Source organism: Erythrolamprus reginae, chromosome 1 (genome assembly GCF_031021105.1).
Source record: "Erythrolamprus reginae isolate rEryReg1 chromosome 1, rEryReg1.hap1, whole genome shotgun sequence".
NCBI classification, from domain to species: Eukaryota; Metazoa; Chordata; class Lepidosauria; order Squamata; family Dipsadidae; genus Erythrolamprus; species Erythrolamprus reginae.
The window spans coordinates 377138117-377282295 of NC_091950.1; the positions used below are offsets into that span (position 1 = coordinate 377138117).

Consider the following 144179-nt stretch of genomic DNA (forward strand, 5'->3'; position numbering starts at 1 on the left):
ATTATTTTGAAATGCCTTGCTAGTAATAAACGCATTTCAAGCAAACACGCGTTTCTTGTCTCTCAAAACGCTTGAAAGACGTTTTAGCTATTCTTCGATTTTTACCACCCCGTCCTAAAATTCACAGCCTGCATTAGAAAGGCTGCTGGGAAAAAAGTGCTTGCAGAATTGCAATGCGAATATTTAAAATACAGCCCTGTGCATGTTTAATAGAACGCACTTAAAATTTCTTCACGAAACGGGGAGAGGGAGGATGTTTTTCAACTAAAAACATGTTAAAAGTGAGACTACATCTTCATCACTATTGGGAAGTACAGACGGTGTCCCGAAAGGCCTACTTTGCTCAGAACGCGTTGCGAAGAGGGCGGGACTATTACGGTGGCCGAAATAGGCCCTGCTTTTCCGGATTGGCGGCGGGAGATTGATGATTATTTGCTTGGCGGCATCGAAGTGGCGGGTGATTTCAGCATGGCGGCCTCCATAGACGCTTGTGTTTCTGCTCCCCGGGAGGGATGCTGGCCCGAAGGCTCGAGTGCCGAAAGCGGCTTTATTCGCGCCGTCTTGGCGTTGCCTGCCAAACCGAGTACCACTGTCAGGTTCTTTGAGCGCGGCGACTACTACACGGTGCACGGCGAGGATGCAAAGCTGGCGGCGACGGAGGTCTTCAAAACACAAGCGATCATTCGGATCCTGGGCGCAGGTTGAACTGGGGGGGCTTTCTCGATTTCTCCTTGGCGGGCTTATAATAGCAGGGTTGGGTTGCTCAGTTGCAACTGCGCTGCCGGAGTTCGCTAGTTGTTTCACCTTAGCGCTGCGGTGGACGCCATGCTTTGTGCTCCTGCCGGCGAACCGCTCAGTCTAACAATTTGACTGCAGAAAATACGATTGATTGATTGATGGATATATGAGTTTGTTTGTTTGTTTGTTTGTTTGTTTGACTTCTATGCCGCCCAATCCCGAAGGACTCAGGGCGGCTTACAAAACAATATAAAATATAAAATATAAAAAAGATGCAATATAAAAAAGCTACAAAGCAATAAGAAGTCGAATATAATATCTAAAACTAAGACCCCATAATAAAAACCCATTTGTTATTAAAAAGAAAAAAGAAACAGCAATAGAGTGATCAATGCCTGGAATTGGCTACCTAATTGTGATTTCTTCTCCAAACCCCAAAACTTTAACCTTAGACTGTCTACAGTCGATCTCTCCCCGATTCTAAGTAGTCTTGTAAGGGCACCACTGTGGCTGCCATCCCTGTCCTATTGGCCTGTCCTATTTGGCCTCTTTATCGTTACTTTTTACTTATGGTTATGCAAACTACTACTATCATATACATGTTTGATAAATAAAATAAATAAATAAAATAAAATAAATTTCAGGTAGCGCTGGAAAAACCTTCCGAGTCTTCGGAGAGGGGCGGCATACAAATCTAATAAACTATAAACTATAAACTATAAAAGTCGTAGTCTGACCTTCCCAATTACAATACCCATCAGTTTGGTCCAGCAAGCTGGAAGTGATGGAATTTCTAGTTCTACAGGTTCTGGATGAGTATCAGACTGAGGAAAGTTAATCTGAAAAGACTCCTCAAATCCATTTGCTGGAGAGGAAGAGTAAGCAGGTGTTTTGTGTTCCAGAGGGGATGGATCCACTCTGGAAGTGATCCAATGATACAGCCACTGATTTTAAGCTTTCTGACTTCGGATGTTTCAGAAGAAATTTTGCCTGCCTTGTTTTTTGGTTGATGATAATGATCCCTAATGATCTAGTAACTAAACTTTACTTTTCATATCTAGTATAACCCCTATATTTTTCCATTACAGTATTGCTCCATCTTTTTCAGATTCAGATTATTGCTCCATCTTTTTATTTTTCAGATTCAATTAAGGATTGAAAGTAACTTCACAAAGTAATATTTTGATTAGCCTAGAAGCAGATTGGTTCCTTCAGTTATAGGGGCTTGAAATTCCAAAAGTTTCTACTCAGAGTTCATTACAGTAGAACCCCGACTTACGAGACTAATTGGTTCCGGAAGGAGGCTCGTAAGTCAGAACGCTCGTATGACGAAACATTGTTTCCCATAGGAAACAATGTAAAGTCATTTAATCCGTGCAACAACAAAAAAACCCGCTGCCGCCGAACACGGAAGTTAGCGTTCAGAGACAGCTGCGAAGCGGCGCGCGTGTTTTAAAACGTGGCAGCCGGCCTGGGGGGCTCAGGGGCTTCCCCCCGAGCCCCCCAGGCCGGCTGTGACGTTTTAAAACACGCGCGCCGCTTTGCAGCTGTCTCCTGAAGCCGAACGCAGTAAAAAAGCCGTTTGGCTACGGGGTGGATTCTCCCTTCTTAACCGGGCAGTTGCAGCTTCTTTCTGTTTAGCGCTCGAACGCTGCGCTAAACAGTAAAAAAGCCGTTTGGCTACGGGGTGGATTCTCCCTTCTTAACCGGGCAGTTGCAGCTTCTTTCTGTTTAGCGCAGCGTTCGAGCGCTAAACAGAAAGAAGCTGCAACTGCCCGGTTAAGAAGGGAGAATCCACCCCGTAGCCAAACGTCTTTTTTTACTGTTTAGCGCTAGAACGCTGCGCTAAACAGTAAAAAAGCCGTTTGGCTATGGGGTGGATTCTCCCTTCTTAACCGGGCAGTTGCAGCTTCTTTCTGTTTAGCGCTCGAACGCTGCGCTAAACAGAAAGAAGCTGCAACTGTCCTGTTAAGAAGGGAGAATCCACCCCGTAGCCAAACGGCTTTTTTTACTGTTTAGCACTGGAACGCTGCGCTAAACAGTAAAAAAGCCGTTTGGCTACGGGGTGGATTCTCCCTTCTTAACCGGGCAGTTGCAGCTTCTTTCTGTTTAGCGCTCGAACGCTGCGCTAAACAGAAAGAAGCTGCAACTGCCCGGTTAAGAAGGGAGAATCCACCCCGTAGCCAAACGGCTTTTTTACTGTTTAGTGCAGCGAACGCGGAAGTTAGCGTTCCGGCTTCAGAAGACAGCTGCGAAGTGGCGCGCGTGTTTTAAAACGTCAGAGCCGGCCTGGGGGGCTTGGGGGCTTCCCCCCGAGCCCCCCAGGCCGGCTGCCACGTTTTAAAACACACGCGCCGCTTTGCAGCTGTCTTCTGAAACCGAACGCGGAAGTTAGCGTTCCGGCTTCAGGAGACAGCTGCGAAGTGGCGCGCGTGTTTTAAAAGGTTGCAGCCGGCCTGGGGGGCTTGCCAGCACCTCCCCCAGCACCCCAGGCCGGCTGCAACCTTTTAAAACACGCGGGATACGAGCGCCAAGGAGCTGTCTCCTGAAGCCGAGACAGCTCCTTGGCGCTCGTATCCCGAATGTGAGCTCGGGAGGCGAACAAAAATGTCGCTCCCCTCCCAGCTCTTATCTCGAGTAGCTCGTAAGTAGAGCTGCTCGTATGTCGAGGTTCCACTGTATTTATAAAAATATATCAGTTGCCCACACAATGGATGCAATATAAATATAGAGTAAAATAAATCTGTATGAAAACGAACAAAACCAAATGTCAGTATTAACCCATTCAATCATCTTAAATCAAATTTATCTCACCTTTGTTTTGCACAACTTAGCATGGCAAGTCAATGGCTTTCTCTTGTTTTTCCCACAACAGCCCTCCTAGACTTAGAGTGTGGGAAACTTTCCCACAAAGTTATCCAGCTGGTCTATGTGCCCAAGGGAGGACTTGAACATCTGGTCTCATGGTTTCGAATCCAGCATTTTAAGCAGTACATTGGTACTAAGAAATGATACTGATTTTAGCTGTACAGTAATAGCATCCAGATATAACCAGTCTTTTTACAGTCAATGTTCTGATCTATGTCTGACTAAGTCTACCTTACCTCCATATCAGAAGAAAGTTTTATCAAAGTTTTATCAAAGTTTTATCAAAGAAAGGAGAGCAAAGCAGAATGCATGTGTTCTTTCTGGATAATTGGCATTCTTCCAGATAAAGTTTTTAGTGCTTGGAAAACTTCAAATAATACTAAAACTGCAAAATAAGTATAGAAATGCCCGCAAAACGTATTAAAAATAATATAACAACTGTTAACTTGATTAGTCTCATATTGACTGAATCAAGGCATTATAACAATTACAGAGGAGAAACCTATTTGGGTTTTTTCGTAATTAAATAGTTGTTGCTAATGAGCATTATATGCATAGAATAAAGGAATACAGTGATCCCTCGAGTAACGCGAGGGTTACATTCCAAGACCTCTCGCGATAATCGATTTTTCGCGATATAGTGGTGCGGAAGTAAAAACACCATCTGCGCATGCGCGCCCTTTTTCTATGGCTGCGCATGCGCAGATGGTGGAGCCAGGGAGCGATGAAAGTGCGGAAGCCGACAAAGATTGCTTTGAATGTCGGCTGCCCCCGCCCCCACAGCGCGTCTGGTGCCCTCGCCGCTACCGCCCGCTCGCCGCTCGCCGGCCCGCCCGATCCACCCCTCTCACCGGCTTTCGGACACGGGTCCTCCTGCAGCAGCGCTGCCGAGCAGATCAGCTGCTGGGCGGCCGAAGAAACCTTCCCTGGGTCTTCCCCGCCGCCCACGCAAAGGGGAAGCCCCGATCTTCGGCTCCTCGCTGCTGCCCGCCCGCCGCTCGCCCGCCCGCCTGCCGCTCGAGAGCAAGAGGGGGAGAGATAGAGAAAGAGAGAGAAGGAAAGAAAGAGATGAGAGAGGGAGGAAGAGAGTGTGAGAGAGGAAGAAGCAAGATAGAGAAAGAGAGAGAGAAAGAAAGATGAGAAAGAAAGGAAGAGAGTGATGTCATCAGGTGGGAAAAACCGCGGTATAGCAAAAAAACCGTGGAGTAATTTTTAATTAATATTTTTTGAAAAATCGTGTAGCCGTTTCGCGAAGATCGAGATCGCGAAAATCGAGGGATCACTGTAGTTAAATTACAGAATAATACATGGCTTAGATCCTAGTTATTTGAGATACTGCTTGTCTTCTATAACATCTCTCATAATGTCAAACTGTCCAGTGCATTCCAAAAGATGGCTTGCTCCAGATCCTATATATTAAGCAATACCATCTAGTAGTGAAACTAAGGAAATAGATTTTTTTTCTGTTCCAGTTTTTGTCCTTTGGAACAGCATTCCTCCAGATGGCCTCATCATGTCCAACTGAGCTGTAATCTGACATCCCCTAGTTTAATTTAAGTATGTTTAGCGTAGATTATTTGTGTTTTTACAGTACATCCCATTCAGAAACAATAGCATTTAATAATGTTTATTTTAACCAAATTATAATTTCTAATTGCAGTATGCCAATGATATTCCTTCAAATTTTTTCGTATTTTTTAGGGAATCAGAAACTCGAGAGTGTTGCACTCAGTAAGATGAATTTTGAATATTTTGTGCGAAATCTTCTTCTGATTCGTCAGTATAGGGCTGAGGTATATAAGAACAAGGCAGGAAATAAATCCATCAAAGAGACTGAGTGGAATTTGGCCTATAAGGTATGTGATCATTGTGTTCAGAAATGTTTATTGTTTTGATTATAGATCTGTGACTACTTTTCACTCTTTCATTGGCAATTAAATTAAAAGCTTGTGCAATTGCAAATGTTTCTGATTAAATAAAACTTGTGGATTATATCTAGAGATTGTTGGGTTGTGAAAAATTACACAAAGAAAGTGTTCAATTCTTCAGTTGTCAGAGGTACATTTTAATATATATTGTTCAAAAAAATAAAGGGAACCCAGGTTCGGGGTTCGGGGGGGTGCTGGCAAGCCCCCCAGGCCGGCTGCGACCTTTTAAAACACCCGTGCCGCTTCGCAGCTGTCTCCCGAAGCCGAACGCGGAAGTTCGGCTTTAGCGTTCGGCTTCAGCACCCCCCTGAACCCCGAACCCGGGTTTGGGGGGGTGCGGGCAAGCCCCCAGGCCGGCTGCGACCTTTTAAAACACCCGCGCCGCTTCGCAGCTGTCTCCTGAAGCCGAACGCTAAAGCCAAACTTCCGCGTTCGGCTTCGGGAGACAGCTGTGAAGCGGCGCGGGTGTTTTAAAAGGTCGCAGCCGGCCTGGGGGGCTTGCCCGCACCCCCCCAAACCCGGGTTCGGGGTTCAGCAAAATTTTGCCTCTTCTTACGAACTTTGTTCAAGTTACGAACCAGCGTTCGGGAGGCTTCTGGGAAGCCCCGCTGCCCGGCTGTCACCTTTTAAAACAGCCGCGCGGCTTTCCAGCAGTCTCCGAACGCCGGTTCGTAATTCGAAAAAAGTTCGTAAGAAGAGGCAAAATTTTTCTGAACCCCGGGTTCGTATCACGAGTTGTTCGTAAGACGAGGGGTTCGTATCTTGAGGTACCACTGTATATCTTTTGTGACAACACCGGAAAAATGGCACTTGATTCCAATGTCAAGTAATGAGTACATAGCTTGTATAACTATAAATGTGCTGTCCCCTCAAAATAACGCAGCACACAGCAATTAATGTCTAAACTACTGGCAACAAAAGTGAGTACACCCCTAAGATAATTTAAATAAGTGTATAGAAAAATCCAGATTAATCTTTTGCAGGGTGGATTTGATTTAAATCAAGTCGATTAAAATCACTAGTAAAAAGGCTTGATTTAAATCAAGTCGATTTAAATCATAATTTTTAAAGAGCATCTGTCATCTATGTCTCACAGAGGCTCCTCCTCTGACCCGCTGTTGACTCACCGACAGTCTCTCTCACTTTAATAAGATGGATAGTGATGTGGCAATGACACAACAAGGTGAGGGACTTCGCAGACAGCAGGTGAGTGGATGACCACTAACAGGCGCTGCCCTGATGGATCTGAAATGACAGGTGCTCTTTAATATTATATTTATAAACTGCTTAGAAAGTTTCACTTTTATTTTTACTGCTTTCTCTTTTTCTCACACTTAGAGCCTGTTGGTACAGATGCATTTCTCGTCAAACAATCATACAGTTTGAATTTAGATTTGCATAGATTTGCAAAATAATGGGATAATAAAGGAATATTCCTGAACTTTGTTTTATGATTTATCTCATGGTTACTGTGAAATGGTGGGAATGCATCAATGCAGTGCATGTTATCTCAGCTTGCACAGCTTGGATTCATTGAATGTTTATGAAAAATGTAAATACTGCAAAATATACAGCCTCATGCTACATAACTAAGTCTCATTTCATGCTGCATAAACTACATTATTAATGCATCTTAAATAGAAAACTATCTTTAGATAGATTTTTACTCCAAAAGCATTTTATTAAAATAAATTTGATTTTAAAAAACTGATTTTTTTTAAAAAAAGATAAAAATCATTTTTTTCCACCCTCATCTTTTGATAGTTTTATTGCTATATTTTTAATGGAAATTAATACTTCTGTGTTATTCTTTCCCCAAATAGGGTTCTCCAGGTAACCTTGTTCAATTTGAGGATGTTCTTTTTAATAGCCATGATATGTCCTCTTCAGCTGGTGTTGTAGCCATTAAACTGTCCTCAGTTGATGGACAGAAAATTGTTGGAGTAGGCTATGTGGATTCACTGGCAAGAAAACTAGAAGTATCTGAATTTGCAGATAATGATCAGTTTTCCAACCTTGAAGCACTGTTGATACAAATGGGGCCAAAAGAATGTTTGCTGCCAGTTGGGGAGACTGCTGGAGATATGGAGAAACTAAAGCAGGTAAGCTATGGAAATTCTGAAACCACAGGCATTGTTTACGTCCTGCAAGTGGGTATCATTTTCACAATCGCTAGAAAACTAACCAATCTGATTGCTACAAGGAAGGAAGGCTGGGCCATTCTCGCTATCTTTCAGAAGGCTCCATCTTCAAATCGTATCATTTGAAAAAGGAGCCTTCCATGAGAATGGCTACTGTTTTGCAGAATGGTGCGAGGAGGTCTCTGTAGGAGGACTGAGCCTCACGTAGGGTGGGTGACAGACAGATCCATCTGTCAGCAGCTGCAAAAAAATAATAATCACAAAATAATAATATTAATATTAATAATAATAATTTATTAGACTTGTATGCCGCCCCTTTCCGAAGACTAGGGGCGGCTCACAACAACAACAGAACAATATACTGTAGATACAAATCTAATACAAATCTAAAACCCATTACCTTAAAAACAATGGATACTACACAATCATAGCCTCACATAACTTTCAGTGGTTAGGGAGGGGGATGCACTAGTTACCCCAAAACTACAAAAGGTAAGTGGAGTAATTTATGCAGTACTGCTGGCCCTGTAACTGATTGAGGTGTGTGGAGAGCAGGTGTGGACCTCCAGAGCCACTGTAGTTTTGCCTTACTGGTGGGCCAGGTGGGTAATTGAGATGGGGACAGAGATAGGTGACTGGAGGCAGCTGCACCTGCAATGCTGCTGTATTGAGTTCTAATGGTGGGTGGACTGCTAACTGCCTGCATTTTTTATTCCATGATTACAAGGGCTTTGGAATGGCCATACTTTTTGAGTACACATTGTATGTTTTGTTTGCTCACTACAATTTGAATTTTGAACAGTTGTTGCATGAACATTTACTAAGTGGGAGTTACTTGTAGTTAAGCAAGAACTCTTTGTATGTGGTGCATTGCTATGTCTTTTTATTGGTGTGAAATTGATGTAATGCTTCAATGAAATTTATTGAGTGATCAAAGAGCTCTTGTCCTTATCAATGCTGTTTGCGTTTCTTTTTGTACCTTAGAAGTTCTTTCCCTTTGTGGGTCAGTTATGTGTGAAAGTAACTTGGCATACTTTGAAAATGGGCTTCTATTGTGATTACTATTTTCTGCATTCTATGCATCAGCCTTTCCAATCTGATGCTCTTCTGATAAATGTAGTACAATGTGTCAGACACATAAGTTATTAATGGAGGCATCACCAATTCACTGAAATAATATCAAACTACTTTTTTCTGCATGTAGTTTAGCCTCACTATTAAATTTAGATCTTTTTTAAAAAGTTTTTTATTTCTATCCACATTTTATCCACATTTATTTTTATCCACATTGGAAAACATACATATACCTTCAATATCAATCCATACGCATATATCATTTCTTATATTTAATAGTTATAATAACTGCATTCTAAATTTTAAGTTCTGTTATTCAGTCTGTCCCCTTATTTATTTTCTTCACTCCCCTCTTTCTATCTCAGGTGGCTATTCCACCTGTTACCTACTTTCTTACACCTTCTCTCCCCTTTTCTACTACCTCTCTTCCTCCTTTCTTTCTTCTCTTCCTCCCCTTCTACTCTCTCTCCCTCTTCCCTACTTTCTCCTGCACCCCCTACAGACCGTCCCTATGTGGCTAATTTTAACTTTATTAAGTAACAGATTGGGGAAAAAAAATCTTCTTTCAGTTTGCTCTATCTGATTACAATCTGAAATCTTTATTTCCATATCAATTCTATTATATTTTGACTTTATCAAATGCTCCTTCCTTCTAAAACCTAATTTTGTCCCCTGGGTCTATCAACATTCAATTAGAAACATAGAAACATAGAAGACTGACGGCAGAAAAAGACCTCATGGTCCATCTAGTCTAATTCAATTTTTTATTCCAAATTCATTGCTATGGCTAACTTTACAAGCTAATTCTTTTCTTAGGCCTCTTAATTTTAAGCCTTATTGCTTCCTAAAACTAATTTTCAGCTTACCTTATAATATCTTATTAGCAATACAGTGTTCCCTCGATTTTCGCGGGTTCGAACTTCGCGAAACGCCTATACCACGGTTTTTCAAAAATATTAATTAAAAAATACGTTGCGGTTTCCCCCCCTATACCATGGTTTTTCCCGCCCGATGGCGTCATATGTCATCGCCAAATTTTCGTCCGCCTTTAATAAATATATTTTTTAATAAACTTTAATAAATAAACATGGTTGCTAAGGGAATGGGAAATTGTAATTTAGGGGTTTAAGGTGTTAAGGGAAGGCTTGTGATACTGTTCATAGCCAAAAATAGTGTATTTACTTCTGCATCGCTACTTCGCGGAAATTCGACTTTCGTGGGCGGTCTCGGAACGCATCCCCCGCGAAAATTGAGGGAACACTGTACTACTATTTTCTTGCATCTTATTTTACATCAATAATATCAGTAATCATCATAGTTCATACATTGTGATTATATCAATTTCATAAATTGTTCCCATCCTATATCAGAAATATCTTATATATAGGCTTGATAACTTTACATTTTATACTTTCTTTTAGCAGTTATAATATACATTCCTTTAGTACAGCCAATCTTACATCAATCTAATATAAAGTATAAAATTGAAGAGAAAATATATTTTTTAAAAATACAATAATATTAATTATCTACTCCAAACCTGTGCCCCCTTCATACAATTATTTATCTTTTAATAAAGTCTTATTGATCAATAATAATAATAATTATAAGGATGTACTGTATCAAACTGCTAAAATATAAAAAAATACATTTAGATCTTCAGTTATACTGCTAACGATATTTCAGTGTACAATCTTATTCAGCTTGAAATAATGTATAGATGGGTAAGTATGTAGCTTCTCATTAAGTCTCACCATGCAAGTTTGATCTGCACCAAACTCTGTATTACAGTATATTGAAATAATAATTGATTATATGTGTGGGACTATGTCTGAATAAATGTGAACTGTTCTTTTTTTATCCCTTATGTGTTAAAAGTTATATCTGATTATCAGTTCTTTGTTATTTTCATTAGGTAACTGCATGATTACCATATTTTTGGGAGTATAAGACACACCTTTTTACCCCCCAAAAAAGGGTGAAAACTTGGGTGCGTCTTATACACTGAATATAGCCCCACCCAGCACCTTCGCCCTTTGGCCTCTGCCTCCCAGCAATTTACTTCCTTGCAGCAAGCAGAACAAAGCCTGTTAAGCCAAGCAAGTGATTATCCACTTCCTGACCTTCAGCTGCAGACCAGCGGGCCAGGTGCTAAACTGAAAGTGAAACTAAAGCTGCAAGCAGGCAAATTGCTGGGAGGTAGAGGTAGAGTGCTGAAACTGAATGCAAGGAGGTAAGTCAATAACTATAAATGTCTGTAGAATTTATTTATTTATTGCATTTATATGCCGCTCACTCCAAAACAGACTCAGAGCGGCTAACAGCAATCATAAATACAACAGCAATAAAAAGCAATTAAAATATAACAATAAAATCAACAATGCAATAATAAACAATAATGTTCAAATTATTAGACTTATTTTTTAACAACTGCTTTATTATTGTTCTAGATAATTTAATAAAACGAAGAAGCTTTTTAAAATAAATGCTTGCTCTGAAGAGGCCCAGTGCTTTTGTATCTTCTTTTAAATAGCAAAGAATAGCTATACTTCCAGAAAGCCATAACAGTTTTAACAGAATCTGTACAAGTATAATCTAAAATGTAAGTGTCCTGTTTTAGTATTAAGATAAGGCAGCTGAGTTAAACCCTTGGTCATGTTTGAAGTAGATCTATTTAAGTAATTGAGAAAAGTTAGTGTGATTACATTTAAGAAAACTTTCTGGCATTAATATACTGCCATAATGTACATTTCTCCAATTCTTTGCTATTTTTATGTGTCAGGCACACATGCACCAGAAATACAGATCCCCCCCCCCCTTGTTTGTCTCCCTCAAAACTAAGGTGTATCTTATACTCAGTTGCGTCTTATACTCGGTTGAGTCTTATACTCTGAAAAATACGGTATATACTGCACGACAGTGTTTTATTGATCATGAGTTATCAAATTGGTGTTGACTCTTAGCCATAATCTAGATTTTGTCCATGACACTGAATAAGTGACAATGAAAATCCTTAAAATAAAAGTAATAAAGTAATAAAACTTCATTTAAGAAAATACAGTGATACCTTGTCTTACAAACTTAATTGGTTCCAGGACGTGGTTCTTAAGGTGAAAAGTTTGTAAGATGAAACAATGTTTTCCGTTGCCAGCAAAGCGCCTGTTTTTGCACTGCTGGGATTCCCCTGCAGCATCACAAAAACACGGAAGTCCGGCGGTGGGGTTTCCCATGGAGGGGAGCCTCAGGGGAATCCCAGCAGCGCAAAAACGGGCGCTTCGCTGGCAACGGAAGTCCGGAGGTGGGGTTTCCCATGGAGGGGAGCCTCAGGGGAATCCCAGCAGCGCAAAAACGGGCGCTTCGGTCGGCAAAAGGGGTGAATTTTGGGCTTGCACACATTAATCGCTTTTCCATTGATTCCTATGGAAAACATTGTTTCATCTTACAAACTTTTCACCTTAAGAACCTCATCCTGGAACCAATTAAGTTTGTAAGACAAGGTAGTTTGTAAGAAGAGGCAAAAAAATCTTAAACCCCGGGTTTGTATCTCGAAAAGTTTGTATGACGAGGCGTTTGTAAGACGAGGTATCATTGTACTGAATTTTATAGTACAGATGGAGAAGGAGCTGGATCAATCTATATCAACAAAATAGAGTCTAACAGCACTTTCAGAACAAGCAATTTTATGGGGTCATACTTTTTGTAAGCAGCAACTTACATAGACTTGCTATTATAGGACTTTAAATAGCTTTAAAGGGGCTTTAAAGAGTTAAAAGAAGAAGATGGAAGAAAAATAATGGGAAGTTAATGGGTTTCTGTGATAGCAGAAACTGAGAAAAGAGATTACATTATCAGTTGTAAATGGGACATTTTATTCTTTCAAGTCAGTTTATCACCAGGCCAACAGATCTCAGCAATGGTGATACAAATGAAAATTTGTCAATACAATAAAATTAAAATACTAGGTCTAATTTATTACAGAAGCCTTGAATAAGGACAGTGACTTTTTAAAGTCACTACATTTGCTAACTGATAAGACAATGCCTTTACCTTCTTCTTTGAGAGCTTTTATAAATCCATTTCCTACTCACCTTCCCTTCCTTATAAGTCTACTTTTAAGGTTTTGTAATACTGAAACCATTTTTTGCATCTGATGAAGTGAGCTCTTGCTCACAAAAGCCTGTATCTCAATAAAATTGGCAAGTTTGTAAGGTGCTATCATATTCTGTGCTTATCTTGTTGAATACAATTAAGTATGTTTTAAACCTATAGCCTGAAATAAAATTATTCCCAATTATTTTATTTGTAAAGGTGGTTCAGAGGGGAGGAATCCTGATCACGGATAGAAAAAAGGCTGAATTTTCAACAAAAGATGCTGTTCAAGATCTCAACCGTTTGCTGCAATCAGGAAAAAAGGATTGTGTGTCTAGTGCAGCATTACCTGAAATGGATAAGGAGGTGGGTGAGTTGGGTATGGACGTGTGCCATAAATCAAAGAAGTGTGTGTCAGTTTTAAACAGATAACAGCTGGTTTCAGTAACATTGTAATTTTTGCATCCTTCAGAAATTCCCACGATCTCATCAATCATAAACCATTCAATTAAACACATGTTTAGATTCATCTTCACTTTTTTGCCAAGTGTATACATGAATGCTTAAACCATATGTTCAAAACAATCATTTTTCTAAGCGTAACAATGCCAAAAAAGGGAAAAAAAGCCAGTTACCACCACCCCTCCCGCACTAGCAATCAGCACTCAGATAAGCATAGATTAATTCCAAGATTGACATCAGATCAACCAGTAAATAATACCCCAATCAAAGAACTGCCAAATAAGCTAACAGTAAACATCACAATGAAAGAAGCTCCAGAACCACCCTTGCCAACACTGACAAGACAAGCCACTAGAGCAGTGATGGTGAACCTTCTAGACACCGGGAACCAGGGTGGGCAGCAGGCAGGATGGGGTAGAACACAGTTCCACTGGCAGAAATGAAGATGCATGTGCAGCTCCAGCTGATCGGCGGCTGTCACTTCCAGGATTACGGGTCTCCGCTCTCCTTTTTTCCTTTGCTGCATCTGCGCTCCTTGCTTTTTCCTCTTTCCTCCTTCCTGGCTTCGGATGAGCTTCTCTCTCTCCTTCCCGGCTCCCCTCCAGCCTCACGTGGTCACCTCCCACCTGAGGTGCAAGCAGAGGGCATGGGTGGAAATGTCGCAGCATTTATTCTTCTGGCAGCAACCGTTCGCCTAGCTACCCAGCCTGAGGTGGTGTGTGTGTGACCCAGGAAGGAGAGCGCGGGAAACACGAAGCAAATTGTCACCCCGGCGAGCGACACTGGCAAGGTTGTAAGTCGAGGATTTAACAGTTCACTTGAATGACGATGATGGTTCAAGCCACTCCCACCTGATCACATGGCCAGCAAGCCACTCTTACCCAGTCACATGACCATTAAGTCACACCCACAAAAATAAGCCACACCCACAGAATACAGTGCAGCAGTAAAAAATTTGGCTGCCCACTACTGCCGAGAACCCAAACTGCGTATGCACGCATGCCCAAACGGAAAGGTACACATGCAAACATGCACATGTGTGGATGTGTGCATGCGTGGACATGCACAGACAGTCCCAAAGACTATAGGAAGTAGAGCATCCCAACACTGGCAGCATGGCAAGAGGTGATATCTTTTTTGTTAGCTTCTGTTTCATCGTTTGCAAGGAAACAAGCTGACCAAAGAAACTCCACAGAGGTCTGATCTGGGGCGATGGTGCAGGTGCCAGCAGAGAAGGCTCTGCATGCTGCCTCTGGCATGTGTGCCACAGGTTCACCATCATGACAGTAGAGCAGTGTTTCCCAACCTTGGCAACTTGAAGGTATTTGGACTTCAACTCCCAGAATTCCCCAGCCAGCATTTGCTGGCTGGGGAATTCTGGGAGTTGAAGTCCAGATATCTTCAAGTTGCCAAGGTTGGGAAACACTGCACTAGAGTATAATTTAAGAGCAAACCCAACTCCCTTTTATCACTGATGCTACCTAGTTCTGATGATGAAACGTCTACAAGAAAACAACCAAGATCACTGAAGACCCCTGATTACACGTGTTTCTTTTTCTCTTGGATTGCATTGATAATATAGCCGTGTTACATTTCAGTGAATGGAATGAATAATGGAAAATATTATTAATAATGGGAAAAATCTTATAAATTGAACCGTGAGCTGTTGGTTAAATTTCTGTAAGGTTGTGAATCATAAACAAGCAGCGCACTTTATAGATAAAGTGTGTGTTCATTTTAGAATTGTAGCCTACTAGTGAAGGAAGAATGCCTATTTGGGATGAATTAATAAATGTTCAGCTGTGCCTGTCTTTATAGGCACAAACATTATGAAGTTTTCTCCTTAAATGGCATTCATAACCATCAGTCTAAAGGAAAAGTTCTAAACTAATGAAATATTGTAATGAGACTTTTCTCCAAGCCTTTCCAAAGTTTTACAGCTTGCTATTTGAATGATTATAACAGCTCTTTTGGGCTGATGTTATTGCTTAACTTCCACTAGGAGCCATTTTAACATAAGGGCTTGGGAAGGAACTGACTTAAACTGAGGATGCTGGAGAAATCATTTTCTTGGAGAAGGAGTACAGTATATAAAGTTGAATTCTGTGTAGGCAAGTCAGAGAAATTCCTTCAGGAAAGTTCTTAATGTTTGCTATAGTTTTAAAATGATGCCTCCTTCTAATAGTTATTGCTATAACTTATAAGGTTTATTAGAAGTTTCTAAATAGAGGTAGTGGCAAAGCTGCCACACAGTTTCACACAGAATGATATTCATGTGTTTTTTTAACATCAACCTTCCCCAGATGTGTTGGTGCATGACTCCCAACATTTTGAGCTGGTAGAAACTGTTGATACTGTCTGGCAATGATGGGGATTATACCACAGTGAATTAGGGATTATGGAAATCTTCCCTAGAAAAAAATTATCTATGTTTTGTAGGTAAAATACAAAAGCAATTCTTGTTGAATGCCATGGAAATTTCTTCCCTTTTTATAGAAAGTTCTTAGAAACATAGAAACATAGAAGTCTGACGGCAGAAAAAGACCTCATGGTCCATCTAGTCTGCCCTTATACTATTTTCTGTATTTTATCTTAGGATGGATATATGTTTATCCCAGGCATGTTTAAATTCAGGTACTGTGGATTTGTATCTACCACGTCTGCTGGAAGTTTGTTCCAAGGATCTACTACTCTTTCAGTAAAATAATATTTTCTCATGTTGCTTTTGATCTTTCCCCCAACTAACTTCAGATTGTGTCCCCTTGTTCTTGTGTTCACTTTCCTAGTAAAACACTTCCCTCCTGGACCTTATTTAACCCTTTAATATATTTAAATGTTTCGATCATTTCCCCCCTTTTCCTTCTGTCCTCCAGACTATACAGATTGAGTTCATTAAGTCTTTCCTGATACGTTTTATGCTTAACACCTTCCACCATTCTTGTAGCCCGTCTTTGGAACTGTTCAATTTTGTCGATATCTTTTTGTAGGTGAGATCTCCAGAACTGAACACAGTATTCCAAATGTGGTCTCACCACCAGCATTCTATATAGCGGGATCATAATCTCCCTCTTCCTGCTTCTTCATGGAATAATATTTAATAATGGTTATATGATATTTTTCTGATCCTCTTCTTGTTATTTCAACTATTTTTTTCAAAAACCTCTGCCAAAACATTTGCAAATTACTTATGTTTGAGCAATAATTTAATTTTGAAAAACTGCTGTTCAAGAATAAACTCTGTTGTCCACATTGCTTCCAATTTAGTCCCACCAATGCCCCAGTGACCAATTGTCAGGCTGAGTACATATGTGATTTCACTTCTGTTGAACTTTTATTCTACAGGTTGCCATTTCTTCTTTGTCTGTAGTGATTAAATACTTAGAGCTGTTAAATGACGAGTCTAACTTTGGACAATTTGAACTTACCACGTTTGACCTTAATCAGTATATGACCCTGGATCATGCTGCTGTCAGAGCCCTTAACCTTTTTCAGGTAAGATATATAACTTGCCCTTATATCTGATTTCTGTCACTACATTGAATAATGTATGAAATCTATGAGGTATCTATTGATACAGTCATTAAGAACATTAAAGGATTATAGTAACTTCCTTGCGGGACCACCTCCTACCGCATGAATCTCAGCGTCCAGTTAGGTACCACAGTTGGCCTTCTCCAGGTCCCATCAACTAGACAATGATGTCACTTGGCGGGGCCTATTCTGTGGGGGCCCCGGACCTCTGGAATCAGCTCCTCCCAGAAATTTGCACTGCCTCACCTTCCTCGCCTTCCACAAGAATCTGAAAACCTATTTATGCCGCTAGGCTTGGGGTCACTAGATCCTAACCTCTTGAGTGCATGGTATGTCTGTGGTCTGAATCTGAATGAATGATTTTTAATGTTTTAGTTTTTTGAAGAATGGTTTTAGATTAGTTATTTATATTAATTGGATTTCAGATATTTTATTGTATATTGTTCTTTGAAATGTGAGCTGCGCCGAGTCCACAGAGAGGGGCGGCATACAAGTCCAATGAATAAATAAATAATAAACTTGTTTAGAGTTCTTAAGTAGTTTCCCATTTAAAATGTATAAAAAATTAGGTTGATTTTTATATGTAGGTGGTTCTCTGAGCCAAATGGATTTATGCTCCCCTTTAGTTAAGAGCCACTTCTAGCACTGATCTTCTTGCCAACATTGATGATATGGAGAACAACATCAACCTTGCTGTGGGTTTTTCTCATATTATTTACTACATGGGAGAAGTTCTCATCATTTGTTAATTTTTTCCATTGTGCTGTTCATTCACTTGGACATCTAAATTCTGTAAAATAAGACTGTAAATGGATGGACGAAGACTTTAGCTTCATCCATCCATTTCTAGATCATACAGAAAAATATTATAAGCTTATATTGAGAGCCTCTATCTCTAAAGAGAAAATATCAGATCAGACACCTGAATTAACATAGTACTCTGATAGTCAGAATTCTGAAAATTCTCCTAGGCTTAAAGAGACCAGCAAGTAGGATGTGGTGGGGAGGGGGAGAGATAGGTGGGGGGCTTCTACAGTGAGGTTGATTGTAAGGGTTGGTGAATTACCGACTTCCTGAATTTTGTTTACATGACTGTGGGGGTGCTGTGCGAATTGTAACTTTGAGACAAGTCATAAGTTGCTTTTTGAGGGGCTGTTGTAACTTCACTTGATCGCTAACTGACCATTCATAACTTGAAAACTATCTAAACTTACTTTCAGTTAAACAGAGGCTAATGATAGAAATCAACCATGAAATCATTAGATAAGTTTTAGAGCAGGGGTATCAAACTATTTCATTGAGAGTTACGTTTGACCTTGGTGGTCCGGGGCAGGTATGTCCAGGTTGGGCATGGCCAGCTTGACATCACTCATCGAGGCTCCATTTTTGGCTATTATGGCCTCCTGCAGCCCTCTGCCAGCAAAAAAAAGAGCTCAGGGAGGCTACATGTGGCCCGACTGGGCCCTGTTTTTGGCTGCGACAGCCTCCCCAGGCTCCATTTTCATTGGCAGAGGGCTGTAGGATGCTGTGGCAGTCAAAAACGGATCCCTGGAGGGCCGCATACAACCCTCCCATGCTCTGTTTTCACTGGCAGAGACACCGTGGACTGGTCCTTTGCTGTTTCCAGGGTGGCCTCATAGGCCAGATCTAAGCACCCCAAGGGCCGGATGTAGCCCCGGGCCTTCAGTTTGGCACCCCTGTTTTAGAGTCATATTGATGTTAGCATATTCATCCCTGGGAAGCCGAATGCAGGGGTCGACAAAGTTGTTCAGAATCTAGGAGCCAGCCAAAAAATTTAGGAGCCAGAATTTTTTTTAAGCAAACTTGGTTTTTTGCCGAGTCTCCACCTGACATCGCTTTCACCCCCTCCCCCCCGGCGCAGGCCTGGCTCCGCCGAGCCGGCTCTGCTGTACTCCCGTCGGGATCCGAGGGGAGACCGTTAGTCAGAAACCGAAACAGAGAAGAAGGAAAGGGAGACCGGGCCGGGGACGCGGGTGAGGGGGGGAGGGGGGAGGAGGGGTTACTGGTTGGAAGTCACCGCGCACGCGGCCGGAGGAGGAATGAACAAAACCTCACGCCGGGAGGGGAGGGGCTTCCGCTTCTCTCCGAAGGCGGGTGAGCGGCCAAGATCGGAGCGTCTGTGTGCGGTGGGGGGGAGTGAAGGGGTTCGAGTAGGAGGCGGAATGGAGGCAAGGGGGGGAGGGAGAGACGCACGCAAGCGCAGGGGACGCTGGGAAAGCAGCTCGCTCCGAGGTTGATGGGCGGAGCTACGGAAGCCAAGATGTACCATTTCTGGGCGTAAACACAAGGCGGGAAAAATATACTGTATACCAGTGATTTTCAACCTTTTTTGAGCCGCGGCACATTTTTTACATTTACAAAATCCTGGGGCACACCACCAACCAAAATGACACAAATCTAATAAATAAATAAATAATAAATAAATACATACATACATACATACATACATACATACATACATACATACATACATAAATAACCCCCTCATATATACAATCCCATGTAACATCCCCTTATAAATACAGTCAATCATCAATCATCCCTCCTGAAATTTATACCACTGTCTCATTTCTGGGTACTTCTCCTGTCTTTCCCCCTTTTCTCTCTCGTGTTTCTCATTTCTCTCTCTTCCTCCCTTTTTCCCTCATTCCTTCTCCCTCTCACTTCTCCTCTTTTTCCATCCCTGTCTCTCTCCCCCCCTTATGTGTGTGTATGTATACACACTCCAACCATTTCCAAAACCAGTTGAGGGCTGGGGTTTTTTTCTCTTTTATCCTTTTCAAAAACAGGTGTGGGCTGGGGGGTTTTCTTATTTGGGTGCTTTTTACCATATGCTTCAAGAATCACCTCTCTCTCTCTTTTGTTTCACTCTCCTCTCATTCTCTGCCTCAATCATTTTCTCATTTCTCCTTTTTTCTCCCCTTTTTGTTCTCATTTCTCTCACTCTCCTTTCCTCTCCCTATCTGTCTTGCTTTCTCTCTCTCTTGCTATCTTTTTCTCTCTCTTGTTCTCTTATTTTCTCTCTCTCTCTTGTTCTTTCTCTCTCTCATGCTTTCTCTCTCTTGTTCTTTCTCTCTCTGTTGCTCTCTCTCTCTTATTTTCTCTCTCTCTCTCTCTTTCCTTTCTCTCATTCCCTCTTTCTCTCTATCCTTTCTATCTCTCACTCTTTCCTTCTCTCCCTCCCTTTCTCTCTCTTTCCATTCCCTCTTTCTCTCTATCCTTTCTATCTCTCACTCTTTCCTTCTCCCCCTCTCTTTCTCTCTCTTTCCTTTCTCTCATTCCCTTTCTCTCTATCCTTTCTATCTCTCACTTTTTCTTTCTCTCCCTCCCTTTCTCTCTCTTTCCTTTCTCTCATTCCATCTTTGTCTCCTGGGGCTGACTGCGCCTGCCCTGCACCCCCCACCGCGGAGGGAAAGCATTTGGCATCGGCACCGCCAACCCCCCCCCCTCCACAAGCAGCAAAAGCCTCTGCGACTGAGCCGGAAGGCAAACGGCGCACCCCACCGCTTAGGCTTTTGCTGCTCCTGGGGGGGGGAGGATTTTCTCCTCCCCGCCCCCCCGGCAGCCAAACGTCGCTGGTGCAGGAAAGCAGCGTGTTAAAAGGCGCGCTGCTTTCACGGAAAACAAACCCGGCTTTCCTGGCAACGGAGGATGACAAGCAGGATGAAGCGGGGTGGAGCAACGCGAGGCTCAAGCAGGCAGCTTCCGCGCGTTTCTTTCAGCGGAAGAGGAGGAGAGGGAGCGGATCGGGCGGGCGGGGGCTGCGCCTTCTACTGCCGGCGCCTCCCCGCCCCCGCCCCCCCCCCAGGCAGGCAGGGGAATGGGGACTGCGCGCCCATGGAAAAGGGCACGCAGGGGGGGTATTTTGGGGTGCGCGGGTAGCGGCGGCGGCGGGCAATAGCCGGGGGGCGGCTTCTGCAAGTGGGAGCTCCAGGGCTGAAGCCTCAGCCCTGGAGCTCCCACTTGCAGGAGCCACCTCGTGAAAAACACTGCTGTATACATACAGTACAGCAGGCAACATTTTCTAGGCGCCAGACAACATTTTCTAGGCGCCACTGGCGACCAGGCGCCTGGGTTTGTCGATCCTTGGCCGAATGTTTATTTCAAAGTTTTAAGTGATTTTTATAGATCATAGATCTATAGAAAAGATACATTATTATTGGCTTTTGATTTCTCTTTTTAAACGGGATATGGTATATTTGTTCAAAGAAGCCTGGAAAGGAAAGTTTTATCCTTTGTCTTTTTCTCTCCTGGAATGCTATATTTAATCTCAGTTCTGTTTATCTATTCTTGTGATGTCTTAAATGGGTAGGCTACAATTTATGAAATTGTTGACAAATTTAATTTGTCTACTGTACAAAGAAAAAAAAACATTGAAATACAAAATATATAACATTATCTTCTCTTGCCATTCTTTCTATTATTTTCTGAAGGGTTGTAACAAGATCAGCAAATTTTGTTCTGAGGTTAGCAAAATCCAATTTAGAATAGTGTATTAGACATTTTTGTTTGTTGTTTTGTCTTGGAATATGTTCAAACATTTGAGATTTTCAGACTTACAAAAAAAGTAGAATCCTAGAACTAATGTCTTATTTTCCCATTTTTTTGTGAAATGGCCAGAAAAGCACTTGTTTTTAATTCTTCCTAATCTGAATAATAAACTACTTAAAAACATTAGAGGAAAAAATTCAATTAAGGCAGGCAGAACTATGGGACCTGGATTGTTTTGTTCTAAGATCAGAATGTGAGTTTGAAACATTTTGTAGATAGCAGTGGTCTGAGTTTTATAAAGGAATCTTCTTTTTATTAATGAACAATTCCTAGAATGAACCATTGTGCCTTGATCTTTTGCATGCAAGATCTTGAATTCCTTAAACTAAAGAAAACAATGGAAGAAAAAGAGGAGGCAAAATGACGCCCAATGTTATGGTTAGAGATTTGAGTTAAAACTGCAGACTGCCTATAAAAATTGCAAAGAGAATTAATTGGTAACCAATATGTGTTAAAGAATCAGATTTCACATATACTATCTTGGAACAAAGAAGCAATGCTTCGGTCACCATTTCTGAAAACACAAAGTCTAGCAATAACTCAGCTTTCTCTTTTCCTTTAGTTTGAAGTAAATACTTTTTTTGTTTTTCTATGACACAAGTGTGCTTTCTTTCACAACACAAATTCTTATGTCTTTTTCTCCTCAGGATCCTTCAGAATTTATCCAAGGAACACATTCACTGGCTGGATTGTTAAATAAATGCAGAACACCTCAAGGACAAAGGCTACTCAACCAATGGATCAAACAGCCACTGATGGATAAGAATAAAATAGAAGAAAGGTAGTCAATAAATAATGCATTCCTTCTCAGTGCTCAAATTGCTTGTGCTGGCTAGAAATTCTGCGAATTGTAGTCTTAAAATATCAACAGGAAACCAGGTTGGGGAAAACTGGTCCTGGAAAGCGCATTGCCTTACTGCCACCATTTTGGAGTTACAGTGATCCCTCGATTAGCACGGTCTCGATTAGTGCGAAATGCTACAACACGGTTTTTCAAAAAATATTAATTAAAAAATACTCCACGGTTTTTTTGCTATACAGTGATCCCCCGCTCGTTGCGAGGGTTCCGTTCCAGGAGCCCCCGCAACGAGCGGGTTTTCGCGAAGTAGCGATGCGGAAGTAAAAACACCGTCTGCGCATGTGCAGATGGTGTTTTTACTCCCACAGCGCTAGCGAGGAGCCGAAGATTGGGGGCGGCGCGGCTGTTTGCCGCCGGCATGGAGGGCTTCCTAGCAGCCCCCCAAACCCGGGTTGGGGGTCCGGGGGGCGCTGTCTCTCGGCGCTTTCGAGCCGAGTCCGGGAGCGAACTCGCTCACGGACTCGGCTCGAAAGCGCCGAGAGAGAGCGTGGACAGGCCCGTTCCTTGGCGCTGTCTCTCGCCGCCTTCGAGCCGAGTCCGGGAGCGAACTCGCTCACGGACTCGGCTCGAAAGCGCCGAGAGAGAGCGTGGACAGGCCCGTTCCTTGGCGCTGTCTCTCGCCGCCTTCGAGCCGAGTCCGGGAGCGAACTCGCTCACGGACTCGGCTCGAAAGCGCCGAGAGAGAGCGTGGACAGGCCCGTTCCTTGGCGCTGTCTCTCGCCGCCTTCGAGCCGAGTCCGGGAGCGAACTCGCTCACGGACTCGGCTCGAAAGCGCCGAGAGAGAGCGTGGACAGGCCCGTTCCTTGGCGCTGTCTCTCGCCGCCTTCGAGCCGAGTCCGGGAGCGAACTCGCTCACGGACTCGGCTCGAAAGCGCCGAGAGACAGCGTGGACAGGCCCGTTCCTTGGCGCTGTCTCTCGCCGCCTTCGAGCCGAGTCCGGGAGCGAACTCGCTCACGGACTTGGCTCGAAAGCGCCGAGAGACAGCGTGGACAGGCCCGTTCCTTGGCGCTGTCTCTCGGCGCTTTCGAGCCGAGTCCGGGAGCGAACTCGCTCACGGACTCGGCTCGAAAGCGCCGAGAGAGAGCGTGGACAGGCCCGTTCCTTGGCGCTGTCTCTCGCCGCCTTCGAGCCGAGTCCGGGAGCGAACTCGCTCACGGACTCGGCTCGAAAGCGCCGAGAGAGTGCGTGGACAGGCCCGTTCCTTGGCGCTGTCTCTCGCCGCCTTCGAGCCGAGTCCGGGAGCGAACTCGCTCACGGACTCGGCTCGAAAGCGCCGAGAGAGAGCGTGGACATCGCCCGTATCTAGAAGAAGTTGCCACCCGAGCGCTCTTGCCCGGCGGGAGGCGAAGCATATGGGTGGGGGGGCTGTCAGGACACCCTCCCACCCCAGCACTTTGCATCCCGCCGGCAAAGAGCAATAAGGCAGCAGCTTCTGCCGGACACGGGCAATGGGCGGGACAGAGAAGCGGGAAGAATCAGGAGGTTCCTTTGGCGGCTGGAGGCTGCCTGGCACCCGCTGCAGCCAAAACAACAAAGCCAGGCAGCCCCCAGCTGCCAAAGGAGCCTCCTGATTCTCCCCGCTTCTCTGTCCCGCCCATTGCCCATGTCCGGCAGAAGCTGCCTCCCGTGCCGATGTTCCCCGCGAAGCCCAGTTCGGCTTCCCTGGCTGCTTGGCCGGAGGGGGGGGGGCTCGGCCAAAAGGGGCTGGAGACGCAGCGATTTGCCTCCCGCCCCTCGCCCCTGTGCCACCGGCACGTCATCTTCCCTCCCAGACAAAAAGGCCGGCCTTTGGGGATGAAGGGGTGTGTTCAGCTCTGCGTCTCCAGCTCCTTTCGGCCGAGCCCCCCCCCCCCCCCCCCGGCCAAGCAGCCAGGGAATCCGAGCCAGGCTTGGCAGGGAACATCGGCACGGGAGGCAGGAGACGGTCGGGCGACCGGAGCAGCAGCCAGGGAAGCCGAGCCGCGTATGGCGGTGACGGCGGCCGTCTCCTGCCTCCCGCGCCGATGTTCCCCGCCACGCCCGGCTCGGCTTTCCTGGCTGCTTGGCCGGGAGCTGGATGCTGGTGGTGGCGGAGGAAGGCGAATGCGGCTTGGAAGCTGGGAGGGGGGCAGAATATGGGAGGAGAGAGGCTTGCAATAGAGGGTGGAGGAAGCGGCCATGGGAGGGCGAGCTGCCTCAGGGAGGAGGATCGGGCGGGACCAGGTGGGGGCTGGAATTTCTCCGCCAGGGCGAAGGGCGGGCGAGCGGGTGCTGGGGAGGGCTTCTCGCCCTCCCGACAGCAAGAGGGGGGAGCGAACGGCGTGGGCAGGCGAAGGGCAGGCGAGCGGCAGCGAGGAGTTTGCGTGGGCGGTGGGGAAACTCCTCGCTGACGCCAGCAAGAGGGGGAAGACCCAGGGAAGCCGCTGCCATCTACGCATGCGTGCCCGGCACGCATGCGTAGATGGTATTTTTGACTTCCGGGTTGAAAAATAGCGAAGTACCCTATTCGCAATGGTTGGGGACGCAATAAACGGGGGATCACTGTACCACGGTTTTTCCCACCCGATGACGTCATACGTCATCACCAAGAGTCACTTCTCTGTCTCTTTCTCTTTCCTGTCACTATGCTTCAATCATTTTCTCATTTCTCTTTTTTCTCCCCTTTTTTCTATCATTTCTCTCTCTCTTTCTTCCTCTCTCACACTCTTATTCCTTGTGTGAGGCAACATAAATGTTTACATTGTGTCCAGAGTAATTCCAGTCTTGAAATTGGACAGCAGATGGACACCTGGGGATTATAATTCATGTGATCTGAAAACCCAATTCGGGGTGTTCGATTTTGACATTCCAAGCTGTTTCGGATTTGATAGGCTAAAAACTAATTTGAGGAAGGGCTTGTCGTCCTTGGGGCTGGACAGAGCAGCTGAGCCCAAAGCAGCCTTTTTAAAAAATAAACTACACATTTCTTCAACAATTAACTCTCCCAAATCTACTTTTATGAGGGCAGCAGCAGCGGTGGCTGCATTTTTATGGTTCCCTGTGCCCCCTCTTTCGGACGTTGCTGTCCCAAGAACTCCTCTTTTCATTTGACCCCCCCCCTCCACTAAATGGAATGTGTCACCAGCAGAGATTTCGTTGGGAGACGGGAGACACGCGCAGGATCCCCCCTTCCCCAGCAGTCATTTTCTTCCCCACGTAGCAAGGTCTCTTGTTGCCTTCTTAGCTTGGGGTTCCCTCGGTTCGGAATCGGGTCTCTTTCTAGCGATCTGTGTGCTTTCTTTTGTTGATTTTCCAAACTGGTAACTAGTTGGGGAGCTGTTGGGGAGGGCTCTGCCGGGAAGGCCTCTCAGCTGCAGAGCCGAATGGGGGCAGAGGCAACAGCGGAGCCCGGCGCTGGGGCCATGCGAGGCTGTTCATCCAGGGGGGCGTGGACTGGCAAGTTGCCCTCCTTTCTCTCTCTTTCTCAAGATCGCTTGCCGCTTGCCTATTGCAGCGAAGGAGGCGAAGCAAGGCTCCAAGCTGCAAAGCGGCAAGCGGCAAGCGATCTTGGGGATTCCCCTTTGCCTGGGCGGCGGGAAGACCAAGGGAAGGTTCCTTCAGCCGCCCAACACCTGATCCGCTCCGCAGCACGGCAGCAGCGAGGAGCCGAAGATGGGGTTTCCCCTTTGCCTTTACCCCATCTTCGGCTCCTCGCTGCTTCCGCGCTGCGGAGCAGATCAGCTGTTGGGCGGCTGAAGGAACTTTCCCTTGGTCTTCCCCGCCGCCCACACGCAAACTCCACCATCTGCGCATGTGCGGCCATGAAAAAAATGGCGCACATGCGCAGATGGTGGTTTTTACTTCCGCATCCAGTATAACGCGGAAATCGGTTAGCGCGGGAGGTCTTGGAACGTAACCCCCGCGCTAACCGAGAGATCACTGTATAACCTTTAGTTATTTAATGTTTGTGTTTCAAGTTACAGTCATAAAATATACATTGTATAGTACTCGGAGGAGACATATACTTACGGTAAATTTTGCAGCATTTGCATTCTGAATAATTTGGTGATCAGGCTTGGGTGTTAATGAGAGCTTTTGTCAGAGTCCAAGAACCAAGAAAGACACCGGAAAGTTATTAAAGAGCAGTTCCTTCATTGTTCCTCATCTTTAGATGAGCAACTATTTGCATCATTATAGATACACTTTGGGAATAACTGGGGAGGAGCCTTCTTAATTCTTTTCCTCTTGAACAAACCTTCTATGTTTCATTGCCTCTTTGCCCTCCTGGGAATTCATATTACATCCTACCACATCTTCTTGTGGAGAAGTGGTTTTGACTTAGTGGTCCAGCAAAATAAAGTTTTGCTTTCTCTTTTCCTTTGATTGGAAGCTGATTAGTTGACAAAGGCAAGATATTTATTAACATAAGAGAGTACAGTGGTACCTCATGATACGAACCCCTCGTCATACGAACAATCCGAGATATGAACCCGGGGTTCGGAAATTTTTTGCCTCTTCTTCCGAACTTTTTCTGTCTTACGATCCCGCCGCCTGAACGCCGAACCCGGAAGTTCGGCAAAAGTTCGGGTTTGGGTGGCCGCCGAGAAGACCCACCGCCCGGCTGTCGACTTTTGAAACAGCCGGGGGGGCTTCTCGGCGTCCTTCCAAACCTGAATGCCAAACCCTAACTTTTGCCGAACTTCCGGGTTCGGCGTTTGGGAGGCCGCCGAGAAGCCCCGCCACCCAGCTGTCGCCTTTTGAAACAGCCGGGGGGCTTCTCGGCGTTCTCCTGAATGCCGAACCCGGAAGTTCGGAAAAAGGTTGGGGTCGGCGTTCGGGTTCAGGGGGACGCTGAGAAGCCCCGCCACCCGGCTGTCAGCTTTTCAAAAGAGCCGCGGAGCTGGCCGGTTGGGAAGCTCAAACGAAAGTGGGGAATCCCAATAGGGAATTCCATGGGCGGAGCTTTGATGTCACGAAGACATCCTTCCTGGAGTCCACATCGATTATGAAAAAAGGAACTAATCCAAGGTGCTGTCACCCTTAGAAATCTTGAAATGATAGAAGATTAGGCAATGTCTGAGATTTCAACTTTTAAAACTTTTATATTTAATTTTGGTGTTCTACAGCAATCGTCTGATATTTGGAATAAAAAAGCCTACAATTTGCTGTCTTAATTGACTATCTGAATTAATTTAAAGCTATGACATTATTTATGGGAATGAAAATCTGGTTGATAATAGCAATCAGTGCCTTTGTTTTAAATGAAAAACCAAAATAGTCATGTACTGAGATATATTGTGTGATTCTAGCTGGGAAAAGGGACAAGAAAAATTTCTGACCCTATTCTGAACATATCATTCCTGAAATTATGCCTGATTGATCTAGCTGCTGATACGCACCTGCTTTTATTATTGCTTTGATAGCATTTTATTATGTTTTTTTGCTCATTGGTTAATCTTGTATTGCATTTTTAATGAAGTATGCTGCTGTGAGGTGCCAGGCCAGGTCTGTGAAAGAGAATAATCCAATTAAGCAAGTTTGAAAGAATGGATGTTATGCAGCTTGCTTGCTCCTAGCTAATCTCATTAAGGATGCTCAGCCTATAATTTTTTGAGCAAAGATGTGGCGATCGATAAGGAAGTGCTGTTTCGTTTCATAGCAGGAAATTTAATCTTAGTTTCCGGTTTCAAAAAGGCTGTTAAGAGTTATTGAAACTAAAATATTCTTTAAAAGTAGCAGCAGATAAACAATGTTCTAGGTTACCGTAAGTAAATAAAAAGGTCATGTCATCTGTCTCCACCTTTTATTTATTTATTAATACAATTTATTCGCTGCCAATCTTATCTCAGGGGTAACTGTAGGCAACTTAAAATCTTATACATACACGCATGTTAAAATCAACCATTAAAATCCAATTATAGATGGGGACGACAGGGGCATGGTGGAGGAGGTGGGATCTACTGTTACCTAAGAAACCACTCCGCTGTGCTGCTCCTCCATTGGTATCCAAAGCTAACTGGCAGAACCAAGTATTGAGGCCCTTACAAAAGGATAGGATTGGGGTCAACCTCGCATCAGAACCATGATGTTCCAGAGGGCAGATGCCAAAGCAGAGAAGGCCCTTCACTTGGACCCCACTAGCTGGGATAAACAATTTTCCCCTTGTGGAAGAAAAAGATTCATCTCCAAAAGTTAACCAACTAGAGACTTTGAGGACCGTGGGTCTTCGAAGGCTTTACCTGCTTATCTGACTGCAGTCTACAGTCTAGTTCAATGGTTCCCAACTTGGTGGCCCACTCCCCATAGCAGGGCAGTTTGATTTTTAATGGGGGCAATTGGGACCTTGTTTAAATCAAGTTAATGGCCTTTTAGGCTTCCTCCACGTGAGTAAGAGTTCTCTTTTTGAATAGTAAGAATTATAGGTTGGGGGAGAGGGGGCTGGGGGCGGCCATCAGGATTTTAGAGATGCTTAGGTGGAGCATGGCCAAAAAAAGGTTTGGAATCATTTTTCTAGTCATTTCTAGTTTAACTAAGCTTCCTTATGTCTTCTTTTATCAGTACATTTTTGTCTTCATTTTCTTCTATTATACCCATCCTTCGCATATTTCTTAATTTCTATAATTTTCCTATCCCACTTTTGATGGTTATCTCCAGTTTATTTGAATATTCATCTATAATTCCTTATCTTTTCTTGGGGCTCTTGAACTCAAGATTTAGCTGGACAAATTTTCCTCTGTTTCTTTTTTTTCTTTCCTTCTGTCATTTTCATTTTATCAGTAAATATGTTATTTTTGCTTTTTGCATTTTAGGATATATTTCCTCGATGATTGCTATTGAGCCATATTTTTGTTCATGATCCGAGTCAGAGTTAGCAAAAAGTTCTGTTTTTGATTTGTGAATAGAGGTTTTCCATTTATGTATAAAGAAAATATAGCCAGATTGTGTTGTTGTTCATCTATTGATGTCCAAGTATAGAATTATTTTTTATTGTCGAAAGAAAGTTCTTGCTGCAAAATTTATTTTCTTAGCAGAATTTTACTAATCTATTTGCTACTTTAAAAGTAAAAAACTGGATTTTGCTTGCAAATGAATAATTGCAGCTAATGTAAGGGAATAACTTGGAGCAATATTTTACACTTATTTTAATAATAATAATAATAATAATAATAATAATAATAATAATAATAATTTATTAGATTTGTATGCCACTCCTTTCCGAGGACTTGGAAATAATAGATATAAGCAGGCATGATATTTAAGGAAAAGTCCAATAATATAGAAAGTTCGGCCTCTTCTTTATATATCAATCACATGGGTCATGGTTTCAGTATTGCTTGCACTGTCAGGCATCAGCATCTGGCAGATGTCCTGGGCTTTGAGTGATATGTAGGAAGTCTTTCTGCAGAAGGAATGTGGGGCCTGGATGAAATATTTCATCTCCTATTCATTTAGTGAGCTGGAGTATAATTCTTACAAATAATTTATTAGTTTGATTTGTATGCCTCTCAACTCCTTCAAGTAGATCTTGCTCTTCCACCCTGCAGTTGCTGGTGCTTTTCTGAGGTGGTGGGGCCACCTGCCCTGCCCTCTGCTCCTTCCTCAGCTCGGCTGGCAGCAGGCATGGCAGGAGTCAGGTGGGGGCATCGCACAGACTTCAGTTGGACCCATTACCTGAGATGCATTTGGGTTGACCGGCCGGCCCCTTCCTAGCAAAAAGCAGTGAACGTTGGTGGCTGCCTCAGCCACGTCTGTGGGGTAGGAGGCGGTGTGCTCCAGACTGCCTGGTGCTCCAGCTGCGAGAGCCATTGTGGGGCTTCCAAGATTCGTCCACGTTTCTTCAACACTCTGTGGCTTGCATTGGCTGCCGATCAGTTTCCGGTCACAATTCAAAGTGTTGGTCATGACCTTTAAAGCCCTACATGGCATTGGACCAGATTACCTTCGGAACCGCCTGCTACCGCACGAATCCCAGCGACCGATAAGGTCCCACAGAGTTGGCCTTCTCCGGGTCCCGTCGACTATACAATGTCGTTTGGTGGGTCCCAGGGGAAGAGCCATCTCTGTGGTGGCCCCAGCCCTCTGGAACCAACTCCCTCCAGAGATTAGAATTGCCCCCACCCTCCCTGTCTTTCGTAAACTACTCAAGACTCATTTATACCGCCAGGCATGGGGGAATTGAGATAGCTCTTCCCCCTAGGCCATTACAAGTTATGCATGGTATGTTTGTGTGTATGTTTGGTTTTTATAAATAAGGGTTTTTAGCTGTTTTATTATTGGATTGTCACATGCTGTTTTTATCATTGTTGTTAGCCGCCCGAGTCTACAGAGAGGGGCGGCATACAAATCCAATTATTTATTATTATTATTATTATCATCATCATCATCATCATCATCATCATCATCCATGGAGCTGGGCGAACGCTCTAGTCTCATTGCTGGCCACCTTCAGAATTGTTAAAAATAGAGGCTGGCAGAGGCAGGGAGGCTCTCAGCCACCCCACCCAAAGGGCCTGGCCGAGCTCCATTGAAGGGCCGCCCCTCTGCTCTGCATTCTGGGCTGCTCTGCTGGCCATCAGCCCCGCCGGCCCCTGTAGCGCTCCTGCCACAGACGCCCTGGTCCCAGCTGCTTTCCCCCCATCCGCCAAACTGGGGCCCTGGTCCCAGTGCCCTTTGATTGCTCCTGAGAGGCGGCTTTTCCCAGGCTCTGCTGCCTTTGATATATGATCTTTCACTATGGTGCCACTGACCAGGTCACTTGCCTACCTGTCTGTTTGTCTGCACCGCAGTTATTTCAAGTAGAGGGAGATCTGAAAGGCTCTGGTGAGCACTCGGTGCTGCTGGAGGAAGGGAAGGCTACGGCCAGGTTCGCCTGCCTTTCAGATCTCGTTCTCCTTGCTGGGAGACTTGGCTCCATTTCTCCCTTTTCCTGCTTGGGTTTAAGAACATCTTCATGGAAACCCCTAAGGGTGAAGCAACCAGGAAGAAGCAGGAGGTGAGAGAAAGCAGAGGCAGTGCTTGGCAGCCCGGATTCTGATCTTCGCCTTCTTGGTGGCCTAGACGTCTGACAGGAAGGGAAGGGGAGGCAGCGGCTGGCTTGAAAACGGAGCAGAGCTACGCTACCTCTACTGCCTTCCTCCCCCAACACCACTGCCACCCAGTAGGAGAGAGCCTAAAAGCTGAGTTCGCTAGTCAGGCTCTCTCCCGAAGTGGGGAGATGTGCTGTCAAAGACCACCATGGTTACTAAAGTGATGAGAGCACCCTGACTGGCAGTGGCCACCCCACTCGTCCACCCCAAATTTTGAGAATGCTGGCTTGACCGGCCCGGCCCCCTTGTGTTTTGGTTTGTTTTAGCTCTTGCCCTTCCCCTTGCAGCTGCCAGTGCTTTTCTGGGGTGGTGGTGTTGCACACAAGGAATGTTGGGAGTCAGCTCAGGCGCAGGGGGCAGCATTTGCTGACTGAGTGGCTACCTGCCCCAACCTCTGCTCCTTCCCTACCTCGGATCATCTGGCGGCAGGCATGGTGGCAGTTATGCAGGGGCATCGCGCCAGCTGCGTCTCACTTTGCACCTCCACAATTTTTATCAAGCAAATTCTAAATGGGTGTGTATGCGCAATGTGGCAGCAGGGAGCGTTATGTGCTCATGTGCATGGCATGTTGCATTATGGCTTGCGCAATTGCATGCACGCACTGCCATCTTTGGCACGTAACAATGAAAAGGTTCGCCATCACTGGTATAGGTTCTCCTGTTTGAGCAGGGGGCTGACTAGAAGACCTCCAAGGTCCCTTCCAGCTCTGTTATTCCATTCCATTCCATCAGAGAAGTCTCTGGCAAACTCAGGGACAAGATATAGTAACACTACAACTTCAGGTGAAGTGTTGAATCCATCCTGTGTTTTCTGAAATGTTGGTGTTAACTAGAGACTAATCACTCGCTTATAAAAAAGGGGCAGTCAGATGATGAATTTTAAGTTGGCACGTAAGATCAATTTTCTGTGCTGAGCTCAGCCGAATATAAAATAGCATAGTGCTATTTCTGAAGGTTGCCATAAATTCTAGTGTATTCTGGTACAGTTATAAAGTACAGATACATAATCCTTTTCAGACTGCAGCTGCACTAGGTCTTTTAATGGCTCGCCTACAGCCACATATAAAAAACCAGGGGAGAGGGAGAGGACATAAAGATAATAAAATATATGTAAGTTAGAGTAAATATGATTAATTCCGCATATTTAATATGTGCTTTCTTATATTCTATTTATTTATGTACATGAAATAGGGCTGATCTGACTCTAAACGACTTAAACAGTTTTTTACTTTAAAAGCAAGAAACAATAAAAACAGGTGATATGGAGACAAAACACATTTCAGAAGGCTTTAAAAACGTACCTTTGCCAGCAGATTAGATTAGATTAGATTTATTGGATTTATATGCCGCCCCTGTCCGAAAACTCGGGGCGGCATATAAATCCAATAAATCTAATCTAATCTAATCTGCTGGCAAAGGCTTGGAGCCGTTGAGTACTGACATCTTGCTCCGGCTAATAATGTGATGGAAGTATGGATGAATGTGGTTGAAAGGTTATTATTAGGGTTTTTAGGACTAGCTTAATATTTATTATAGGTTTTAGGCTTTAGGATTAGTTTTATAGATCTTAATGTTTGGATTTCCCACATGCTCTAATTTTGTATTTTTGTGTTGTAAGTAGCTCTGAGTCTACGGAGAAGGGAGATCTAGAAGTCCAATAAGAAAGGAAGAAGAGAGAAAGGAAAAAAGAAAGGAAAGAAAGAAAGAGAAAGAAAGAAAGAAAAAGAGAAAGAAAGAGAAAGAAAGAAAGAAAGAGAGAAAGAGAGAAGGAAAGAAAAAGAAAGAAAGAGAGAAAGAAAGAAAGAAAAAGAGAAAGAAAGAAAGAGAGAGAGAAAGAGAGAAAGAGAGAAAGAAAGAAAAAGAAAGAGAGAAAGAAAGAAAGAAAGAGAGAAAGAAAGAAAGAAAAAGAAAGAGAGAGAGAGAGAGAGAAAGAAAGAAAGAAAGAAAGAAAGAAAGAAAGAAAGAAAGAAAGAAAGAAAGAAGGAGACATATAAACAAGTTCAAAATCTGTCAGGAACTCAACAGCTTCTTTACCCCAAGACCTGGGAGAAAAACCAATTTTGGTCATCAAGGTGGGAGCCATATGGATCTAGGGCAGTGGTTCCCAACCTTTTTGGGCCATGCCCCACCTAAGCATTTCTAAAATCCTGATCCCTGCCTCCGTGGCATATAATTCTTACTATTCAAAAAGTGAACTCCCACTCATGCAGAGGAAACCTAAGAGGCCATTAGTTTGGTTTAAACAAGGTTCCAGTTGTTCTCATTAAAAATAAAATTGCCCCCCTGTGGGGTGTGGGCCCACAATGGGAACCACTGATCTTGGGGAATACTGTTCCAGAGGGGAAGGGCCAGGCCAAAGATGGGATGCTTCCAAAGTCCCACTGTGTAATTTTATTTGATTAAAGAGACTTGGAGTATACCCACTCAGCTGGATCCAATCAGAAGGGCAATTTTATAAAGATAAAATATCATTCAATCTCATAAAAAGAATTTTGCTGCAATTACTACTCCAAAGTAATTTTGTTAATTTTTAAATGAATTGCATATTCCTAATTAGATAATAATTATATTTCTTATTATGCAATTAGATGTTACAACATAGTGGCAGTCTTTGGAGGAGCTCAAAGAACTGTATTAAGAGCTTTAGTGAAACAACAAATTATATACAGTGGTACCTCTACTTATGAACTTAATTCGTTCCATGACCAGGTTCTTAAGTAGAAAAGTGTGTAAGAAGAAGCAATTTTTCCCGTAGGAATCAATGTAAAAGCAAATAATGCATGCGATTGGGGAAACCACAGTGGGGGTGGAGGCCCTGTTTCCTCCCTGGAGATTCCTAGAGAGGCCCCATGGAGGCTTCTCCCCGCTTTTTCCAGCTCTGTTTCCTCCCAGGAGACTTCTAGAGAGGCACCACAGAGGCTTCTCCTTGCCTTTTCCGGTTACAGTTTCAGAGGCTCGGGTTTGTAAGTGGAAAATGGTTTTTGATAAGAGGCAAAAAAATCTTGAACACCCGATTCTTATCTAGAAAAGTTCATAAGTAAAGGCTTTCCTAGGTAGAGGTACCACTACCTTCTTAAAGGGAAATGTGAGAGCTGAAATTGGGCTGTTGTAATCATCACATTTTTCAGGTGTGTAAAGAACTAAATGATAATCAAAGGCCTTAATATTAAAACAGTAAGCAACTGTTAGATCAAGGGTATCAAACTCGCTGTGTTGCTGTCTCGTGACACATCACAATATTTTTTCCCTTTGTAGAGCTGGGATGGGCTTGGCGTGTGTGTGAGATGCATCTGACCCATGGGCCGCCAGTTTCACACCCCTGGGTTAGATACTCCAGTTCATGGAAGTTTCTTTCTTACCCAAATTTGAACATATCTATGGGGCTTGATGCAATTTCCTTATTCTAGCAGTTGTAACTCTTATTTTGCACAGGGAAGGATAGCTAAAGTCCCTTTTTATGAATTTGATGGCCTTTCACCTTTTTTGCAACTAATTAGATCTGCTTATATGTCATGAGATCATTAGTTTTTATAATTACAGTGCTAACCAGCCACTGCAGGCAAGTTGGCAAGACAGTTTTCTGACCTTAGTTGCAGATACGTTAGAGCACTGCAAAGTAGATTATATTTTAGGACATGTGAACATAGTTAGATTTCTGAGGAAGTGTTAAGAACTCCTGGCTGCTGAAAGAGATGATAATTCAAAAACTATAAAGCCACCATATCTGAGTTGTAAAAAACAGACCGCCAGTAGGTGGCAGCAAAGAATCAGAGTTTTCTGCATCTTTTTGCTCATGTCTAGTACCGGTAGTTGTCTGAATGTTCCTGTGTTACGCCTAACAAAATGCTTCCTTATTAAAGCAGCAGAACTGGTAGCTAGTCAGGAAAACATTAATAAAGCATTCCTCATTAGTTAAGTCCATGCTTTGTATTCCAAAGCCACTATTTTTAAAGCCTGGCATCTTCAGGTAAACGTCCCAATGTAACCTTGGTGTTGTTTTTGTTATCTGCAGAACATTGGTAATAATGAACTCAGCAGTGCAATGATAAACAGCCTTTGTATGGCATTGAGCTTTCAGTTCAAGTGAGTTCAGTCCTGTCTAGTTATATCAACAGCTATTGAGTAGTGCAGTGGCTTGACATTGAAGAAGTGAATAAGGGGTGGGTTCCACTTTGCTTCGACACTGGTTTGCATTGTGACATTTTACACATGCGCGATCGCGGGTCCCCTTGTGCAATTCTGCTTTCCTGCATGCTCAGTAGCTATAATCAGCCCGAAACACAGCTGGGGAGCTGATCAGCTGTGCTTCGGGCGAAGGAATAAAGCCTGGGTGTGAGCAGGCGGGGTCTTTTTCAAGCAGCCGCAGAGGAAAAAAATTCCAAACAGTAAAAAAATTGAATTTAAAAAAAAAAGATGGCGCCTCGGATTTGCACTAAATGAACCAGATTCATGACGCCATTGTGATGTCATCAGTGGGTCGCTACTGGTTTGGGTGATCTGGTCTGAACCAGGAAGAAGGCCCCCCTGAAGTGAATCAGAGCTGGAGCACTGATTTCCTTTTTCTTCATATTTTTTCCCCCATTGCTGCTTTTTTCCTCTTGCATCTATTTTCAGATACGATGTAGGTCAAAATAATAGAAACATAGAAACATAGAAGTCTGACGGCAGAAAAAGACCTCATGGTCCATCTAGTCTGCCCTTATACTATTTTCTGTATTTTATCTTAGGATGGATATATGTTTATCCCAGGCATGTTTAAATTCAGTTACTGTGGATTTACCAACCACGTCTGCTGGAAGTTTGTTCCAAGGATCTACTACTCTTTCAGTAAAACAATATTTTCTCATGTTGCTTTTGATCTTGATTAGTTGTGCATTTGTTTTGAAAATAATATTTGAGTTATGTTGTATTGCTCAAATTATGAGTAATGTGAAATAATTGGACAACAAAAATCCCTGCATTGTACTAAGAACATTGTTGATGTAAATGTAATGTACTTTTGTCCTTTCTTAATTAATTAATTAATTAAAATTAATCCACATTTTGAATTTAGATTTTAAGCTGTCTTGGTGTTGGAAATGTCTTAAATTTTGGTTGCGCCAGAGGGGAAAAAAAATCTAATTGCAGCTTTTCAGTTTTTAATAATTTTGGTGCTCAGATCTTTTAAGGGAAAGAACAGTTGTAAGAAATCAAAGCCATGTTCCTTAGCAGATTCAGGAAATTCTATAGGGCAAGTTGTGATTGTTCTGATTAATTGAGCTATATATGTACATTCTTATAATCAGCTTTTTAATGAAGGCCTGCTGGTTAGGAAATGTTCCGTACTGCTCCTGTTACAAAAGTAATACAGATGAATGTTTCAGTTAATTGGAGAAATGTGTTAAGAATGAATACTGAACCAATGTATTAGTTGTAATAGGAAAGTGAATATGGTATTCCCCGTGGCTATTGCTTCAGTGTTTAATAATTTGCAGTATTGGATTTGCATCTTAATTTGGACTAAAAAAAATGGCATTCAGAAATCTATGGGACAACTTTCTACTTTCCTCGGTCACTGCTGCTAACAAAGTGATTGAATTCAACCCACCGGGCATGCGCTCAGGCCTCACTGAAGCCCTGGACTTCCGGTTGGGCTGTTGGGCTGTTTTTCACTGTTCCTAGAGTTCAGGAGGCTTTCCTGAAATATGGGGAGAGTGAAAGTGACCAAAAAGAAGGCAGAAAATCAGATGGAGCTGACATAGGGCAACGCCTCACATGCCCTCAGATATGGCTCCACGTGCCACCTGTGGCATCTATGCCCATAGGGTCACCATCACTGAAGTAGTCCATTCAAGAGACCTTAAGAATCTATCAACACAGGAAAGAGTGCAACTGTTGTTGCATATGAGGGATTTGTGAAATCCTTTCTGACCACATAGACTACTTGCTTTCAATTTGTTTTGTCTGAGGAAGTTTAACCCCATTAAACCCCATTAAAGAACCAATGGTGAAAACTATCCATTCACAACGAATCCATGAGAGGTGGCATTCAGCCGGTTTGGACTGGTTCATGCGGTATGGAAATTTGGATTGGTTCACAAAACCGTCCCGTACCACCTCTGTTGGCCCTGGCCCTGGTCTGCTGCTCGTTGCTCACCCTGTCCTCCCGCTTGCTTCTCGCCTCCCCATCTTGCCCTATATATGTTGCTTTCACCATGTGGCCCAACTAATTGCCTCACCTCTCCTCTGCCTCGCCCATTCTGCTCACCAAAGGTAAGCATGCAGCCCTCTCATTCAGGGACGTGGCCCTGGAACCACTGCCTGCTCATTCTTCGCCTTGGCTGGGTTGTGGAATGTGCCATTCCCTGGCTCCAGCCTTGCCCCGGAGCCTCCGAGTCTCCCCTCTACCGTTCATTGCTGTGTTCTTCTTGCCTTCCGCACATGTGCATTCCATTGCCTGCCAGTGCGTGTGCGCAGACCACCCTATTGCAAGACCCTGCCAGGAGAACGGTCCGCTCCGCCGGTGGAACTGTATCTCGGCAGAGCTGCTTGAAAGGCAGCTGGACTGGAGAGCAGATTAAAATTATTGGATCCAGCAACTTTTCCTTGAGGAAGGAATGCATCATCTACAGGTTGCTGAGCTAACACTTCTGAGAACTTTGCATACTTCCTTGAAACTTATAGAATGCATAGAGGGAGAAAACTATTTTTTGCACTATAAGACAAGTGGGTGGAAATGTCTGTGTGTTTTATACAGTATGAATGTTGCGCTGGGGGGAAGGTGTTGGTGCGGTGGTGGCATTCGCTGCTGCCACCTGTCTCCGCTGCCGCTGGGCAACACTGAATACTTTGTTACTGAGCAGCTGATTGATTGTTTGGTTGGCCTCCCTGAATACTGCTGATCAGCTGTTTGAGATGGCAGGGATTGTCATAGCTGCCATTCGCCGCCACCAAATGGTGTGGCGGTAAGCAGTGGTGACTGGCAGTGGCAGTGCATTCCCGTCACCTAGAACAGCTAATTGGCGGTATTCTGGGAGGCCGATCCAACTGCCAATCAGCTGCCTGACAGCGAAGGCTCATGTATTCCCTGGTGACGGCAGCTCAGTTCAGTTGACCATTGATTTGTAACTCGAGGACTATTTTGGCTTCAGTACAATTTTTCCAGTGATGATTTACATTGGCATCAAACATTGTAACAAAGTTCTTAATTGTCTCTTCTTTTCATTGAATTTAAAAACCAAAAATCCTTATTGTGATACTGTTGTGATTCTATAAATATCATAGAATGCTGAAATAATTGTAATGCTTATTTTTAGGACTCCTAAGAGGAGATTCCTGAAATAATGCCTGTCAAATGTTTTAGCACCTGGAATATGGTTTATAAATAGCAATGATTTTCAAAATAAACTCCTTCTATATCATTTTCATGGTTTTCTTTAGTTCCAGTCACCTCCTTGTTTCCCTTTATATCTTGTTGGATTTCTGTCTAAAAGTAAAGTATCTGTAGTCGTTAAGACCTGACTGTTGCCTAACAACTATTGGGCAAACCTTAGAATAAGATGGTTTTTTTGAGACAAACAAAATAACGTTTTTTCTTTTTATAGCAATTTAGTGCTGCATTTAGTTGTGATTCATGAATGCCTCTTGGATCTTGTCCATCATTCTTAGGAATATTGATGCGTGGTGTTATTTTCTTGTCTCACTTTTCCCCTCCTTATTCTTTGTGATGTTCCTGTAGTTAATGTAGCTTTGTGATTAAATATTATCAGATTGTTGACTTCCATTTGCTGATATGGAAAGAAGAGGGAATCTTTTTTCCATTTCCAAGTTTTCAAAAGTACAGTGTTCCCTCGATTTTTGCGGGGGATGCGTTCCAAGACTGCCCGTGAAAGTCGAATTTCCGTGAAGTAGAGATGCGGAAGTAAATACACCATTTTTGGCTATGGACAGTATCACGAGCCATGCCTTAACACTTTAAACCCCTAAATTACCATTTCCCATTCCCTTAACAACCATTTACTCACCATTATTACTGGTACTCACCATTGAATAAGACACTTAGTGATCCTGATATTTATAAACATAATTATTTATTAACAATAATTATTTTTTTTGTTGTTTATTTGCAAAAATTATTAGTTTGGCAATGACATATGACGTCATTGGGTGGGAAAAACCATGGTATAGAAAAAAAACTGCGAAGTATTTTTTAATTAATATTTTTTGAAAAACCGTGGTATAGGCTATTCGCGAAGTTCGAACCCGCAAAAATCAAGGGAACACTAGAGAGAAAAGGAAGTAAGCAAGCCAGCCAGCCAGAAAAAAGCAAGGATAAGTTTTGAGATCAGATTTGTTTGGCCACCACAGTTGTAGATCTTCATGTTTCAAAAGCTTAGACTGAATCTATGACAAAGACAATTATAGCACTTGCTATGCTCCATTGGCTCTAAACAAACCAAACTTAATAATTTGTCCTCATACTGCAAACATTTATCTATCTGCCAGCCTTAGAAACTGCTTTACAAGCAAGCGCATTTTATCAAGACAACTGCACTGAAGCAATAAAAGCACAGAGGGCTGGATATGCCATCAAAGCATACGTTAATTTGCTTTCCTTTTTAAAAATCAAAACAAATGTTGGACTGTAACAAAGTTAAGATATAAACATAATTCTTTTTATTGGAGGAGAAGCAATAAAAGGCAAACGTGTTCCACTACGGTGCCACAGCAGGAAGAAATAAAATGTTAATGTTTGTAGCAATGGAAGACAAATTTTCTAAAGGAAGCTGCAGAAAAGGCTGTTTTGTTTTAGAGAAAATGTAACCCACTATTTGTAAGATTTGCTTGTCATCCAGCAGTGCAAAGACTTTGCTTAATGGTACTCTATTAAGATTTTTTTTTAAAAAAATGCAAGTTGCTTCATGAAGATAAAAATGGAAGGGAAAGAGGAATTACAAAGGATTTCCAGAATTCATTCTCTCTCATTCAAGTCATTGAGGCATTGGGAAGACTACATGTGATATGTGCCCCCCACCCCATATTTTCCTTAATGTTTAAAAAAACCTTTTTTTGGTTTCGTTTTATGGTTTCTCTTTGATTTCATAGTATGTTCTCAAATTATTACACGTCATTTTGAGTTGCGCTGAAATTTGGGTTGCTTACAAATCTTGTAATTGAATAAATGTAAACTATACTCCTCAGTAAGACCTCAGTATTTACAGCCCCTACTTGACAAAATCATACACTGGGACTGTAATATCATATTTTCTTCAGGGTACAAATATATATGTAGTTTCTAGAACTGCTAAGTTTATAGTCAGGGCTGTTCAGATGAGAATACGTTTTATAGAACATATTGGGGTGGCATGCAAAGGAGATGAACTCACTTAAGAATATTTTATATCAGTATCTTAGATTTGTTTAATATAATCCTTTGCACGAGTTATATTCTCATGTTTTACTACTCAGTTTTAGCATATTATACTGCATTTTAACTTATTATTTATTCAAATTATTTCTATTTTAGCCAATTTTATTGTATTTTAACCAGTCACAGTTTTATGATGACCGATGTGGTCCTTTTCCTCGCTTTGATATGGTGAATTGACTAATCAAATAAAGTTGATATTGATATTGAATAAATGATGATTATGTTCGTTCATAATTTTCGAAGAGGACCTTGACATCCTGGAGGGGATAAATAAATAAATTAAAGAAGAATAGCATGCTTTACCACCAGCATCACTGCAGGCAGCTGATCTGAAAACCAGAAACATTCTGAACCTTTTTGTAATCTCCCTCCTTGTCTTTTTCTTGCTGCCATTATTCATTTTGGCTATGATCCTTTCAAAGAGCCACTTACAAAATGGCAAAAAAGCAGCAATAAAAATGATGATTGCAGTAGGTATTAATGAAGAAGGATGGGATGGAAATACAAATCAAGGTAAAAGGACAATAAAAAAGTCAGCTTCCGAAGAGATATGGTTCATCTCTACACTTACAACTGCTCAGTTTATTCTGTCTCAATTTTCTCATTGCAAATTCAGACCTGAATTCAGGCATTAACAAAGAAAGTTGTAACTTACACGCAATAGATACGAATGAATCCTTTCCCCTTGAAGATGTTTAATTTGAAAAAGCATCCATGCATTCATTCCCCTGGTTTGAATTTTCATGTTTGCATTTCCGTGTGCAATGTGTATGTAGGCAGACTTTCTTGGCACAGATATCCTTGCTGAACACATGAATGCTTTTACAAAAGAGATGTAATCCACATGGCCTTAGACTGGCGGGGTGTTTTTAATTCCTTTCTAGAATGCCTGAATATAAGTTTATAGCAGGCTGAGATATATACATTTCTGTTGCTTAGACAGAGCGGCATGAGTTCTTATGTCCTACATAAAGCTTGGTGAAGGCTATGGTTATTGAATGCTTCACTTTGTTTATTCTTTTATACAGATCTGTTGCCACTTATTGAACCCCACTTCTTCCAAAATGCCGGTGTCCTCTGCTACATTATAGGCCAGTGATGGCGAACCTATGGCACGGGTGCCACAGGTGGCATGTGAAATCATATCTGCTGGCACGCGAGCCGTTGCCCTAGTGTGGATGTGCCAGCCAGCTGATTTTTGGCTCATAGAGAGGCTGTAGGATGGCATTTTTGGCTTCCAGAGAGCCTCCGGGGCAATGGGGGAGGGCGCTTTTACCCTCCTGGCTCCAGAGAAGCCTTTGGAGCCTGGGGAGGGCGAAACACAAGCCTACTGGGCCCACCATAGGTTGAGAAACAGGGTGTTTCTGGCCTCCAGATGGCCTCCAGGGGTCAGGGGAAGCTGTTGTTGCCCTCCCCAAGCATTGAATTATGGGTGTGGGCACTCGCACATGCATGATAGCAGACACCCATGCTCTTTCGGCGCCCGAGGGAAAAAAGGTTCACCATCACTGTTATAGGCTCTCAGCAGATATTAACCCCCTCCCCCACCCCCGCCACCATTTGCTTTGCTTCTTACAGGCAGTCTTTGTTAAATGACTATTCAGCAACTGTTTAAAGTTACGAACAAGCTGAATGATGATACTTGAGACTGAAGCTTGAGCCGTGGTGGTGCAGTGGTTAGAATCCAGTATTGCAAGCTACGTCTGACTGACTGACTGTTGCCAGCAGTTTGGCAGTTCGATTCTCACCAGCTCAAGGTTGACTCAGCCTTTAATCCTTATGAGGTTAGTAAAACGAAAACCCAGGTTGTTGTTGAGGGCAATATGCTGACTCTGTAAACTGCTTAGAGTGGGCTGTAAAGCACAGTGAAGTCTAAGCGTTATTGATACTCCAGCCATCCCAGCACTCTTAGTTCTGTGATAGTGATCTGAGCACTTGGCAATTGTCTTGCGTTATGATAGTTGTAATACCCTGTTTCCCCGAAAATAAGACGTACCCTGAAAGTAAGGCATGTCAGAGGTTTTGCAGAATTTGCTAATATAAGGCACCCCCCGAAAATAAGGCGTAGTCAAGTTTACATACGGTACGGTGGAAAAACATACGGTACCATTCAAAGCTGTTCATAGCGGTACCGTAATAATGTGGCATCCCCTGCTGGCCCCTTCCATCGCTTTGTACTGTCCAGTACAGCAGACACAGTCTGCTGCTGTCTCACCGCCATTACAGTCTCCACTACAGTGCGTAGACTGTAGTTCCTCTGGTGGCCGGAAGCTGCAATAGCGGGAGTATACTGTTGTCCAATATAAGTGCCGTTGTTTGTGTGTGTGGGTGCCATACTGACAGGTACCGTACCGTAATCAGTGTACCGTACGGTACACTTTCTTTGGGGGTGTCAGCTTTTCTGCCTGTGAATTTGTCCTATTTGAGAAATATAAGGCACCCCCCGAAAATAAGACGTAGCACAACTTTTGGAGCAAAAATTAATATAAGACAGTGTCTTATTTTCGGGGAAACACGGTATGTAGTTACATGATCATCATTTTAAACCTTCCCTGCCAGACTCCCCACAAGCAAAATCAATAGGGAAGCTGAGAGGGAAAGTCATTCCAGTAAGTTTTGTGCAGCTCTGCTTGGCAGCAGCCACTAACACGTACATGCAATGCCTCACCTGTGTATCTCTACCACCACAACAGCCGTACCACCAGCCACTGCTGCTCAACTCCCAACAACCCCCTGTGCGCATCCTGCACTTAGCCAGCTACCGACATATTCTATTCTTTGCCTCTCAACGGGAATACCTGAGCCTTTGCTGCTGATCAGCTGATTGTAGGTTGGATCGGCCTCCCTGAACATCTCTCCCTACTCAGCAACAGCTATCCCACTGTGTTCACGTCCTACCTTACCTGCCTGTTAATCTGTTTGCAATCGACCTGGGACTTGTTTAATGACCCGCGATCCTTGCTTAATGAGAGCAGGGTCTGCTGATACTGCGATCACCGATGATGTGATCACATAATTAACAATTTACAACTGCGTTATTTAGCAATGAAAATTCCTGTACCAGTTACCACCACAGTTAACCAAAGACTACCTATACAGTCATAAGATGGATTTTTCTAGTGATTAATATAGGTCCTATTAATCTTTATTCTCTGGATGCCTGAGTCTTCCTCTCAAACAAGAAGTATTTGACTTGCCTTAAGCCTTACTAGTTATTGTTGATCCATATTGATGAACAAATGTTCCGTCTCTTTAATGACCGGAATGAATCAGGAATACACAGTAACATCTTGTTCTACTGTTGAGAGCTTGATGGGCATAAACACCCTACCAATTGTTGGGCTAGAAATAGAATACTACTAGTGAAAATGAGAGTCATTGCTGTTGAATATGTATTAATCATATGCCATTTGTCCCATTATATGGTTCCATTTGGCAAATAGAAAACTATAGTGTATCTGTTCAAATTAAAAATGAAAGCAGCAGCATCACTCTAATGTAGTATTTACTGAATCATTGCATTAAATTAGTTAGCTAAATATTACTAACGCATTGTCCACAAAAACATTGCTTTAAAAGGTAATTCAGTGTTTTGCACGGGAAAAGTTTTGGATTTAATTTATTCCCTGACATTTTGACTATATAAACCTTGAAATTTGAAATTTATCGTCAGTAAAAATAGGCAATCTTGGCTAAAAGTCCTAGTATCTGTGTAAAATAGTTCGATATATTCATAAATTTACACATTCCAGTCTAATATTTGTTTGGGATTGCCTATTTTTGAATTATTTTTATAGTCAAAAGAATAATTCTAAGTAAGTCTATCAGAAGACCAAAAACTATCTGTCTACAGTTGCACATGGTCAGCAGTGGTAAATGGTTTACTTTGGAATTGTCTTTGCTGTAAATGTTAACTGATTTTTTAGCAAAGATTGCTATCAGCGTTTTTTCTCCTCAATCATTTAAATTCAACTGAATCATTTGAATCAATTAAATTCACCTGAGAGGCAATCCAAAAACTATTACTAAAACTCTGGTTATTGTAACCTTTCATTGGGTAAAACATGCACCATAATGCAACAATAACAGAAAACAGAGTTGGGAAGGTACCTTGGAGGTCTTCTAGTCCAACCCCCATTCAAGAAGCAGGCGCTATACCAGAGATATCTTACTCCTCGTCTCTGGATTGTCATGGGCTGCAGCATGTCATAAATAGGACTGTACAAACAAAGTGAAACTCCATCTGCTGGGTGCAGGTAGCACGTGAAATTATGCCCCCTCAGGTCCATAGTGTTGTACATACTCCTGATCAGTTGGAGGACGATGAAGATATTGAGGACTCGGATCCAGATAATGTTTATGAATTAGTGGGGGACCTGGGGTTACAGGTAGTAGAACAGGTGGGAGGCCAGCCACAGGATGGGGCTATGAGTTCAGGATCTAGCGAGGAAGAATCAGACACTCGCTGGGTTAACCCTAAATTCAGAAGGGCCCAAAAACGTAGAGAACAGGTGTCTGGAAGAAGATATTAAGGAGAGGAATGGGTTAAATACTGTAGTGATATATTTGGCACGTCGGGGTCAGTGGAGAAGAAGGGTGAAGTTTCAAAGTTGCTGAAGGGAAAATGGATGTGTTTTTTGCCACGCTAAAGTAAGCAAAAGTATTCTGTGTTGTTACTGTTTTTCAAAGTCATGCTGTTAGGAAAATAAATCTTGTTAAGTGGAGCAGGAGAAGGAATGTGAGAAATGCAGCTAAGAGAGATAACGGACCGAGTGTCTGTATGGAATGTGTTTGAATTATAGGAGAGCAGAGAAATAAATGGAGTTTCTTTATTCATGAAATGATGCATTTAATAAGAGTTATTTGTAATTGTGAAATTTCTACCAGAAACCAGAACACATAGAAAAGCTTCTCCATGGAGCTGGTCCCTGGTGCTCCAAAGGTTGTGGGCCACTGCTCTATACCATTTCAGATAAATGGTTGTCCAATGTCTTCTTAAAATCTTCCGGTGATTGAGCACCCACAACTTCTGAAGGCAAGATTCCACTGATCAATTGTTCCAATTGTCAGGAAATTTCTCTTTAGGTCTAGCTTGTTTCTCTCCTTGATTAGTTTCCATCCATTGCTTCTTGCCCTGCCTTCAGGTGTTTTGGAGAATAGGCTGATTCCCTCTTCTTTGTAGCAGTCTTCAGATAACTGCTATCATGTCACCCCTGAGCCTTCTTTTCATTAAAATAGACTTCGATTTCTGCAACAGTTCTTTGTAGGCTTCAGTCTCCATTCTCCTAATAAATTCTGCTGCTCTTCTCTGAACTCTTTTTAGAGTCTCAATGTCTTTTTTTTAATATCATGGTGACCAAAACAGGATTCCAAGTATGGATTATAAAGTGGTACCAACACTGCCTGCGATCTTGATTCTATACCTTTTTAAAAACAGTCTACTCTAGAACTATGGAGGCTTTTTGGCCAGCACAGTTTTTGAACTAAGTAAGATACCTCGAATGGGCTAATTTACAGAATGTGTCCAAAATCAACAACCCATGACTCTCAAGGGAATGAACTTTGGGGAGGTTGTGGCTGTTTTCAGTGCTAACTGTTGCTGCAGTCACGACTTTCATTTTCAACGTTCTGTGACAGTTTTCAAGCCAGCCTTACAATCTCTCCCTTCCCCTTCGCATCCAGTAGCAGTCACGTACCTGCCTACTGGGAAGGGAAGGGAAAGGGAGGGAGGGGGGTTTCCAGTGCTCCCTGACAAATTACCACAATGAAACTCAATGGGGAAGTTGTCAGGATGTCAGAAGTTGCTCCGGCTCCCCTGCTTTTTTTGCCCACTCATTTTATTTATCTGTTTAGGTAAGGAAATGTATCAGAAAAGCTGACCCAAAGGGGCACTGGTGGTCTAATGACAGTTAAAAATAACCACAAATAATATGCATGTCTGAAACTGTCAGCATATATAGAAGAACCTGTTATAGTTTAGTAGCAATGATAAAACACGAGCACTTTCCTTGGGTACTTATAACAACTCTTACGTGGTCCTTTTTACTTTGGAACTTTTGGGTCGCCTGGACATGGAATCAGCAAAATGTTTTATTATAGCAAGGGGAGGTAGTCAGGGTGATTTATAGCTGTGTGATCATCCATCAGGATGGTGGACCTAAAGGCCTGCCCTTTAATGCTTCAATGTATGTGGATGACTGACCATATTATATTTTTACACACTTCTGTCAAGATAATCCTGCTTACAGGTCTAGTGTGGTGGCGGTCCCACTGAGCAAGTTGGCTGTGATACCCTGCGGTAACTGTTGCTAGCCAAATAGGTCGTATTTGGCAACCACATAACGGCATTGCTTTGAAAAAATGACACTAACGTCATCACTCTTTTTCCCCAAACAGGCACTTTACCATTAACATCATTCGTTGCAGAATTAGAGTTTTGTTTCATAGATGATGAGATTTCTATTTTGCTTTGAATTATTTTTGTGTTTTTAATTATTGATTTAGCATATAAATTCTAGATTGGCTCATTTTAGCACTTGTTTTTGGTGGCAAAATGCAGTAATTAAAGACAAATGTTCTTTGAGCTTCATAAAACATACTGAAAATGATAATTTATTGAAGATTATATATTTTTTGTAATTAGAGAATTATTGAGAAATTTTATAATCTCAGGTTACTGGGGATTGGGCAGCATATACATTTAGTAAAGTCATTATAATTATTGATACTGGAGTATGATTTTGGGAATTCTGTAGTTGAATCTTTGGTAGCCAGAAAATTTTGGATACAAATACATGTACTAATTCAGAAGATTTTAAACACTAATGTAAAAACAGAGGGTTTATTTTTGGGGAATGATAGATAAACAGCTGGAAAAAAGTCATGGTATTTTGTTTTAATATGTAACTGCAGCAAGATTTATTATATGCTTCAAAGTGGAAAGGTTTGATACTGTCCACAATGGAGGAATGATGAATATGGTGGATATCCTGAGATAATAGAAAAAGAGCCTATTTTGTAACTAAGATAATTTCCTAATCATACTTCCAATTGTTGCAAAGGAAATTGGAAGCTCTTTCCTTTTTTTATGTTTTTCTTCTTTTCCCTTCTTTTTCTTTATTTTGTATTAATTTTTGTTAGTTTTTATCTTCTTTTTAAACTCTTAATAGAATTTATACAAAAAAAGTATTTCTGATGGTGAAATAATTTATGGTTATGGTCATTGACATCTTAGAACAGTTATCCCAAGCCTAGCACTCTAATTAATTTTAAGCTCCCATTCCCATCATTCCTCCATTGTGGACAGCATCAAGCCCTTCTACTTTGAAAGATATACAGTGGTACATCTACTTAAGAACGCCTCTACTTAAGAACTTTTCTAGATAACTGGGTGTTTAAGATATTTTTGTCTCTACTTAACAACCGTTTTCTACTTAAGAACCCGAGCCTGGAAAAATTTCCCAGGAAATTTGAGAGCGGCACGAAGGCCCGGCCAGTTTCCTGCCATTCCCCCTTTAATCCTGGCCATCTGGGCTGCCAGAGGAGCCTTTTGGTTGCGCTTAAGGAGGCTTTGGCAATCCAGAACGAACAAAGTATTTTCCTTTCTCTGGGCACTTGGATAGGGAATAAACCTCTGCCAGCACCCAGAGAAAAGAAACGCTCCCTTTGCTCTGGCAGCTGAGGAGTCACCACAGTGAAGCAAAGGCGCTGGCTATAAAGCGAGCGAGAGGAGAGGGGAGCCCTTCAGCATGGGAAGGAAGAGGCAGCAGGTAGCAGCAGCAGCAGCCAGTGTATGGGAGGCAGTATATGGGAGGCAGCCTCGCGCTGGGTGTATTGGAGGTGCGTGCTCCTCGCCGCCTCAGAGTCCCTCTTCTTTTTTTTTAAGCCTTAAAGTTTTGGATTTTTTTGATTCCCCTCGCCTCACCTTTTTCCTTCAGAAGTGACTGTCTTCCTCCTCTTCTTCCTCCTCCTCCTCCCACCCAAACTCCGAGCTTTTATTTCTTTCCTAATGGGTTTGCACGCATTATTTGCTTTTACATTGATTCCTATGGGGAAAATTGCTTCTACTTTTCTACTTAAGAACCTGGTCACAGGAACGATTAAGTTCTTAAGTAGAGGTACCACTGTAATTTGAAAATGTGCCATGATTTTCAAAATCATGGCAGTCACATATGCTAAACTTTTTTCTGTCCATTTTAAACTTATCTTACACTTAGGTTAGATATGGTGGAGGCCTTCATGGAAGATGGAGAACTAAGACAAATTCTTCAAGAAGATCTCCTCCGTCGCTTCCCAGACTTCAATCGTATAGGAAAAAAATTTCAGAAGAAAGCTACTCTGCAGGACTGTTACAAAATGTATCAGGCAATTAATCAACTACCTAATGTGATAAGTGCATTGGAAAAACATCATGGTAATTTCCCCCCCTTATTTTCTAAGTATCTTTAGAAATTTTCTAAATTTTAGAAAAATTTAGAGAGTTTACATCTAAAAATTTTAGAAATGTTCAGAAATAGAAATTTAGATATTTAGAAAATAGATTTAAAAAAAAAATATATTGTGTCTGTAGTTCATAAGCTTATGAATCTCTGTTCAGCTGCCAAGAGGATTTTTATAACATCCCAGGGAACTGTTTTACTTCCAGTATTAGTATGTAGGTTTTACATGTGTAAAAAGCTAAGCATTCTGGTTTGGAATGCCTTATCATCTGACATTTGTATTCCTTTGTTTATTTTTCATATAAGAAGAAAACAATTAGAGTAGGCAACATGGGGAAAAATATCCCATTCTGATTATTAAATTGACTGAAAATCAGTATTTTGGTATTAGGAATATAGCCTCAATCTCTTAAGTACAGAACAACCAAAGAACTGAATCAATAAAAATTTAAAAAAATCACTAGTGGAAAGACAAAATAGCAATTAAAATATGCTAATTGATGCAGTGAAACAGTGCAAGCAATTAGAAATTTCTATATTGGCAATAAAGCAAAAAAATTCTGGCTACTGTATTTTTTATTCAGAGCACAAGTCAAGACTGCTCACTTCACTTCTGAAATGCTTAGATATAACCAAGTTTCTTTACAACAAAGCAAGATTAGCTACACTTTTGTGTCTGTCATGATTCTTATTACGTGAACCTATTTACATATGCAGATGAAGTTACCTGTATGTCCAGTGAACATATAATTATATCTTTCTCAGTTGCGTTAAGTATGTCTTTTTCCAAATTATGAAAGAGTTTTTCTTTTAAAATCAATCAAGTTTTCCATATGGTGAATTAAAAAAAAACCATTCCATTTGTGTGATAATCCTACTGTGTGGCTCAGTGTGCTATTTCGAATTGTGGTAATAGCATGAGAGGAAGATGGAGAAAATTTATTAATTGGCTAAATAAAAAGTAAAATTTTAGAATAATACACAGGTTTGGGATGCTTATCTTTAGAAATATTTGTAGCTCAGGATTGATCAAGTGTGAACAATAGAATAGAATAGAATAGAATTTTATTGGCCAAGTGTGATTGGACACACAAGGAATTTGTCTTGGTGCATATGCTCTCAGCGTACATAAAAGAAAAAGATACATTTGTCAAGAATCATGTGGTACAACACTTAACGATTGTCATAGGGGTCAAATAAGGAAACAAGCAAATAAGCAAAAAAGGAAAGATGAATAGGCATAGGGGGGAAAAAGAATGAGATATACAGTGGTACCTCAACTTAAGAACTTAATTCGTTCCGTGACCAAGTTCTTAAGTAGAAAAGGTTGTAAGTGGAAGCAATTTTTCCCATAGGAATCAATGTAAAAGCAAGTAATGCGTGCAAGCCCATTAGGAAAGAAATAAAAGCTTGGAATTTGGGTGGGAGGAGGAGAAGGAGGAGGAGGAAGAAGTGGAGGAGGACAGTCGCTGCCGAAGGAAGAAGGTGAGAAGAGGAGAGGGGAATTAAAAAAAAATTTAAGGCTTTTTTTTAAAAAAAGAGGGACTCTGAGGTGGCGAGGAGGAGCATGTGCTTCCCATACACCTTGCGCTGGGTGTATGGGAGGCAGTGCGAGGGAGTCGCCACAGCATAATGGTTTATTCCCTCTCCAAGTGCCCAGAGAAAGGAAAATGCTTCGTTTGCTCTGGACTGCCAAAGCTCCCTTAAGAGCTACTGAAAGGCTCCTCTGGCAGCTCAGAAAAGCCCGAGATGGCCAGGATTAAAGGGGGAATCGCAGGAAACTGGCCAGACCTTTGTGTAAATTTCCTGAGAAATTTTTGGAGGCTTGGGTTCTTAAGTAGAAAATAGTTCTTAACAAGAGGCAAAAAAATCTTGAACACCTGGTTCTTATCTGGAAAAGTTCTTAAGTAGAGGCGTTCTTAAGTAGAGGTACCACTGTAAAATGGTATGTTGGCTTTAGAATAAGATGAAACCAAAATATGACAATCCTTGTTATAAGCGTTAATTCTTTTGTTTAAAATGTAGTCTTAACACTGTTTGTCTAGAAACCTCTATATGGTACATTGTCCACAAAGAACTAGCAATATGGCTTTGAGCAATCTTGAAGGAGTTGATATAGATAAGACACCTGTTCATAGAGGACTAGCCAATGAAGCCCTGATTGATTAAATTATACACAGAGATAGATCTAATTTAGTTGCTGAAAGTCGAAACGTTTGTGACTAAGAGAGTATGAGACTAAAAATCTTGGCAGAACATCCCAGATTTCCAGCTTGTCCATCAAATAAATAAGCCATAGTGTCGGCAGCTATTAAGAAGTGTCACAGTCACCTGCAAATTAACACCGCTCCCTGTCAGAAGAACTAGAACCTATGAGCCAAGGTGGCCCATTGGTTAGTGTGCAGTACTATAGGCTACTTCTGCTGGCTGTCAGCAATTTGGCAGCTCAAATTTCACTAGGCTCAAGGTGACTCAGCCTTCCATCCTTCCAAGGTGGGTAAAATAAGGACCCAAATTGTTGGTGGCAATAGGCTGACTCTGTAAACTGCTTAGAGACTACTTTAAAGCAGTATGTAAGCACTGAAAAGAGGTATATAAGTCTAAGCATTATAAAGCAGTGAAAAGCGGTATATAAGTCTAAGTTTGTTTGTTTGTTTGTTTGTTTGTTTATTTATTTATTTATTTATTAGATTTGTATGCCGCCCCTCTCCGTAGACTCGGGGCGGCTCACAACACAATAAAACAGTTCATGACAAATCTAATAATTTACAATTTAAAATATTTTTAAAAACCCATTATTAAAAAGACATACATACAAACATACCATACATAAATTATATAGGCCCGGGGAAAATATCTCAATTCCCCCATGCCTGACGACAAAGGTGGGTTTTGAGAAGTTTACGAAAGGCAAGGAGGGTAGGGGCAGTTCTAATCTCTGGGGGGGAGCTGGTTCCAGAGAGTCGGGGCCGCCATAGAGAAGGCTCTTCCCCTGGGGCCCGCCAACTGACATTGTTTAGTTGACGGGACTCGGAGAAGGCCAACTCTGTGGGACCTAATCGGTCGCTGGGATTCGTGCAGCAGAAGGCGGTCTCGGAGATATTCTGGTCCGATGCCATGAAGGGCTTTATAGGTCATAACCAACACTTGAATTGTGACCGGAAATTGATCGGCAACCAATGCACACTGCGGACTGTTGGTGTAACATGGGCATACCTGGGGAAGCCCATGACTGCTCTCGCAGCTGCATTCTGCACGATCTGAAGTTTCCGAACATTTTTCAAAGGTAGCCCCATGTAGAGAGCGTTACAGTAGTCGAACCTCGAGGTGATGAGGGCATGAGTGACAGTGAGTAGTGAGTCCCGTTCCAAATAGGGCCGCAACTGGTGCACCAGGCGAACCTGGGCAAACGCCCCCCTCGCCACAGCTGAAAGATGGTTCTCTAATGTGAGTTGTGGATAGAGGAGGACGCCCAAGTTGCGGACCCTCTCCGAGGGGGTCAATAATTCCCCCCCCCAGGGTGATGGACGGACAGATGGAATTGTCCTTGGGAGGCAAAACCCACAGCCACTCCGTCTTATCAGGGTTGAGTTTGAGTCTGTTGACACCCATCCAGGCCCCAACAGCCTCCAGACACCGGCACATCACTTCCACTGCGTGCTATTACTATTGCTACTGAGTTGTAGAGTTAGACATAATAATGTTATCTAAAGAGTCACCTCTTTGGCTTCTGTCTGTGCTTAGTGATCCAAGAGATCAGATGTACACCCGCAAAGTGGTTTTTGGCTGAAGGTAACTGACATTCTGGCTCTGGAAAAATCTTTCCCACTATCTAGGTACATAGAGTTCAACTCATAGAACTCACCAGCCATCATGGCCATTACTGGGCATTGAAGTCTGTACATGTAGACACAGTCCAAAGTTTTATAATAAGAAAGAGAAACTTTCATGATGAATATTCTATTATACAAGGGAACTTTGAGTCATTTTTGAAATGATCGTTGTGGAATATTGAGAAGAAAACAGATTATTTAAACTTGATACGTTTCAAACGGAGGCTTAATAACATTCAGTAGCTATAGAATGTGGCAATACATTAGCTTTGTCCAGAAATGAATTAGAATCTGATGGAAATTCCTGGCTATTAAGTTGAATGAAAACAAATTGGTTTTTAAAAAGGCCATGTACAAGGGCTGCTACTTTATTGTATGAATAGTTCAAGTGCCCTACAGTCTCTAATCTTTTGGACATTTCTCTAGCAGCTTGGAACTGAATGATCGGGCTGTTCCCTTTCAGTTTAATAAGTGTCAATTTGTGTCTGACATCAAATGGCAAATATAAAGATCTGACTGTTCATTCAGTTAACAAAAGGTGAACCTTCTAACTTCTGCAAAAATAACCCATCTGATTTAAATATGCCAGTAACTATAGCTGAGAAAATTAAGCAGCATTTAAATAAAGATCTTTAATTTGGCAGCATGGAAAATGCAAGATTTGTTATCTATTCAAACCTTTATAACATGCTTGCTGCTTGACTGCTACTACAGATTTGAAGCTTTTAAAAAATATTTAAACATTGTAAAAATATTATTCAGCATGAAATGGAACTTAGTTATGTGACATGAGGCTGTATATTTTGCAGTCAACAGCAGGTCAGAGGAGGAGCTGCTGCGGGGCAGAGATGACCGTTGATCTTTAAAAATTACAATTTATATTGTGTTGATTTAAATCAAGTCTTTTTACTAGTGATTTAAATCATGAATTAAATTGATTTGATTTAAATCAAATCCACCCTGGGACCTGGTGTCCAAATAAATGGTACAAAAGAGCCTTTCTAAGATTGATAGATTGGCTTCTTGAATTGCAACCATTAGTTTTGCAGGGAATACTGTAAATCTAGGAAATATTACTATACCAACTCTTTCTGTGGTCTCTGTTACTACTGTGATAAATGATTCTGTAGTAAGGAGAGTTTTCCTCTAAGGGCAGAGAAAGAAAAATTCTGTCTGACTCACCTGAATAGGAGTTATCTCTTCTCTGTTGGATTATTAACCTGCTAGGCAGAACAATATTTTGCAGTAACTCGGGATTTGCACCTGTTCTGTTAATGGTAAGCAAGTAATTTACAGTATTGTGCTACAATGTGGAAACAAATTATGAAGAAATTATGAAGAATTGTAAAGTAGACTCCTTAAGCAATAATAATTTAAAAAATAATTTGCACTTTTCTACCCTTTCTATTCAAGATACAATGAAAGCAGTCCAAAATATCTACATCAGAGGTCTTCAAACTTGGCAACTTTAAGACTTGTGGACTTCAACTCCCAGAATTCTCCAGCCAGCTATACTGGCTGGAGAATTCTGGGAGTTGAAGTCCACAAGTCTTAAAATTGCCAAGTTTGGGGACCTCTGATCTACATGGTACTTATATATGTGACATTCCATATTGAGTAGGGTTACAATCCAAATGACTGGATTAAAGAGTTAGAAATGGATTGATTTGATTCAGGATTTCTTATAAAAAGGAGTAAAATGCTAAGCTGATCAAGAGTCTGGGAATCCACGAAAGTGTTTAAATTCTCTCTACTACCGACCATATAGTTAAATGTATAATTCGTAAATTACTATTTTTCCCCCTTTCAATTTATTGTTGATTCTTGAAAACTGCCAGGGTTTTCTCTGTAGTTCTTCTGGCAAAACTCAAAAGTAGTTTGCCCTTGTGTTCTTCCCTAGGCTGATAGAGAGGGGAGGCCCAAAGTTACTCAATTGGCTTCAAACCTGAGGCAAGACTAAAACTCATGGTCTCCTAGTTTTAGCATGGAACTGTAACTGCTGCACCAAACTGATTCTCAAATTACTTTTTAGTAAATTGCTGTTCAGCTGCTAACCTATTTAAACATATCTGATAAATTCAAGTAAGATTGTTAGTCAATTTATTAATCAGCAATTCTTTTCGTTGTGTTTTATCTTTGACAGGAAGCGGCAGTATGCTACTAGATGCGATATTCACCAAACCTCTTAAAGAGCTAAATGGTGATTTCTCCAATTTCCAAAAGATGATTGATGAAACTTTGGACATGAATACGGTAATTTATGAAAGTACAGTGGTACCTCAACAACCATCTTTTCTTCTTTTTGCATCTACTCAAAAACCATTTTCTACTTAAGAACTCGAGCCTTAAAAAAATTTCCCATTAAATTTGAGAGCAGCACGAAGGCCCGGCCAGTTTCTGGCCACTCCCCCTTTAATCCTGGCCATCTCAGGCTTTTCTGGGCTGCCAGAGGAGTCTTTTGGTGGTGCTTAAGGAGGCTTAGTTACTTAAGGAGGCTTTCCAGAGCGAACGGAGCGTTTTCCTTTCTCTGGGTGCTTGGAGAGGGAATAAATCACTTCGCTGTGGTGACTCCCTTGCACTGCCTCCCGGACACAAGCCGCGAGGTTGCCTCCTGGAGCATCTGGGCACAGAAAGGCAAAAGGGGGCACTTCGCCCTGGCCGGATCAACTCAGCTTTAGCCAAACCGAGGAGTCATCACAGTGAAGGAAAGGTGCCGGCTACAAAGCGAGCGAGTGAGGGGTGAGCCCTTCAACATAGGAAGGAAGAGGAAGCAGGTAGTAGCACCACTAGCAGCAGCCTTTCGGTCAAAGTAGTGGGAGGTTCCCCCCTCTCGCCCGCCTGGGTTTCTCTCTCTAGCGCAGTGTATGGGAGGCAGCCTTGTGCCGGGTGTATGGAAGGCACATGCTCCTCCTCGCCGCCTCAGAGTCCCTCTTTTTTTTTTTTAAAGCATTAAAGTTTTGGTTTTTTTTAATTCCCCTCCCCTCACCTTCTTCCTTTGGCAGCGACTGTTTTTCACCTCCTCTTCTTCTTCCTCCTCCTCCTCCCACTACCCAAATTCTGAGCTTTTATTTCTTTCCTAATGGGTTATTAGGAACACATTATTTGCTTTTACATTGACACACGCATTATTTGCTTTTACATTGATTTCTATGGGAAAAATAGCTTCTACTTTTGCTTAACTTTTCTACTTAAGAACCTGGTCACGGAACAAATTAAGTTCTTAAGTAGAATGGTCTTATCATACAGTATATATTCTATGCCAGTTTATAGCACAGAGCACAATAAGTCAGGAAGGAGACATGTTGCCATACCAGGAATGGGCAAGCTTAGATTTCTTTTCAGGTGCTAAAAACATGGAGTGGGACCGATTCAGAAGACCAACCTAACTAATTATCAACACAGCAACTGGAAGCACTGTAAATGTGTCCAACCCAAAATTCCTTTGAGTGGACAAATTTACAGTGATGCTAGCTGTAATATTGATAATTGTTGTAATAATTCAGGGTGCTTTGGTTTTTTGTATTAATAATAAGAATATTGAATAAAAACAATAATAGGATTTTCAGTAATAGATTTCCTTATCCATGGATACATGCATAACTACATCCTCATTTTGTTGTTACCTTTCAGGTAAGCTATGTTAGGTTTATTGTCTACATCATTATGGATAGAAACATAGAAGTCTGATGGCAGAAAAAGATCTCATAGTCCATCTAGTCTGCCCTTATACTATTTTCTGTATTTTATCTTAGGATGGATATATGTTTATCCCAGGCATGTTTAAATTCAGTTACTGTGGATTTATCTACCACGTCTGCTGGAAGTTTGTTCCAAGGATCTACTACTCTTTCAGTAAAATAATATTTTCTCATGTTGCTTTTGATCTTTCCCCCAACTAACTTCATATTGTGTCCCCTTGTTCTTGTGTTCACTTTCCTATTAAAAACACTTCCCTCCTGGACCCTACTTAACCCTTTAACATATTTAAATGTTTCGATCATGTCCCCCCTTTTCCTTCTGTCTTCCAGACTATACAGATTGAGTTCATTAAGTCTTTCCTGATACGTTTTATGCTTAAGATAATGATGACTGCTCTTACATTCATTTTTTTCAACCAGTGCTACTTACATTTCCTCAAGTTCCTCCATACTCCAGTGGTACTAAGGAGCTTTTATATTAGCAAGAGCTATAATACTTAGACTTATACATCTCTCCATAGTACTTTACAGAATTCTCTGAGCAGTAAGATACATCTACAAATGTCAGTATATTGCCCCCAATAATCTGAGTCCTCATTTTACTGACCTTGGAAGGATGGAAGGTTGAGTCAACGTTGAGTCAGGAATAAACTCCTACAGTGGGAAGTGGGCATAGTTAGCCGCAATGCTGCATTCTAACCACTACGCCACAATGGCTTCCCTTTCTTTTAATATCCACTTTCTATTTATCCAGTTGGGAAGATAATCTATTATGTAATATATTTTCATAATTGCCTTTTCTCCCTGAAGTAGCTTTATTTTCACACTTATTTCTATTCACTCTTGGTTGGCAAAAATGGCTTGTTTCATATTCAGAACCTCTTATCACTTTGTATCCTTCACTAATATTCTCTATCTTCCTAAGCATTCAACTTAAATCAGTTCAATTCTTTTTTGATCCATGTGTATGCATGAATAGACTAAATGCAAAAACCATGTTATGAAGCAGCGTTTTCTAAGGAAATACTCACAAAGGAATTGTTATTCCCATTCATTTTTGTGACTAAATGGCCCAGTAGTATTTTCCATAGTCTCTTATTCCTACTGATCTCTTAATATAATATAGTAAAGCTTTCCCCCCTGATTGCATGTTACAGTGTTTCATATTTTATAGTTATCACCTGGTGGGACCATAAATTAATGTATGTTGCCCATCATGGCTTTGATAAATCACAGTTTCAAATAATGCTTAGTAATATAATAAAATTACTAGGCTTAAAATGCTACATGCAGCGTTGCCTTTTAATAATACATTCAGTACTCCCTAATCCACACCCTGAATTTGATCACACCTTTACTGGATAGGAATAATAGAAGTAAGTCATGGGAAAACATATTACAATTGTATGCTAGAGAAAAAATCCTAAGAGTAATAGCAGTATGACAGTGAAGCCATAATTACTCAGAAACCTTGGGTTCCTTTTTACTGGATAGATTCAAGTGGAAGATAGACATCAGTTATGGATGCTTCATGTGGACAAGAGACATCAATTATTAATGTTTTAATATGGAATCTTTTATATAGGAATTTAGTATTAATTGGTGGAACAACTTGCCTCCATATACAGACTCAATCTGTATAGTCTAGAGGACAGAAGGAAAAGGGGGGACATGATCGAAACATTTAAATATGTTAAAGGGTTAAATAAGGTCCAGGAGGGAAGTGTTTTTAATAGGAAAGTGAACACAAGAACAAGGGGACACAAATCTGAAGTTAGTTGGGGGAAAGATCAAAAGCAACATGAGAAAATATTGTTTTACTGAAAGAGTAGTAGATCCTTGGAACAAACTTCCAGCAGACGTGGTTGGTAAATCCACAGTAAGTGAATTTAAACATGCCTGGGATAAACATATATCCATCGTAAGATAAAATACAGGAAATAGTATAAGGGCAGACTAGATGGACCATGAGGTCTTTTTCTGCTGTCAGTCTTCTATGTTTCTATTTATAAATGCTCCTACACTGGAAATTTTAAAGAAGAGATTAGATAACCATTTGTCTGAAGTGGGATAGGGTTTCCTGCTTAAGCAGGGGGTTAGACTAGACCTCCAAGGTCCCTTCCAATTCTTATTCTATTCTAATTTAGAAATTACAACTCAGTATTGTACTAGTATCAATAAAAAGGTTCATGCAGAATAATGATAGGAACTCAGAAAATGGATCAATTTGATAACCGGTTGTTCAGATAAATAGTGGTTACATGTTTGGAAAGAGCTTATGTATTTGTTTTAGCAATGAAGATTTTTGCAGAACTCTTTGACTAAGCAATCCTTTTTTTTCTGGGAAGACCTACTCCAAAAAGTGATAAAGACAAAGTTTGAGAAAAACTGAGTGTTCTTTGCCTCCACTCTCCTTAAATGCTTACATTAGCTTTCTTCAACTTCATGCCTTAAGTATTGGAGTTTAACTCCTATCCATAATACAATAAACATTATCTTTTCCCAGAAATATAAAAGCTCATTCAATCACTTAGAGGATTAAAAAAACCCAAAATGATCTAAAGGATACTTCTTGCCCTTTTAAAAAAAATGATTCATTAAGATTTTACTGTGTAATGCCGGTAAAATTATAAATAAATTATTGTAAATTAGAACTCAACTCTTGAATTTCTTAGTACTCTCTGTTCTTGCTCTTGCAGTTCCCTTTTGTCCTTCTATTCCTTCCAGCTAAGCTGTTTTTTCTTTAAAATCAAACAACAAAATTGCCATTTGTAAAATGAAACTCCTACACAAAGTGATGTTAAGCGGTTGAGCAAGGCATACATTTAAATAAATAAACAGAGCATTCTGTGCCAGGGCTTTGATAGTATTTTTACATTCATGAACAGTTCACCTGTGGTTACCGGGATAGTAAACTTTCTGGAGTGTAAAAAGCTAGACTTTTGTGATTGGAGATTTTATGGGCTTCAGTTTGACATGAAAAACTTTACGAATTGTTAAAATTCACTTTGTGCATGGTGAAGTTACAAGTCACCATAGCAACCAAATTATTAACCTTTGCTGGATAACCTCTTTGTGTATAGATTACATATTACAGTAGAACCTCTGTTTACGACCATAATTCATTCCATAATTTTGGTTACAACCCGATTTGGTTGTGACCCAAACTTAATTTTGGAAATTTGGTGCTTACCAAAAGAAAAATGGCACGAAAGGGGAAATTGGGCCCGGGGGGGGGATATGGTCATGGTCAGAAATGTTTGTGACCAGAGGTTCTACTGTACTTTGTGAAAGGTACATTATCTTTCTATCTCCCCTCTTTTTGATCCTTTCAAGACGTCAAGACTTTTCCTCCTGCTGCCCTCTTTTAAATTCCTGGCAACTGCCTGGATTAGTCCCTATAGTTTTTTTGATAAGTTTTTTTCCCAGAAATGGTTTGCCATTGCCTCCTTTCTAGTGCTGAGAGAGACCTACTTGCCCAAGATTATCCAGCTACAGAACTAGAATTCAATTTCTAGTTTGATGCCTTAACCACTACACCAGACTGGCTGTCCCATAGAATCATTGTTTTGAATTATTTTTACAGGCAGCTTCAAGTATTGGAAGATAGCTATCAGCTCTCCGCTTTTCTTCTTTAAACTATTCATACTCATTCCTTTAACCATTGTTTCTAGGATTTAGCCTCCAAGCCTCTCATCATCCCATTTCTGTACACTCTTTTCAGTTCTTGACTGTGCTACTACCAGGTAGTAATTTTAAATTCAAGGGGAACCCCCCCCCCAAATATGGTGATGTAATTAAAGCAGTCAATTAAAAACCATGATAAACCATAGCCCTATTAGCCATCCAATAGCTTTGACTGGAGTTCTCTGAAAATGGTGCATTGAGTGGCAGGGCAGGTTTTTTCCCTTCTGCCGACAAACAGCTGATTTATCTGCCAAAGATACAGCTTTAGTGGTGCACTGGGCAGATTTGAACAGGAGCAACTAGGAATGACCCAAGATGATCCTCGGATGCTTGTGGACCTACTGTGGAAGAGGAATCTCGATGGTTGCAGTAGGAGCGACCAGACAGTTGAATCTTCCTCTTTTCCTTTCAGCTATTTAAAGCCCTACATGACATTGGACCAGAGTACCTCCGGAACCGCCTGCTACCGCACGAATCCCAGCGGCCGATAAGGTCCCACAGAGTTGGCCTTCTCCGGGTCCCGTCGACTAAACAATGTTGTCTGGCGGGCCCCAGGGGAAGAGCCTTCTCTGTGGCGGCCCCGGCCCTCTGGAATCAACTCCCCCCGGAGATTAGAACTGCTCCCACCCTCCTTGTCTTCCGTAAACTACTTAAGACCCACCTATACCGCCAGGCATGGGGGATTTGAGACACCTTTCCCCCAGGCTTATTATAATTTATGTTTGGTATGTATGTGCTGTTTGGTTTTTAATTATGATAGGGTTTTTAGTTTTTTTAATATTAGATTTGTGCCAGTATAATATTGTTTTTATCGTTGTTGTGAGCTGCCCCGCGTCTTACATTTATACAAATCTAATAAATTATTATTATTATTAATAATTATTTGTTATTTTGAAGTGCACCTCTGTTTTTAATTGCAGTTCTTCAAGTTTTCTTTTTTCTTTTTATCTTTAGCCATTCATTGATTGAATGCTGATTTATTCTAACCCTTCGCTGGGTTTTAATTTGAATTCTTTGTAGTTTTTTATTGCTCCATTTCTAATATGAGAACAATTGTGAATCATTTTCATTTTCGCTGTATAGAAATCGATGGGAATTTCTTTGAGTAATGAAAGTGATCAGGTTTCATTTACATTTACGTCAGATTTTCACTACAAACATTTTGTATGTTATTAATTTTTAAAAGCTCTGGTGTTATTTCCTTTAACTTCTGATGGGAATTTCCTTTGTTCTCTATTCATTTTTCATTATGAAAAATATCTCAATTCTTTCTGCCATTATTCTGTTATGGTACATCTATTTCTCCTGTCCAAACTCTTTATGCTTGGTTATGAAACCTCAGCTACAGGAGAGTTCTGTACTGTTAAAAATACAAACAACAGTGCATCAGCTGAAAAAGTCCTTTGAAAAAAAATTCTTTTTTTGCTTTGACTTGACAACAACTAAAGGACAGGAACAATTGTACCATTACACATTAATGTTCTATTTAAAACTATGAAACTATTTTGGGCCAGTTAATTCCATAAATGAAAGTTGGACAATCCAAAGTCACACTTCCTGCCTCTTCTTCTTCTAGAGACAATTTCTTCTTTTCTCCATAAGATTTTCTTACAGAATTTAATTCTTAGTCATTTCTCTTTCCTCTTGTTTCCAACTGGTAAACCATCAAGATTATGCTTTTTAAGACTGGAGTGTTGCTCCTTTAACTGCTGTATTTTTTCTCTGTGATGCATCACATCTCTTTCCCCATGAGAGAGGCATAGTGGATTTGAAGCCTGTCTGGCTTATCCACCCACTTCTGTTGTCAAGGAAATAAATTTGCATTGCAGGTAATTCTAAACTCAAGGACCTTTTGTTTCATAACTGTTTGAAGTTACCACACTGCTGGAAAAAATGCCTTGTGACCGGTACTTGCACCTAATGACCATTACAGGGCAACTGAGATGCATTTATGATGGTTGCGATGTCCCAAGGTCAAATGTTCAACTTTTGCAAACTTCTGACAAGCAAAATCAATGGGGGAAACCATATTCATTTAACAATTAGCTTAACAACTGTGTTAACTAACTTAACTGTGGCAAGAAAGATAATGAAATGGGCTTAAAGCTGCTTAGCTGTCTGCATAGCAGTGAAAAATTGGTGTCAATTGTGATCATAAATCAAGGATTACCTGTAATATATTGGACCTCTTGGCCTTTGGCTAATTGACACAGCTGTTTTAAGCTTCCCCTCATATAATAGATTTCTGGTTGTAGGAATAAGAATGTGTTAGGGGCAAATTAAATAATATTTTTCTTACTCTTACTACAGGAAGAAAAAAATGACATTTTTAGGAGACCCACAAATCATGGTTTTTATAACTTTTTTCCCTTTCCTTCAGCCCCAACAAGAAACCCATTCAACTACTTATATAACTGTACTTTTATGTAAAAGTATTTGGTATGCTAGAGCAGTGATTTTCAACCTTTTTTGAGCTGCGGCACATTTTTTACATTTATGAAACCCTGGGGCACATTGAGGGGGGGGGGGGAAGAGGGCTAAAAAAAGTTTGGACAAAATAATTCTCTCTCTCTCTTCCTCCCCTTCGCTCTATTTCTTTCTCCTTCCCTCTTTCTCTCCCTTCCTTCCTTCTTCTCTCTCTCTCTCTCTCCATCCCTCTTTCTCTTTTTTGCTCTCTTTCTCTCTCCCTCCCTATGTCCTTCTATGTCTTTCTCTCTCCTTCCCTCTCTCTCTTTCTCTCTCTCTCTCTTGCTTTCTTTCTCTCTCTTGCTCTCTCTCTCTTTCTCTTGTTCTCTTTCCCTCTCTCTTGCTTTCTCTCTCTCTTGCTTTCTCTCTCTCTCTCTTGCTTTCTTTCTCTGAGCTTCGCGGCACACCTGACCATGTCTCACGGCACACTAGTGTGCCACGGCACACTGGTTGAAAAACACTGTGCTAGAGTATAGTCTTTGCTCTTATTAGTTCTCTTGTCAATTTTTCAGACATGGACTACAAATAGCCACTTCTAGGCCAGTTGCCCTCAGATTGCCAACCCCAACATATCCACTCCTCCCTCACCCTCCTTTCTTCTTTACTTCTTCCATTTGTCTTGTGTACAAATTATCGTCCTGCTATAGCTATAATCTGACAAGGTCATTCAGTTGAAAAATAAACTGTATGCTTTTCTTTCTGTAATATATCACATTCCTATGTTTGCTTTGTCTGATATTCCATGCGAAGAGGCAATGTATTTTTAACAACAGAACCAGTTTAGTGTAGTGTTTAAGGGCCTGGGCTGGAAAATGGGAGCTTATGAGTTTTAACACTGCTTTAAACACAAAATGAGCAGTGTGACCTTAGGCTACTCACTGTTTCTCAGCCCAAGGAAAAGGGCAATGGCAAACTACTTTGAAACTCTGGCCCAAAAAAATTCAGAAACTTTTCCAAGTTGTACTGAGAGTCAATACGAGAGGCAAAGGTAGTAGAAATATACTAAAAGGAAAGTACAGTGATACCTCGTCTTACAAACGCCTCGTCATACAAACTTTTCAAGATACAAACCTGGGGTTTAAGATTTTTTTGCCTCTTCTTACAAACTATTTTCACCTTACAAACCCACCGCCGCCGTTGGGATGCCCCACCTCTGGACTTCTGTTGCCAGCGAAAGCACCCGTTTTTGCGCTGCTGGGATTTCACTGATGCTCCCTTCACTGGGAAACCCCACCTCTGGACCTCCGTGTTTTTGTGATGCTGCAGGGGAATCCCAGCAGTGCAGAAATGGGTGCTTCGCTGGCAACAGAAGTCCAGAGGTGGGGTTTCCCAGCAAGGGGAGCCTCACTGAAATCGCAGCATCGCAAAAACACAGAGGTCCGGAAGTGGGGTTTCGAGGACTTCGGTGTTTTTGCGATGCTGCGATTTCACTGATACTCCCTTCGCTGGGAAACCCCACCTCTGGACTTCCGTTGCCAGCAAAGCACTCGTTTTTGCGATGCTGGGATTCCCCTGCAGCATCACAAAAAAACAGAAGGCCGGAGGTGGGGTTTCCCAGCAGCGCAAAAACGGGTGCTTCGGCTGGCAAAAGGGGTGAATTTGGGGCTTGCACACATTAATAGCTTTTCCATTGATTCCTATGGGAAACATTGTTTTGTCTTACAAACTTTTCACCTTAAGAACCTCATCCTGGAACCAATTAAGTTTGTAAGACAAGGTATCACTGTATTTTGTGTTCAAATTCAAAGAGATTTCTGACTTTTATTGAATGAAATGGTCTTTTTATATTTTAGCCCTGTGGTAGCTATTTTTCCATATTCTTTCACGTTAATACACTGTCTTTATTGTCTAGTTCTTGCCTTAACTTTCAGTTTTAATAATCAATAGGAAGAGCTATGCACAATTTCTTTACTACCTCTGATTTTCTCCACACAAATAACCTATAATACTATATTAGCATTGGTATTAGTGGAGCAGATTTGCTCTTGATGTTAAGGCACAAGGTTAGAAAGCAAGTTCAACTTCCACTTTAGCCAAGAAAGCCACTCTCTCTTAGCTCAACTCACCAGTGGTGGGTGGCTTCCAGTTTGGCCCGGTTTGGTGAATCCGTAGCGGCAGCAGAAGGCTCCACCCACCTGCCCGGGATGCTTCTGCACATGCATAAGCAAGCACACAAAACGGTAGCAACAGGAACCAGTAGCAACAACCACTACTGCAATTCACCTCATGGGTTATTGTGGTGAGGAAAATAGGAGGAGGAAGGTGTGTTAGATATGTTCACCCCCATCAATTATTTGTGAAAATAATAAAGGATAGGCAGGCAGTCAGGCAGGCAGATAATCAGATCTGAACCCTAAACATTACTACCAGTTGTACCCTCAGCATATGTTGTTTTGAGCATTATGCCAACCATTGACCCATGCCCTGGATTCTTTCTTCAGATGCAAGGGTGAAAAGATCCTGACAGTTTCTGACAGTCTCAAAATGGGTGAGCAGTGTGGTCGGCCAATAGGAAAAGCAAGTAGAATGCTTGGCTGCATAGCTAGAGGTATAACAAGCAGGAAGAGGGAGATTGTGATCCCCTTATATAGAGCGCTGGTGAGACCACATTTGGAATACTGTGTTCAGTTCTGGAGACCTCACCTACAAAAAGATATTGATAAAATTGAACGGGTCCAAAGACGGGCTACAAGAATGGTGGAAGGTCTTAAGCATAAAACGTATCAGGAAAGACTTAATGAACTCAATCTGTATAGTCTGGGGGACAGAAGGAAAAGGGGGGACATGATTGAAACATTTAAATATGTTAAAGGGTTAAATAAGGTTCAGGAGGGAAGTGTTTTTAATAGGAAAGTGAACACAAGAACAAGGGGACACAATCTGAAGTTAGTTGGGGGAAAGATCAAAAGCAACGTGAGAAAATATTATTTTACTGAAAGAGTAGTAGATCCTTGGAACAAACTTCCAGCAGACGTGGTTGGTAAATCCACTGAAGTAACTGAATTGAAACATGCCTGGGATAAACATATATCCATTGTAAGATAAAATACAGGAAATAGTATAAGGGCAGACTAGATGGACCATGAGGTCTTTTTCTGCCGTCAGTCTTCTATGTTTCTATATTTCTATCCTGGTTTGGATCAGTTCGGGCGTACCGGTAGCAACAGCCGCAGGTGGTTCACCAAACTGGCAGTGATGGCTGGCCAGCCATGCCCCCAAACCGGTCCCCAGGTTGCCAGTGCAGTAGGACGCAAGTCTGCACTGGGCTATGAGAGATGTGGTGTGCATATGCAGAAGCCCCGGGACATCTGGTTGCCATTTCCCACCTTTTGGGCCTGGCGTGCTCTGCTTCTGCAGGGCCTTTGGCTAACTGTCACTGTTCTCAGATTTAGCCCCTGCACAGGGAGAGCTGTTGGGCTGTTGGGCTGCCCCTCTGCCAATTCACGAGGAAGGAAGAGAAACCCTCTACATCCCACCTGAGGACCAATTAGATTTTCTTGTTGCTCATAATAATAATAAATTTAATAATAATTTATTTGATTTGTATGCCGCCCCTCTCCAAAGACTCGGGGCGGCTCACAACACAATACACAATGTACAAATCCAATATTAAAAAACCAGATTAAAACCCTTATCGTAAAAATTAATCACACAACCGAAGCAAACCATACATACCCAGCTATACATCTCCAACCCACGTCCAGTCAACGAAGCAGTGGAAGTGATGTGCTGGTGCCTGGAGGCTGTTGGGGCCTGGATGGGTATCAACAAACTCAAACTCAACCCAGACAAGACGGAGTGGCTGTGGGTCTTGCCTCCCAAGAAGGACAATTCCACCTGTCCGTCCATTATCCTGGGGGGAGAACTATTGACCCCCTCAGAGAGGGTCCGCAACTTGGGCGTCCTCCTCGATCCACAGCTGACATTGGAACATCATCTTTCGGCTGTGGCGAGGAGGGCGTTTGCCCAGGTTCGCCTGGTGCACCAGTTGCAGCCCTATTTGGACAGGGAGTCATTGCTCACAGTCACTCATGCCCTCATCACCTCGAGGTTCGATTACTGCAACACTCTCTACATGGGGCTACCTTTGAAAAGTGTTCAGAAACTTCAGATCATGCAGAATGCGGCCGCGAGAGCCATTGTGGGGCTTCCTAGATACGCCCACGTTTCTGCAACACTCCGCGGCCTGTATTGGCTGCCGATCAGTTTCCGGTCACAATTCAAAGTGTTGGTAATGACCTTTAAAGCCCTACATGGCATTGGGCCAGAATACATCCGGAACCGCCTTCTACCACACGAATCCCAGCGGCTGATAAGGTCCCACAGAGTTGGCCTTCTCCGGGTCCCGTCGACCAAACAATGTTGTTTGGCGGGCCCCAGGGGAAGAGCCTTCTCTGTGGTGGCCCTGGCCCTCTGGAATCAACTCCCCCCAGAGATTAGAACGGCCCCCACCCTCTTTGTCTTTCGCAAATTACTCAAGGCCCACCTTTGTCGCCAGGCATGAGGGAGTTAGGATATTCCTTCCCCTAGGCCATTACAAGTTATGTATGGTATGTTTGTGTATATGTTTGGTTTTTATAATAAGGGTTTTTAGTTGTTTTATTAAATCGGATTGTTACATGTTGTTTTTTTATCATTGTTGTTAGCTGCCCCGAGTCTGCAGAGTGGGGCGGCATACAAATCCAATAAATAATAAAATAATAATAATACATAAATCATAGTAGCTAAGGAGAATATCAACTTCCCCAAGCCTGGTGACAATCCAGCCTTTGCATGGGAGAGATTTGCTTCCCCTGGCTGGGCGACCTTTGGGGAAAACACAGTCCTTGTGCTCGCTTCCTTTCTTCTCCTGCTGCCGCCATTGGTCAGACCAGGTGTGTGTGTGTGTGTGTGTGTGTGTGTGTGAGAGAGAGAGAGAGAGAGAAGTTTTGTTTGAGGGGGGGACCTCCAGCCTGGTGCTAGGCTCAGCTGTAGCAATGGGGAAGGAGAGGGGCATCAGGCGCTGTTAGGATTCTGTCTAACAATTGGGTTGGCAATATATAAACCAGCAATGTGTGTTAATGTATATAACTTTAACTGAGTTATGTTTGATTGGCTGATGGTGTTGCAGCATTGTGATTGAAAGACTTAAGGTTTGATTTAGATTTATTCCATTTGTGTGCAGGGAGAGGAATTCCTCAGGAGTTGTTGAACTCCACTATAATTTTAACAAGTTGCATTCTAAATTTCTTTTGAACTATGCAATTTCAATTTGTTGTTTTGATTTATGCATGGAACAAATAATGGCTCTTTCCTGTGAAGCAGATTCCTAGGTGATTGGTGTTTCCAGATAGAGCTTTTATTGTGCCTTGTTCCATGTAATGAGACGAAAGAAAGTTGAACAGATTTCCTTACAATGGTGTTCTTTCCTGGATGAAGTAAGGGACACGGTAGCACAGTAATGCTCTCACCTGCTGCTGTGTTGATTTTCTATTAATAAAGAATTCATTAAGGGAGATTCCAGCACATACCTTGCAGTGGTACAGTTGAAAAAAAATCATTTTTGCTGAAATGTCTGATTAGCTCGCTGGCTGCAAAATTAAATGATTTTTGTGATTATTTTTCCAAACTTTTGATTAATAAAAGTCTACACCTTATTTGTTAACTGACTTTGTGCAAATTTTGTGGAATTTGTTTCCTAGGTGGAAAGCCATGAATACCTTGTCAAGCCTTCCATTGACCCCAATCTTGCTGAATTGAGAAAAAGTATGGATAAACTGGAAGAAAAAATGCAGGGTGTCCTGAAAAGTGCCGCCAAGGAATTAAGTATGTTGGAGGGTGCAAATTATTTTACCAAGAAGTACTTTTAAGTTTGTTGAGTTTTTTCTTTCTCTTCCTGAAGTCAGCTTCACAGCCTAAAATGTAGCCTAAAATGTAGTGTCACATTTATTTATTTATTTATTTTATTTATTGGTTTTGTATGCCGCCCCTCTCCGTAGACTCGGGGTGGCTAACAACAGTAACAAAAAACAGCATGTAAATCCAATACTAAAACAACTAAAAAACCCTTACTATAAAACCAAACATCCATACATACAAACATACCATACATGAATTGTAAAGGCCTAGGGGGAAAGAATATCTCAGTTCTCCCATGCCTGATGGCAGAGGTGGGTTTTAAGGAGCAATTCTAATCTCCAGGGGGATTTGGTTCCAGAGGGTCGGGGCCGCCACAGAGAAGGCTTTTCCCCTGGGCCCCGCCAAATGACATTGTTTTGTTGACGGGACCCAGAGGAGGGCCACTCTGTGGGACCTAACTGGTCTCTGGTCAGCTTTCTTCAGCCTGGGGATTTCTGGGAGTTGTAACCCAGAACATCTGGAGGCACCAGGTTAGGTAAAGCTGCAGCATATTGCTCTTTTAATCACTTCTTGGAATTCTTCAATAATAAAGTCAGATAATATTTCCTATTACTATTGATATTTACTTTGAATTTCAATCACTTTTTTGGTCCGTGATGGTGAACCTATGTTAGCGTGCCAGAGGTGTCATACAGAGCCCCCTCTGTGGGCATGCGCGCCGTCGCCAGCTGCTCTTATGGTTTCCAGCATGCCAACCAGCTGGTTTTTGTGGGTGCCAAAAATGGCCTGAACGCAGGCTATTTTGGGGGGCATTTTCAGGCTCTTTTCAGAATGTTTTTCGAGCTATTTTAGGTCTTTTTCAAAATACGGCCCAGAAAACAGCCTGAAAATGGCCAAAAAAACCCAGGTATAAGCGCGCCAGACCCTTCCAGCTTCTGGTGCTCCGGCGCACGCACAAGCACACACATGGACACACATTCTGGTTTCGGCACTCAGTACCAAAAAGGTTCGCTATCACTGTTCACTGTTCTGGTGCTCCGGCGCATGCAGAAGCACACACATGGACACACATTCTGGTTTCGGCACTCAGTACCAAAAAGGTTCGCTATCACTGTTCTAGGTTCTGCTAGCACCCTGCTTTTATTCACCACATTCAGAAAACAGTGTTTCCTCGATTTCCGCGGGGGATGCGTTTCGAGACCGCCCGCGAAAGTCGAATTTCCACGAAGTAGAGATGTGGAAGTAAATACACCATTTTTGGCTATGGACAGTATCGCAAGCCATCCCTTAACACTTTAAACCCCTAAATTACCATTTCCCATTCCCTTAACAACCATTTACTCACCATTATTACTGGTACTCACCATTGAATAAGACACTTAGTGATCCTGATATTTATAAACATAATTATTTATTAACAATAATTTTTTTTGTTATTTATTTGCAAAAATTATTGGTTTGTCGATGACATATGACGTCATCGGGTGGGAAAAACCGTGGTATAGGAAAAAAAACCGCGAAGTATTTTTTAATTAATATTTTTTGAAAAACCGTGGTATAGGCTATTCGCGAAGTTCAAACCTGCGAAAATCGAGAGAACACTGTAGAATAGAATAGAATAGAATAGAATTTTATTGGCCAAGTGTGATTGGACGTACAAGGAATTTGTCTTGGTGCATATGCTCTCAGCGTACATAAAAGAAAAAGATACATTTGTCAGGAATAATGTGGTTCAGGGTTTCAATGAGTACATACCATTTTTATGCATATCTTCAGGGGTCCTTGATGTGGAAAAGACACCCTGAAGGAACAATTCTGAAAAATTATTTCAGTATTCAAGGATGCCCAGTCAATGGTGGTGTAGCCCCCCCCCCCCCCAATTAGTTGCTTGTCGTTTCACTTCTATTGAAAATGTTAAAAACTGCCAAAAGCTGTGGAGTCAGAGGCACTTCTGAACTCCATCTCTCCTTAGGCTTTCTGTATATGTCAGTACATTGAGGAGATCCACCTAATGTAACTTTGACTGCTAAATTGTTATGCCATAATGGGAATTATTACATAAAGAATAAATAAGCTGTAGAAAATGGCTATTCCTAGAATATTTGTAATTTTGAAATGAAGGTAAGATTATCCTGTTGACAGATTAATTATAATTTTCTTCAATTATGCTGTACAAAGCAATTCAATATGTCTAATACATTTTATTTATCTCTGCAAATGGCAGCATCTATTTGTCTGAATTTGAAACTAAAGAAAATTGGCCCTAAGTTGTTACTTCTGTGGGAAGTTGAAAAACATCCCACAGGTAGCCAGTGACAAATTACTTCTGTACTAACCCCCCCCCCCCACATAATTGTAGTCAAGCTCAATTCTGGATTAACTTTATTCTTACCTTAACTTTATCTTACCTTTACCAAAGTGCAATATAGATTGAGGTGGGTATTTTTAAAACTGAAACTCATATTTCTTGATTGTTGACTGTGTCTTAAGGGGCTTTCTGAAACAAAATATCTATCTATCTATCTATCTATCTATCTATCTATCTATCTATCTATCTATCTATCTATCTATCTATCTATCTATCTATCCATCCATCCATCCATCCATCCATCCATCCATCCATCCATCCATCCATCCATCCATCGATTGATTCATTGATTCATTGATTTATTAGATTTGTATGCCACCCCTCTCCGTAGACTCGGGGCGGCTCACAACACAATAAAACAATTCATAACAAATCTAATAATTTACAATTTAAAATATTTAAAAAACCCCATTATTAAGCAGACATACATACAAACATACCATACATAAATTGTATAGGCCTGGGGGAGATGTCTCAATTCCCCCATGCCTGACGACAAAGGTGGATTTTGAGGAGTTTACGAAAGGCAAGGAGGGTAGGGGCAGTTCTATTCTCTGGGGGGAGCTGGTTCCAGAGAGTCGGGGCCACCACAGAGAAGGCTCTTCTCCTGGGCCCCGCCAACCGACATTGTTTAGTTGACGGGACCCGGAGAAGGTCTGTGGGACCTAATCGGTCGCTGGGATTCGTGCAGCAGAAGGCGGTCTCGGAGATATTCTGGTCCGATGCCATGAAGAGCTTTATAAGAGTCTGGTTCTTTTACCGCTGTTTTAGGTAATGTGATGATGTTACAAATTAGATATACCACTATTGTTGGGAGACCTGTTAATGAAAATTTCTCAGATGCTTTTATCTGGCCAATTTGATAGTATGACTTTCTCCAAGTCCTCTGATTGCTCGGTTGACTTTTCAGTAAGGGACCTGGTACAATGTTAAGCAGCAAAACCAAAATTTGATCAGATTGAAGATAATGAAGGTGTGGTTTGTGTGCTTTTATGGTGTCATAATCAGTCATAAATGCTATTTTCTCTTTCCTTCCCAATGAAAAAAAAAAGGTTTGGAACCTGGAAAGAGTATCAAATTAGAATGCAACGCACAGTATGGACATTTTTTCAGAATTACCTACAGAGAAGAGAAGGTTCTGCGGAATAATGCAAAATATAAGGTCTTGGAAACCCAGAAAAATGGGGTGAAATTCTCTAACAGGTAATGTCAACATCAGACGTCAGTTCTGCTGCTGCTTTTAGCACTGAGCAGCCTCTTAAATATGCTATTTGGAAAATGATTGCATTCCTGGGAAAACAGTAGAATGTTACAATATGAAACATTGCAAACATTTCTGCCTTTTTTATTTACGTCTAGTGAATTGAAAGACATTAATGAAGACTATATGAAGAACAGAAAAGAATACGAAGAAATGCAAGATGCTGTAGTTAAAGAAATAATCAATGTTGCATCAGGTAAGACTACATGCTTGCTTCTGAAATTGCCATGTTTGTTAAGAGAATGAATAATTCAATGGAAAGGACAAACCGGATTAAAACATTGAGTAAATCAGTAAAACTTCCAAAATATTTTGATTTGAAAGAACAAAGCATGATATAATTATCCTTTTGGAAATTTTCAAAAATGCCATTGCAAGTATCAGTTTGTACATTTCCCCCCTAAATTCGCTCATGAGGCTTTATTGATACTTTAATATTCATTCTCAAACAGAATTTCATTTGGTTCATCATTTGGTATAATAAACCATAGTACCAGTTCCAAAGGCAAAAAATGGTGTTGAATAAACAGAAAGCATATAGAAACTTTACACAACTAATTTCTGCTAAAAAATATTATCATTCTCACTTAGTCTTCATTCCCATCAAATTGTATCCACTCTTCTTTTAAATCAAAATGGATGGAAGATAGACAGACAGACAGACAGACAGACAGACAGACAGACAGACAGACAGTCGGACAGACAGAAAGAAAGAAAGAAATTTGTTATGGGTGCTCACTCCACTAGACTGATTGGCTTACCAAAGTTAATACATAATTAACTTTTTAACATAATACATAATTAATGTTAAAAATATAAAGCAATAGAAGAAAGCCTGGTCTAAAAACAACTGCAACGATAAAAACCGAACAGGGTTTTCACAAATATGAACCCCAGGCCTGGGAGAAGAGCCAGGTTTTAAGGGTTTTCTGGAATCCCAGAAAAATGTCTGCTGTCAGTTTCAGTGATGTCCCATTTTGTCATGGAAATTGAAGTAGATGATCTTGTTTAGGATAATTTGTGTGTGTGTGTATGTGTGTGTGTGTGTATGTGTATAAACACACACACACAAACAAACACACATATATACACACTATCTATCTATCTATCTATCTATCTATCTATCTATCTATCTATCTATCTATATATATATAATATAGCAGATTATCTTGTTTTAAGAAAGGGAATGCAGGATCTCTGAATTTATCTCTCTTAAGGAGATTTTAGCTTTAACAGGAATTAAGAGTTTGTGATTTTTAAATACTAATTTTGCTATTTTCAAAACACACTTGCATCATGTTTGTCATTTAGACGGATGATTTTTGGCAAACATTCTTGGCTATCTATACTTTGCCCTGATATAAACAAATGAAAAACCAAAGAACCTTTTTTGATCACTTCTTGCAGGTAGAGCAGAAAAAGCTTTTCCCGGGGTGGTAGGGAAATGATGAATAGATAATATAAGCATGAGTAAGATTATGATACAGGCAAATAGACTAGCCTGTAGCTTTCTGTTGCATAAGCTGTTCCAGATAGCATCAGAGCTCATGACTAGTGGCTGCCTAAACATTTGATACATAATGTTCCAAGCAATAAGCAATACTTTACATTCATTGGTCTAAATAGTGATTTCTGATTGTAGACATGGAATATATGTCAGAATAGGCTTGTGGGGATTTAAAAAAATAGATTCAATCCACAGTCCCCCTTCAATCCAAATGCTGTGAATAAAGTAAGATATTTTTATGCTGCATTTCTCCATGTCTCTAAATGTACTGGATAGTATAAGCCTCTAGGGATTTTTCTTTCTCTAAAAATTTTTAAAGGTTCATTTACACAGTCTTTAGCTTCTTTGCATGCTGAATCTTGCATTCACTATAGAACAGTGTTTCCCAACCTTGGCAACTTGAAGATACAGTAATACCTTATCTTACAAACTTAATTGGTTTCCGGGACAAGGTTCTTAAGGTGAAAAGTTTGTAAGACGAAACAATGTTTCCCATAGGAATCATGGAAAAACGATTAATGCGTGCAAGCCCAAAAATTCACCCCTTTTGCCAGCCGAAGCTCCCGTTTTTGCACTGCTTGGGATTCCCCTGAGGCTCCCCCTCCATGGGAAGCCCCACCTCTGGACTTCTGTGTTTTTGCGATGCTGCAGGGGAATCCCAGCAGGGGAATCCCAGCATCGCAAAAATGAGCGCTACGCTGGCAACGGAAGTCCGGAGGTGGGGTTTCCCAGCGAAGGGAGCATCAGTGAAATCGCAGCATCGCAAAAACACCGAAGTCCTCAAAACCCCACCTCCGGACCTCTGTGTTTTTGCAATGCTGCGATTTCACTGAGGCTCCCCTCACTGGAAAACCCCACCTCCGGACTTCCATTACCAGCGAAGTACCCGTTTTTGCACTGCTGGGATTCCCCTGCAGCATCACAAAAACACGGAAGTTCGGAGGTGGTGTTTCCCATGGAGGGGAGCCTCAGGGGAATCTCAGCAGCGCAAAAATGGGAGCTTCGCTGGCAATAGAAGTCTGGAGGCGGGGCATCCCAGCAGCGGCGGTGGGTTTGTAAGGTGAAAATAGTTTGTAAGAAGAGGCAAAAAAATCTTAAACCCCGGGTTTGTATCTTGAAAAGTTTGTATGATGAGGCGTTTGTAAGACGAGGTATCACTGTATTTGGATTTCAACTCCCAGAATTCCCCAGCCAGGTTGGGAAGCACTGCTATAGAATGAAATAAAACATAATTAGATGCCATGAGGGCCATTTATCAATTTGTCCACTAATGCTGGAAGCCTTCAAATAACTGTGTGTCTAATTTTTTAATGTACAGATTTGATTTAATTAATTTAATTTGTTACATTTATAAGCACCCCAACTCCTGTCGGACTGTGCGGTGTACAACAAAATTAAAAACATATTAATTATAGTAGGAGGCTGGTAGCTGTTGTAAGTCTATTCGCAGGCCTGGTCTAGAACTTGTGTCACACATCTTATATTTCAGGAAATGAAAGTGTAGTGCTACCATACTTTCTCCCTCTGCTGGCTTGTTAATCCTTTAATTTGCTATTCCTCAACAAACTCATAGTTACATTTAAATGTAGCCTTAGGCAGTCCACTACCAGATATAACAACAAAACTTACTGCTTCTGACATGCTGTTTTTCAGGCTCATTTAAGGCAGCATGAATTTGGCTAAAGTTTCTCAGACTGTTGAAACAACATAGATAGAAACTAAATATTGTAACTCAAGAACTGACTTTATGGAGGGATATGAATCTAATGTAGAAGTTGATTGGTTGATTGGATTTGTATGCCGCCCTTCTCCGGAGACTCAGGGCGGCTAACAACAATAATAAAACAGTATACAAAATAATCCAATACTAAAAACGATTAAAAACCCATTAATATAAAAACCAAACATACATACAGACATACCATGCATAAAATTGTAAAGGCCTAGGGGGAAAGAGTATCTCAGTCCCCCCATGCTTGACGGTAGAGGTGGGTTTTAAGTAGCTTACGAAAGGCAAGGAGGGTGGGGGCAATTCTAATCTCTGGGGGGAGTTGGTTCCAGAGGGCCGGGGGCCGCCACAGAGAAGGCTCTTCCCCTGGGTTCTGCCAAGCGGCATTGTTTAGTCGACGGGACCCAGAGAAGGCCAACTCTGTGGGACCCAACTGGTCGCTGGGATTCGTGCAGCAGAAGGCGATCCCTGAGATAATCTGGTCCAGTGCCATGAAGGGCTTTATAGGTCATAACCAACACTTTGAATTGTGACCGGGAAACTGATCGGCAACCAATGCAGACTGCGGAGTGTTGGTGTAACATGGGCATATTTGGGAAAAGTTGTATCTTATCTTAATTCAAACCCTTCCCCATGATTCCTTGTCCGTAATGCACTTTCTGGCTTCCATTTTTCATTCTTAGTTTTAAGTGCCAGGGTTGTCTGTTGGCATTCTTTATATCCTGCTCTGAGAATATCTTACATAAAGGGCTTTTGATAACTATTGATAGCATTAGTACATTAGACCAGTGTTTTTTCAACCAGTGTGCCGTCGCACACTAGTGTGCCGCGAGACATGGTCAGGTGTGCCATGAAGAAGGAAGCTCAGGTTCCGGTCTCACAACTTTTTGCTGAGAGAGAGTGAGAGAGAGAGAAAGCAAGAGAGAGAGAAAGAGAGAGAAAGAAAGCAAGAGAGAGAGAAAGAAAGAGAGAAAGAGAGTATGAGAGAGAGCGAAAGCAAGAGAAAGAAAAGAGAGAGAAAGCAAGAGTGAAAAGAAAGCAAAGCAAGAGAGAGCGAAAGAGAGAGTAAAGAAAGCAAGAGAGAAAGAAAGCAAGAGAGAAAGAGAAAGAGGAGAGGAAGGGAGAGAGAGAGAGAAATGAGAGAAAAAAGGGGAGGAAAAAGAGAAATGAGAAAATTACTGAGACAGAGAATGAGAGGAAAGAGAGAGAAACAAAAGAGAGAGAGAAGTGACTCTTGATTTAAAGCATATGATAAAAAGCATCCAAAGAATAAGAGAGAAACCCCCCCCCCCCCAGCCCTCACCTGTTTTTGGAAATGGTTCAAGAGTATGTATACACAGAGAGAGGGTGGGGGAGGAGACAGGAATGGAAAAAGAGAGAAGAGTGTCTTAGGGTGTCATTTTGTGTCATTTTGGTTGGTGATGTGCCCCAGGATTTTGTAAATGTAAAAAAATGTGCTGCGGCTCAAAAAAGGTTGAAAATCACTGCATTAGACACTAAGTTGGAGAAGAATGACTAATTGAGTCAGTAGGATTAAGGGGCCTAAGCTCCATTGGTTCCTGGAAATTAACTTTGACGGAATTTGAATCTAAATATCTGAAGGGATTTTAATACAGAAAAATACAAAGCTGAGACTGTCAAGCTGAAACTCCCAGGGACCTTTTCTTCTCTAGCTATAAAAATCAATTTGATCCCTGGGGATTTCATAAATGGAACAATGATGTGGAAGCAGCTTCCTGTTATATTCTGGTGGGTTTTTTTTTCTGCTTAGTTTAGCCCACAGCCTTGATCTTTTTCCCCATCCTAGTTACTAAGTAGGACTAACTTTATTTCCTAAAGATCAGCCTATATCCCCTGGTTATAAACATTGCAATGAAATAAAAATCAAACACTAAATGAAAAGAATATATTGGGTGAAATTCTATATAAAACTGATCACAGTTGGTTAAAGAGAATGGTACTAAATGACATTAGGAATTTCCTTTGTTTTTCTGCATAGTGAGAAAAGTATCTGAACATTCTTTCTTTTCAATAGGGTATAAAGAACCCATTCAGTTCCTCAATGATGTCATTGCCCAGCTAGATGCCATTGTCAGTTTTGCTCATGCATCAAATGCAGCACCAATACCATATGTGCGCCCAGTTATTCTAGAGAAGGGGCAAGGAAGAATTATCTTGAAAGCTTCCAGGCACCCTTGCATTGAAGTTCAAGATGATGTTGCTTTCATCCCAAACGATATTACTTTTGAGAAGGACAAACAGATGTTCCACATCATTACCGGTGAGACTTCAGTTTTATATCATGTTTACGGTCTTCCCCCCTTTGACCCAGTTTGGATTGCAAATTTTTATGGGGATGCTTTAAAAGGCTTGAAGCTTTGCCTTTAAACAGACAGAAAAAGGTGGCATAACAGTTGTCCCAAGAGTGTTTTGTAGCTGTGCAGTCAATTTTAGACTCTAGAGGGAGGCATTTTCAAGTAAGCCTCATGCACCCTAATTTTACTTTTAAAGAGGGAATTGATGCACTGTTGCTCTCCAAATTAGAGGGGTTGATTGTCATGAGATGCAAAGAAAGCAATAAACTTGGAACAGCTGTGGCTGCCTGGGTGGGGGGATTGGGCTTTCTGTGGGAAAAGTCTGGAGTAAAGTCATATCCTCAGTTTGTTCCCTGCTCTTGTTTTCTTTGCCCCTTCTCCTCATTTCCTCTTCCGGGAAGTACCAAATAAAAATAACCTTTTCCCCCTCCATCCTCAGCTTAGTTGTTAATCAGTGGGTTTTTGGTTGTTGTTTTTTTAACTTATTGTTTTCTATAGCAGTTCTTCAGATTCAATGACTCATACCTTGCAAAGGATTGATCTGCAGCACTTTAATTTATAAAATACTTTTTCAAATGATGTTTTTAGGAGTTTTTAGGTGAGGTTTATGCAAGTGAGGGCACATATGACCAGTTTGGCCATTGAATGGTCTGTTCAATTCTCATATATCCCTGTGTATTTGAAACATCCACTCTCTTTAATTTTCTTGTAGCAAACTTTTCCACTCTTCTGTACAATGCTATCTCAACAAAATGCCTAAGTAATTTTATGGTGCTTTCATCTACCCCAAATATTTTAATTCCCTCCCTTATAAATAAACATGTGGAAGTCTGAAGGATGCACTCTTGGTTATCTTACTCTCTGTTCTCTATGCATTTCCCAGACTCTCTTTTCCCATAACACCCTTGGTTTTTGCTGTTATTTTATGGTTGCTGGGGAGAGCTTTACTTCCCCCCCCCCGCCCCCCAAAAAGAAACCTGGACATACCAAACTTTTCAAGCATTTACGGACTCATTAAAAAAATATGATGATTTCGTGGCAATGTTTAGGCACTGCTGCCTTCGTTTTCCAGTCTAACCTACAGTAATTTCTTTTGTATTTTCTTTTATTTTTTAAAATAAACTGTCTATTTCTAATGTTGACATTTCCTAAATGTAAGCTTATTTTTTTCTGGGTGGGAAAAGAGGATTACATTAGCCTAATTTTTTTTGTACTCATTAGTTTCATAGAGTTTGTTGTAAATCCTGTACTTAAAAAGAAGGTCCCCCCCTTAAAAAAAAAAAAGAATAAAGCCCCATAGAACTAAAAATGCAGAATCCTATTTGTCCTGGTTCTTCCAAGCTAGGCCATGGACAAGGGACCTTTCCACCTCTGGCTATCCTTGGCAGAGCTATCTCCTTCCATTGATTAGTTGGTCATGAACCATGAGAAGGCAAATGGGCATGAGCAGCAGAGGCTTATAATAAGAGGAAGGGTAGATCCCAAAGACTCTGTTGCTTTCATTGCTGAGAAAATAAGTCCTTTTGCTGCTATCTGCATTTGGGTCATGAATGAGAGTCACCAGGTGAATTCTGGCATTCAAGCTTTGTTTATTCAGAAATGTTGCCTGTTTTAAAATTTATTTATGAATTGGATTTGTATGCCGCCCCTCTCCGTGGATTCGGAGATTCAGTTGTCTATTAGACCTTTGTGCAGAAGCGAAACACTTGGTCCTCCAGATGTTCCTGAGCAATAGTTTCCACCATCCTTTATTGCTGCCCATACAGCTGGTGTTCTGGGAGTTCTAGATTGTTGGGAGAGACATAGGCATTTTATTGCCTAAACTGAACAGGAAATTATGACTGCAGATGATAGCAGATATTGAAAACATTTGTTTACAGAAACTGAAATAAGGGAGATGCCAGGGTTAGCAATAATTATTCTGGTTACATAGAATAGACATTCCAATTAAAGACTGTAAAAACATGATAAATATGAATTTTATTTTATTTACCTTTTGGGGATTACCTGTTCCGTAGGGCCCAACATGGGAGGAAAATCAACTTACATAAGGCAGACTGGAGTGATTGTTCTTATGGCCCAAATTGGATGTTTTGTGCCATGTGACTCTGCAGAAGTGACTATCGTTGATTGCATTTTGGCTCGAGTTGGAGCTGGAGATAGTCAACTGAAAGGGGTATCTACCTTCATGGCAGAAATGCTGGAGACTGCCTCCATCCTTAGGTAAGTGCAGTGACAACACTTGTTCAGCAGAAGTGTGATAGGTAAAGATTATTTCTCCAAGCTTACTGATCTTTCTCGTCTAAAGAACATACAGATGACTGTAAGATCTATTTTACCTTCACTTACTTATTACTACAACTATCTTTCATTCCCCCATTTTTTTATCCTATCTACATTGCTTCAATGAAAATTTGCTGTTTCCTTCTGATCTTGCTCCTTAAAAAATCAACAGCTCTTTTCTACTTTTCTATACCTACCCCCAGGGTTTTATTCTCTTCTATTGCAAATTAATTGTTTGCACAATTGATCGCTTGCACAAGAACTACCGTTGTGCAAAAGGACATTATTGGGCTACAGAGATTCAAGAAGAACCACAAAATAGTCCAAACAGCTCAGTAAGCAGAGAATACTGATATTTGGGGTGGGTGGGTGGGAATACTGATATTTGGGAGATGGAAAGTGTAGGAATTGGATAAGGGATGCAGCATTCTCCAAACTAAAGATTTACAGATTTCCCTTGTCCTGAATACGTCCTTCTAAGGTCTGCTTGTACAAACACATCTGTAGGTTTAGATCAGGCGCTGGCAAACTGTGGCTCGCGAACTGCACATGGCTCTTTGGTCCTAGAGTGTGGCTCTTTTCCAAGGCTGCGCAGGGGAGCTGGGCATCGGAGTTGGTGGGGGAGCAGCAAGGAAAGTATGAGGAAGTCTTCCGCCTGCGAAGGTTTCTCCTCCTCTGAATGTCAGACGCGCGTGCGTGCGAGCTCCAATTCCACTGCCAGTTTGCCATGCACCAGGGAGTGGGCACTGAGTGCTCTGCCGGGAGGCTCGTCACTGGCCCATCCATGGCAGGTGACACCGGGGGTGGCCGTGACTCCCTCATTGCCCCCTCCGGCGTTCAAGAAAGGCACCCACTCGCATGCCTGCCCGCCCTCGGGCTCCATAGGCAGCACCTTCCCAGCTCCGCCCCACGCTGGTTTCCCGTTGAAGCGCGGCCATCGTTCCAGGGGGATATAGAGACGGGGAAGAGAGAGACATAGAGAGGAGAGAGAGAGGGAGGGAGGGATAAGGATTTTATGGTTCCCAGTTCTTTATCCTAATGATTGGCTGGGTAGGCATGGCAAGGGGGCCATGTGACTGGGTGGGAGTAAGTGATGTCAAGTTGGCCACGCCTACTTAGGTTTTGTGGCTCCCAGAGTTGTTTCTCTGTGGGAAACGGGGTCCAAACGGCTCTTTGACTGTTGAAGTTTGCCTACCCCTGGTTTAGATCATAGAGAAAGTCTGGTTTCTATATAGAGATGAGATGAAAAATTCATCAGATCACATTTTAGTACAAACTTAAAATGTGTATTTCCAAATTGTAAGGAAGTACAGTACAAATAAAAGTGCAAATATTAGTGGATATAATGCACACAAATGTGTTATGAAAAAATTGTTTCAAATTGTTCTACTTTAATAATAGAATCTATTATCTTTTTCTTCTTCTTTTAGGACTGCAACCGAACATTCTTTGATAATCATTGACGAGTTAGGCAGAGGAACATCAACGTATGATGGATTTGGATTGGCCTGGGCAATTTCCGAATATATTGCCAGCAAAATGAAAGCTTTTGCTATGTTTGCTACTCATTTTCATGAATTGACAGCACTAGCTGATCAAATACCCTCTGTAAATAACTTGCATGTTACGGCATTAACTACAAAGGAAACACTGACAATGTTGTACCGTGTGAAAAAAGGTGAAATGCAGAAAAAAAATCTGCTTTACTTTATTGTAGAATGAGTGACTGTATCTTTGCAAAGTTGAAAAATTGTCTCAGATATTTCTTTTTATATATTGTAAAATATACTTTCCTATACTTCCACTTCCTTTGATTTTATGAAAATATAGCTCTTAGGATCTGATCTAACTTAACAGCATCTTTATGAGAGATGCCAGCTGAGTTGTTGAGTGAGACTTATTTCAGAAGATTCAAATAAAGAATAGTTGATGAGATGATCTAAATTAACAGTTGTTAGAAATGGAGAATGAGGTATTAGAGCAAGAGTGTCAAACTTGATTGTGCTACGTGATATATCGTGACTTTTTTGCTGGGATGGGTATAAATTGTGTGTGATGCATCGGCTTGTGGGCCGCCAGTTTGACAACCTTGTATTAGACGATAGTGATAAAGAAATGGTTTCATTGATTACAATTTTTAATATATATACCTAAAATTAAGAATTTATATTAGGAGAATTAAAAATCTCATATATAGAAAATTAAAGGGGTCAGTCTTCAATTTGTCCCATATATATATATATATGACGGTCTTGGTATATTCGGGTTTCTTCCCGTGTAGGATTTGGAAATTTCTGGCGACGTTTCGACGAGGTCCCACTCGTCATCTTCAGGCTGGTGTTTCTGTCCTTGTTCTCAGGCGAACACTGCGAGACCTGAGCTGCCTTCCTTCTATAAATACTGGTGGCTGGGTGTGGTTTGATGGCTCAGCAATTGCCTGCTGTGTAGAAACTTCCTGGTGAGTCAGTGGGGTAACAATTGGGGTCGTTGATGTAGCTGAGGTATGCTGATTAGTTAATGGTTGTAGATTAGGCGTGATATCCTGAGTAGTTGGAACTTGCACGCCACTTGATTGCTTTACAATGTGTGTTCTGAGTCTGGTTTCTATGGCTGGGATACGTTTGAGGGCTGGTTTCCAGATGTCTGGTAAGCGAGAGGTATCATCCCGCTTGTTCATATTTTGGGGATGTTTTTCTATCTCGATGGCTTCCATGATTATTATTTGCTGTAGTGTTCTGGTTTGGAAATTAATTTGGTACTGTCGAAATCAATTTCATGTCCTGTGGTTTTGAAGTGTTGGAAAAGGGAGGAGGTTTTTTCTTTTTTCTTTAATGCATTCTTATGTTCTGCAACACGTGCATTTACTCTCCTGTTAGTTTGTCCAATATATGTGGCTGGGCAGATTTTACACGGTATTTGGTTTTCTAGTTGGATATTGTCTTTCGGGTTTCTTAGGATGTTGGCTATTTTTTAATCTGTACCAAAGGCTGTCTTGATGTTGTGTTTGCAGAGAATTTTACTGATTTTATCTGTGGTGCCTTTGATGTAAGGGAGGAGGGCGATGCCATTGTCTCCCCCCCCCCCCGCACAGATTAATTCCGTAGCCAAGACCCTCATTTCCAGAACCAAACACCTAGCCGACAAGGACCACCTGGAACCTGAATTACACAGTCTCACAAATGTATTAATTTCCAATGGATTCCAAAGAGAGGCAATCAACAACTTAATCCAAAAAGAGACACCCCCCCAAGAACCAAGACACAGAACAGGACAATGGCATCGCCCTCCTCCCTTACATACCTCAGCTACATCAACGACCCCAATTGTTACCCCACTGACTCACCAGGAAGTTTCTACACAGCAGGCAATTGCTGAGCCATCAAACCACACCCAGCCACCAGTATTTATAGAAGGAAGGCAGCTCAGGTCTCGCAGTGTTCGCCTGAGAACAAGGACAGAAACACCAGCCTGAAGATGACGAGTGGGACCTCGTCGAAACATCGCCAGAAATTTCCAAACATCTGATGCAATGCATATCAGCTTGAATATTTACAATAGAATAACCAGTCAATAATAATTTGAAAGTATTTGTGCAAGATTATAACAAACTAACAGAGTTGGAAGGTACCTTGGAGGTCTTCTAGTCCAGTGATTTTCAACCTTTTTTGAGCCGCGGCACATTTTTTACATTTACGAAACCCTGGGGCACATTGAGCGGGGCGGGGGGGGGGAGGGCTAAAAAAAGTTTGGACAAAAAAATTCTCTCTCTCTCTCTCTCTTCCTCCCTTTCGCTCTATTTCTCTCTCCCTATTTCTCTCCCTCCCTTCCTCTATCTTTCTACATCCCTCTTTCTTTCTCTTCCTCCTTTCCTCTCTTTTTTGCTCTCTTTCTCTCTCCCTCTATATCTTTCTCTTTCTCTCCTTCCCTACCTCTCTTTCTCTCTCTCTCTTGCTTTCTTTCTCTCTCTTGTTCTCTCTTTCTTTCTCTCTCTCTTGCTTTCTTTCTCTTGTTCCCTTTCTCTTTATCTTGTTTTCTTTCTCTTTCTCTCTCTCTCTTTTGCTTTCTTTCTCTCTCTCTTGCTTTCTTTCTCTTTCTCTCTCTCTCTCTTGCTTTCTTTCTCTCTCTGAGCTTCGCGGCACACCTGACCATGTCTCACGGCACACTAGTGTGCCACGGCACACTGGTTGAAAAACACTGTTCTAGTCTAACCCTCTGTTCAAAATAGAATTTAATTTGGCCATGTATATCAAATTATATATGCATTTATTATTTATAATTATTGTCACTACATTTTGAAATAATTGATATTTCAATGTACAATAATATATAGGAATTTTATTAAAATGGTTAAAGATTGGCATGGAAATTACATTGTATTTTATACATGGTACAAAAATAGAAAAAGATTCAGATTTTTTTAAAAAATCAATTTGGGATGCATTTTCAATTGTAAACAATCTGGGGAATGTAGTCTTAATTACAGGTAGTCCTTGACTTACGGCCATAATTGAGCCCAAAATTTCTGTTGCTGAGATAGTTGTTAAGTGAGTTTTGCCCCATTTTATGGATGGATGGATGGATGGATGGGTGGATGGATAGATAGATAGATAGATAGATAGATAATTAGACAGATAGATAATTAGATAGATAGATAGATAATTAGATAGATAGATAGATAATTAGATAGATAGATAGATAGATAATTAGATAGATAGATAGATAATTAGATAGATAGATAATTAGATAGATAATTAGATAGATAGATAGATAATTAGATAGATAATTAGATAGATAATTAGATAGATAGATAGATAGATAGATAGATAGATAGATAGATAATTAGATAGATAGATAGATAGATAGATAGATAGATAGATAGATAGATAGATAGATAGATAGATAGATAGATATTACATTCGCCACCACCAGGCTGAAGTTACTGGCTTCGTGCTGCTGTACTCATTCGCCGAAACATCACAAAGACAGTAAATATTACCTGGGGAAAAATCTGAACTCACCACAATCTACATATACCCGTGGAAATTTGTGTATGTATATGTATATATACATATGTATGTATGTATGTATGTATGTATGTATGTATGTATATATGTATATATGTATATATGTATATATGTATATTCATATATATATGAAACCCACCATTGCAGTGACCTGAATACGTACTTGCCAATATCTTCTTTTGGGTGCATATTCCACTCTTTGTGGTCTGAAGTTATTAGGTTAACCTTCAAATTAAAATGACTTCCTGGTGATTCTTCTTCAGGAGCCTGTGACCAGAGCTTTGGTATCCATGTAGCAGAATTAGCTGCCTTTCCCCAACACGTGATTGAGAGTGCCAAGGCAAAAGCTCTGGAACTGGAGGATTTCCAGAATATTTTAATATCTCAGGAGGAGGAGGATGAAGAACCAGCTGCCAAAAGATGCCACAGGGAGAAGCAGGTTTGTTGGATTCTGCTGTTTATTTATGAAAATGTCTATGTTCTGCTTTGCATAATTCTTTGAAAAATATTTGCCAAGTTCATGTATCTTGTCATAATGTCATTTTGGGCTTATTGTGATGCCTCAACTCAACCATTGAGACTTGACAACAGATACTGTATATGCTTTTAAAATGAGCAGCCATACAAATCTTTGGAATAAAAAAAAATGCAGCTCATATTTGCAATCAATAATCTTGACTTTTATTAAAAAAAATAAAAATAAAATGCAATCCTGAGTTGAAAATAAACATAAGAGTATCATTTTGAGTTAAAAAATATTTGTACCTTTGTGAGTACAAATTGAGAAGTTGAAGAATACAAGAGGAAGATTTTGAGACAAAACATTGTTAAATGGAAAACTGGCTTCTTGCTTCAGGTTGTAAGATATTTTTATGAGAGAAATCTTAGAGAATAGAGAATCAGCAGCAAGTCATTTCAAGTAGTCTTTTCAACTTGTATGCTATTTCTGGTGCTCACCCCTTATTGAAGAAAATATTAATTAATATATTAATTAATACAAGCAGTGTGCCACAAGGGTCTGTTCTGGGTCCTATTCTTTTTAATATGTTTGTGAGTGACATAGGGGGAGGTTTGTTAGGGAAGGCTTGCCTATTTGCCGATGACTCTAAAGTGTGCAATAGGGTTGATATTCCTGGAGGCGTCTGTAATATGGTAAATGATTTAGCTTTACTAGATAAATGGTCAAAGCAATGGAAACTGCAGTTTAATGTTTCCAAATGTAAAATAATGCACTTGGGGAAAAGGAATCCTCAATCTGAGTATTGTATTGGCAGTTCTGTGTTAGCAAAAACCTCAGAAGAAAAGGATTTAGGGGTAGTGATTTCTGACAGTCTCAAAATGGGTGAACAGTGCAGTCAGGCGGTAGGGAAAGCAAGTAGGATGCTTGGCTGCATAGCTAGAGGTATAACAAGCAAGAAGAGGGAGATTATGATCCCGCTATATAGAGTGCTGGTGAGACCACATTTGGAATTCTGTGTTCAGTTCTGGAGACCTCACCTACAAAAAGATATTGACAAAATTGAACGGGTCCAAAGACGGGCTACAAGAATGGTGGAAGGTCTTAAGCATAAAACGTATCAGGGAAGACTTAATGAACTCAATCTGTATAGTCTGGAGGACAGAAGGAAAAGGGGGGACATGATCGAAACATTTAAATATGTTAAAGGGTTAAATAAGGTCCAGGAGGGAAGTGTTTTTAATAGGAAAGTGAACACAAGAACAAGGGGACACAATCTGAAGTTAGTTGGGGGAAAGATCAAAAGCAACATGAGAAAATATTATTTTATTGAAAGAATAGTAGATCCTTGGAACAAACTTCCAGCAGACGTAGTTGATAAATCCACAATAACTGAATTTAAACATGCCTGGGATAAACATATATCCATCCTAAGATAAAATACAGAAAATAGTATAAGGGCAGACTAGATGGACCATGAGGTCTTTTTCTGCTGTCAGACTTCTATGCTTCTATGTTTCTATGTTTGTTTTAGCATGAGTGGCTTTGCAAGATCAATGTAAGGTTCATTTTAACCCAGCATTTTCTCTCTTACCATGGCTAACCAGATGTTCTGGGGTGTTTGTAAGCAGGAAAAGGCATCTCCTGTTGTACCCTAGCAGTAATAATTGGAGACCACATTGAATCTTAAAACTAATAGCTTTTGATAGACTTGTTCTGCACAAAACTTTAAGGTTCTCCTTTAAAGCTAATGGCCATCACCTCAACTTGTGAGAGAGAAATGATTGAGCCCCCTGATTATTTTGATTATTCTTTTTGCACTTTTTGCATAGCCTTTGTTAGATGTGACACCAGAAATATTCACAGTTATGGTGGAAAAGCTCATGTCAGAACATGTCAACAATTAGAGATGATCCATCTATTGTTTCATTAAAGCTAACAAGTTATACTGAGTCATTGGTTTCCTGTTGTTAGGAACAAAGGACATTGAAGATTAGTCAGCCAAGTTTTTATATAAGGTTATAAAGATTGAAATTGAGGTGATGGATTCATTTGACCATTGTCAAAGAATCACTTTGCAACTGATAAGAAAAAACATATAGGCTGTGATGGCGAACCTATGGCCTGCATGTCAGAAGCGGCATGCATGCATAGCCCTCTTTGTGGGCCCGCGTACCTTCGCCAGCTGCTCTTCTGATTTCTGGCCAGGTGGTCTTTGCGGCCATTTTCTGGGCTCTTTTCAGACTGTTTTTTGGGCTGTTTTCAGGTCTTTTTCAAAAAATGCTCCAAAAACGCCCAAAAAACCCAGGTATGTGCGCGCCGGCCAGCTGGCCTTTGGGTTTCCTGTGCTCCAGTGCATGCACAAGCACATAAATGTACATGCACACATTCTGGTTTGGGCATTTGGTACCAAAAAGGTTCGCTATCACTGATATAGGTCCCACAGAGTTGGCCTTCTCCGGGTCCCGTCAACTAAACAATGTCGTCTGGCGGGACCCAGGGGAAGAGCCTTCTCTGTGGTGGCTCCGACCCTCTGGAACCAGCTACCCCCAGAGATTAGGATTGCCCCCACCCTCCTTGCCTTTTGGAAAATCCTTAAAACCCACCTCTGCTGTCAGGCATGGGGGAATTGAAACATCTCCCCCTTGCCCATGTAGTTTTTGTGTATGATTCGATTGTGTGCTTGTTTTTTATATATTGGGGTTCTTTTGGATTTTTTTCACCTAAAACTGTAATTTAGATTGCGAAATATTAGATTTGTTACTATGTTTTGTTTACCACTGTTGTGAGCCGCCCCGAGTTTACGGAGAGGGGCGGCATATAAATCCAATAAAACTAATCTAATCTAATCTAATCTAATCATACATCATCTTTTGGTTGTGGCGAGGAGGGCGTTTGCCCAGGTTCGCCTGATGCATCAGTTGCAGCCCTATTTGGACAGGGAATCCCTGCTCACAGTCACTCACGCCCTTATCACCTTGAGGTTCAACTACTGCAACGTCTCTACATGGGGCTACCTCTGAAGAGTGTTCGGAAACTTCAGATTGTGTAGAATGCGGCCGCACGAGCAGTCATGGATTGTGCCAGATATGCCCATGTTTCGTCAACACTCTGCGGCCTGCACTAGTTGCCGATTAATTTCCGGACACAAGTGTTGGTGATGACCTATAAGGCCCCACATGGCATCGGACCAGAATACCTACGGGACTGCCTTCTGCCGCATGAATCCCAGCGGCCGATTAGGTCCCACAGAGTTGGCCTTCTCTGGGTCCCATCGACTAAACAATATCATCTGGCGGGGCCTAGGGGAAGAGCCTTCTCTGTGGCGGCCCCGGCCCACTGGAATCAACTCCCCCGGGTGATTTGAACTGCCCCCACCCTCCTCGCCTTCCGCAAGACCTTGAAGACCTATGTCGCCAAGGATGGGACAATTAATGTATCCCCTTCTCTGACCATTAAGAGCTATGTGTGGTTGTGATTGTACAGTATTGATTGTTTTTTAAGATAGCGGGTTTTTAGCCGTAGTTTTAACTATTAGATTTGTACTGTACTGTTTTATTGCTGTTGTGAGCCGCCCCGAGTCTTCGGAGAGGGGCAGCATACACGTCTAATAAATTATGAAATTATTATTATTATTCAGAGGAATAGAAATATCTTCCTTTTTTGAAAGAGAGCCCTTTGCAATGCAAGTATGTATCAGTTAGTCACTATAGCATTGATCATATGGCTTCTTCAGCTATTACAGATATGACTAACATTTGCTATCTGAGCAAGTATGAGAGTGCATTTTTTCTCCTCACTTCTTTTGTCAGCTCAATTTGGAATCAGCCTATTGTTCCAGGGGCTAAAGTGGGTGTATTTTTAATACCATTTCTAGTCAAATATACTTTTCCCTAGAAGGTGGTAATTAGGACTGTTTTGAGTGACCATTCTTGGAGAGCTTGTGGGTGGCAGAAATAGAGCAAATGGGGGCCGGTTTTAGCATCTTCTCACTTGGCCTGTGGATGGAGTAAAACTTTTAATGAGTGACCCAGTTCAATAAATCTCTGTTGCTATTTCCAGTATTTGTGCTGATATGCCTTTATTGAGGGAATGAGGATGCAATCTTAATTGTGTGCTAGGTTCTTTAAGTAAATGTGTATCTTCTAAATCGGGGTACCCTGGTACATAGATAGTCCTTGTGTTGGTGACCACTGTTCTAAATAAATGTTTTCCTTTTTTTCTTTTGCTGTGGTAGTCCTTGTTTAAATAGCCATAGGAAAAAGATTGAAGAGCTAAGGATGAACCTAAAAGATACTTTCTAGTCTCTTTCGATTTTTCTTGATAGTTGCCTTGATGGAAAATATTAAACCCCAATTATTTTATCTCCTTATTCTGCTTTGTTATTCTAATCTGGTAGGCGATGAAACAAAGGACTTGTGTTTTTAAAGGTTAGTATTTTGATATTAAGTAATTGACAAGTACTTTTTTTCCCATTTCAGGAGGGGGAACAAATAATTCAAGATTTCCTTTCTCAAGTGAAAGCAATGCCATTGACAGAAATGTCTGAAGAAGAAATCCGGACCAAACTAAAGGAATTAAAGGATTATGTTTTGAGGAAAAACAATTCTTTTGTAAACGGAATCATTTCCCGCATCAACGGTGCCTCGTGATACATAACTAAAATCACTGGAACTTGTGATTCTTTTTTGATCATAATCTCTGAACTGACACCCCAATTACTTTGTCCCCTCTCGCACCAATGCAATAGTAAAGAAGAAGCCTCAGGAATCATCGTGTTCCACTTTCTCATCCACAAACCTAAAGAGAGTCAGAACAGTAGATTTGGGAAATCTGTAACAATGATACAAATACTAGTCGGACTGCCCTGTAGTGGGCAGAAAACCTTCAGAACTGACATAGGCATCTTCTGGGTTCTGTCTATAGTGCTTTTTCCATGCCAGATCCAAAGTTCCTTTAACCACTTTAGATCTGGATGCTACAGACGTCTTTACATTACTAAATATTATAAACATGAAGTTTTTGGTATTGTCTATGTATATATATATGTTGTATCTTGTTGGGATGTATTTTGCTGCAATCACTGAAGAGTTCTTGTTTTAGTCTTACTTTTGAAAAATACATATTTGTGGAATCCTCTGAAATACTTTCAGGCATTAGACAGCCTTGGAATAAATCACACTTCTCTCTCATTAAGAGGTATTTTAATGTCACAGAAACAAAAAGAGACATGGCATTTTGCTATTACTTGTGAGAGGCCCAAAGCTTATGCCAATCTATTTAACCCTGAAGTCTAGAACAACAACAAAAAGCATTTACTAAGGGTTGTGTTTAATTTGTGTGTAGGTGAAGGGTGTCATTATATGCCTTCCATGGGATGCCAAATTTTAAATTGTTATCCTTAATGCAGTGTAAAGTTTTACTATCTATTTTATTCATATTTTATTCAAATCATTTCAAACAACTTGAAGAAAATAAAAATGGTTTGTCTTCCAATTAGTTTGTCTTCCCTTTAGTTTATCTTCCACTATTGTTTAGTGGCATATTATACCCATATTTCTTCAGTGGATCTTTGTGGAATTTCTTACATGTTTGTGTTGCTGTATTACACATATGGCTCTATTTCTTTTTTGAACAAGTCATAAAAATATGAGAATATTTGCTTCTAATATTTTATAAGTAATAATTATGCCACTAATGAGATATAATTAAGAAAATACTTTGATTTATAGGGGAGATGGATGGCATGTAAGTTTAAAGTTTAAAATTTTCCCCTGTCCTCTCATGACTGACTTAAAAAGGCAATGTTCATCTCCGATTCTGGGCCTAGGGAGGCTGTGTTGTCTGAGAGATGTCTCCATCATCATGTGACCATCAGTATGAAAGTACAGAAAACAGTAAACTTCTCCAATGCACTTGCAAGGAGAGTCCAGGATGGGTAATTCTTCAGTCTGATTGGTAGGGACTGAGTTTAATTTAAATATTAGGCAGGTGCCGCCCCCTTAGCCCTCCAGTCTTAAAAACTCAGTCGCAGTAAAGGGACTTTGAGTTTTTGCTCTACCAATAGTATTGGTATGAGAGGTTTAGGCTTTAAATGTTATTTGATGTTTTTTGATGTATTGATTATTATTAAATCTGTCTTTTTCTTTCCCCTTTTTCTCTTAGGTGCAGCTGGGGGTTTCTCCTCAGGCAGCTCTGGTTTCAGACCTCCAGTGGGTCTAATCCAGTTGACTGCAGCTCCTCCTTGTCTGTGAACCCACACAAGGGCCTGGCTTGTGGGTTCAGGAGTGAGCGCCCGGGGAAACTACCTCCGAGGTAGACTCCGGAGGAGAGGAGCCGGTTGACGCCGCGGGGGGGTCCGCCCTCCCCCGTGGCGAATAAACCAAGGGGAGGGGGCGCAGAACAGGCCTCGGAGGACATCCGCGCCCCCCCCCCCGCCCCCCCGATCGCCCCGCTCACAACGCTTATGAAATCGGGCTGATTTCGCTGCCCGTGGCACAGCAGGGAGCCTTCTGGCCGTTTGCCTGTCATTTCCGACGGCCATGTTTGTTGGAGGCCGATGTCGGAGGTTTCGCGCCCAAAGTGTTTGCGGTTGCCAGGGCAACCGGCCGGCGGCCATTTTCTTCAAGGAAAGTTGAAAGCGAGGCGGGGCTTAGCCGGCCTGTTTGGGCGCGCTAATGTTACAACTGGAATCTGCCCTAGCTACACGCAGGCGCAGTGGAGCAGTTGCCTGTCATTCTGCCATTTTCTGGTCAGAGCAGTTGAGGAGTTTTGGCCTTGATTTCTTTCTGTCTCAGGCAATCTCCTTGTTTTCGTGGCAATATGGCAGATCAGGCGGGCCAGTTGGTGGAGGAGCCCTCTGCAGGGCCTAGCACTCCAAAGGAAAAGCCCCAGAAGGCCAAGGTATCTCAGGGGGCCTCGCTGAGGGAAGCAGAAAAGCGCATCCGGGCCCTGGAGAAGCAATTGGAGGCTTCTCAGAAGGTAATGGGCCCTGTTCCTTCTGCCAGTCAACCCAGTCCTTTGATGGCCTCCCCCACGTTCCTGCCAGGGGTTGTAGGCTCAGCCACGGAGAGAGATTGGTCTCCAGAGAGAGTGAGGCTGCCAGCACCCAGGGCTGAGAGACAATGTGCTGCAGGACTGTCTGCATATCCAGCCTTTCCAGCACCCCAGTCTGGCCAGGCAGCCACTTTTACACCTACAGCTGCAGGCCTGCGCAGCTCCAATGATGCCTGGCAGAGCATGCCTCAGTCCTTGCAAGACCTCATTGCCACAGCTTATACCCAGGGTGTGGCGGTGGGGACTCAACAACATCAGCAGTCTCCAGTGGGACTCCCTCCAATGAGGTCTAGAGACCCCTGGACTGCCCCTGTCACCCTCTCCATGGAAGGCTCAATGGATGAGGAGCGGTCATCTAGAGACGATTTCAGTGGGGCTGAGGATGAACTTTCTGGTGATGAGCAGCCCCCTGAACCACCCAGTTTTCCTGGACTCTTTAAGTCATCCCTTTTCAGGGTTCTTTTGAATAAAGCCAAGATGACCATCGAGCAAGCAGGTGAGGGGGACCAGGCAGCGGCTTCTGAGACGGCCCAACCGGCAGGGGGCCTATTTGTCTTCCCCAAGCAGGAGACGGTCCACATTCCGTCTTCCCACCTGTTCAGAGAAACTATCCAGCGCCCGTGGGAGAACCCAGCCGCCGCACAGGGGCCATCTAACCTGGATCGCAGATTCTATACATTTGACCAGGCGATGTAGGACCTGCTGGAGTTTCCAGTGGTGGATAAACCGGTGACGAGCCTGGTGTCCAATGCCCTGGTTCCCTCAGAATCTCAGGAGGGTCTCAGAGCAGAGGACAAGAGAGCGGAAAATGTGGTGCGCAGGACTCACCAGATGGCGGCCTGGGCTCTGCGAGCCGCTTCGGCGGCATCGTTCTTCAATAGGGCCACGATGCTCTGGATCCAAGAACTGCAATCCAGGGTTAATCCGGAAGATACTAGACTCCGCCAGGACCTCAACAAACTCCTGGCGGCCACGGAGTTTTCGGCGGACGCTATGGTCAACGCCGCCAAATTTGCTTCCCGTGCAATGGCCTCCTCTGTGGCCTCCCGTCGGCTCATTTGGCTCCGGAGCTGGCAGGCGGACGTTAAGTCCAAATGGAGCCTGGCATCTGCCCCATTCAAAGGCAAGAAACTGTTTGGGGAGGTCCTGGACGACGTCCTCGTGGAGGATAAAGACAAGAAAAAGGTCATGCCTAGGGCAAACAGGAAGCAGGATAGGAGATTCACTCCCTATCAGAGAAGGCAGTCCTTTCGGTCTGAGCCCTCCTCGATGGGCACCCAGGCGTCGAGGCCGTATTTTCAGAGCTCATTTGGCCAGGGGTCCTTTCGGGCGGATAGGTCTTTCCAAGCGGACAGGAATAGATCTTATCAAGGCCGCCGCCCCTTTAGAGGAGGAAGCAGAGGCTTCAAGAAGTCGAAGTGACTCCGAGCTCAGAGGCTGTCTGGGCGGAAGACTGATGTCCTTCCATGCAGCATGGGCGGCGACGTCCTCAGACCCTTGGGCGGTATCTACAGTTGGCCAGGGCCTGAGAATAGAATTCTTCTGCCCTCCACCTCACAGGTTTCTCCCCTGTCGAGTTCCATCAGATGGGGAGAGAAGAAGACTCCTATTCAAAGAAGTCGAGCACTTACTGGACATTGGAGCTATAGAGGAGGTTCCCTTGACACAGCAAGGCAGGGGCTTCTACTCGGCGATCTTTCTCATTCCCAAGTCGTCGGGGGGAGTGCGGCTGATTCTGAACCTGAGGCGCTTGAACCTCTATGTAAAATACAGGAGGTTCAAGATGCACTCTCTCAGATCAATACTGGCAGCCATCCGCCACAGAGACCTCATGTCCTCCATAGACCTGAAGGAGGCATATCTCCATGTCCCAATATTTCCTCCTCACAGACAATTTCTCAGATTCTGCATTGCCGGAGCACATTTCCAGTACAGGGCGATGCCCTTTGGCCTATCATCAGCCCCGAGAGCATTTACAAAGTTGCTGGATGTCCTTACGGCGCACCTCAGATGTCAGTCGGTACGCCTCATGGCGTATTTGGACGACATCGTGATTTTGTCCAGAACACCGGATCGGGCACTAAAGGACCTACACTTAACCATACAGACCCTGGAAGACCATGGTTTTTCCATAAACTGGGACAAAAGCCACCTGACGCCCACGACTCGCCTGGCCCATTTGGGGACGACGATAGATTCCGAACTGGGCGAGGTCTTTCTGTCACGGGACAGGCAATCTACAATCAGGAGGTTGGTGAGAGAGCTGCGCCTCCAGCAGTACCCAAGTCTGCTATTCCTGTCCCAGCTCCTAGGGACGCTAGTGTCATGCATTGGCATACTGCCGTGGGCAAGGTTCCACCTTCGACCATTACAGTGGTTCCTTCTCCCCTTTCAGAAGCAGAAATCGAGCCATTCTCGCAGGAAGGTTTTCCTCAATGCCAGGGTTCGCAGATCTCTCCGGTGGTGGGTGTCTCCAGCCTTGAGCAGCGGTTCCTCCTTTCTGGACAAGGAATTCCTCACGGTGACGACCGATGCGAGTCTGCGGGGGTGGGGAGCACATCTTTCCTCACAAATAGCCCAGGGCCTGTGGTCGCAGCAGGACCTTTACAATGTCAACATAAACTTCTTGGAGCTGAAGGCAGTGTCACTGGCCCTCCACAGCTTTGCTCACCTGGTGAAGGATCAGCACGTATTAATTATGACCGACAACGTAGCCACGCGTTCCCACATCAACCGACAGGGGGGAACTCGGTCAGGGAGGCTGATGGCAGAGTCGGAGTCTCTTTTCAGGTGGGCAGAGACCAATCTGGCATCGCTTTCAGCGGAACACATCTCTGGGGTGGAGAACGTTTGTGCAGACTGGCTCAGCAGGGAGACACTAGATCCAGGGGAATGGCAACTGGAACCCGGGATCTTCCTAGAGATCACCAGGAGGTTTGGGGTGCCAGTTCTGGACTTGTTTGCAACGTGTCTCAACTCCCAGCTTCCCCGCTTCTTCTCCCGATTTCCATCCCAGGGAGCGGAAGGAGTGGATGCTCTGCGCCTCAGATGGCCTCCGGGTCTTTTATATGCGTTTCCACCGGTTTCCATCATTCCCAGAGTAATTCGGAAAATATTGCAGGAGCAGGCAGAGGTGCTGTTGTTGGCCCCCTTTTGGCCCCGTCGGATCTGGTTCGCAGACCTGATGCAACTCTCAATTGCTCCATCATGGCGGATTCCGGACCACCGAATCTCCCTCTTCCAGGGGACCATGTCACACCCGGAGCCTCAGTGGTGGCAGCTAACCGTGTGGCGCTTGAGCGGGAACGTCTGAGGAGTCACGCTCTGCCAGACACGGTTATCGATACTATACAGGCTGCCCGTAGGCCTTCTACCAGGAGGATCTACCAGGCCACTTGGGAGGCCTTTTCTAAGTTCTGTGCACTACGACAGGTGGAGCCTCAGGTAGCTTCTCCTCCTATGGTACTGACATACCTGCAGGCAGGTCTGGACAAGGGCCTCGCCCCGAATACTCTTCGTCGGCATGTGGCTGCTTTATCCAGTATCATTACATTGGACAGTCATCGCCCCTTGAGCAAACATCCATGGATACGAGACTTCCTGAGAGGGGCGGCTAATCTTAAACCGCCAGTCATTCATCGCTTCCCGTCATGGGACCTGTCCTTGGTGCTTCACTCCATCACAGCACCTCCATTTGAGCCTCTACGGCAGGTTCCTATACGGCTGTTGACTCTTAAGACTGCCTTCCTGGTAGCCATTACGTCTGCCAGGAGGGTCTCAGAGATTTCGGCTTTGTCTACAAGACCGGACTTATGTCGCTTTCATCCGGACAGAGTGGTCCTTAGGCTGGACCCGGCTTTCTTACCTAAGGTGAATACCACTTTTCACAGGGCACAAGACATCGTGCTACCGGATTTTTGTACACATGGAACTCACCCTTTAGAGTTGAGGTGGCACAAGCTGGACGTGAGGAGAGCCCTTAAAATCTATATTCGCAGGACTCAGTCCTTCAGAGCTTCAGAGGCCTTGTTTGTATCCTTTTCAGCACGTTCTCTGGGGTCCAGAGTTTCCTCCCAGACCATCAGCCGGTGGCTCCGTGACTGTATATCGGAGGCGTACAGAGCTAGAGGTTCGCCGGTGCCACATGGCATCACTGGACACTCGACCCGCAGCGCCGCCACCTCGACGGCATGGAGGACACAGGCGTCTTTAGAGGACATTTGCCGGGCGGCCACTTGGGCTGCTCCCTCAAGCTTTATAAAGCACTATCGTATAGACTCTTATGCTTCATCAGAGGCAGCTTTTGGGAGGAGGGTCCTACAGGAGGTTTGTTCCTTTGCCGAGCCACTGGTCCAGCCTTCTCCCTCCCTCTAAGTTTTTCTTGGGCATATCCCATCCTGGACTCTCCTTGCAAGTGCATTGGAGAAGGACCGTTGAACTTACCTGAACGGTCTTCTCGATGCACTGCAAGGAGAGTCCAGACCCACCCAGTTCTGGACCAGGGGCCATGTTATGGTTTAAGGTTCCTTTCTTTGAAGTTGTTGTGTTTTTTCATATGGTTCAATAAATGTGTTGGACTTTACTGCTCCTTCGTTTTAATGAGACTGGAGGGCTAAGGGGGCGGCACCTGCCTAATATTTAAATTAAACTCAGTCCCTACCAATCAGACTGAAGAATTACCCATCCTGGACTCTCCTTGCAGTGCATCGAGAAGACCGTTCAGGTAAGTTCAACGGTCCTTTTCCATCAAAATGGTACCTCTTTATCTATTCACATTTACATGCTTTTCAATTACTAGGCAAGAATGGGAGCTCACCCTGTTACACAGCACTGAGATTCGATTTGAGCCATTGTGCCACTCCAAGTTGATAGATAGATAGAGATAGATAGATAGATAGATGATAGATAGATAGATAGATAGATGATAGGTAGATAGATAGATGATAGATAGATAGATAGATAGATGATAGATAGATAGATAAATAGATAGATAGATAGATAGAGGATAGATAGATAGATAGATAAATAGATAGATAGATAGACATATGATAGATAGATAGATAGATAGATAGATAGATAGATAGCCAATCTAAATGAACAGAAGAAACAGTTTTGTTCTATGGGAAGCTCTATTTTTACTAGTATACTAATTTATGTATTAACCATTTATTAATCTGTTTAATTTATGGTTGGCAATAATACTCACTCTCAGATAAATATTGAGATCCTCCAGGGTCTATATAGTGCTTCTCAATTTTGTAAGAAATTCTGTAAAGCTAAGTAAACTAATGCACTAAAACTCAAGTACTTTTCTTCAAAAAAATATTTTTCTTTCTCTTCTTTTTCTGAAGTACATGGCATCTGAAACAGAATGTGATAGAAATGCAGTAACAGCAATATAAATTGTGCTACTGTTGAGAGAGTTAAAGTGCTATTTGTCATTTTTTTTTGTACAAATGATTTTTTTTTTGCTTAGTTCTAACAGGACTGAGTGGTTATACAGTACAGGCAATATATGTGGTAGCTTTTTAGTTAAGGGGAGAACAGCCTTTAGAATTAATGAATGGGTGTGGAAAATATGGATCATATTGTCTTTGTTTGGAGTTCCCCTTTCAAATGTTTTCTATTCCAATCAGCACATAGCATTTTGGGATATATTGTAAAACACTGTATAACATACAAGCATGTTTATTGTCAAGGCAGAAATTATTATCTAAAGCACTTTCTGGCCTCAATATTGTTCATTAATAGAATTGGCAAAACAATAGCTGGGTTCACACATTGCACTAAGCTTTAATGTGATTAGATTGTTTATGGCTTAGTATTATTGTGCAAATGAGGTTGTTTGAGTTTGTTCAGCAATTACAATTAGCACATGATTTATGTTTACTCCATTAGCTAAAAGGCTGTTAAGTATAAGGATATTGGTATACTTGTTAACATACATATTGGTGGCCATAGTGATTTGTCTTGTATGTTCTGTGACTGCTGCTGTGTATTTTGGTAGGGATCTTTATTTTATTCATATTTTTGAATGAGATGCCAGCAAAAAACCCGGCAGGTTTTGAATGCAAAAGATACACTTGGGGTCATGTTCTCTAAAGGCCATCTGGTGGAAAACTAGTGGACTTCCTGGTGCAGTTGATTGGCCACTGTGAAAACAACTGCTGGATTAGATAGCAATAGCACTTAGACTTATATACTGCTTCATGGTGCTTTACAGCCCTCTCTAAGTGGTTTAGAGAGTCAGCATATTGCCCCCAGCAATCTGGACTCCCTTGGGTCTTATAGATGGGCCTGGGGTCTTATCTAGCAGGGCATATATCCCCTTTCAGTATTGTATCTGAGTCACTAGTTTCTATAGAGAGACTGACACTGCCATGGCCATGACTTTGACAGACTTCGACTATTGCGTGACTTGGTAAGTCAAGAGTCCCTAATCTTTTAGATCAGTGAGTACATTTTCAATGTTGTAAGGTTGAAAAGGGGACTCTAAAAATTGCTGTATGAAAGAGGACAAAACATCCATTTATTAGACTACCGATAGTTGGATGGCTCCCAGCTACCTCCTCTAATCTTCTACCATTCCAGCTTATATATGTCTTTTCTTCGGATCAAGTTGGCATACTTTGAATCAAAAAACTAGGCTAAAAATCCCGATTATTTATATTTCTAAAGATCCCTCCAGAGATACAGAGTCCACAAGCAGTCTTAGGAATAAATATTATGTTTGAGTGGATAATTGGCTTTACAGCATGCTAGCTTTCCATTTTTCTTCCAGTTAAAAGAATTCAAATAAAATAACATTGGATAAGGCATGATGCCTGTCAGGCAGTGTAGGAGATTTGAAAACTGTCATATTGGGACCCAGATTGGTTAAGAATATACAAATTACTGATTTTTTGCTACCTCCTACTGATGAAGCCCCATGGACAGTCAAGAAAACAAACAAATGGATCATCAAACAAATCAGCCCAGAGTTCTCACTTGAGACATACATGACCGGCTTCAAATTATCCTACTTCAATCATGTATTGTGAAGAACTAATTCTCTGGAAGACTCTCTAATAGTGGGAAAGGTAGAAGAAAATGGAAGCAGCAAGGCAGATGGTGGACAGTTACAGTGGTGATTATTGTACCATTGACCCTAAAAAGCTGAGCGAGGGATAGATCATAAAGAAAATCTATGTCATTGATGGTGAACCTTTTTGGCACTGAGTGGCCAACTGGAACGCACACGTGTGTCAAAAACCTAAAGATCAGGTGGCCAACGTTCACACCTGCACCAGCCAGATGGTCTTCTGGTTTCCGGTGCCCTGGTGCGCGTGAAGATCAGGAGGCCAATGTAAATTTGCGCACTAGAATGCAGAAGAGCAGCTGACAACGGTGCACATGCCCACAGAGAGGGCTCTATGTGCCCCTTCTGGCACGTGTGCCATAGGTTCGCCATCACGGATCTATGTGCTAAGAGTCCTTAAAGCTCTTGATACAAACTTTCTCATAGTTAATGTTAAATGGAAGCCCAGTAAAATTTTACCCAGGAAATCATATAAAATCAAGCATACTGTGAAATATGACAATTTGATTTTGTTTTGATCTGGTTGAGAATTATGGGTGTTGTGGTATCAATTTGTTAAAGGCACCATGTTGGAGGAATGCTACCCTGGCATTTTTAGGGATGTTGCTGTTTTATCTGATTGGCGTTGAACCTGAAAATTGACATGTGTAGCCATTTTAACTCTATATTATTTTATTTTATTTATTTATTTTGTCCAATACACAATACATAGAAGAGAATAGACATGAGGTAATATATATAAAGAAAAATATAAAATAGAGGAGAAGATATATGAAAGGAAGAATATATATATATGATATATGAGATAAAGGAAAGACAATTGGACAAGGGACGAAAGGCACACTGGTGCACTTATGTTTACCTCTTTCTCTTATGTAGGGTGTGTTCTGTCTGGGTTTTCCCAGACCTCAACACCAACTGAAAAAACAGCCAGACACTCTGGTAAAAGCCAAAAGTATTTTATAGCTGGAAAAAATAAGCACAAAGGAAAACCTGTCTTCACAACAGACAGGCTATAATACGTTACAGCAGGGTCCTGATGTCCAGTCAATACCATAAGCTTCTTGCTGGCACCCCCCCCCAAGGTTTCAATAGTCCAAGGCACAAACCAGGATTGTAAGCCACCAAAGTTCACAGACAGGTCTCACGAATCTCCAAGATAAAACTCCACAAGCCAGGAAGGGTGGGTCTGCCTTTTATCCTTTCCCAAGAGCATCACACCCAAACCCAGCTGTGACCCCTAATGCTGGAAATACCTAGCCAATTGAGTCCGTCTCTGATTAGCTCTCCTTTGTCGCATATCTATGATGTCTTGAGCATTTTCCCCTAAGGAATCCAGGCTGCTTGCTGGGGAGAGCTCCCCCTGGTGGGACTCTGGCTGTCCTTCTCCAGCCTGGGATTCCTCTTCCTCGTCAGTCTGCACCTCCTGTTCCTCAGCCTCTCCCTCTGAGCTGGAAACCGACAGAAGGTCAGCCATTCCCGGAGGGGTCCCAGACTGAACCACAACAAGGGTGGAGGGTTTCGGGCTTGCCACATTCTTAAGGTTGGGAGGAGGGAATAAATAGTGAGGACTGTTTTGGTTAGGTGATATTATTTCCTGTGGGAACAGAGGCTGTCCCTGCTGAGAGCTGAAGGTGGAGTTTGAAGACAATGTCGATTTTGATTTATTGGGGAATACAACTTTCATGGGGTGTTTCTAATTTATAAAATTATGTGGTGTAATTCCGGTTTGTGTCAGATCCGGAATTACAACAGACTTTGCCAATTTGATGTCTACCTAAATAAAAAGGAATTTGTTTTGGAAGATGAACTTTGCTTATTTCTTTTTGAATGGGTTTCATCACTTGGAAACTTGACATTTCGATTGTTCAGGGTAAGCAAATTGTTTTCTTCCTTTATACTGAATTCCATTGGGTCTCTTCAGACCTTGGAGTAGTCTAAAGATGCATAAATGTCATCCTAATACTCCAAATTAAGTCAGTGGAATAATATCGTGGAGTTCTATATCTGCTACTGGAAATTCTTTGGTTATACTGTACAGTAAAGCAGCATTTGATATTCCTGCTCTTGTTGATGATTGAGAGATTATAACACAATTAGGCTTTGTTTCTGAAAAACAATATCTTTTCTATGTTCCCCACTTTACCCAGCATTTTTTAAAAACTCCATTTTAATATCCAGTTTCTAAATACAGTGTTCCCTTGATCTCCGCAGGGGATGCGTTCCGAGACCGCCCGCGAAAGTTGAATTTCCGCGAAGTAGAGATGCGGAAGTAAATACACCATTTTTGGCTATGGACAGTATCATAAGCCTTCCCTTAACACTTTAAACCCCTAAATTACCATTTCCCATTCCCTTAACAACCATTTACTCACCATTATTACTGGTACTCACCACTGAATAAGATACTTAGTGATCCAGATATTTATAAACATAATTATTTATTAACAATAATAATTATTTTTTGTTATTTATTTGCAAAAATTATTAGTTTGGCGATGATATATGATGTTTATCGGGTGGGAAAAACTGGTATAGGAAAAAAACTGCAAAGTATTTTTTAATTAATATTTTTTGAAAAACTGGTATAGGCTATTCGCGACGTTCGAACCCGCGAAAAACGAGGGAACACTGTATACGTTATTCTCCCATCCATGTGTTTCGATTTGGTAATTATTTTCATTGGGAGACTTTCATTCCTACTGTGAGAGTCAGTAGAAATGCATTCTGGAAAAATTATCATACTGATGAAAATAAAATGTCATTTACATTTCTCATTGTGTTGGGTGCTCACTAAGTCACTCGGAAGAATATTGAAAGTCTATGTTCCAGCCCACTGGCATAACCATTCTGAAGATTAGAACTTAACATTGTCAAGTTCATAAAATTATTTTCTCCACATTTTCTGCTTACTTCTTTCCTACACAGTAAACATTTCCAGGAGTGTAGGTGTATTGTGGGTGATACAAAGCAGCTCATTATGTATGCAGGGAAGAAAAATCCTCCTTAGTGGTTTTTGGTGGGGGAGGTGATCATAATCTTTTTATATAAATACTCATTTTATTGTGTTTACAATCTTAAAGAGTGATAGTCCCAAAAGGAATCTCAAAGGAATCTCAAAGTAGCTTACAGTGCTACACTATAGTGCTGCACCTTTAAAAAATAACCATTACTAAAGCATTCCTGACAGCCCTTCACATGTTACTCTATTTCTTTCCTGAATAGTAGCTACTTTGAAGATGAAATAGAAAGTATTCTAGATGAGCGCTGTGGCATTCTGATCCCAACATAAACTAATGTGGATAGGGAAAAAAACATAGAGATTGGGTGGTGCAGCAAGTAGAGTGCTGTATTGCAGGCCACTGAAGCTGACTGTAGATCTGTAGGTCAGCGGTTCACATCTCATCACCGGCTCAAGGTTGACTCATTTTTCCATACTTCCGAGGTGGGTAAAATGAGGACCCGGATTGTGGGGGCAATAGGCTGGCTTGTTAAAAAGTGCTATTGCTAACATGTTGTAAGCCACACTGAGTCTAAGGAGAAGGGTGGCATAAAAATTGAATGAATGAATGAATGAATGAAGGAAGGAAGGAAGGAAGGAAGGAAGGAATAAAATAATGTTCTCTCCAATAGGTAAATGGGAAAGAAAAAGATGCAGTGACTAATTTGGCATTGTATATACTGTACAGTAGTTTGGTCCTTAATGGGTCATTCATAGTATTTGTAAGGTTTCTGGCTACTGAGCGGAAGACAGTATGCTTTCAGGTAGTTATTCCAGTTCCGTCAAGTATAATAACAGAAAGGCACTTCTATTGGAGTGACCATTGATATTTGCTAGGTCTCCATAGCAGTAATTGTGTATTCTCCTTCGCTTTAATAGGATGATGCACTGGAAGAAACAGAAACCCAATTTCTTTTGTGATTGTTTCAGAGTTACTAACACTTTGTTGAGAAAGCTGTGACTCAAACAATCCTAGAGTCAGCCATTCTAGCATTGCAACAAACAGCTTTGTTTGGTTATTTTTTCAAAGTCGACCTCTCTAATGAGAACTGTTTGACAAGGCTGTTCTATTCTTGCAGCATATCCCCTATTTTTGATGGGTTGCCAGTATTGGGTGCCAACAAGCTGCTTTAATGATGCCAAAGAAATCTTGCAGGAAATCTAAGTTACATAATTAAAAATTCTGTTGCCTCAAATGCTATTGGTTTTGTGTGCCATGCATGAAAGAAACGAATTAGTAAAATCTGTGCTGAGAGTAAATTCAGAGCAAGTCTTTTGTGTAGATCATTCTCAGAACTATAACTTAAAAGCAAAGAAAGCAACAAACAACTTTTGGGTTGGTTTGAAAATCTAAGGATGAAAACGTTACCTTCCCACTTCTAAGAGTTTACAGCATTCCTGTCAAACAGACAACAAGTGGTCAAAATAGGAAGCACCATATCCACCCCCGTCCCAGTTAAAAGCGGTGTTCCCCAAGGTAGTGTACTGGGACCAACGCTCTTCATTCTCTACATCAATGACCTTTGCGATTACATCACAAGCAACTGTGTCCTCTTCGCCGACGATGTAAAACTTTTCAACACCACCGATAACACAACTACTCTCCAAAAAGACCTTGACGCTGTTTCTGAGTGGTCTAACACATGGCAACTCCAAATCTCAACTAGCAAATGCTCTGTCCTACACATTGGGAAGAAAAATCTGAACTCCAAAAACGAACTGAATAATCAAATTATCACAGATAATCCCCACTCGGTTAAAGACCTTGGTATACTAATAACAAAAGATTTAAGTGCCAAAGCCCACTGCAACAATATAGCCAAGAAGGCTTCAAGAGTTGTAAACCTAATCCTACGTAGCTTCTGCTCTGGCAATCTCACACTACTTACCAGAGCTTACAAAACTTTTGCCAGACCCATCCTCGAATACAGCTCATCTGTTTGGAACCCATATAGCATCTCAGACATTAACACCCTTGAAAATGTCCAAAGATACTTCACCAGAAGAGCCCTTCATTCCTCCACTCGAAATAGAATACCCTATGAGACTAGACTTTCAATCCTGGGCCTAGAAAGTTTAGAACTAAGACGCCTTAAACAAGATCTAAGTATTGCCCACAAGATCATATGCTGCAACGTCCTGCCTGTCGGTGACTACTTCAGCTTCAACCACAACAACACCAGAGCACACAACAGATTTAAACTTAATATTAACCGCTCCAAACTTGACTGTAAAAAATATGACTTCAGTAACCGAGTTGTCGAAGCGTGGAACTCATTACCGGACTCCATAGTGTCATCCCCAAAGATTATCTACGGTTGACCTATCCAGATTCCTAAGAGGTCAGTAAGGGGCAAGTACAAGTGCACTAGAGTGCCTTCTGTCCTCTGTCCTATTGCTCTCCTATATCTCCTATACCTTTCTTCTATTCCTATATTTCTTCTTCTATTCTTTCATTGATATGTTCTATTACTTTATCCTCTTTTCTATTATTTCTTAGATATATTTTACTATGAGTATCTCCTCTATAACCTTCATCATGTATTTTATTATGTATATATAGATATATACCCACTAAAAACCTCATTGTGTATTGGACAAAATAAATAAATTAAATAAAATAAAATAAAAAGAGCGTTTTCTTCTTTTCATTTGGTGATTTATATTCTTTCTGGGTTTGAACAGGTACATCTGAATCAACATGGCCAAGTTTATACTTCCTTGTTGTATTATTCTGATCACTAGTTTGCTAGATACCAATCCTGATTTTTATTTGCTTAATTTTAAAAATGGCAAAGTTGATAATTACAATAACAAATTAGATGTGGAGGCTACCATGCACAAACGCCTGTTGGCAGCAGCCTTGCATAGAGAAGTAAAACAAAAATAATTTTATCACTAATAAGGCAGTTTGCCCAAATTGAACAAACTTGTCTCCCACATACAGAACATACCCAACCTGGTGACAGAACATCTAATGACATTGGGGAATTAATGTTAATTGTTGTTTTTTCCTCTAGAGAAGAAAACCGATTAAGTAATGCCAAGTTTCCCATAACAGTAATCAGCAGTCCTTTAGCCTAGGAAAAATAAGTTCTGTTCTAAACTCCTAAACATTTGCTACTTTTCAAAAGGAAGGTTCATTTTTCCTATGTTGTACAGGCAGTCCTCAACTTACAGTGGTTCACTTAGTGACCGTTCAAAGTTACAACATCACCAAAAAGTGACTTGTTTTTAGCTTCTGTGCATGTACAAGATTTTTTTAAACACTGCGCATGTGCACACAACATGCACTCACCCCTGTGGCATACTACTAAGCAAAAGGGCAGCAAAAAAATCCAGAACCCACCCCTGTGTTGTACTATCTGATCAGATTGTTGTTTCTGTTATCTATAGCAGTATTTCCCAACCTTGGCAATTTGAAGATATCTGGACTTCAACTCCCAGAATTCGCCAGCCAGCATTCGCTGGCTGGGGAATGCTGGGAGTTGAAGTCCAAATATTTTCAAGTTGCCAAGGTTGGGAAACACTGATCTATTGCATAGTTTGGTATTAGCATACTTAACTCTTCTGAAGTTCTGTGACGTACAGAGATAAAAATCAGGCGGATTTTCAGTTCTCAGTTACGTTTACCATCCAGGTGTGAGTAAAACTCTTTAGCAATTTTGTGGTCTAGCACACAAAGTATTTTCACCTCACTGCTTAGTTGCCTTATCTAAAAACTCTGGACATCTTTCAGCACATACTAAATCTTGGCATTTTAGCAGCCTTTGGTCTAATACCGGATTGGCATCAGTGTTCCCTCTAATTTTTTGGGGGGTGGGCGGAAAAGTATAGTGTCTGAGCGGCAGTCCCTTCGGGACTGGGCGGCACAGGAACAATAAACAAACAAACAAACAAACAAACAAACAAATAAAAAACCCACCCTGTTTTGCCTCAGAGAATTTCAAAATAAAATACTGTACTGTGTGTCTATAACAGTGAGCTCATAATAGGGCAACTCTATCAATATCAAAATGCCACTTAAATAGTTGAGCTAGTTTCAAACTAGATTTTGATTTTCTTTCTCTCTTCCTTACTCCCATTCTTTTTCTTTCTCTTTTCCTTCCTCTCTTTTTTCTGTTTCTCTCTCTTCCTCTCTTCCTCTCTTTCTCCTCCCCTCTCACTCTTTCCCTCTCGGCTTCTGGGCAGGTTTGGAAAACTCTGAGTTGATGATGATTTTTAAGTGAGCGATTGCTCACTGCTCAGCTTAGAGGGAACTATGATTGGCATTCCAGCTTTTCTCATGTTCTCAAACAAGTCTCAAAAGAAGAAGCTACAGGGAATTTTCTAGCCCCAATTTTCTACATTGTTATCTGATAATAAGGCAGTACCAGTCAAACTGGGATAAACAACATGTTGAGCTAAACATACCCCTGCAGCAGCTGCTCCCATTGCTTGAAGACAGCATGAAGACTTTGCCAGCGGAGGTTGTGAATGCCCCAACTCTGGACATTTTCAAGAGGAGATTGGATTGACATCTGGCTGGGGAGGGGTAGGATTTCCTGCTTGAGCAGGGGGTTGGACTTGATGACCTGCAGGGTCCCAACTCAAGCCAACTCAACTCAATTAATAAAATAAAATAATAAAACAAAATAAAACAAAATAAAAAATAATAATAATAAAAAAAATAAAAATAAATAAAAATAAATAAATAAATAAATAAATAAAAAAATAAATAAAAAAAATAAAAATAAAAATTATAAAAAATAAAATAAGACATCATGATCTCCTGATTGGCTTGCTGCCCTTTGGCTGGTATAGCTGTTGCTCTGAGAATCCCCCAGTTGCATTGTGAGATGGCTGCAGCCTAGTTGAGAAGACAGTTGGTTTGCTGCTAATTTCACAAAATGGCCGCCTTCTCAGCCTTTTCTTGGTACCAGCCAGTAGCGGCACCACCAAGCGGGTTCCTAATTGCCACAGTTTTGTGGCTCTGGTGTGCAAGCGCTGTTGAGCAAAATTTTGCACATACAGAAGCAAAAACTGCATCCCTATGCGAGATTTTGCTACCTGCACAAGTGCAGGAAGCAAAATTTCGCTCAAATGTGCGCTCCTGCACCAGAGCCACAGAACTGCGGCAATTACCCATACTGGCAGGAACCCACTACTGGTACCAGCACCACTTAATCTCCAGCCAGCAGCCCATTCTTGTATACATATAACTGAGGGGACTTTCAGAGTGACATTCCTAGGCTGTTATACTTCTCGATGCCATGCTGAGGACTTTAGAGACTTGGCCAGTGGGTGAATGCTAAGGTTGCCAGAGAAGGAATGTACCGAGTGAAACATGCATCCCAGCAATAGGATAGCCGTGGCAGGGAGGCCCTAAATTAGACTGGGATATTTTATGGCCCATGGCCCACATCCAGCTCTTGGATTGTCCCGGTTTGGCCTGCAGTGGCATGGGTGATGGTGGCAGAGGGCAGAGGTAGGGTGGCCCTACACAACAATCTCAGTTTTTCCCGTGGCTCCTTAGCAAAATTAATTGCCCCTTCTTGCACTAGATCATCCTTCTACTTAAACACCGGGCCAGTTTGTCTCAGTCTTCATGGACCACTGCTAAGGCTTGTTTCTAGCAACTGTTCTGTCGGACTCTCTGGTACACTCCTCTCAAAAATTCACAGGTACAAATTTCAGACACAACAATGTTCTTTATAATGAAAATTCACATAAACTAAGCCCTCTTTTGGTATAGCAAAGAGCACTGGTCTCCAAACAAACTGGTAATTTGTACAAGTCCCTTATCAGTTCTGTGATACTTAGCTTGCAGCTGTGAGGCAATTCACAGTCCTTCTTCTTTCACAAAGTGAAACACACTTTGCTCTGGTTTAGTTTCAAAGCGGGGAAAAATCAGCACACAAAAGGTCAAAGTCAGTAAAGCAGTCATGAAACACAATGATCAGATAATCTTCCACAATGGCTAAACCCACAGGCTGCTAGATAATTGATCTCCTTCTGAGCTGTCTGCCACACTCTCCTCCTCCCTGTCACTCATGTTTTCTTGGTCAGAGAAGCCTTCATCAGCAGATTCCACCGGGGGGGGGGGCAAAACAGGCCTGCAGCATGTGGATGTCTCCCCCACATCCATAGTCCTTGGGGCAGGAGCAGGGCCAGAGCTAACCACAACAGCAACTCGCTCAAATTGCTTACTGTCCTGAACCTTCAGAAAGAAGAGAGAAAAATATATTCTCTAGCTGCCTAAGAGCCACCAGTCACACAAAAAACACCAGCAAGGGTATATTAACCAGATCAACTTGGAGATAACCTTCCTTTTATATAGCTCAGTATTTTATTATCTCTATTTTTCCCCCTAAACTTGATGGAGATACATTCCCTGTGGTTGTAAGTTGCTGTGGGAGACAATAATCCGAAATCTAAAATAAGAACATCGCAATTAAAGAAATTGTTAACTTGTCAAGCCACAATAATTGCCAGAAAATTGGGATAAAAACATGGTAATTAAAAAAGTTATTAACAAGCTTATTTTAATGTTTAGAAACTGCTTAACTTATCCACCTATAACTTAAGCTTGTTAGAACCAATCCTATCACTCGAGGAAACAGAAAATGAGCGATTCTGGAATGAATAGACATGGTTGTGTTGTTCCCTTCTATTTCCAGAAATGGAAAAACTGAAGAGAATGATGCCTGTTTCTTTTTGAGAAATTTGGGAGTGCCACTACTACAACTCTGTCTGAAACTTCACTATCATTCTGTGGAGGAATACTATCTTCCATCTCTGTAGTGTTTTTTAATTGTTTTTTAAACTTCTCTTTCCTTATTAGAAAATGTAAATAACCATATGATATTGTTGTGGTTAGCTCTGACCCAGCTCCTGCTCCAAGGACTGTGGATGTGGGGGTGACATCCACATGCTGCAGGCCTATTTTGCCCCCGGTGGAATCTGCTGATGAAGGCTCCTCTAACCAAGAAGACATGAGTGACAGGGAGGAGGAGAGTGTGGCAGGCAGCTCAGAAGGACATCAATTATCTAGCTCCTCCTTGAATTCAGAACAAGAGTTAATGATACAGCCACGCATGCGGAGAGCGATGCATAGGCAACAACAACTGAGAGATTATTATCAAAGAAAATGAGGCCACCTGTGGTTGGGTGGGGCTGTGGTAATTAGTGAGGCTGCTATAAATAGCAGCCTGTGGGTTTGGCCATTGTGGAGGATTATCTGATCTTTGTGTTTCGTGACTCCTTTACTGACTGACTTTTTGTGTGCTGATTTTTCCCAGCTTTGAAACTAAACCAGAGCAAAGTGTGTTTCACTTTGTGAAAGAAGAAGGAATGTGAATTACCTCACAGCTGCAAGCTAAGTATCACATAAGGGACTTGTACAAATTACCAGTTTGTTTGGAGACCAGTGCTCTTTGCTATACCAAAAGAGGGCTTAGTTTAAGTGAATTTTTCTTATAAAGAACATTGTGTTGAATTTTCAAACGTGTGTGTGTCTGAAATTTGTACCTGTGAATTTTTGGGAGGAGTCTAGCAGAGAGCCCGACAGAACATGATATATATCAGTGTTTCCCAACCTTGGCAACTTGGAGATATCTGGACTTCAACTCCCAGAATTCCCCAGCCAGCATTTGCTGCCTGGAGAATTCTGGGAGTTGAAGTCCAAATGTCTTCAAGTTGCCAAGGTTGAGAAACACTGATATATATGACACGTACTTTAAAAAAGTTTACTGATTTGTATATTGAAAATTGAATAAATAAATAAAAAAGAAGGTTGCCTGCCTATTCTGGCTATTGGATGATGGAGATAAACCCCATGTGCCCTCATGAACATATTTAAAGTTTCCTTTTCACTAAATTTTTATTCAGCCTATTTAATAATTTTTTGGTTTAAATCTTAAGCAAAACCCTCTGCTTTAGAGGTAGATTCTAGAGAGACAAGAATAAGGCAAAAAGGCTCGACTACTGTAACGCTCTCTACATGGGGCTACCTTTGAAAAGTATTCGGAAACTTCAGATCGTGCAGAATGCAGCTGCGAGAGCAGCCATGGGCTTACCTAGGTATGCCCATGTTTCGCCATCACTCCGCAGTCTGCATTGGTTGCCGATCAATTTCCGGTCACAATTCAAAGTGTTGGTTATGACCTTTAAAGCCCTTCATGGCATTGGACCAGGATACCTCCGAGACCGCCTCCTGCTGCACGAATCCCAGCGACCAATTAGGTCCCACAGAGTGGGCCTTCTCCGGGTCCCGTCAACTAAACAATGTCGGTTGGCGGGCCCCAGGGGAAGAGCCTTCTCTGTGGCGGCCCCGACTCTCTGGAACCAACTCCCCCCGGAGATTAGAACTGCCCCTACTCTTCCTGCCTTCCGTAAAGTTCTTAAAACCCACCTTTGCCGTCAGGCATGGGGGAACTGAAACATCTCCCCCGGGCATGTACAATTTATGTTTGGTATGTTTGTGTGTGTGCTTGTTAGTACATTGGGGTTCTTTTTAAAAACTTTTTTTTAAATATTTAAATTTATTTGACTCTATTTGGATTTGTACGATTTGTTTATGCTTTGTTGTGAGCCGCCCCGAGTTCGCGGAGAGGGGCGGCATACAAATCTAAATAATAAATAAATAAATAAAAATAAATAAAAAAGAATCAAACTTCTGTAGTAATAAAACAACACAGAATCAAGCCAGCAGTCCATTGACTGCAATTTTTTTGTCCATTGAAAGACCGTAGGAACTGTTTAGAAAGGCACAATTCTTCAATTGTTGTTTCTTTTCTCTTATTCCACCCCCAATAATCAGTTCTCAGTAGCATTTGTTCCTACTTGAGGATTAAAAGGATACCCCCAGCTACCCCCTATGGGTTCTTTTCCCTTTTAAGGTCATCTCAACATGTATCCAGCACTGCATCCTACAACAATTCCTTATATTACGTGTGTAATAGATGGTAAATGAAGTTATTTTTTTTGCCTGTCTTCCAGTTTCCTGCCAATCAGTTAAATTGGTTGAGCTTGGGTTCTATATTTTGAGCAGCAAGGAAGGTAGGTCACTGCCAAGAACTTTGAATAATGGAAACATTTCTCCTTTTTCTTTAATGAATGCCTGCCATTCAGCTGCCTCTTTTCCTAAAATTCTTTCTAAGTCTATTGAAAAATTATTGCCCCTCAAGTACTAACATAAATATTTACCTTATTATGGGTAAAAATCAAACATAATCCCTAAGGAGTTTTTGAAGTTATGATTTAACCTTGTAATCAAAGAACTTATTGCTTTGATCATATTAAACTATAAATTGGTCCTTCTCACCTTTTTCTCCTGTAGGGAATACATCACTATAAGGTCCCACAGAGTTGGCCTTCTCCGGGTCCCGTCGACTAAACAATGTCATTTAGTGGGCCCCAGGGGAAGAGCCTTCTCTGTAGCAGCCCCGGCCCTCTGGAATCAACGCCCCCCGGAGATTAGAACTGCCCCCACCCTCCCTGTCTTTTGTAAACTACTCAAGACTCACTTATACCGCCAGGCATGGGGGAGTTGAGATATTCCTTCCCCCTAGGCCATTACAAGTTATGCATGGTATGTTTGTGTGTATGTTTGGTTTTATAATAAGGGTTTTTAGTTGTTTTATTATGGGATTGTTACATGTTGTTTTTACCATTGTTGTTAGCCGCCCCGAGTCTACGGAGAGGGGCGGCATACAAATCCAATAAATTATTATTATTATTATCACTAGCCTACCAAGTTTTTTAAAGGCATCTTACTAGAGGTAAAAATATGCTTTTGATGCTTTTAGAGGTAGATCTCAGGACTCCAAAAAGAACAAGAGTTCCTCAACTCATGCTTTGCATTAAAGATCCCATTAACTGTGAAAAGCTGTACTTGCTTCTGAATATAACTGTTCTCTTGGGCCTCAATTAATATCGAATTTTTCTCAAAGGAGTCAAACTGTGGTGAAAAGGGTGGTTGGATCTGCACATACACGCTCACACAAACCATATTTCTTTTTAATTTGGATTTTCAAGTTCTACTAAAGAAAGGAAAAGTAGGATTTTTGCATCATGTAGACTTAAGAATAGGTGGGGTGAGTTATAAAAATGAGTTTTATGTGTTATTAAAAAGAAAGCCACATTAATCCATTAAATGAGCCGAGGTGGCATAGTGGGTAGAGTGCAGTACTGCAGGCCACTAAAGCTGACTGCTAGATCTGCTGGTCAGCGGTTCAAATCTCATCACCGGCTCAAGGTTGACTCAATTTTCCATACTTCCGAGGTGGGTAAAATGATGACCTGGATTGCCAATATGCTGGCTCTGTTAAAAAGTGCTGTTGCTAACATGTTGTAAGCCGCCCTGAGTCTAAGGAGAAGGGAGGCATTAAAAAAATCGAATAAGTAAGTAAGTAAGTAAGTAAGTAGGTAGGTAGATAGGTAGATAGGTAAATAAATAAATAAAAATCTGGGTGTGGGGATTAAAACCTGAATTTGAACAAAATTTCTTCAGCATCTGCAAAAATCTGCAATCGTTTTTCCCAGCATTTTCCTTGGTTTTAGTGAAGTGAAAAAGACAATTTAAAGCCCAAGAAGAATCATTTTCATTGCATGCCATGGTCCCTTTATTTTATTTTATTTTTCCTTTGCACTTTTAAATAGAAAAATAAATGGGAATTATGTAAATCATCATCACCTGCTGAAACCACGACTTTCAAAGAAATTTCTGAGCCCAACAGTAGTTCCAGATCCATGTTTGGAAATAACTGTATTGTGTAGCTATGTCCTACTGCTGTGATTGCAGGGATATAATCTACATTAGGAAGATGAAGTAGGTAGTAGAGATCAATCTGGCTAAAGTAGATGGTAGGCTGTAGAAATGTGCACCTATTCAGATACAAACAGAAAAGATATTTTGCTGGATCTTTTAGCATCTCCTTAAAGAAGTTGTGACTTTTCCTCCACTCATAGGTTAGCCATATGGTCCCACAAAAATATGTGTTTGAGTTCAGGAGGCCTCAGGGAGGGAAAAATGGTCTTACATCTTTTCAAATACTCCTTCGATACATCCTTGGAATACTCATATCAAGTGACCTAAGTGCCAAAACCCACTGCAACAACATTGCCAAAATGGCTTCAAGAATTGTTAACCTAATCCTACGTAGCTTCTGCTCCGGTAATCTCACACTACTAACCAGAGCATACAAAACCTTCACCAGGCCAATCCTTGAATACATCTCATCTGCCTGGAACCCACATTGTATTTCAGACATAAACTCTCTAGAAAACGTCCAGAGATACTTTACTAGAAGAGCCCTCCACTCCTGCACTCACACTATGCAACCAGATTTACAATCCTAGGTTTAGAAAGTTTAGAACTACGTCATCTTAAACACGACCTAAACATAGCTCATAAAATCATCTGCTACAATGTCCTTCCTGTCAATGACTACTTCAGTTTCAACCACAACCACAACAACACACAAGCACACAACAGATACAAACTTAAATTAAACTGCTCTAAACTTGACTGCAGGGAATACAACTTTAGTAACTGAGTAGTTGATGCATGCAACTCACTACCAGACTCTGTAGTATCATCACCTATCCTCCAAAACCTTACCCTTAGACTATCCACTGTTGACCTCTCCCGATTCCTAAGAGGTCAGTAAGGGGTGTGCATAAGTGCACCAGAGTGCCTTCCATCCCCTGCCCTAATGTTTATCTTTTCCTAGTATCATGTACAGTATATGAATATTATTAAATCTCTGTATACCACCAATACATACTTGACAAAACAAAACAAACAAACAAACAAATAAATAAATAAATAATGGCCTTTAATTCAAATACTTATTTTCTAGGATCATGCAACTTCTACTCGAGTTACCACAGTTCGTCTAGTGACTGTTCAAAGTTACCATTATTGTTTTTCATAGTTACAATCAATGATGGGTTGCTACCGGTTTGTACTGGTTCACGAACCAGTAGTGACGGTGGTGGGAAGCTCTGCCCACCCACCTAGACGTCATAAAAATGCTCTGTGCATGTGCAGAGACATTGTGCATGTACAAAGCCGATGTGCACCCACATGCTCCTGTTCCCAAACCAGTAGCAAAAGTAAGTGGAACCCACTACTGGTTACAACCCTTGCAACATTCCCATGATCATGTGATCAAAATTCAGACACTTGGCAATTGGTTCACATTTAGGACCTTTTCTGCATCTCAGGGTCATGTGATCCCCTTTTGTGGCGTTCTGACAAGCAAAGTCAATGGGGAAGCCAGATTTAACTAATCAGCTGCAGGGACTCAGTTAACAACTGTCGTAAGAAAAGTCATAAAATGGGGACAAAACTCATGTAACAACAGCAGAGATTTGGGGCTCAATTGTGCTCGTAGTTGGGGACTGCATCTATTTAAGATACTAAAAGATGGAGCAAGTAGCTGATTGCCACCGGAACGGGCCACACAATAGCTCCGGTAGCAAAAATGGAGCTGTGCATGTCCAAGCGAGATTTTGCTTCTGCGCATGCACAGGAAGCAAAATCCCGCAAGGGGACGGATGGGCAAGAGATTTCGGCATTTTTTTGCTTCTGCGCATGCGCGGAAACAAAAAAAATCACCAAAATCTCACACACACGCATATCCTCTCACGAGATTTTGCTTCCTGCACATGCGCAGAAGCAAAATCTCGTTCAGGCGCGCTTGTGTGCACACTGGGGATGCAGAGCTCTGCAGGAAGCACCCAGTAATGGGCAGCCAAAAGTTTTACTGCCACACTGTGGGTGTGGCTTATTTTGTGGGTGTGGCTTAATGGTCATGTGACGGGTAGGAGTGGCTTGCCAGCCATGTGATCAGGTAGAAGTAGCTTGAACGATCATCATTGTTCAAGTGAACTGTTAAGTCCTCGATTTACAACCTTACCAGTGTCGTTTGCTGGGGTGACAATTTGCTTCGTGTTTCACGCGCTCTCTTTCCTGGGTTGTCCCCACACCTTGGCTGGGTAGCTAGGCGAACGGGTGCTGCCAAAAGCATAAATGCTGCCAGCACCGCTTCCACCCACACCTTCTGCTTGCATCTCAGGTGGGAGGTGGCCGCCTGAGGCTGGAGGAGAGCTTGGCAGGAGAGAGGGAAGCTCGTGCGAGGCCAGGAAGAAGGAAGGAGGAAAAAAGCAAGGAGTGCAGCCACAGCAGCTGCAGCAGGAAAAAAAAGGAGAGCCAACCCGAGACTGGTAATCCAGGAAGTGACAGCCGCCAATCAGATGGTGCTGTGCACGCATCTTCATTTCCACTGGTGGAACTGTGTTCCACCCCGTCCTGTCTGCTGCCCACTCCTGGAAGCCCCCTGACAGCGGTGGTAAGTAGCAACCCCTGCCCGAAGTGCACCTGCCATCTCCTCCGAAATACTATTTCGGTTTGGATCTGAGGAACAGCATATAATCAGCACTGAGAAATCTTACCAAGCTTAGTTCTTTTTATATGTGTGAGTAATTATGGGCAGCATTTTATGAGTAGCAATTCTTCTACTGCCTGCCTATGGCAGCCAATTTTCTCTCAACACTCCAGATATGCCTGCCAGCCCCAAACGATATCCTTAACATTCTAATATGGTCTGTGGAGTGCTATACTTTTATGCGCTCTGTATAGCTGGACTTGCGTGTTGCTGTGCTGGTGAATTGAGCTCACCAACAAAAGAACCCCAGCAATCTAGTAACAATACCTTCTGAGCATAATATTATATAGAAAAAGAGCAGCTGTAATTTTGGCAATTGCTGCTGGCTGACAGATGCAGCTGTAGCACAGACACAGGCTTATGTGCCACATTGTTCATGATTGCAATGGCTTAACAGTTTGAATATGCAGGAAAGTTTGATGAGGTAGACTAGATCAAAAACAAACGTGGTTGGTAAATCCACAGTAACTGAATTTAAACATGCCTGGGATAAACATATATCCATCCTAAGATAAAATACAGGAAATAGTATAAGGGCAGACTAGATGGACCATGAGGTCTTTTTCTGCCGTCAATGTGGATGAAGGGTTTAAATTTTATATTAAATTATTATTTAAAGGAATTTTTATTTAATGATGTAATAATGTTGGTATATAACACCAGATAAAGTGTCAAAATGTGTAAAGGTACCTCCAATGTATGCTGGAAATGTAAAGTATAAAGAAGTAAATTTTTATCATTTTTGGTGCACTGTACAAAGCAAAGAAATATTGGAATAGGAGTCATATCATAGAGAAGATTCTTAAACTGAATATAAAGATAAAACCAGAGACTTTAGGCCTAGAGGACAAAGAACTTGACCTTTTTTGGAACTTTGATATTATATATGCTGACAGCAGCAAGAATAGTCTATGCACACAAATGGAAAGATACTTCCTCCAATGGATGACAAAACTGATGGGGTTAGCAGAGATGGCTAAATTGACTTTTAATTAAAGGAAATAACACAATTAATTTACTTTCTACTTGGAAACCGCTTCTGGACTTCGTGCTTCAGGTGGGAAAAAATAAGACTTGATGTTGATTTTGAGTAGATAGGTTTGTTTTTATAGGATTGACTTGTACATATTAATATGTAAAATTTAAAGGTTGTAGCTGTATATTATTACCCTATTTTGCTGTGCTAAAAACAGTTGGAAGTCAATGCTTTTCTTTGTCTTTTCCCTTTTCCAAATATCTTCAAGTTGCCAAGGTTGGAAAACATTGATCTAGACATTGCAGTCTTAAAAAAAATGCTTCAGAATCTTTGCCTTGTGCTATTGGCAAAACAAACACTAAGCATAAAACAAGGAGCAATTTTGCTCAAAATAAATAGTACAATTAGCATTATGTAAACTTACATAATTTAAACATGTTTTATTCATTTTCCTATTCCTGAGGCATGCACCTGATATCATCCTCATATCACACCTGACACAATCCTTGTATCTTATGTTTAATGCATTATGCTGTAGTATTTAATAGGTGCTGGCTGTTTTTCTTTTATATAAATCTGGAGCCATTTTCTTGGTCTTTTCCGCCTTAGGCATGAAAGCCAGCTTAGTGTGTTACTCTCACATACAATCACACACATGTTATGATGTCAGACAGAGATTTGTCCACGTCCTGTTTTGTAAGATGATACAGAATTGATCTTGATATTTCAATGTGTAATACCCCTTTGGGCATCATGTATGCACATAGGCAACTTGTTAAAAGATTCCCTCGGTTTTTCCTCATAAAACTTATATTCCAGCTTCCTAATCATCCCCATTGCTCCATTTCTGTTCTAGGGCCTCTGAATTTTTCTTTTTAATGTAGTGCCCACCAGTGTTCCCTCTAATTTTTTGGGGTGGTGGGCGGAAAAGTATAGTGTCTGAGCGGCAGTCCCTTCGGGACTGGGCGGCACAGAAATATTAAATAAATAAACAAACAAATAAACAAACAAACAAACAAACAAATAAAAAACCCACCCTGTTTTGCCTCAGAGAATTTCAAAATAAAATACTGTACTGTGTGTCTATAACAGTGAGCTCATAATAGGGCAACTCTATCAATATCAAAATGCCACTTAAATAGTTGAGCTAGTTTCAAACTAGATTTTGATTTTCTTTCTCTCTTCCTTACTCCCATTCTTTTTCTTTCTCTTTTCCTTCCTCTCTTTTTTCTATCTGTTTCTCTCTCTTCCTCTCTCTCTCCTTCCCTCTCACTCTTTCCCTCTCGGCTTCTGGGCAGGTTTGAAAAACTCTGAGTTGATGATGATTTTTAAGTGAGCGATTGCTCACTGCTCAGCTTAGAGGGAACTATGGTGCCCACAACTGGATACAGTTTATTGCTTTAGAATTATTATTTTTTTTGAATTTAAAACAAATAAACATACAACTTACAAAATACAAAATATACAGATATACAAGACCAACAAATATAAAAAGTCTATGAGTCTACGGAGAGGGGCAGCATACAAATTTAATAAATAAATAAATAAATAAATAAATAAATTTAATAAAGAAAAAAGAAAAAAAGAAAAAAGTTTATATATGGGTATTACAGCATTATGTATTGCTATTGTAAGTCTATTATGTTCTTAACTTTAATTTTCTTCCTATTCCTATTATTATCTTCTATCACCCATCATGTTCTATATAATATTATTTATTGTATCATTTTTTTGGTATTTTGTGTATTCCAATCATTTATACCAATTCTCCCAAATTTTATAAAATTTTATAAATTTTTAAATTTTTAAATAAAATTCTGTGTCCCTTTTATCCCGTAATTGCATCATAAAATCCTAATTATCTTAGTACTCATACAGTACTCAGAACTATTTAGCATTTTCAAGAATAGAAATAGCAGTTTGATGATATCCAAAATGGCAGGTTGTATAAAGTTGATAGATCATGATGGGGGTTTATTTATCCCAATCCCATTATAATCCAACAATACAGGAACTACTATAACCTCTGAATATGAAGAACCATTAGGAAATTCGTTTCACTGAGAATCTTTCTGATTTTTTAACACTTTGTTGAAACTTGGAAATACTTTCACCTTTCTTATATTTAGTGGCTTTCCCCTCTTCCATTAACTTACAATTAGTTTTATAATTTTGTGTTGTTGGAATTTGCAAAGTTCACATAATATTCAATTAATTTTTTTAAAAAAGAATTCAGGCTCCCCGCTTGTTTTTCTATGTTATGTGCTTATACTTGTTGCTATTACCCGCCCCCCATTTTTTCAACTATTCTGTTAATTTCCAGTTATTTGCAGTTTCTGAGGGACTCCGAAAATCCTGATGCACAGTTAAGGCAGGTGGCTATGGTGGAATGGGGCAGCTAGCTAGACTGTGACTCGCAGGGTTATTCACCCGGGCAGGGAAGATCAGGGCTACTCAATTGGTTTGCAGCAGGTACCATGTGGGAAGGTAGGAAAGCCACAGAGACTGTGAGATCAACACAAGCAAGAAGCCAAACAATGTGCTATGCTGAGAAGGTGAGATTAGGAGTGATTGGGTGGGGCAAGCAGGCAGGCAGTGTGAGTAGGTGGGTGGGCGAGCGGCAAGCCAGTGAGTGGGTAGGTGGGAGGTGGGGCCAGCCGGGGAGGATATTTGCCGGTTCTCTGAACTACCCAAACTTTCAGCTACTGGTTTGCCCGAACCAGTCCAAACCAGCTGAATACCACCTCTGATGGAGATGTCAGATACATTCATCTTGAGATTATGGCAATTTCACCAATAAAAGCTGTTTTTAAAATCAGTTTTCAAGCAAACCCTCAATTGCAAGTCTCTGCAGGGAATGGATTATCATCTTTAAAAAAAATATCTGTAGTTTCTTCGGTGAGTTTTTTTAAAAAAAAAAGCTTTTCAGATGATAGGAACAGAATATATAATCAAGACTTCTCCCTATACTTCTTACTACATCTTAATGGAAGTTTGTTTTTTGCCACTCAAAGGGAGTGTGTAGGAAATCCAAACACTAAAATAACACTTCAGATTACATTTAACAGATGGATTTTACTGCACTGAATGAAAAGTATTGATCCATTTCATCCTATCAGCTTTTAAGGCCTCTGGCTGCAATGAAAATGGAAATGGTGACATATTGGGGGAAAAATGACCGTGTGTAGGATGTGTGTGAATATTTTTTATTAAAACAAATGAAGTGCCTAAATGTGAGGCTTAAGGCTTAGGACCTGCTTCACTTTTATCCCTGGTTAGCCATGACTTACACTGAGCCAACTTTGCAAACCCCTCTTTTCCTATCTTTTTAAGAACATAAGAAGAGCCATGCTGAATCAGGCCAAAGCCCTTTGAGTCCAACATTCTGTTTCACACAGTGGCCCACCAATTGTGCATAGGGATCTTGAGCAGAAAGAGAAGGCAAAGCCCTCCCTTTCCCTTGACCCCCAACAAATGGTACCCAAGGGAATCCTTCCTGCCTCAACCAACATAGAGGCGGCACTTGGACATTCATGAATCTGTCTAATCCTGCCTTTTGTTCTGCTGTGCTCAGTAAAGCTTTTTTTTTTTAACTTAGAAACTCTTGGGGTCAGTGAAACTAGATAAAATATGAAAAAGATACAAGATAGAATTGATAACTGATTTACTGAAAGAAAGGAACGGATGGATATTTTAAAAAAATAACCAACACAATTACCTGTAAGCAGATTCCCTTTTACAAATTTTCTAGATCTTATCAATACTTGCATAGTTAGCATTAAAACTATTCCTTGTCCTATGTCCCTGACAGGTTTGGACTCAGCCTCCCTTAAACCAGTCCTTGCAAATATACCTTCCAAATCCTTCTTCTCCAGTTCCCTCTCCTTGCTGGATGATAACTCCAGAGGAGATGCTCTTTATTGCTCTCCCAACTTGTAGTTCATCTCTAATCATCCTATGGAAAGGTTATCTGAGAACACACGATGGTTGATCAGATCTTATCCAGCTCTAGAATAAGTCAAAGTCAAAAGTAGGTGGGTTTGGTTTTTTGCTTTTTTCTCATTTAATTAGTGGCTAGTTGGAAGGAACAGCTCTGATATCACTCAGACAGGGATTTTTGAAATGAGATTTGAGGCACAGGTCAGAAAATCCAGCAAGATAGCTTCTGCCCACTGAGTGTAAATTGACTTTTTTTGCTAGTGCACTTTGGCCAGGGCTGGGCAATGATGCCTAACCTGATAAGCCACTTGGCACCTTTCAAAAGTTCAGATCCTGAAATCAATAAATAAATCAAGCTTGGGCTCCATTGCTCCTTTCTCTTTCCAAGCAAAGTCAACCAACCAAAGTAGAATAGATTGGCTCCACTTCCCTTGGCAATATCATTTTCCATGCAAGTTAATTCAATTGGTTACATGTCTTGAGAATATGGGCATTATCTCCCACTCACGGCACTAGAAGTAGCCAAGATAAACTTGGATAAGCTACCTGATTTCTTCTCATAACCATAAAAGTGTGGAATTATTTGAATTATTCTTCAAAAATGTAGGGAGCCCCAAATATGATTGATTGATTGGTTGATTTACTTACTTACTTAATTATTTAATTACTTACTTATTTACATATTTATTTGGATTTCTAGGTTGCCCTTCTTCAGGGGACTCGGGCGGCTTACTGCATAAAAAGAATACAAAATAGGCAGTTATAAAATTTATTTATTTTTATTTATTTATTTTGTCCAATACACAATAATACACAATGAAGGTTATTTATAGAGGATATAGTAGAGAAGAAATACAAGATATAGGAGAGACTATAGGACAGGGGACGGAAGCTACATTTGAAAATCCAAAGATTAAAAACCTAATCTTAAAAACCCAAAATATTTAAAACCAACTTCATCCCATCACGGTCATACTATTCGGCTGAAGAGTGCCAGCACTCAACAGCTCCAATGATCTTGGAGAAAGCATCCAGAAACCTTTTAAGGAGAAAAACATGTGCAGAAGAAGCATATGAATGGTTGAGAAAGTATTGGGGGAAAAAATCCCTCAGACTGGCTCCTCCTTGATTTTTTGGGTTACAAGAGGGAGAAGAGGAAAAACACAGGCAAAGGGTGCAGGATTCTGTTACTCTAGCCCAGTGATAGCAACCCTTTTTCTGGTTGCATGCCAAAAGTGAATGTGTGCGCCTGCGATATTGCACATGTGTGCTGGCACCCACAATGGCATGCATGCCCCACCTGCACATGCGTGCATGACCGTCCCCTGCAGTGAAGGGCTACCAAAATTTTTACTATCACACTGTGGGCGTGGCTTATGCAGGACACCCTGCATTTTCTTTCAATATCTTTCAGTTCAAATTGGGTGCTCTGGGGTGGAGATCCATTTTCGCTACCCCACTGCATCCCCCCCATCTGGGCAGTAGCCCATCCCTGGTCCCCTGTGCATGCGTGCATGATTGTCCCATGGGCACGCACGTTTCACACACATGTGAAACTTTGCCGGCACAAACAGTCTGCCCCTACTGCTCCACATCCTCCTGCAAGCCTTGTGCTCCGGGCAGCATCCAGCATGGCTGTTCGTGCCATCAAGTGTTGCTGCCTTATACTTCTTCTAAAGAAGCATTTCTGGCCAGTGTGTCTCTTACCAATTACTGCAGCCGCTAGGGAAGTGGAACTATGAGAACTGCCACCGCCAGGCACGAAAGAGTGGAGGCAGCAGGAACAGCAGGCTGGGGTTTTCCTAACTCTCTGGGACTGGAGAGCCGCTCTCTCTCTTCCTCCCCTCCCCTCTCTCACACACAGCAAAGCTCATAGACTCTGATGCACAGGTAGAGCGAGGGGGAAGTTATGCCTGCTGGGTGAACAGGAAGCCAGGACCTGCAGAGCTGCTGCTGGAAAGCCCGGAAGAGAAGGAAGAGGTGGGATGCAGGGTGGGGGCTTTGCAGGTGGTCCAGAGCGGTACGAGGGGAGCCCAGTCCAGCAGAAGCTGTTGTATGCTTTTGGACACATTTTTTTTCTTAACTGCTTGCAGTTTTTTAAACCAATAAAACACTTTACTTGCTTTACTCTGCCTGCAATGCGCTGAGTTCCCTATATTCCCCCCCCTCTTTACAACAGCACTGATAAGGAAGATGAGAAGCTGTGGTGCCGGCCAGCCCCCCCTAATGCATCCCACATTTTGCAGAAGTGCGGCTTGGCTTGAGTTGCTGCTGCACCGGCATGAACGTAACATGCTTTATTCTGCCTATGACTCTCTGAGTTCCCCACACTTTCTCCGGCCTCCGTTGTGGCTTCCTCTTCCTCCCTATCCCTCCTGACTCTCACCCTCCCTCCCTTCCACCTCAATCCTGGACAGTGTAGCATGCTCCCCCCACCACTTTGACCCTGGCAATTTACAACCAAGCAGAGACAGTGAGGATCCAGAGAGCAACCAACAGTTCAGCTTAGTACACATGCTCCCAATAAAGAAGCTGGATGAGGTCTCAGATGCCTTTGCAGAACATACATGTGCACTGGCCAGCTAGTCTTCTGGTTATTGTGCACATGCACATGGGACAAACCTGGAAGATGAATGGGCGATGCCGGGTGTGCCAAGCAAAATGGCTCTGTGTGCCACTTGGGGTACACGTGCCTTAGGTTCGCCATCATGACTATAGCCGGTCTCGGTAGAGTCTAATTCTGGCTTTCCCTTGGAAGCAGTTGTCTGGTCTCTTAGGGCTGAAAATAAATCTTCCTTCCATCTCAGTACACTTTGTAGTTAAGTAGCTTCAGCACCACAAATTACTCTTATTTTGAGCTGGTCTGTATATTTCATATATCTCCTGGATCAATAATACTGCTACATGCTGTAGCACCACTTCTTTCTGCAAAAGACATTTGATAAATGGTTCAGCTTTTTTGGACCTGTCCTTTTACCAACAGAAAGAAAATGCTTTGTATATGCCAATGTGTCTCTCTAGACTGCAAGCACTGTTGAGCTGCCAAGACTATTAGCTTTGGCACCAGCAGAGGTAGATTTTTCTTCTGGTTTTGTAGTGTTTATTTCATTATGGCAAAATATTGATCTAGAAAAATTTATATTGCTCTGTCTGTATTTATGAAGATCCATTGATACTTGCAATAAATGAAAGACAAGTTCTTTGAAATCAAAATGAAATAACTAGTTACCTTAAAATATAAAGGTGATAACAATTAAAGATATACTACAGCAAAAAATAAATGTACCAGCTTTATGAATCAAATTTACTCTCTTAAAACTTTTTATTCTATTTGTATTATTATTGTTATTACCATTTTAAACAAAACTTTGTAACCTCTTTATAAGAAAAAGAATATGGGAATATTGGCAATCAATTATACCAACATTTGTTACGTTGGTAACTTCAAACGTAAGAGATTAAAGTTTACTTTTTCAGAATTTTCCCCCAGATGTGATTTCTATTCTTTTTATACTTTTGGGGTTCAAATAAAAAGAAGGGAATTGTGAGTACCAGTATTTTCATGTTGATGCTTTGTTTGAATGAATATTTTGGTTGCAACAGTGATTTCTTCCTCATCCCACTTATGAAATAATATTTGCAATTTATTACAATTTATCAGTCATGAGGATCATATGTATAATACTGTAGCCATGTTACTTCTGCATGTAATATCAATAAATCCCGTTTGCTGGCATGAAGGATATTAAACATATTTTTAAATTAGCTCTATTTATTACCCAAGAGAAGAATATTCCATTACTTGAATAGGCAGCCCTCTCTTGCCTTCAGATTTCCAAATTTTCCTTAAGTTTACAACAGCTGATTCTGCACAGTATTAAATATGATTGCAAAGCTTCTCAGGCAATGGAGTTCATATCCCATTATGGTTATTATGGGCCTCTACTCTAGATGTGGAATGGATGATAGAAAGGCTTTTTGTGCAGTCACCTCACTCATGAAACATCTCCCTGAGAGCAGGCCTGTTTGCTCCTTTGCTATTCTTTGGCCAAAGGATTTTATCAGGCTAATTGCTGAACTCTTTTTAACACTGCTGAAATGATTGATGTGCCTTTTTACTAGATGTGGAATTTATTTTCATCTTATTTTTTAATCCTTTACAAACTAAGTTGGATAATATCAATGGGTTTTTTAAAGTTGAGGTAAAAAGACTCATTAAGGCATGCTATTGCTGTCAACATTGGATTTAGACATAAAGCAGGCGCATGTTATGAGCAATCTCTAAACATATAAAAGATAATTGAGAAGACTGCTTTCTCTTAAATAATATTTCATATAACCTACCTACATTCTGAAACTTGAACTCCTGTTTGTGATCTAAAATCACAAACAGGATGCTAAAAGCTCGCTGGACCATAAAAATATGTTCAGGTCCAGTCTTCCCCACTGCATAGCTTGAATATACAAACTTAATTCCTGATCCTTGACCTGGTTCTTAAGTAGAAAGGTTTGTAAGAAAAAGCAATTTATCCCACAGGAATCAATGTAAAAGCAAATAATACGTGCAATTGGGGAAACCACAGGGAGGGTGGAGGCCTGTTTCCTCCCAGGAGATTCCTAGAGAGGCCCCATGGAGGCTTCTCCCTCCCTGTCTGGTTACAGTTTGGGAGGCTCAGGTTTGTAAATGGAAAATGGTTCTTGAGAAGAGGCAATTTTTTTTTGAACACCTGGTTCTTATCTAGAAAACTTCATAAGTAGAGGCATTCTTAGATAGAGGTACCACCATAATAAATAGTATAGTTTCAACCAGGATTATTTTAAACTGTAACCACAAGTTACTGTCTGCATTTTCACTGCAGATTCCAGCCTCATGTGAATCATATGAGGCTGGAATAAGCTGCAAGAAAAAAATGCAGCTTATTCATTAAACATAGTAAAATTTGTAGGTTATCAGTAGATGGCATCAATAGTGATTATAGCCCAACTGTGCTGCAGTGATTTATTTATTTATTTATTTATTTATTTATTTATTTATTTATTTATTTATCGATTCATTCATTCATTCATTTATTCATTCATTCATTCATTCATTCATTCATTCATTCATTCATTCATTCATTCATTCATTTAGTCCAATACACAATGATGGTTTTAGTGGGTATACACATAGTAAAATACATAATGAAGGTTATAGAGGATATACTCATAGTAAAATATATCTAAGAAAGAATAGAAGATAAGATATAGGAATAAAACATATCAATGAAAGAATAGAAGAAGAGATATAGGAATAGAAGAAAGGTATAGGAGATATAGGAGAGCAATAGGACAGGGGACGGAAGGCACTCTAGTGCATTTGTACTCGCCCCTTTCTGACCTCTTAGGAATCTGGATAGGTCAACTGTGGATAATCTAAGGGTAAAGTGTTGAGGGTTTGGGGATGACACTATGGAGTCCGGTAATGAGTTCCATGCCTCAACAACTCGGTTACTGAAGTCATATTTTTTACAGTCAATTTTGGAAGGGTTAATATTAAGTTTAAATCTGTTGTGTGCTCTTGTATTGTTGTGATTGAAGCTGAAGTAATCGCTGACAGGCAGGACGTTGCAGCATATGATCTTGTGGGCAATACTTAGATTATGTTTAAGGCGTGAAGGGCTCTTCTGGTGAAGTATCTTTGGACTTTTTCAAGGGTGTTAATGTCTGAGATGTGATATGGGTTCCAAACAGATGAGCTGTATTCGAGAATGGGTCTGGCAAAAGTTTTGTAAGCTCTGGTAAGTAGTGAGAGATTGCCAGAGCAGAAGCTATGTAGGATTAGGTTTACAACTCTTGAAGTCTTCTTGGCTATGTTGTTGCAGTGGGCTTTGGCACTTAAATCTTTTGTTATTAGTGTACCGAGGTCTTTAACCGAGTGGGGATTATCTGTGACAATTTGATTATTCTGTTCATATTTGGAGTTCAGATTCTTTTCCCCAATGTGTAGGATAGAGCATTTGCTAGTTGAGATTTGGAGTTGTCATGTGTTAGACCACTCAGAAACAGAGTTCAGGTCTTTTTGGAGAGTAGTTGTGTTATCACAGCTTTGTTGCAGTGGGAGTGAAGGAGAATTGAAAAATGAGGATGTTGATATGTCTACTGGGAAAAATAGGAGTTTGGAGGGTTGATGTATAAAAAAAGCCATAGCAATGGTTAGATAAGCAGTCTAAGCATATAAGATAAGCATCAGGAGTTTATGGAAGATCTTGCTATGTCTCTTGCCCCATAGCAGATCCAGATTCCTTATTACTGAAATTTTACTAAGGGATGTTTTTCCTTATAAATTTATTTTTGGTGATTTCCTCCCCCCCCCTCCCTTGTAGCTCTCTAGCTATCCTCTCTCCCTCCCCTCCTTTAAAACCTGTTCTGGCATTGAAAACTTTAGGGATGGTGGCGACAAATACAAATCAGAGAAAACTGCAGTCCTCAGCAGAAAGTCTCAAGGGGAATCACATACTTTCCTTCATATAAGTTTTATTAACACTTTTAAACAAGAAGATGAAAACTGACACAAACTAATCTAAAGTAAGGAAGCAAAAATAAAAAAGAAATAAATCAAAGAAATAGCAAAAAGTGCCAAAACAAGGAAAAAGTTGAAGAAAAACCAGAAAAAGAAAGAAGAAGAGATATAAAGAAATGGCTTCCAAAGTTCTTCATAGGAATATTAAATAAAATATATTTTAACTTCTCTCTCTGGAGTCCCATCTTATTACTCTATTTTTCCTACAATATACCTTGTTTAATTATCAAAACCACATATCCCACTTTTTTTTTTCATTTTTACACAAAAATGTCCATAGGAAGTTTCTAGTCACCAGGTGATGTCTTTTCAAGAATTACATACAGTTCCTCTGAATAAAAGGGATACCCAGTCCTCTTTGGGCATAGAGGAAACAGCTCAAGATTCAAGGACATCTTTTATTAATCAGCTGTAAAATATCAATTTTTAGGGAAAATCTCTCTGTCTATGTAGCACAGCTAGAATATAATAATAACAACAGCAGCAGCAGCAACAGAGTTGGAAGGGACCTTGGAGGTCTTCTAGTCCAACTTCTGGAGGCAAGCTGTTCCACTGATTAATTGTTTTAACTGTCAGGAAATTTCTCCCTAGTTCTAAGTTACTTCTCTCTTTGTTTAGTTTCCACCCATTGCTTCTTGTTCTATCCTCAGGTCAGGTGCTTTGGAGAATAGGTTGACTCCTTCTTCTTTGTGGCAACCCCTGAGATAGAAACATAGAAACATAGAAGACTGACAGCAGAAAAAGACCTCATGATCCATCTAGTCTGCCCTTATACTATTTTCTGTATTTTATCTTACAATGGATATATGTTTATCCCAGGCATGTTTAAATTCAGTTACTGTGAATTTACGAACCACGTCTGCTGAAGTTTGTTCCAAGGATCTACTACTCTTTCAGTAAAATAATATTTTCTCGTGTTGCTTTTGATCTTTTCCCCAACTAACTTCAGATTGTGTCCCCTTGTTCTTGTGTTCACTTTCCTATTAAAAACACTTCCCTCCTGAACCTTATTTAACCCTTTAACATATTTAAATGTTTCGATCATGTCCCCCCTTTTCCTTCTGTCCTCCAGACTATACAGATTGAGTTCATTAAGATATTGGAACATTGCTATCATGTCTCCCCAGATCCTTTTTTTTCATTAAACTATCCATGCCCAGTTCTTGCAACTGTTCTTCATATGTTTTAGCCTCTAACCCCTAATCATCTTTGTCGCTCTTCTCTGCACTTTTTCTAGAGTCTCAACATCCTTTTTGCATCGTGGTGACCAATATACTGTATTGCCGTGAGAGCTGGGAGTAGGGATGATTGCTATAAACCAGTTCTGCATGCAGAGCTACATTGCAGTCCACTGTAAGATTTACATAGGAAGAACGTAACTATTCAGAGAGAGGAAATTAAAGACAGAAGTGCAATTAAGCCTTTTCCATGTGGGTGAACTGCAAACATTCACACAGATGGGAGAAAGTTAGGGGAAAAGCTTGTGGGAGAGGGGAGATGGATTTGCCTTGAGTGTCCCAGGAAGTGTACCTTGTGGCCACTGAGTAGAAGAAAGCACAGCATCATCGTGCATTGAGTTGCTTGAATACATCTCATTTGTGATAGAACCTCGGAAGGGAGAGTTTATGCAAAGTGTCATGGTTACTGCTTGAAATCAGCAAAGAGCTGCAGTTTCCCCCCATCCCTTCTTATTCCAGTCTCTGTCATTATTGCCTGGCTTTCTCCTTCTGTCCTACCCACTAGCTCTTGAAATGCATCTCTTGGCACCTGCTAAATTTGTGTCTGTCACAGCATCTTGTCTCCAGGGGATGCCTCAATTAGTTTAAGCTTGCCAATCTTATAAAGATGGCACACAAGAGACCGTAGTGGTTGTGCTCTGACAAAGGAGCCCCATTTCTGTTATTCTGTTCTCCTGGCAAAGGAGATTGCAATGCTAGAGATTAAATGGGAGTTTATGACTGAATATAATCAATTCTCTTCTACAATTTTCTAACTAAACTGTTTGAGAGCTGATATTCATAGAGAAGCTTGGGAATAAAATTTGGTTAGCAAAAGGATAAGGAAGAGGTCATTAATGACCTCAGTGGGCATTGATGACTAGTGATGGACAGTGATTGCTGAAAGGAATATACAGTGGTACCTCTACCTAAGAACGCCTCTACTTACAAACTTTTCTAGATAAGGACGGGTGTCCAAGAAGACTTTTTTGCCTCTTCTCAAGAGCCATTTTCCACTTATAAACCCGAGTCTCCGAAACTGTAACTGGAAAAGGCCGGGAGAAGCCTCTGTGGGGCCTCTCTAAGAATCTCCTGGGAGGAAACAGGGCCTCCACCCTCCCTGTGGTTTCCCCAATCGCTTGCGTTATTTGCTTTTACGTTGATTCCTATGGGAAAAATTCCTTCTTCTTATAAACCTTTCTACTTAAGAATCTGGTCACGGAATGAATGAAGTAGAGGCACCACTGGATTTAGTTTGCTATAAGTATTACTTCCAGACTGAGACTGAGCAATATTTTTAATTTTGAATATTTTATAACAGAGAAAATCGTTTATTTGTTTACTTATCAAATTTGTCAGAAGAAATGACTCAAGGCAGCATTCAGCAATATATCAAATAAAATAAAAACAATAAACATGCCAAACATAGTCATATTAGTGCGTGCACCAGTAGTGGGTTATAAAAGCCCTTTACTACTGGTTCGCAAGCACATGCAATGCAGAAGTATCCCGGGTGGATAGCTGTGGCCTTCCACTGCCGGTGCTACTGGTTATTAGAACCAGGCTGAAGTGGGAGCAACCCACTGCTGGCACACACACACACACACACACACACACACACGCGCACGATTCAATAAACAAAAGAACCACATTGTTGTGGTTAGCTCTGGCCCAGCTCCTGCCCCAAGAAATGTGGATGTGGATGTGGATGTGGGGGAAACATCCACATGCCACAGGCCTGTTTTGCTCCCAATAGAATCTCACGATGAAGTCTCCTCTGACCAAGGAAGTGTGAGTGACAGGGAAGAGAGGAGTTTGGCAGACAGCCCAGGCGGAGATCAATCTTCCTTATCATCCCTGGATTCTGAACAAGAACTTATGACAGACCCACGCATGCGGAGAGTGATGCATAGAAGAGAACAACTGAAGGATTATTACAGGAGATAAGTGAGGCCATCTGTGGTTGGATGGGGCTGCTCTAATTAATGCTACAGATAAAAAGAGCAGCGTGCTGATTTAGCCTTGTGGAGGTTTATCTGATTCATAGTTCATCAAGATCGTGGTTTTGCTGTTTCCCTGTTCAGGACTGTGTGTGGACTTTCTGGACTGTGGAATTGGACTCAATTTCCCAGTTACTGGGTGAGAAATTGGATTGCATTTAACCTGTGCCTTGTGTGTATCAGAAAATCCCTTTGACATTTTAAAAGGGAGTTTTTTCTGCTTTTCTGTTGATAAAGACTTTTGGTTTTCCTTCTGTTGTGTAGTGTCTGTCTTTCTGGACTAATTAACCTGTAATTATGGGCGGTTGGGACATGCCGGCAGAACACACATCATCATCTCATAGGTCCCCTGAGGCTCCCTGGTTTTGAAGACGAAACTAGGTCTTGAGGGAGTTCTGGTAAAAAGAAGAGTTGGAGCTGACCTCACTTTGGAGCAAGAGAAGAATATTCCACAAGGCGGGCACCATGTCAGAGAAAATCCAACTCTTTGAACACATTAAGTATAGAACCCTTATGCAAGATCAGATGGGGAAAATATAGTAATTGAGGAGAGATGGTCTTTCAAATAACCTGGTTTTATGCCATGAAGGACTATGCAAGTCAAAACCAGCTCTTTGAATTAGACCTGGAAACACTCTGGCAACCAAGGAGCAAACTCATGGAAGAAACAATGGAAGACACAATGGAACAGACTCATGGAAGCAATGTGCTGGTTAGAAGCATCCATTTTGCAGTAGCTGAAGATACTCTTCAAGGGCATGTACAAACCCATGTAGAAGGCAATTCCAAATGGAAGATGATTAGGGCATAAGTAACTGTGAGCAGAGCCCACTGATCCAGGAATGGGCATAACTAGTACACAACATGAAGTTGTGCAAAGGACCAGCTTTATGAAGCCAGTGAGAGGGAAACAAATCCAAAGTTTGCCACTAGTTACAGAAAAAAACTGTAAGGTCTCCAAGTAGATGCTGTCAAACCAGAATACTTTAGAAATATACATAGTTTGTGTCATTAGTATTTGTGCAACCAAAAGGAACTAAATTCTTATGTGCTACACCAGAATTTTTCTTATTATGGTAGATAAATAAACAGACAAGCAGTATGCAATATTTGGGTTGCGAAATAAAATATTGCTAAAAGAAAAGAAAACAAACAGAAGGATATTGTTTCAGACACAACATGTGCCAGAGCAGCATCAACATACCTTAAAATAAAACAATCCCCATCATTTTCTCATTCATGTAAAATAACATGAATGATGTTATTTAATATTTTAGGATTTATAATGTTTTAGAAGGGGATTACCTTGAAATAAGGAAGAGATGGGAAATTGAATATTTGTGTATGTTTTCCTTCTAAATGATTATAGCACATCTTTCCAGGGCGAGGACAACAACTTCATATAAACAATTTCTTAGACAAAGATTGAGCAGAGTTATAAACAAAGTGGGACACATAATAAACCCTTAGTTCTCTATCTTAATTCTACTGTTCCTTTGTGATCAATAGGACATGAAGTGCTAGAAAATCAGTGCCTTTGTATTTGGATCTACAAAGTTTAGCAATTATATTACATTGTTTTCTCATGTGGATAACAAGGAGATCCAGATCCTTTTCACATGTACTACTGCCATGGTGTCCTCCATCCTATATTTGTGTCCTCCATTTCTCCGTTCAAATGAAAACTTAACATTTCTCCCTATTAAATCTCTAAAATATTAGCTACCACACTGTGGTGGGATTCAACTGTTTTTGCTACTGGTTAGGTGGGCATGGTTTGGTGGGCGTGGCATGGTTTGGTGGGCGTGGCATGGTTTGGTGGGCATGACAGGGGAAGGATACTATAAAATCTCCATCCTCTCCCCACTCCAGGGGAAGGATATTGCAAAATCCCCATTGCCTCCTGATTAGCTGGGACTTGGGAGGCAAGTGGGGTCAGTCAGAGGTGGCATTTACCATTCTCTGACTACTCAAAATTTCTCCTTCCATTTCTCCAGAACTGGTCAGAACCTGCTGAAATCCACCTCTGCTACACATCAGCTTTGTGTACCTACATTATGTGGTATTAACACTTCAAGTGATTTTGATTCTATTCCTCTGTTAGTGCAGCCTAGAAGTGTGTTGGCATTTTTGGCAGCTGCTGTACATTGCTGGCTCATATTTAAATGGATGTCCACAAGGACTCCAAGGTTCTTCTCACAGTTACTACTGTTGAGCAAGGTACCACATATACTATGGGGGGACACGATTGAAACATTTAAATATGTTAAATGGTTAAATAAGGTTCAGGAGGGAAGTGTTTTTAATAGGAAAGTGAACACAAGAACAAGGGGACACAATCTGAAGTTAGTTGGGGGAAAGATCAAAAGCAACATGAGAAAATATTATTTTACTGAAAGAGTAGTAGATCCTTGGAACAAACTTCCAGCAGACGTGGTTGGTAAATCCACAGTAACTGAATTTAAACATGCCTGGGATAAACATATATCCATCCTAAGATAAAACATAGGAAATAGTATAAGGGGCTTCCGGTTTGGTGGAGATCGCGGCGAGACGTGTCTGGCAGGGCTCTGCCAGGCGAATCTCTTCTACCCCCTCCGAAGGTCGCATTTGCGATCGGATCGGGCCCGGATGGCCCGATCCATGAACAGGGGGCTCTCCTCTGCCCGAGGACCCATCGCCAGGACTCCAGAGGCAGCGGTTCGCCCCGCAGCTTCGGAGACGGGAGAACCGCTCCTCTTTGCTTAAGAGGACCGGCCAGCGCTTTCTCCCCTCACTCAGCGGGAAGAATAAAAGCAAAGAAGCGAAAGTAAAAATATCTACATCTACATAGAAAAAGAATATAGCAGAGAAAGGACTTAAGGTAAAAATCTCCATTGTGTTTCGTTTTTAAGTCAGAAGATCGTAAAACTTTTAAGTAAAAGGTTTTTTTTTCCAGGGCGAAAGTGAAAGTTTTTTTCTTGTTTAAACCCATCCGCAAATAACAGCCGGACCTAATTTTTTTTTCTTCACTTTTACTTTTCCATTTTGAACGTGAACTTGGGAATCTACAAAATAATTTTCTGACTTTATGCTTTAACAAAATAGTTTAAATTTGACATGACTATTTAGAAAATTTTAACTGCTAAAGAAAATTTCTAGTGATGATCAGAATCTGTTTTTGATAGACTTTTAAAATCATAATCTTCTGGACTTAATTTTTGAAGCGGAGGAACACAGTCTTGCTGCCTTTTTTTTTTCTCTTTCTTGCTGCCTATTTTCACAACATGAATAACTTAATAATCATGAATTAAATGGAATCTAGAAGAGATTGAAATCACTTCTTTCTTGGATTACTTATTGTTGGATTAACCTATTTGGAATACTTGCTGAGCCTTTTGGACTATTTGCTGACACCTTTTGGATTATTTGCTGAGAACTCTTTGGTTTAACATCTGCCTGCTGCACGAAAATTAACTTGACTCCATCTTGGGATCTCTTTCTTTGTTCTTTGTTCCTGTCTTGAATTTGGAAAATAAACTGACTCCATCTTGAACACAAGCAAGCTTTGGAATTGCTTTACTCCTTGAATTTTGAATTGAAATCAAATATAACCTTACCCTTTGAGATTTGGATTTTCATTTCTACTTCCTAGCAAAATTACAGGATCTATAAGAAGAACTTAAGTATACAATACTGTTATTGTGTTTTTGAATAATTATCTGGTTTTTTCTCTGATTTTTCTTTGACTTTCTTCCTTACATTTTTATTACTAGAAGAAGTTTGGTTTGAACTACATGCATTGTTAATAGACCTTGGGTTCCTGCTCTATTCTAAATAGTTGAACTAAAATATCACCCTCCTTCTTTTTCTTTTTGAACAATTCTTTTTACTTCACTTTTTCCCCTTTTCTTTTTTCTTCCCTCCTCCTAAAGTCTTTTCCTCCAAAAAATTCTTTTTTTTTTCTTCTTCTTTTCTTTCTTTTGTCTTCTATATACAGTGGTACCTCGAGATACGAGTTTAATTCGTTCCGGACCTGGGCTCTTAAGTCGAGCAGCTCTTATCTCGAACGACTTTTCCCCATAGGAATTAATGTAAATAATTTCAATTGGTTCCAGCCCTCAAAAAACTCACAAAGTTAGTACATTTTTTAATGAAGAAATGTACATGTACATATAAATAAATAATGAAGTTTCTTTCACTTAACTTGTAAACTTTCTTAAACTTTTAAATTTACATATGTTCAACTTCTCTGCCACCCAATCCTGTAGGACAGAGGTCCCCAACCCTTTTTGCACCAGGGACCGGCTTTAAGCGATCAAGAGAGGAATGGGTGAATGAATGGACGGAGGGTGGGAAGGAAGGAAGGAAAGAGGGAAGGGACAGGAACAGAGGAAGGAAGCAAGGAAACTTATGAAAGGGGTGAGTAAGAGAGGAATGAGTGAAGGGAGGGAGGGAGGGAAGAAGGTGGGAAGGAGAAAGAAAAGAAGAAATAGAGGAAGGGAAGGTAAAAGAGAGAAAGAAAAAGAGCAAGAAAAAAAGAAAGAAAGAAAGAAAGAAAGGGGGAAGGGACAGGAACAGAGGAAGGAAGCAAGGAAACTTATGAAAGGGGAGAGTAAGAGAGGAATGAGTGAAGGGAGGGAGGGAGGGAAGAAGGTGGGAAGGAGAAAGAAAAGAAGAAATAGAGGAAGGGAAGGTAAAAGAGAGAAAGAAAAAGAGCAAGAAAGAAAGCTGCAAGCACCCCCCCGAGCCCCCCAGGCCGGCTGCAACCTTTTAAAACACGCGCGCCGCTTCGCGGCTGTATCCTGAAGCCGAACGCGGAAGTTAGCGTTTGGCTTCAGGAGACAGCTCCTTGGCGCTTGTATCTCGAATTTGGGCTTGTAAGTAGAACAAAAATATCTCTCCCCTCCCAGCTCTTATCTCGAGTTGCTCTTAAGTAGAGCAGCTCTTATGTCGGGGTTCCACTGTATAGTTGATATTCTTTTGTCTTCTATATATAGTTGATATTCCTTCTCTTCTTTCATTTTCTGTCCTCCTTTTACTTGAAAAGGCTAATACTTGTTTTTTTTCCCTGTGGCACTAAACAATAATATTTCTTTTTTCTCTTCTTCTTTTGAACTCTGTTATTAATTGAATTGCTATTGAATTGGTATAGTCATATTATAAGGGAAACAAAATATATTGAATAGATTTGGAATTTATAGTAATTTCTTTTCCTTTTCACTATATATAAAATTGAAATTAACCTTAAAATTTGAAATAGTGGATTCTAATTTGATAATGTCCCACACCTCAACTCTTGTTAAAACAACAAAGAAACAAACAACACCAACTACCCTATCTCCACAAGTGTCACCGCATTCTTCTCCTTCGCATCAAGTGCTAACCATGTCTACCAAAGACAAAGACAAAGACAAAACAATGCAGTCCAATCTTGCAACTATTCATGAGACTTTGAATGCTTTGAAGGACTTTATGGTCAAATCACAAGAAGATGCCACTCAACAAAGAGAGGCCATAAAGGAGGAGGCAACACAACAAAGAGAAGCCATAAAGGAGGAGGCAACACAACAAAGAGAAGCCATAAAAGCTGACTTGGCAGAATTTAAAGTGGAGATGGCTCAAATGAAAGCTGATATGGGCGAGATGAAAGATCAGATAAAGCAGATCCAACAAACTCTTCAAGAAAGTGATGACCGAGTTAAAAAAGTTGAAGAGCAAGCTGACAAAAATGAGAAAAGAATGGAGTATCTTGAAGGGAGAGCTGATGAAAGATACAAAAGATATGATGAATCTATCATCCAGCTGGAGATGCAACGAGCTTCGCACGGACTTCGATTTCAGAATATAAAAGAGGAAAAAGATGAAGACTTAAAAACGACTATGGCGGAAATCATTGGAGGTATACTTCAAGAGGACCCCATGGCTCTACAGAAAGAAATCGATGAAGTATACCGAATTTCGAATAGCTATATCCGTCGACACAACCTCCCAAGAGAGATACATATTAAATTTACAAGAAAGGCGTTGCGAGATGAGATACTTCATTATTCAAGAAACTCCCCGCCTCAACGACATGGAGTAGAAATAAAGATATTAAAACAAGTTCCAAGAAGTGTCAGAGAAAACAGAAGAGATTACCACTTTTTAACCAAAATCTTGATTAAAGAAAATATCACTTACCGTTGGCTTATTCCACAAGGACTTTCTCTGACATGGCGCTCTACAAGGTACAAACTGGAAAACGTAGATCAAGCTATGTTCTTTCTTGAACAGAGTGGTTTGGGCCACTCCGACCATGCAAGTAAGCAACTAGTGGTCCAATTACAACCAGCTCAACAGCAACTAGGGGAAAAATCACTAACTCAGCAAGAAGAAAACCTGGGGGCAACTGCCCAAGTAATAGAGCAGGACCAAGGCTCTAGAAGAGTTCAACCTCAGCGAGAAACCAAAAAACCTATTAAATGACAACGAATAAAGACTTGAAAATCTTTTCCGTAAATGTTAATGGACTTAACGAACCAAGAAAAAGGAAGCAAATTTTTTCCAAAATCAGAAACCAAAATGTTCAGATTGCAATACTACAAGAAGTTCATATTAAAAAAGATAACCAAAAATTACTGTTGAATCCCAAAATTGGAAAAATGTATGCTGCATTAGCAGATCAAAAAAAAAGAGGTGTAGTGATGTATGTCAAGAATTCTATAAATTCCAAACAAATATATAAGGATAAAGAGGGTAGGATATTGATTGTACAAGTAGACATTGAACCCAGACCTCTAGTGGTTGTCTCTATTTATGCCCCCAATGAAGACCAAATGACATTTTATAAAAATTTACACCAAATAATAACAGATTTAGCTATTGATAATCTATTGATAATAGGTGATTTTAATGCTATCGCGAATAGACAATTAGATCACTCAGGAGGGGGAGGTAATAAAAAAAGGGGAAAAGGTAAAAAAACAAGAAGAAACTTGCTACCCAGTACTTTTCAAAAAATGAAAGCGGAACTATTATTAAGCGATATTTGGAGGGAAAGACACCCTCTCAAAAGGCAATTTACCTTTTATTCCAATCCTCACAAAATTTGGACGAGAATTGACATGTTATGGGCACCAAAAACGGTGGCAGAACAAATAAGAGAAGTTGAGATAGACGTTAATACATGGGCCGATCATAATCCAATAGTGGTCTATATGACGATGAATAATAAACAGAACAATTGGCGGATGAACAGGTATATATTAAACGACAAGAAATATAAGGATTGGATTGAAAAGGAATTAAAAATATTTTTTGAAATTAATAAAACATCAGACACTACTCCACAGAACTTATGGGATACAGTTAAAGCGTACATAAGAGGTTTAACAATATCTTATACAGCAAAATACAATAAGGAAAAGAAATTAGAGTATTTACAATTAACAAACGAACTAAAACAATTAGAATCCTTATCGCAGCAACATACTAAGAATAGAGATCTAAAGACAGAAATAAACGTAATTAAACATAAAATTAGAGTTATAGAACAAAACCAACTAACTGAAAAGATTAAAAGAGCAAAGCAACAATACTTTGAATATGCAAATAAACCTGGCAGATGGCTAGCGTATAAACTTAGAAAACAGAGTCAATCAAAATTAATCCAAAAATTAGAAGATAAAGATGGTAAAATAAAATACGATACAGAAGGTAAGGCAGACATTGTGTATAATTTTTATAAGGAATTATATGCTAAAGATCATGTCATTGAAGATGAAGTTTTTAACTATTTAGAGGCTTCAAATTTACCACAAATAACAGAAGATCAACAGGCTACCATGGATGGACCAATAACAATGGAGGAACTTCTAATAACAATTAAAAAACAGAAAAGCAACAAGGCCACAGGCCCAGATGCCATACCTGCAGAATGGTATAAGATAGATAATGAAACAATAAGAAACCATATGTTAGAAACTTTTAATTCCTGTAGACTTGACGGAAAAATTCCTAAATCTTGGTCAGAATCACTGACAACCTTAATACATAAACAGGGTACAGAACCAGAAAAAATCAAAAATTATAGGCCTATATCACTATTAAATGTAGACTATAAGATTTTTATTGCCATTTATGCAGAGAGACTCAAAGGAGTTATAAATGGAATAATACACCAAGACCAAAATGGGTTTCTTCCAGGGAGACAAATTAAAAATAATATTAGAACTGTAATAAATATACTAGAGTACTATGAACAACACCCAGATAAGATGGCATCTTTAATGTTTTTGGATGCTCAAAAAGCCTTCGACAACGTTAACTGGATATTTATAAAAATGCAATTAAATAAAATGAGATTTGGCCCAAAATTTGTTAATCTAATAGATACCATATATTCAAAACAAACAACGAATATAATATTGAATAACAGTCAATTACCAATACTTGATATAAATAAGGGAGTTCGCCAAGGATGTCCTATATCACCATTGCTATTTATTATGACCCTTGAAACCTTATTAATTAAAATAAGAGCGGACCCCAGAATAAAAGGTTTAACCGTAGGAGATGAAATCTATAAACTCCAGGCCTTTGCAGATGATCTAATGTTTATAATTGAAGAACCGACTACAACAGTTCCTACCTTATTACAAACCATTGAACAATATGGAAACGTAGCAGGTTTAAAGATAAACAAAAACAAAACACATTACTTGACTAAAAATATGAACAAAACACTAGAAACTAAATTAGAAACTATTTCTGGAATAAAGACTGTAAAAAAGGTAAAATATTTAGGAATAAATTTAACAGCGAAAACAATAACATTAAAAAATGATAATTATATGAAATTGTTAGCAGAAATTAAAAAAGACTTAGCAACCTGGAACAATTTGAAAATATCTTTCTTAGGAAGAATTGCAACAATTAAGATGAACATTTTACCCAAGGTCTTATTTCTTTTTCAGACAATACCAATAAACCCAGGGGGTATCTTTTAAAAAACTTTAACCAACTTAGTTAAAAAATTTATATGGCAAGGTAAAAAAGCAAGGATAAAAATGAATTGTTTAGAAGATATCAAAGAAAGAGGAGGATTTGGCCTTCCAAATTGGAAATTATACTATCAGGCCGCTGCACTAACATGGCTTAGAGATTGGATAATCTTAGATAATAAAAGAACACTCGAACTAGAAGGACATGATTTAATGCTTGGATGGCACGCATTTTTATGGTATGATAAGGACAAAAACCATTCATATTTTAAAAGGCATACATTAAGGAAATACTTACTAGAAGTATGGAAAGATATAAAGAAGAATCATTTCTTAAGCATCCCAGATTGGTTAGCTCCCTTAGAAGCAATAACGCATCCAAAGTCTATAAAGGACAAGAAAATGACTCATAGATATAAAGAATTATTAAATGATCAGATGAAGCTTAAATCTAGAATTGAACTACAAGAAGAAGGGATAATAATAGATTGGTGGCACTATGCCCAGATCCGATCTAGATATCAGAAGGATAAAACTCTTTACATTTTTAATAAAAGTAAGAATTCTTTAACTACCTTAATAACCACTAACTCTACAAAAATGATAGGGAAAATATATAAACTACTTATTGCTCATAAAAATATAGAGTTAACTTTAAAAGATACTATGATAAGATGGTGTAGAAATATTGGTAAGGAAATAGATATAGACACATGGGAGAAAGTGTGGATTAATAATTGGAAAATGACTAAATCAGTTTCCTTAAAAGAAAACCAAATCAAAATGTTCTATAGATGGCATCTCCCACCAAATAGGATAGCAAAAATGTTTCCCAAAACATCCCCAATATGTTGGAAATGTAAGAAGGATATAGGAACTTACTATCATCAATGGTGGACATGTAGCAAAGCAAAACTATATTGGAAGATGATTGAAAAAATTTTAAAAGAAATAATAAAACAAGATATAGATAATACCCCGGAATTTTATTTATTAGGTGTCACAACCCAGATCTATAAGAAAGAAATTTTTTATTTAATCATACATATATTAACTGCGGCTAGAATAATATATGCGCAAAACTGGAAAGGGGAGGAAATCCCCAAGGAAGAAGAGGTTATAGCTAAGATATTAGATTGCGCTGAAATGGATATGATGACAAGAAGATTAAACGATCAAGAGGATACTAAATTTTACGAAACATGGAACAACGTTTACAAATGGATAGATAAGAAAAAATAAGATATATCGTTAGTGGTTGTTTTTTCTTTCTCTTTATTTTGTATTAGTTTTTATCTAGATGATAATAATAGTAATATTAGTTTAAAAGGATTTTTTGATGATTATGATATAGCTATATATGTATAAGTATAAACAATATATTAAGATTTTTGAAGTATAATAGTTGAATTTAGTCTTACTGTTTAGATTGAAGGTTTAACACTATTTTATTATAGTAATTAGGATTATATTAAAGGTATCTTTCCTTTTTGGTAACTATGTTATACTAACCTTAATACCTACATTAAGATTTGTAAACTTCAACCCAAATTTATTAATCTTTTCTTTTTTTTATAATAGTTAACACATATGTATTCTTTTTCTATATTTGAATTTATACTTTCATAAGAAGCGGGGGAAATACACCCCCACTTTATGTTCATTGTTTGTTTGTATTTGTTTGTCTTTTTATGAAAAATAATAAAAAAATTGAAAAAAAAAAAAGGAAATAGTATAAGGGCAGACCAGATGGACCATGAGGTCTTTTTCTGTTGTCAGTCTTCTATGTTTCTATGTTTCTATGTAGAACCTTAATTTTTTCACCATTGAATTTCATTTTGTTAGGTAGCGGCCAATTTATTTATTTGTTTATTTGATTTGATTTTTATGCCGCCCTTCTTGTTAGACTCAGAGTGGCTTACAACATGTTAGCAATAGCACTTTTTAAAAAGAGAGCCAGCATATTGCCCCCACAATCTGGGTACTTATTTTACCCACCTCAGAAGGATCGAAGGATGAGTCAACCTTGAGCCGGTGATGAGATTTGAACCGCTGACTTACAGATCTACAGTCAGCTTCAGAGGCCTGCAGTACAGCACTCTACCTGCTGCACTACCCCAGTTTGTCAAGATTCTTCTGTATCTTGAACCTATCTTCTGGAGTGTTGGCTATTCCTATTCCAGTTTTCTAATTGTACACTTGACATTACTGATTATTAATCCATTGAGCTTCAGTGATGCTGGTTATATGAACCTTACTAAGTTAGGATCTCCGATTCTTCTTGTTTATTTCCCATATGCTCATTAATTAAGTAATCAGCTTTTTTTACTCCAGTCCAAATACTACGAGATCCATATAATAATTAAATCCAGGATCCAGTTAGAAAGGGACAGTTGCCCCATCAATTTCAATCTGCTTGTCTATGAAGGTATCCATGTTAAAGTGATCCCAATAGATGTCTATTGAAGGAGAGTTCATAACTCTCCTTGGTAATCGAGTGTATTGTTGTCACTGCTTATTTTGTTGCAGTTTTTCCTAACTGTCAACTATAATTTCCCTTCCCGATTTTAAGAACACTATGCAGTGAGCCCCACTCTGTGATGATAGACGACAATTTGTACCTTTCCTCTGCATAACAATAATTTCAAATATTTGAAAAATGGTATCTTTGAAATTCCAGGCTATCTATATGTACTGTTTCTTGATAGCCTATAATTTTTTATGCAGTCACATTGGTTTCTTCTGCAACCTTCATCCCCTCCATTTTAAAAAATATCTTACCTTCCATCCCTCTTGTTCTGTCGGGCTCTCTGGTAGAATCTTCCCAAAAATGCACAGGTACAAATTTCAGACACACACACGTTTGAAAATTCAAAACAATGTTCTTTATAATGAAAATTCACTTAAACTAAGCCCTCTTTTGGGATAGCAAAGAGCACTTGTCTCCAAACAAACTGGTAATTTGTACAAGTCCCTTATCAGTCCTGTGATACTTAACTTGCAGCTGTGAGGCAATTCAAAGTCCTTCTTCATTCACAAAGTGAAACACACTTTGCTCTGGTTTAGTTTCAAAGCAGGAAAAAATCAGCACACAAAAGGTCAAAGTCAGCAAAGCAGTCACGAAACACAACGATCAGATAATCCTCCACAATGGCCAAACCCACAGGCTGCTATTTATAGCAGCCTCACTAATTACCACAGCCCCACCCAACCACAGGTGGCCTCATTTTCTTTGATAATAATCTCTCAGTTGTTGTTGCCTATGCATCGCTCTCCGCATGCGTGGCTGTATCATTAACTCTTGTTCTGAATCCAAGGAGGAGCTAGATAATTGATCTCCTTCTGAGCTGTCTGCCACACTCTCCTCCTCCCTGTCACTCATGTCTTCTTGGTCAGAGGAGCCTTCATCAGCAGATTCCACCGGGGGCAAAACAGGCCTGCAGCATGTGGATGTCTCCCCCACATCCACAGTCCTTGGGGCAGGAGCAGGACCAGAGCTAACCACAACATCTCTTAGGCAGCTTTCCCTATTTGCTCTTGCCATTCTTCTGAGTTTATTACAAACACATTTGTTTGTAATTCAAAAGTATGCATTTTATTAGATTCAGTCTTAGTTTTCCTTCAAATAAAAAACTTCAACACTGCACAGTTGTTTTCTTCACATGTTTCTGCTACTTTCGCTCTGTTAATTAAATCTTCCCTTATAGAATCAAATTAAGAATATTTGATCCCCATTTATCTTCTTCCAGTCTCAGAAGAAGGAATTTATTAGCCAAAAAAAAAAAAGACAAAAAACTTTGGAGAAAATATTCTTGGCAAAATTTATCTTGCAACAGATGTGGTGATGCTTAAAATCCCATCATACCATTATTATATAGATATGTGATTCTCTGTTACTTTCAGTATTTGGTATTGTGTTATTTTGGTAAGTAAATAAATGCAAAATAAAAAACAGGATGTAAAACACACAACACAAAGCTGACAGAACACTCAAACAATAGAATCCTGAGTAGATAGAAATTTCTAAATATCAAACATGTTTAAAAGCAGCCCATTAATTGATTGAAATTCTAGGGAGGTTAAAAATATCCTTGCCTGACATGGAGAGTCTATAAAGGCATTTCATACTGGGAAGCGATGTCAGAGTCATTGGTAGGATGGAGGGTTGAAAATACCAACAAGGGAAGGGTCACAGCAGTCAATCACTCAATATAGCTCATGTTGAATGCTTGCCAAACTGAGATCGATCATTAAAGCCTTTTTCTTCTTTCTACTATTTTTTAATAAGAACTTGTGTAATCAAACTTTATCACCTCACCCAGATAAGCATTACTTT

General features: G+C 40.9%; 1 protein-coding gene across 1 annotated transcript; it reads left to right on the plus strand.

Moving 5' to 3' along the window:
* The first annotated feature begins 235 nt into the window (after positions 1-235).
* Positions 236-91117, plus strand: MSH2 (mutS homolog 2). The gene is made up of 16 exons (XM_070734706.1): positions 236-700; positions 5308-5462; positions 7358-7636; positions 13058-13204; positions 16643-16792; positions 22051-22184; positions 48934-49130; positions 55132-55241; positions 68521-68644; positions 72098-72248; positions 72405-72502; positions 77578-77823; positions 79876-80080; positions 81571-81818; positions 85428-85603; positions 90103-91117. Exons 1-16 carry the CDS (start codon positions 469-471, stop codon positions 90271-90273), a joined length of 2823 nt encoding a protein of 940 aa, XP_070590807.1. The 5' UTR covers positions 236-468; the 3' UTR covers positions 90274-91117.
* Positions 91118-144179: the final 53062 nt, after the last annotated feature.

What these genes read in the sequence shown, in the direction of transcription:
- MSH2 (XM_070734706.1), top strand. Translation starts at nt 469, where the DNA reads ATGGCGGCCTCCATAGACGCTTGTGTTTCTGCTCCCCGGGAGGGATGC. An exon ending in AAACTTTGGACATGAATACG is followed by an intron (nt 55,242 to 68,520) that starts GTAATTTATGAA and finishes TTTGTTTCCTAG; the next exon opens with GTGGAAAGCCATGAATACCT. An exon ending in GATGCCACAGGGAGAAGCAG is followed by an intron (nt 85,604 to 90,102) that starts GTTTGTTGGATT and finishes TTCCCATTTCAG; the next exon opens with GAGGGGGAACAAATAATTCA.